This window comes from Somniosus microcephalus, chromosome 6 (assembly GCF_052327205.1).
Source record: "Somniosus microcephalus isolate GS21.2 chromosome 6, FLI_Smic_1.0, whole genome shotgun sequence".
NCBI classification, from domain to species: Eukaryota; Metazoa; Chordata; class Chondrichthyes; order Squaliformes; family Somniosidae; genus Somniosus; species Somniosus microcephalus.
The window spans coordinates 103,093,171-103,237,349 of NC_140992.1; positions in this window are offsets into that span (position 1 = coordinate 103,093,171).

Consider the following 144,179-nt stretch of genomic DNA (forward strand, 5'->3'; position numbering starts at 1 on the left):
CCACACCTGTATATAGCACTGAGTAGTAATCTGTACACCTATTGTACCGTTCTCCTGCAGTCTGTGTCTTATTATACACGGACACAACATTGGCGACAAGGCAAGTTCGAACCTACCTGCAACTCTGCATCACCTCCCGGGGATTCGTTCCTGGAGATCAGTGGATTGGAGGTCAAGGCCAGAGACTCGGGCGTTGACCACGGGCAACCGCCCAGTCATCCAGCAGAGACTCGAGAATTGCGGGGGAGGCTGTCGAGAGCCAGGCTTGGCTTTCCAGTCGAGGTGGTCCAGCGAAACGGGCTGGCAACAGGTAGTGCGCAGACCCTTCCCGGACAGCGGCGGGCTAGAGCCCGACCGAGCGGCACAGCAAAGGGCCGAGCAGCGTCGACGGGGGAGAGAGAGAGAGGGCAGAGCGCACAGGGCGCAGCCGGTGTTCAGGGGCCGAGCAGCGTCGAAGAGAGGGAGAGAGAGACGTACAGAAACCCGCGAGGCGCCGCCATTGCCACGAGGACCGCCGAGAGCGGCATTGGCAGCAGCGCAGGAGAAGCACGTGAAACCTACAGGGCGCCACCATTGCCACGAGAACCGCCGGGAGCGGCGTTGGCAGCAGCGGGGGAGGAAGGAAAGCGCGGGATTTGCCATTTTAAGCCATTGGGAGACGCCATTTTAAACCACACCCAAAATGCCGAAGAGTGGCAGTATCACCGCATTTGCCAATGAAGTCGAAGATTGGACTACATATGTCGAACGAATAGAGGTGTACTGCAAGGCAAATGAGGTGTCAGATGACAAGAAAGCGTCGGTATTGTTAAATTTAATGGGTGCAAAGACGTACGGTTTATTACAAAATCTAGTAACCCCAACGATGCCAATGGAAAAGAGTTTTGAAGACATAGTAACGATACTAGAGGAACATTTAAACCCCACACCGCTGCTGATAGCAGAAAGATTCAAGTTTCGCAAACGGATCCAGCATAAGGATGAAAGCAATGCTGATTATTTAACAGAACTGCGCAAACTATCGAAACACTGCCAGTTTGGAGCGGGACTGGCAGATACCTTAAGGGACAAGTTTGTGTGTGGGCTTCAAAGTGAAGGAAACCAGAAACGGCTTTTATCTGAAAAGGACCTTACGCTGGAAAAGGCTTTCAGCATTGCGGTATCATATGAAGCAGCAGCAGGGGGCGCTGCAGAGATACAACAGAGACCGCAAGAATATGGCACAAACAAAATGTCATATGGAACAGAGAAGTGCTATCGCTGCAGCAGAACAACACACGACCAGAATGATTGCTGGTTCAAAGACAAAGTGTGCAGACAGTGTGGAAAAGTAGGACACATAGCACGAGTCTGCAGGTCGGAAAAGAAAACCAGCAATAAGAAACCTACCAAAGGAAAGTACAAGAAGGTACATAAGATGACGGAGAATAGTTCAGATGAACAAAAGAGTGATAACGACTCCAAAAGCAGGGAACTGAGTTGTCTGAAACTACATAATGTGATCACAACGGAGGATCACTGAACCATTTGGGTCACTCTCAAGATAGCAGGAGTCCAGGTAAAGATGGAATTGGACACAGGATCAGCCCTAACAGTCATAAACCGACAGGACTATGAGCGGCTATTCTCACACATACCCTTGAGAGACACAAAAATTAGTTTGAAGACGTACACGGGGCAAAAAGTCTAGCCCAAAGGAAAAATAAGGGTGACCGTTATATATAACGGTAAGGAAACACCAAAACTAGACCTGTATGTATTGCAAGATGCAGGACCACCATTACTGGGACGTGAATGGATCCGGAAAATACAACTGGATTGGCATTCCATACAGGCACTGACTGTGGCTGACAAAAAGGATGACGACGTCACACCTGGGCGACTGTCAGAGATCCTAACTGACGCGAAAGAAGTGTGCCAGCAAGGACTTGGAACACTAAAAGGCATGACAGCGATGATTAAAATTGAAGAAAATGCAAGCCCCAAATTTTTTAAGGCCAGACCGGTACCTTATGCGATCCGTCCAGCCGTCGAAGCAGAGCTGGAGAGTCTGGAACGTTCAGGTGTACTGTCCAAGATAGACTGGAGCGAGTGGGCTACAGCCATCATCCCTGTGATGAAAAAGTCGTTGAGCAGCACGCCTGTGGAACCAAGGAAGGTTCGCATCTGTGGGGACTTTAAGGTAACAGTGAACCCAGTCCTTCACACCGTACAATATCCACTTCCGCGGATTCAAGATATTTTCGCCTCGCTATCTGGAGGGAAATGCTTCACTAAGATTGATCTGGCCCAGGCGTATCTGCAAATGGAGGTAGAAGAAGCATCAAAAAATACTTCACAATCAACACCCATAAAGGTCTCTACCAATACAACCGGCTGGTATTCGGGGTAGCATCAGCCCCGGCTATTTGGCGGAGGGCAATGGAACAAGTCCTGCAAGGGATCCCAGGGACCCAGTGTTATTTGGACGACATCCTGGTCACGGGCGAAAATGACAGTGATCACCTTGCCAAACTGGAGCAGGTGCTCACTAGATTGCAGGAATATGGGCTCCGAGCTAACCGCCACAAATGCGAGTTTTTTAGAACACAGATCTCGTATTGTGGCCACGTTATCGATAAAGAGGGGTTACATAAGTCCCCAGAGAAGATTGAGGCAGTAGTCAAGGCTCCAGCGCCGGAAAATGTGTCACAACTGAGGTCGTTCCTCAGGCTGGTAAACTACTACCATAAGTTCTTGCCAAATTTGTCGACAATACTACACCCACTGAACACTCTACTGCAAACTGGGGTGCCATCGAAGTGGAGTGACGAATGTAGACGAGCTTTCCAGAAGAGCAAAACACTAATCACATCGAAAGGGGTATTGGCCCATTACAACCCAGCATTACCAATTCGGTTGGCATGTGTTGCGTCACCCTACGGCATTGGAGCGGTGCTGTCGCACAAATTCTCGGATGGCTCAGAGAGGCCAATAGCCTTTGCATCACGATCACTAACCTCAGCCGAGCGTAACTATGCCCAGATTGACAGGGAGGCCCTCAGCCTAGTGTGGGGAGTGAAAAAGTTCAATCACTATCTGCACGGGCAGAAATTCACCTTGCTGACTGATCACCAGCCTCTTGTCTCCATTTTTAATCCGAAGAAGGGCGTTCCGGTGATGACTGCGCAACGACTACAAAGATGGTCACTTTTTCTAGGGGCGCACCACTATGAGATTGAATATAAGGGCACGAAACAGCATGGAAATGCTGATGGGCTATCACGCCTGCCACTGCCTACTGTGGAGGAAGCACCAGCAGTGGATCCTGTCAAAATATTCCATTCGACTATAGTTGAATACCTACCGGTAACTAATGCTTGTATCGAAAAGCAAACCCGAAATGACCCGACACTGTCTCGGGTATATGATTTGACAGTGAAGGGATGGCCAGCACATGGCGACTCACTGTTGCCAGCATTCTCGACAAGGAGAGAACAGCTGTCAGTGTGCCAGGGGACCTTGATGTGTGGATCCCGAGTGGTAATTCCACCCAAGTTAAGGGATAGAGTGCTCAATGAGCTTCATGAGGGTCATCTGGGAGGGGTAAAAATGAAAAGCCTAGCCAGGGCTTATGCGTGGTGGCTGGGAATCGATAAACAAATCGAGGACCTGACCAAGAGCTGCTCAGGATGCCAGAAAGTCCAAAATGCACCAGCACAGGCCCCTCTACACCCATGGGAGTGGCCCTCATCTCCATGGCAACGGGTGCATTTTGATTTTGCTGGTCCATTCATGGATTCAATGTTTTTAATAGCCGTGGATGTGCACTTGAAATGGCCTGAGGTCATCAAAATGTCCTCCACCACCACGGAGAAAACTATTGCAGTCCTACGGACCATTTTTGCCAGGAATGGCTTGCCAGAACAGATTTGCTCCGACAACGGACCACAGTTTGTGTCCGAAGAGTTCCGGAGGTTCTTGAAAAAGAATGGGGTAAGGCATTACACATCTGCCCCACATCATCCAGCCACAAATGGATTGGCTGAGAGGTTCGTACAAACCTTTAAGAAGGCAATAAAGGCTATGTACAATGACAACATTCCGCTGCAGCACAAGGTGGACAATTTCCTGTTCGCCTACCGGAATGCGACACATGCAGTCACCAACCAGGCCCCAGCCATGATGTTCTTTAACCGAAGGTTAAGATCTCGCCTGGATTTGCTCAGACCAAACGTACGAAGAGATGTTGAGAGTAAGCAATTCCAGCACATCCATGAGAAGCCAACAAGGAGCTTCAATGTAGGGCAACCAGTCTTGGCCCGCAACTACTGAAGAGAAAAATGGCAGCCAGGAACGATATGCACATGGCAGGGCCCACTAATGTACACAGTGGACGTTGGGGAGAGTATCGTGAGACGCCATGCTGACCAGATCCTAGAGTCACAGGAACAAGTCAACCCCATGCCTCGCCCATACGTACCTGGTGAGGAACCCGACGTACAGGTCGCATCTACCCCAGAAACAGTAGCATCGGAAGCTGATGAACCAACCGACGACAGGGGGCCAGAATCGCCTCAGCACCAAGAACAAGACACTCGGGAAAAGCGCTATCCAGAAAGGATCAGGAAGCCTCCCCAAAGACTGAATATATAAATAGACTATTTTCAGCTAATGTTGCATGTTAAAAGTGTTAATTGTAATTAGTTTGATATTTAATTGTTAAATGAGTGTTATGGTACTGTTAATCTAAAAGGGGAGGAATTGTAATGTATATACCTTTAAGGGGGGGACTATGTTTTACAGCTCATGTATACTGCAGTACCGGCAGTGACCACACCTGTATATAGCACTGAGTAGTAATCTGTACAGATCAGTTCCAATGTGAGCCACATTGAGTAAACACCTGTTGTACCGTTCTCCTGCAGTCTGTGTCTTATTATACACGGACACAACAGGTTTGTGCGAACGTTTCCACAGATTGTTAAAGGCATCGCTGAGGGCCAGCCTCCAAGGCGCCGGATGGGTGGATCAGCTTCCGTGGGTCATGTTGGGTCTCCGCACGGCACCCAAAGAGGACCTGCAATCATCCGCCGCGGAGCTCGTGTACGGCCAGCCACTCTGCGTACCGGGAGATTTCCTGCCGCTTCCAACTGAGCCGTGGTCCGCAGCCGACCAACTCAGCAGCCACCGGGAAACAGCCAGGGCTTTTGCCCCTGCCCCAACTTCGCATCACGGCTTTCCATCTTCACACGTACCAGCGGAGCTAAAGAATGCTGAATTTGTATTCATTCATCATGATGCCCATAGGGATCCGCTCAAGGCCCCTTACACGGGCCCTTTTCGCGTACTGGAGACAGGTGACAAGAGTTTCTCTGTAGAGATCGGTGGTAAACCCTACCACATATCCATTGACCATCTCAAACCAGCACACCTGGACATCGACCGGCCAGTAGAAACCGCACAGCCACCACGACGCGGTCGACCTCCCACTGCATCCACGCCAGACCGAAGGCTTCCATCCGCCAGCCCGCCCGCTGTTCAACAACGTCCACTCCAAGAATACAGGAGTCGCTCCGACAGGCTTGTCAGACCTCCTAGTCGATTGACTTTTACTGTTAAAGACAATTCTGGGGGGGCGCATGTGGCGGAGCCACCAGGCGGACTCTGATCTAATGTACATAATTATCTTTAACAAATTATTAGCTACAGAATGAATCTGTATCTTTGTTCATATCATTGCATGTACATAGCGCGGTCCCTTTAAGAATGAGACCAAACGCGATGACGTCATCACATTGCTCACGTGATCCTCCAGCGGCAGGAAAATGTGATGATGTCATGACGTCAGGCTGGGGAGCCGCCCTAGCAGTCCTCGTGGAGCCAGCAAAGAGTACAGACCTGTAATGTAGTTCTCCTGTGTTTTCGTTTTAAACTCTGTTTATTAGTATTAAACATCGTTTGTTTGATAGACTGACTCGACCTCAGTCCTTTAGTTGGGAATCTAGCCATTCCTACACTGTCACTGTTTACCAAGTGATCTGCTAATACATCTTTTATAATGGACTCTAGCATTTTCCCCGCTACTGATGTCAGGCTTACTGGTCTGTAATTCCCTGTTTTCCCTCTACCACCTTTTTTGAATAGTGGGGTAACATTAGCTACCCTCCAATCCATGGGTACTGTTTCAGATTCCATCGAATGTTGGAAGATGATCAGCAATGCATCTACTATTTCTAGGGCCACTTCCTTAAGTACCCTAGGATGTAGATTATCAGGCCCTGGGGATTTATCGGCCTTCAATCCCATCAATTTCCCTAACACCATTTCCCTACAAATACTGATTTTATTCAGTTCCTCCCTTTCATCAGACCCTATGTTCCCCGACATTTCTGGGAGGTTATTTGTGTCCTCCTTTGTGAAGACAGAACCAAAATATGAAATTAATTGGTCAGACATTTCTTTGTTCCCCATTATAAATTCCCCTGATTCTGACTGCAAGGGACCTACGCTTAACTTTACCAATCTTTTTCTCTTCACATACCTGACTACAAGGCGTCTCCCGATGTTCAACGTTCCCTGGTGTTCAATGTCCCCCGGTGTTCAACGTCTCCCGGTGTTCAACGTTCCCCGGTGTTCAATGTCCCCCGGTGTTCAATGTCCCCCGGTGTTCAACGTTCCCCGGTGTCCAACGTCCCCCGGTGTTCAACGTCCCCCGGTGTTCAACATCCCCCGGTGTTCAACGTCCCCCGGTGTTCAACGTCCCCCGGTGTTCAACGTCCCCTGGTGTTCAACGTCCCCCGGTGTTCAACGTCCCCCGGTGTTCAACGTTCCCCGGTGTCCAACATTACCCGGTGTTCAACGTCCCCCTGTGTTCAGCATCTCCCGGTGTTCAACGTCCCCCGGTGTTCAACGTCCCCCGGTGTTCAACGTCCCCCGGTGTTCAACGTCCCCCGGTGTTCAACGTCCCCTGGTGTTCAACGTCCCCCGGTGTTCAACGTCCCCCGGTGTTCAACGTCTCCCGGTGTTAAACGTTCCCCGGTGTCCAACATTACCCGGTGTTCAACGTCCCCCTGTGTTCAGCATCTCCCCGTGTTCAACGTTCCCCGGTGTTCAATGTCCCCCAGTGTTCAATGTCCCCCGGTGCCCAACCTTCCCGGTGTTCAACGTCCCCTGGTGTTCAATTGTAAGATTCGCAAAATTTCTGCATTTCCCCGGAGGCTGTTATTAATAAACAGGGCCCTGCGTGGACATTTTAAATAAAAAAGGATACCCAAGATGGCGTCCGTGCCCTGTGGCAGAAAGCCTATGGGATTTTAAAATGGATTCTGCAACGCAGACAGCTTGGAAGAAATCAAAACCAAAGCTGCAGGTTTTCTGTGAAGAGAAACTTTGTATTTTGGAACCAGACAGGACTCTGAATTATGCATTAGACCGAATTGGAGACAAAATCTAAATTCAGTTTAGGCCTATAGTTAAGGCCATCAAACAGTCTACATATATTGTTGGAAACAGATTAACACAGCCATCGAGGCTGGACAAGCCCATCAAGGAACTTTCAGGACAATACAAGTCAATTATCGGGCCGGTAGATGTGATTACCGGCCATCTAAAACCAGTTAGTATGAATTGCTACCATTATTTTAAACTAGCCCGCCAAAATTAAAACAAAGAACTAACCTGATTTGGCACGCAGATAAGGGTTTTCGACGAAGGTATAATTGAAGGCCCCGGGTAGCATTGAGTAGGTTCGTGAGTTGGTGTTCAAGATCATCAGGTGCGTTCGTTGGTTGGTGTGCTGGTGCTGCTCCTCGGCCACTCGCACTCATGGCTGCCGCTCTTTCCCCGTCCCGCGCTTACTCCCGGGCCTTTGCCCGTGCCGTTTTCCCACTCCATCTGGAATCACCCCGGCACCGGGTCGGGCGGGCACGGATAATTCAGGCCAGGCGAGGCGGGACGCGACGAGGGGAGGAGGGAAGACCACCGGAGGGAAGGCCGGCTAAAGAAGACCAACTGAGGAGACGAACTGAGGGGAGGCTTGGAATCATCGGGCCTCGGCCGACCTTCGAATATCTGCACACCAACTCAAACTGGCGGCTGTCGACGAAGAATCATCCCTGCAAGGTAAAGTACCCAAACAGAGACTTTAACTTTGGGGTACGCGAACCTGGACAACGCCCTTGCAGCACCCGAAAACCACGTGATGACGGCAGGCTCCAGAGAGCACCAAGAGCGAACCCCAAACCCAACCGCTGTTTTGAGTCTAACAAACCCTTTTGATTGGTGAGCATGAAGTTCTGACCCCTCATAGCTTAACCTAGTTAGGTATAGGGGGTGGGATAAGGATAAGGGGATTGTTAAGATAGTTGTTTTCCCTCGATGTGCTGTGTGTTCCCTATTCCCTATATAAGTATAAGTATTATTATGGTTCTCTTGTAATTCAATGCCCTCCGGTGTTCAACTTCCCCTGGTGTTCAACATCCCCCGGTGTTCAATATCCCCCGGTGTTCAACGTTCCCCGGTGTTCAACGTTCCCCGGTGTCCAACGTCCCCCGGTGTCCAACGTCCCCCGGTGTCCAATGTCCCCCGGTGTCCAACGTTCCCCGGTGTCCAACGTCCCCCGGTGTCCAACGCCCCCCGGGGTTCACCGTCCCCCGGTGTCCAACGTTCCCCGGTGTCCAACGTTCCCCGGTGTCCAACGTCCCCCGGTGTCCAACGTCCCCCGGTGTCCAACGTTCCCCGGTGTTCAATGTCCCCGGTGTTCAATGTCCCCGGTGTTCAACGTTCCCCGGTGTTCAATGTCCCCTGGTGTTCAACATCCCCCGGTGTTCAACGTCCCCCGGTGTCCAATGTTCCCCAGTGTTCAATGTCCCCCAGTGTTCAATGTCCCCCGGTGTTCAATGTCCCCCAGTGTTCAATGCCCCCGGTGTTCAATGTCCCCCCGGTGTTCAACGTCCCCCGGTGTCCAACGTCCCCCGGTGTCCAACGTCCCCCGGGGTTCAACGTCCCCCGGTGTCCAACGTTCCCCGGTGTTCAATGTCCCCGGTGTTCAATGTCCCCGGTGATCAACGTTCCCCGGTGTTCAATGTCCCCTGGTGTTCAACATCCCCCGGTGTTCAACGTCCCCCGGTGTCCAATGTTCCCCAGTGTTCAATGTCCCCCGGTGTTCAATGTCCCCCAGTGTTCAATGTCTCCCGGTGTTCAACGTCCCCCGGTGTTCAATGTCCCCCGGTGTTCAATGTCCCCCGGTGTTCAATGTCCCCCCAGTGTTCAACGTCCCCCGGTGTTCAACGTCCCCCGGTGTTCAATATCCCCGGTGTTCAACGTCCCCCAGTGTTCAACGTCCCCCGGTGTTCAACGTCTCCTGGTGTTCAACGTCCCCTGGTGTTCAATGTCCCCCGGTGTTCAACATCCCCCGGTGGTCAACATCCCCCGGTGTTCAACATCCCCCGGTGTTCAACGTTCCCCGGTGTTCAATGTCCCCGGTGTTCAACACCCCCCGGTGTTCAACATTCCCCGGTGTTCAATGTCACCCAGTGTTCAACGTTCCCCGGTGTTCAACATCCCCCGGTGTTCAACGTCCCCTGGTGTTCAACGTCCCCCGGTGTCCAACATCCCCCGGTATTCAATGTCTGTAGTGTATGTAACCGTTCCACCTTTAAGAGAACTATTTTAGGTGTTGCACTACTTTATCTTGGCTGCTGTATACTGTAATACCGGTGGTGACCACACCGGTATATAAGTGCTGTGTAATGAGTTATTGGGCAGATCCGCCCTGACCTTCGAATAGTAAAGTCCTGTTAAAGTTTACTCTTGTGGTCTGTGTAGTCATTCGCTATATAACACACAGACTTTACAGTGGCGACGAGTTCGATCTTACCCTGCGGCAGCGATACATCCGAAGCAGTTAACGGGCGTCGAGAAGAGGCATCCGCCCTCGTCATTCTGCTGAGAGAAGACTCGAGTCTGCAGAGCAAGGAAGAAGGAAGAATTCTGACACGAAGCCTTCCATCAGCAACAGGCAGTGATCGTCCCTTCTATCACGGTGGTGAGTGAGCCGATCAGCCACGAGAAGCAAGTCGGCCACGTTGACTGTGAGTAGGGGAGAAAATAATAAAAAAAACGGAGGATATAAGGGCGGAGAACTCGACCACGACCGGGGAAAGGAGCCGGACAGAAGTCGGGGCCAGAGGCGCTGAGACTGGGGCAGCGTAGGGCACGGCAGCCGCGGTGCAGGCAAACGCAGCCGGGGTGAGAGACCGGGCTACAAGCGGGAACGCAGCCGGTGTGAGAGACTGGGCACAAGCGGGCTGGGAGACGCAACAGCGTCGAGAGACAGCTCGACCGCGACAGGGGAAAAAGGCCGGGCACCTACCGAGGCCGCGAGGCACTGCGACCGGGATCGTAAGGCGCGGGAGGTAATAATAAAAAAAAAACCCGCGGAGAACTCAGCCGCAGCCGGGGGAGGAAAGGACCGGACTGCGAGAAGGGCTGGGAGGCACGATTGAAAACCGCTGAGGGAGAGACAGAGCCCGAGCGAGCGGGTGAGACAGAGCCCGAGAGAGCGAGCGAGACCGTGCGAGCGAGGGGGACCGAGCGAGCGAGGGAGAACGGGACCGAGCGAGATTCCGCCCAGCGGCTTACAGCAGCTTTCCGTAAAGGACCAAGAGCTGGAACTGTCCGCCGTCAACTGGTTGTCCCCAGCGCCCGGTTGCCCCTGTCGAGAAAGGGAACAAGGAACGCAATCAGCTGTTCTCGCGCTTTCAGAATAAACTGAAACCGGCGCGCAGGCTGCGAACCCCGAAAGCCAGCGGTCGTCGCCCGAGGGCAAAGCTTTACCCCTCCCGCCAGAGGAAGAAACGCGGGAAGCCGCCATTTAGGCGGGGAAGAAGGTAAGCGCGAGAAACCGCCATTTTTGGAAAAAAAAAGTTAAAGAAAAATTTCGTTGTTGTTTCTCAGAAAGATTGTGAAGATGCCTAAGCGTGGTAACATCAACGATTTCGATTCCGATGTGGAAGATTGGGCCACGTATGTAGAACGCATCGAGATATATTGTAAGGCCAATAAAATAGCAAATGATGATAAAGCTCTAACCTTACTAAACTCAATGGGTGTGAAGACATACGGGCTATTGAAGCATCTTCTATCACCAGCTAAACCGGCGGATCAGACTTTCGCTAATATTGTTGCTGTCCTGAAGGATCATTTGAACCCCGCACCGCTGATGTTAGCGGAACGATTCAAATTTTATGCGAGAACGCAACTGAAAGAGGAAAGCAACGCGGAGTACTTGGTTGAACTGCGTAGACTAGCGAAATACTGTCAGTTTGGGGAAAATCTGACAGAGGCATTGAGAGACAAGTTCGTGTGTGGGTTGTCGAAGGAAGGAACACAAAAGCGACTGCTCGTAGAGAACGCTCTTACACTTGATAAGGCTGTCCTTATTGCAGCATCGCACGAAGCCGCAGCGAGAGGCACTGCGGAAATGCAGCTGAAGGCAGCGGTACTCAGCGTGGATCAAATGACTTCGGGTACAACGAAATGTTATCGTTGTGGGAAGACAACACACGACCAGAACCAATGCTGGTTTAAAAACCAGGAAGGTAGAAAATGTGGCAAGCTTGGTCACATAGCTAAAGTATGCCAGTCAGGAAAGAAGACCAGCAACAAAAAAAAGTCACCGCAGGAAAAGTGCAGCAAGGTACACAAGGTGGCTGAGAAGAGTTCGGATGAACAGAATTTGGATTCAGACTCCAACAGCCAGGAACTGGGTAGTCTGAGAATTTACAATGTGAGTAAGGAAGCTGACCTACAAACTATCTGGGTCACGCTCAAAATAGCCGGAGTCCAAGTGAAAATGGAATTGGACACAGGATCAGCCCTAACAGTCATAAACCGAAGGGACTACAAGCGGCTATTCTCACATATTCCCTTGAGAGATACCAAGATTGTATTGCAGACATACACGTGGCGAAGAGTATACCCCATCGGAAAGATAAAAGTCAAGGTGAGACACAAGGGCAAAGAACACCAAGGAATGGACTTATATGTACTACCTGAGGGAGGTCCACCACTTCTGGGACGGGAGTGGATCAGGAAAATAAATATGGACTGGCACTTCCTAAAAGCCATAAAGAGTGAGAACTCGGTGAAGACAATCAGCTCAGACTCTGGAACTGATGATGGTAAGACCAGCCCATGTGCAAAAGACAAGTCTAAAATGGACTTGCAGACTAATGTTGGAAAAACGAAGGAGTGCATAAATGCTTATGCTTCAGAGGAGAACAAAGTTTCAGAACAGAATTCCACTGAACAACAACAACATAGTTTGACAGAGAATTCTGAGTCTGTCCAGTCTACAGACATGCACATTTCTGAGGAACACCGGGCTCGAACTCAACTCCATTTCAAACTACAACAGCAATTAGAACAAATGATCCGCCGTCTTGAGCAAGAGATGAATGCAATGAAAAAGTTCTTTGACACAGAGTGGGAGAATCTGGAAAGACAACAGAAGCAGCTGATGGAGAAAATGGAGCAGGAGCACACAAACCGTCTGCGCGAGGAGGCCAAATGAATCAAAGCTGATTCGGTTTCTGAAGGTGCGTGCTCTAATCTGGTGGAGCAAGATGTTCAGCAACTGAAGGCGCTTGTTAGCAGGTTACAGGCAGAAAAGGCTGATTTGGTTGCCATGAATTCCGAGCTCCTACTGAAGTTGGGTGCAGCATCACCGGACGATTCATTTGTTGAAATTCGAATGGTGGAGGCTGCGGATGATGGCGAATTAAAAGCAGCAAAGGAGCCCCAGTGCAAGGTTACAAACAGCCCTGCAGCTTATACGTCAAAAACACATGACGATGGTACTGGGAAACGTCTGATGTCAGAAGAGTTAACGGTCAGCCAACTCCTTCATATGCTGAGGGACAAGACTCTGAAATGGGAAAAACTTGAACACGAGCTTCAATCTTCAAAGGAAAGAGGTTCGGAGCTCTCAAAAGTTATTGAAATAGCTGAGGTTGCAACACAGACTGAGAAGATTGCAGCAGAGCAGCCCTTGGATGCCAAAAGTACGCTGACTCACATCAATGTAGAACAACAGAATGCTGAAACAGCTGCTCCAGTAGAGGGATTGAATAGTACGATCAATCAATCTCCGAATGAAGTTGAAGTATTGAAATCACGAATGAGGTCATTAGTAAAAGACTTGCAGGAAGCCCAGAAAAAGCTGGATGAAGCTGAACACATGAAGAAGTCTCTTCAGGAGAGATGTCTGGATTTGGAACAAAAGCTGGCTAACGTCCAGCTGGGCATGGAGGAAATAGAAGACCCTCTCGCTGGCCTAGCTCAGGACGACACCAATTATTACCATGACCTGTTGGACGACACCGAATATAACGATGACCTGTTCTGCCCAGCTTGTGGGGAAATCTTCCAAAGTGCAAAAACCATGAAGAATCACGAAAAGTCTAAGAAACACCGGGAGATGGTGGCGCTACTACGGCAACAGGAGGAAGAGGAGGAGGAACTGTGCATGCGGCTGGCAGTGGAGCCCAGAGAGTCTCCAAGAAGCAGGAAAGGAAAAGACGAAGCAGAAGAAGATGACCCATCTGAACCATTATCACTTCTACCAGGTCACGCACGTGGTCCCTCCGAACTGAGTCAAATCAGTTTGGAAGTAGAAAAACTTCCCAAGGTACTCAAGCTTTTAGAAGTCAGCAATGCTGGTTCAGAAGTTACGAAAGTTCAAGCTGTTAAGTCCAGGGAAGGACTATTGGATGAGTCACCCCAGCAACGTGAACCGACTACACCACCGGGAACTGCTACACCACCGAGGCGTTGTCCGGACCGAGTCAGGAAGAGCAGGAGGCGCGTCCGCAGAGACTGAATCTGTGAACTGTTTTCCGCAGAGACTACATCTGTGAACTGTTTCCCGCAGAGACTACATCTGTGAACTGTTTTTACATGAAGTTGGATATATGTTATGATGTTATGTTTAATGGGGAATAGGTATATTGTAAGCTAAAAAGGGAGGATTGTAGTGTATGTAACCGTTCCACCTTTAAGAGAACTATTTTAGGTGTTGCACTACTTTATCTTGGCTGCTGTATACTGTAATATCGGTGGTGACCACACCGGTATATAAGTGCTGTGTAATGAGTTATTGGGCAGATCCGCCCTGACCTTCGAATAGTAAAGTCCTGTTAAAGTTTACTCTTGTGGTCTGTGTAGTCATTCGCTATATAACACACAGACTTTACAATGTCCCCTGGTGTTCAACGTTCCCCAGTGTTCAACGTTCCCTGGTGTCCAATGTCCCTTGGTGTTCAACGTTCTGCGGTGTTCAACGTCCCCCGGTGTTCAATGTCCCCCAGTGTTCAATGTCCCCCGGTGTTCAACGTCTCTCAGTGTTCAATGTCTCCCGGTGTTCAACGTCCCCCGGTGTTCAACATCCCCCGGTGTTCAATGTCCCCCGGTGTTCAATGTCCCCCGGTGTTCAACGTCCCCGGTGTTCAACATCCCCCGGTGTTCAACATCCCCCGGTGTTTAACGTCCCCCGGTGTTCAACGTCCCCGGTGTTCACTGTCCCCCAGAGTTCAACGTCCCCCAGTGTTCAATGTGCCCCGGTGTTCAACGTCCCCCGGTGTTCAACGTCCCCTGGTGTTCAATGTCCCCCGGTGTTCAATGTGCCCCGGTGTTCAACGTCTCCCGGTGTTCAACGTCCCCCGGTGTCCAATGTCCCTTGGTGTTCAACGTTCCGCGGTGTTCAACGTCCCCCGGTGTTCAATGTCCCCCGGTGTTCAACGTCCCCCGGTGTTCAACGTCTCCCGGTGTTCAACGTCCCCCGGTGTTCAATGTCCCCCGGTGTTCAACGTTCCGCGGTGTTCAACGTCCCCCGGTGTTCAATGTCCCCCGGTGTTCAACGTCCCCCGGTGTTCAACGTCTCCCGGTGTTCAACGTCCCCCGGTGTTCAATGTCCCCCGGTGTTCAACGTTCCGCGGTGTTCAACGTCCCCCGGTGTTCAACGTCCCCCGGTGTTCAATGTCCCCCGGTGTTCAACGTCCCCCGGTGTTCAACGTCCCCCGGTGTTCAACGTCTCCCGGTGTTCAACGTCCCCCGGTGTTCAATGTCCCCCGGTGTTCAACGTTCCGCGGTGTTCAACGTCCCCCGGTGTTCAACGTCCCCCAGTGTTCAATGTCCCCCGGTGTTCAACGTCTCTCGGTGTTCAATGTCTCCCGGTGTTCAACGTCCCCCGGTGTTCAACGTCCCCCGGTGTTCAATGTCCCCCGGTGTTCAATGTCCCCCGGTGTTCAACGTCCCCGGTGTTCAACATCCCCCGGTGTTCAACATCCCCCGGTGTTCAATGTCCCCCGGTGTTCAACATCCCCCGGTGTTCAACGTCCCCGGTGTTCAACGTCCCCCGGTGTTCAACGTCCCCCGGTGTTCAACATCCCCCGGTGTTCAACATCCCCCGGTGTTCAATGTCCCCCGGTGTTCAACATCCCCCGGTGTTCAACGTCCCCGGTGTTCAACGTCCCCCGGTGTTCAACGTCCCCCGGTGTTCACTGTCCCCCAGAGTTCAACGTCCCCGGTGTTCAACGTCCCCCAGTGTTCAACATCCCCCGGTGTTCACTGTCCCCCAGAGTTCAACGTCCCCCGGTGTTCAATGTCCCCCGGTGTTCAACATTCCCCGGTGTTCAACATCCCCCGGTGTTCACCATCCTTGCTGGTCAACTTCCCCAGTGTTCTGTCTCCTAGCGCAATAGCTCAGAAAAAAGCAATTGTGAAGACGTTATGAAGGAAATATTTCAAAAGGGTAGACATGTGCTCGAATTGCTCCATCAGTAAAGGGACAGATGATACTCCCGCAGAGACCACTGATGGTTCGAATGGCTCATTTACGCACGACAAAAATGCCAAAAAATAAGGTGTTACACAACCCATTAAGCAGAGTACTGAGACATGGAAGAAGCCCTGCAGCGAACAATGGATGCTAAAGAGCCAAATACAGATTTATTGTCGGTAATGGCTAATAGTAGTTGCAGACTGTGCAAATCCCAAGTTTCCTTCCCCCTGACGATGGACTGGAAAAGAAAACCAATTTTTCAGCAGCTGTCCTGACAGAATTTGACTGACACTTCGCAAGCTTGCTGAACAAGTAAAATTAGACTGGAGTCAAAAGCAAGTGTAGTCTTCAGTTCAAACAGGGTTAGAGAGCGAGGGATATTTTGACTAGGACACGTAGATGAAATTCAGTTGTCATTTTATTCTATCCTCATTTTTCATTAATAATTAACATCATATTATTATATGTAGTTACATAGCAAAACTTACAACAACTTAAGCAGCAGATACGTAGGGCTGGCTTTTCTGTCCGGAGATGGGTTGGCATTGGGTTGGCTGTCTGGCGGGTTCCGGACCCGCTGCCAGTTGGATCCGCAATAAGATAACGATTTTCAGTAGATTGGGCTTATTAAACCCACTGTGCACGCTACCCGGCCCAATCAGTGGATGCGTGTCTGCAGCTCGCCTTCGATGACATCTTTGGAGCAGTTGTATTTAAGGGGGGTCATGTACCCTTTGACTTTCATTTACATTTTGATGCTCCTGAGTGCTGCTGTTTTCCGAGATGACTGCTCCTAGAACAAAGGCTGCTCCCTGCTTTGATGGTGACTCCCTCCATGTTTGTCTGGAGGGAGTAAGAGGACACAAGGAGGTACTATTCCCTTCTGATGGAAGGAGGAAGCCTCCTCAGGACATCAAGGCAGCCTGGCTGCAAATTACTGAGGAGGTGAGTGTGAAGTCAATCTGTACACGTACCTGGGTCCAGTGTAGGGAGAGGTTCAATGATCTCCTGCGTTCAGCAAAAGTGAGTATAACAGTACACTTACCTTCATTCTGCTGTGCCTGTCTTCACATCCCCATCACACTGCATTGCCAGCCCTGCTCCTGCACATCCTAACTCACCCCAACATCCCTTGCACCGTCACCCATCCCTCTCTCCCTATGTACAGAATCACATCCCCATCTTTCTATGCACCACTCACACTCACTCTCAATGTTATGCTATACAGCAACTAACAACTCACAAGGAGGGAAATTGGTATTGGCACCTCACTCCTTCATATTCTCCCTCTAAACATCTATCCTATCCATTCATTACACTTATTCCAGCACTCTCACTAAGACTGCACTTCTGTCCCTCATTGCAGGAAAAGAGATCCCACAATAAGAGGGAGAGGGTGAGAACAGGAGGAGGGCCACCATCCGTGACGCAGCTCACCCACGCTGAGGAATCAGCTCTGGACATTGTTGGAGGTGCTGAGGAGCTTGAAGTGGGGGGATGGAGAGATGGGCTCAGCCGAACAACCTGGTGACAGAAATATTTTCCAAACATCTGATTTGGCATTCAGGAGTGACTGATATGGGATCTGATGTTCCTACAGATTGAGTGCTAATGACTTGCACAAGGAAATGTGTTTGCAACCTACATATCACATGTCTAAATCGTGTCTTTACTGTCCCACAGGACCATCAAGAGCCCCCCTCCCTACTGTCCAGGAGCAAGAGCAGGAGAACTCCACAGAGGAACCTCCAGACTCTGAGGGAGCAGTATCAGCAGAAATGAGCGCACCCTGCACCAGCGCAGAGACGCACACCTCGGTGGGTCCAACGCGAGATAGAATAGTGTTGACACATGGTGTCTCACAACTTAAAAGCGAGCAAGAGCAGATGGTGGAGACAGGGACAGCAGTGGAGAGTCCTTGTCGGAGGGCGCTGGATGCTTCTAGTTTTGCTCAGCTGCATGTAGACGCTGAGCCTCAGGGGCCATCCAGAAAGAGAGCGGTGCTGGAGCTTCAGGAACAAATGCATGAGGCTCTGACTGGGTTAGCAACCATGGTAACTGCGAGTGTGCAGAGAATGGAGGAGTCCATCTCAAATATGACCAGTTCCATGGTGCAGGCTCTGGCAAATGTAGGTCCCGCCATGGAAAGGATGGCAACCTCCATAGAGGACATAAATCGCCAGACACAGGAGAACATGGTAACACTTCTAAATAGATGGGCATCTATCGAGGAGAGAAACCAGAAGTTCATAGACGTCCTTGTTATGAGCACTGTCAGCACAGACACGGGTCCTCATGGCCCCACTGATGTGCAGCAAGGTGCTCTCCAGCCACTTGCTGGCAGAGAAGTGCGGGTGGCCCATGAGAGGGACGGTGGTGGAAGGGGAAATGGAAGTGGGGGCTCCTCTCCAAGCGCTCACACTGCCATCCCATTGCCAAGCCCTTGGTCAGAGCCCTAGATGCTGCCCCCAACAGGAAGATGACTTTCAGGATGGAAAGACTAAGTGGGCCAGGGGTTCCCACACGCAGGAAGATCAGACTTTGACAGGGCCTTCACAGGCTCCATGACCTAGAGGATGGCCGCCAAAGGCATCTAAGCAGGTGCAGCAGGGAAGTGAGCAGGCTGTCTCTGCATCTGCTGAAGTCACAGGGGAAACACCATGAAGAAGCACGCATAAGAGAAAGCTAACACACAAATAGTCACAAGAGTAGTCACTTGAATGCTTTCATAAAAAGCAGTGTAACATTTGTGTTCTTTTATTTTATTGTATTAAAGTGATGTCATGTGAATGTTTCAAAGCCTTGCCCTATGTGTGCTCACAAGTGGAGGTGGCACAGTGAGGGGTGAGGTCAGCTTTCATCTGAAGCAATGGTGGTGAAAGGGCTAGGAATGCACAGTTCATTGGAGAGATGCTCTATGTGGGGTCATGCGAACCCTCACCTGCATGTGGCAGCCATATGTATGTGATGCCTAAAGTTAGTTGAATCTGGCATGGATTAGGCCATCCCTCACCTGACGGGCAGCAATGTGCTCGCGTGCTGGTCGCACGTTGGTCGCACTGGGTCAGTCACCTCCTCCAGGTGTTCCTCATCTGCAACCTCATTTGGCTCTTCCTCCTCCTCCTCCTCTGAAGAGGCTGCGCGCTCTGCAACGTGTTCCTCAGGCAGCACTAATTCCTGGTGCAGTGCGATGTTGCGCAGAGCACAGCAGATGACGATGATTCTGGAGACCCTGGTTGGTGTGTACTGTAGGGCTCCACCAGATTTATCCAGGCATCTGAAACACATTTTGAGCAACCCTATTGTCTGTTCAATGACACTTCTGGTGGAAATGGGGCTCTGATTGTAGTGCTCCTCAGACTCGTTTGATAGCCTCCTCATCGGCGTCATTAGCCTCGTCTTCAGGGGATAGACTTTGGGCTTGATTTTGCCATTGGTGCGGGCTGGGGGCGTGTCAGCCGCTTTTCGTGTTAGCCACCAGACTCCAATTTGATGTGGGAAAAATATGTGATTTTCCCCTAATTGGCCAATTGATTTCCAGCGTGTGGGAACCCCTGGCCCACTTAGTCTTTCCATCCTGAAAGTTATCTCCGATGACATCATCAATGCTGTTGGATTTAAGGCCTGCAAGCAGCCTTGATTCTTCTGGAGACTGCAAAGGCTCTGCAATTTATATGAAGGAGTTGAATTGTGGAAAATGTTAACGATTAAGCAAAAGTATGCTCCTCGGTTTGATGAGCCCTCCCTCCAAGCTCTGGTGCACGGAGCCAGCTGTAATAAGGAGGTGCTGTTCCCTTCCTCAGGGAGAAAAAAGCCACGCCAGCAGACAAAAGCTGTGTGGATACAAGTGGCCCAGGTTGTCAACACCATTTCAATGAGCCGCAGAACCTGGCTGCAATGCAGGAAGAGGTTTCATGGCCTTCTCCGCACCGGAAAAGTGACTATGACTTTCCCATCACCCTCAATCTGATCCCCATCGCCTCTCCTCACCAGCACTCTGCTTTGCCAACCTCTTCCTCCACATCCCACTTGACACTTATATCCCTGCACCCTTACCCATTCCCTCTCTCTCTATGGTCACATTCACTTAACTATTCGACCATGCAGCCCTCACATTTCCTATCACTGTAATGCCATGACAACAACCACTTACAACATACAGGGACGGTCCTTTGTATCCTAAGCATCTATGCTATGCATTCACTACACTCACTCCTTCCATAGTCCATGGAGGAGCTTAGTCGCAAGGGTATTGAAAACATGGTCATTGTTCAGAATAGAACGGCATCTCTTGAGGAGCGATGATCAGCTATTGGGCAAACAAAGCACACCTTCATGCAAGTCCTCTGGAGTAGGACTTCCAGTGCAGAAATGGGTCCTCATGGCCCCCCTGCAGTGCAGCAAGTTGCTGTCAAGCCACTTGCTACCTCTGAAGTGGGGCTGACCCATGAGAGGGATGTTGGTGGCAGACAACAAGGAAGTGGGGGCTCCTCTCCAAGCGCTCACACGACCATGCCACAGCAAAGCCCTCGGTCAGAGCCCCACCAAAGTCCTCACCCAAATGAGATGGGCGTCTCAGCCCCTGCACAACCGTAGGAGCAGCAGACTGTTGGCGAGCCCACACAGGTTCGCCACCCCAGAGGATGCTCGCCAAAAGCATCGAGACAGGAGCAGCAAGAGAGCGAGCAAGGGGCCTCCACATCTGCTGAAGCCACAGGGGAAGCACCACATAGGAGCATGCATAAAAGGAAGATAAAGCACAAGTAGTCACAAGGGTAGTCACTTGGGGCTGTGTTGTTTTGTTTTTGGACCAGCCATCATTGTGATTGTATCATAAAGTGTTTTGATGGCAACTGTTGAAGTTGTGGCCTGTGTCATTTCGCAAAGGGGACTTTCACATTGAGGGCTTAGGGCGCCTTGCGATTATCAGAATGGTGGTCAGAGTGACAGGATTCCGTAGGTTCTTCTCCATTGTCGATGATCTGGTAAGAAGGAGGGAGACTAAAGTGTTTGATTGTCAGGCCAGGGTGAGTGCGTCCTTTGCATCCCGGGCAGCAATATGGTGGTGCTCTGGCGCCTTCTGGCCTGTGCATCTTCAGGTGGGTGACTAGCAGCTTGGCACTCCTGTTGATGTTCCTGCTGTTGGTGCTGCTGTTGCTCATGGTTCTGCTGCTGCCGCGGCTGGTCTTCATCCGAATCTGATGTCCAGGAGGAAAGGAATTAAATGGTCGCCATGCTTCTGGTATATGCCTCAGTTGAGGAAGCGCTTAGTCAAGGTGGGGAGAGGGGTTTCCAAGGAGGTCACACTGGAGATGGGTGTCAGGCTCCAAACTTCCACAACACTGAGTATGCCTGCTAAAAGTTCCCCAGACCTGAAACAACAAAGTTCTGCCACCTGCAAATGATCATCGGTGAAAACTCCTTTATAATGGTGGAGCTGCAGCTGTTCGTAAGCAATCCACTAGTGAGGCTGCCAGGATTACCTGGTGTGTTCCAGAGGAGGCGGGATGGAAAGCGGGTTAAAAAACACGCACTTGGAAAAATTGCTCGGAGGCGGAATGGAGGCAGGAACGGGCCCACCCACCAGTTTTGGCGATTTTAACAACTCGCACACCTCCAAACCCACCTCCTCGGGGCTGGGAAAATCGAGCCCTTTGTCTCCAAGGAGCCATCTGGAAAGGTTGCTTGGAGGAGCGAAGAGCTGAGGCACAGTGGGCTGGTGCAGGATGTAGGAGGCATGGCAGCTGGCAGGGTACTTTGCTCACACATGCATGATGCTCTTCCTGTAGTTACACACCTTCTTCTCTTCTTAGGCAGTCCCTCGGAACCGAGGATGACTTGCTTCCACACTAAAAATAAGTTCTCAGGTGGCTGATGAGTCCAATGCGGGACCTACAGTCTCTGTCACAGGTGGGGCAGACGGTGGGTGGGGTGCTTGGGTTGACGTGCGCTCCTTCCGCTGTTTGCGCTTGGCTTCCACTTGCTCCCGTCGAAGAGACTCGAGGTGTTCGGCGCCTTCCCGGATGCTTCTCCTCCACTTTGTGCGGTCTTGGGCCAGGGATTCCCAGGTGTTGGTGGGGATGTTGCACTTTTTCAAGGAGGCTTTGAAGGTGTCCTTGAAGCGTTTCTTCTGTTCACCTGGGGCTTTCTTGCCGTGTCGGAGCTCCGAGTAGAGCGCTTGTTTAGGGAGTCTCGTATGCAGATGATGTGGCCCATCCACCAGAGCTGGTCGAGCGTGGTCAAAGCTTCGATGCTGGGGATGTTGACCTGAGCGAGAACACTGACATTGGTGTGCCTATCCTGCCAATAGATTTGCAGGATCTTGCAGAGGCAGCATTGGTGGTACCCCTCCAGTGCTTTGAGGTGCCTGCTGTACATGGTCCATGTCTCTGAAGCATACAGGAGGGCGGGTATCACTACTGCTCTGTAGACCATGAGCTTGGTGCTGGATTTGAGGTCCTGGTCTTCAAACACTCTCTTCCTCAGGCAACCGAAGGCTGCACTGGCACACTGAAGGCAGTGTTGGACTTTGTCATCGACATCTGCCCTTGTTGATAGTAGGCTCCCGAGGTATGGAAAGTGGTCCACGTTGTCCAAGGCCTCATCATGGATTTTGATAATCGGGGAGCAGCACTGTGTGGTGGGGGCAGGTTGGTAGAGGACCTTTGTCTTATGGATGTTTAGTGTAAGGCCCATGCTCTCATACGCTTCGGTGAAGGTGTTGACGATGGTTTGGAGTTCGACCTCCGAGTGTGCACAGATGCAAGCGTCATCTGCGTACTGTAATTCGATGACAGAGGATGGGATGACCTTGGATCTGGACTGGAGGCGACAGAGGTTGAACAGTTTCCCGTTACACACTAGCTGCATGTTAAGGGAGTGGAAGCACTTGCGGTTCACAAATACTGCTGGCTTGTAATGGGGTACCTTGATGGCCACATCGGTGCAGTCGGTGTCACCCTGCACCCATGTGGGTTTAAGGTTACCCCATTACCCCATTTTTTTTGAGTAGCGCCGACCTGTATGGCTGCTGTTTTACGAGCTCCTCCCCAACTGGTATTTTAATGTTGTATTTAATGTATTTAATGTTGTATTTAATATATCGTACTGTTAGTTTTTAGTATTCTACTGTTTAGTATTTAGCATTCTAGTTTTAGTATTCGTAGTTTAGTTGTTTTTTTTAAAATATACTACTGTTTAACTGCTCCCGGGCCCCAGCCTCGCCGCTCCCCCCACCCCCGCTGGTCAGGACCCGCTCCCGGGCCCCAGCCTAGCCGCTCCCCGCCCCCGCTGGTCAGGACCCGCTCCCGGGCCCCAGCCTCGCCGCTCCCCCCACCCCCGCTGGTCAGGACCCGCTCCTGGGCCCCAGCCTAGTCGCTTCCCGCCCCCGCTGGTCAGGACCTGCTCCCGGGCCCCAGCCTCGCCGCTCTCCGCCCGCACCCCCCACTGGTCAAGTCCCGCTCCCGGGCCCCAGCCTAGCCGCTCCCCACCCCCGCTGGTCAGGTCCCGCTCCCGGGCCCCAGCCTAGCCACTCTTCGCCCCCGCTGGTCAGGTCCCGCTCCTGGGCCTCAGCCTCGCCGCTCCCCCCGCCCCCGCTGGTCAGGACCCGCTCCCGGGCCCCAGCCTAGCCACTCCCTGCCCCCGCTGGTCAGGTACCTCTCCCGGGTCCCAGCCTAGCTACTCCCCACCCTTGCTGGTCAGGTAGCGCTCCAGGGCCCCAGCCTAGCCGCTCCCCCCGCCCCCGCTGGTCAGGTCCCACTCCCGGGCCCCAGCCTAGCCGCTCCCCCCGCCGGTCAGGTCCCGCTCCCGGGCCCCAGCCTCACCACTCTCCGCCCGCTCCCCCCACCGGCCAGAACCCAGGCCCCAGGCCTCGCCCCTCCCCCTGCCCCCCCCCCCCCATTGGCCAGGACCTGCTCCCGGGCCCCAGCCTTGCCGTACCCCCGCGCCACCCCCAAATAGCCAGTACGCGCTCCCGGGCTCCTTCCTCGCCCTCTCACTCATCGCTGCTCCTCTTCTAGATCCCGCAGCAAGGTGTCTCTCCTCCCGTCATCAAACCGAGTATGGCATCGACGCGCATAGCCGCTGTTTTATGAGCTCGTCCCCAACTTTCCACTTTATTTATTATTTTATTGTTATTATTAAACACTTTTGTACATAATGTTTCCTCGCTTATCCGCTACGACCATCAATCACTTCTGGACATAAGATCGTCCGGGGATATAGGACCTACCCCTGATTTTTTGAACTGGGATTCTGCTGCTACTACCATCTACCCTCCCACCAGCTTACCTGACTTCATTCCTGTGATCAGGAAGCGAAGACGGCACAAGCGGAGCAGACGAGCAGGTGCATTAGTGAAGCTGAGGCGATGTGAACACCGCCCCCCCCTTCCGAGTATTCTCCTGGCGAATGTGCAGTCACTGAACAATAAGCTGGACGAACTCAGGGGGAGGCTCACCTTCCAGTGAGACATTAAGAACTGCAACGTCTTGATTTTCACTGAGACTTGGCTTGATTCATCGATACCGGCTTCGGCCATTCAACCAGAGGGATTCAACATTCACCGGCTAGACCGAACAAAGGACTCGGGGAAGAATAGAAGGGGTGGAGTATGCTTCATGATCAACAATTCTTGGTGTTCCGATGTGGAACTACTTACATCTTCTTGTCCACCTGACCTCGAACACCTGATGATCAAATGCCGACCCTTCCATCTCCCGAGAGTGTTCTCATCCGTGATCATTACAGCGGTGTATATTCCACCACAGGCCGACGCAAATAGGGCACTAAACGAGCTGTATGGGACCATTAGCAGGCTTGAAACTTCCCATCCAGAGGCTGCATTCATCGTGGCTGGCGATTTCAACAAAGCCAATCTGAAGAAAGCACTGCCTAAGTACCATCAGCATATCACCTGCCCAACGCGAGCCAAGAACACACTAGATCACGTTTACACTCCATTCCGGGATGGATACAAGGCCCTCCCCCGCCCTCCCTTCGGCAAATCAGATCACGACTCCATCCTGCTGCTACCCACCTATAGGCAGAAACTGAAACAGGAAAAGCCTGTGATGAGATCTCTACAACGCTGGTCGGATCAATCAGACGCTATGTTACAAGACTGCTTTGATTCCACTGACTGGGATATGTTCCGGAATGCCTCGGACAATGACATCAACACATATACAGATTCAGTCATTAGTTTCATAAACACGTGCATAGACGACGTTGTTCCGAGGATTGTTGTATGATCATTTCCCAACCAGAAACCATGGGTTAATGGCGATATCCGTGCTATGCTAAAAGCACGGTCCATTGCATTCAACTCTGGGGACATGGATGAGTACAAGAAATCAAGGTACGACCTCAGAAAAACCATCAAAAATGCAAAAAGACAATACACGGACAAAGTGGAGTCACACTCTCATAGATCAGATTCGCGAAGGATGTGGAGTGGACTACAATCTATTACAGACTACAAAGGGAAACCCAGCTGTGTCATGCCCAGCAATGCCTCTCTCCCGGACGAGCTTAACACTTTTTACGCCCGGTTTGAGGCCAACAACAACTGGCCTGTTACAAGGGCGCCCACGGCGCAGGACGACCGGGTCTTCTCAATCTCCATGGCTGACGTGAGCAAGACTTTTAAGAGAGTGAACACCTACAAAGCACCCGGTCCAGATGGAATCCCTGGGCGTGTCCTTAGAGCATGCGCTGACCAGCTGGCAGCCGTGTTTACGGATATATTCAACCGTTCACTGTACCAGTCTGTAGTCCCCACCCGCTTCAAGATGACATCGGTTATTCCAGTCCCCAAAAAAACAAAAGTAACCTGTTTAAACGACTACCACCCCATAGCACTCACTTCTGTCATCATGAAGTGCTTTGAGAGGCTGATCAAAACCCACATCAACTCGTTACTACCTGACACACTGGACCCACTCCAATTTGCCTACCGCCCAAACAGATCTAGGGATGATGCCATTGCCACTGTACTGCACACTGCCTTATCACACCTGGATAAGAGGAACACCTATGTGAGAATGTTGTTCATTGATTATAGTTCAGCATTCAATACCATTATCCCCTCCAGGCTTGTCAACAAGCTCAGTGAGCTAGGACTAAACACCTCCCTATGCAACTGGATCCTGGACTTCCTGTCGGGCAGACCCCAGGTGGCGAAAATAGGCAGTAACACCTCCTCCACACTGATCCTGAACACGGGAGCTCCCCAGGGTTGTGTGCTCAGCCCCCTTCTGTACTCCCTGTTTACTCACGATTGCGTGGCCACGCACAACTCCAACTCCATCATCAAGTTTGCTGATGACACTACCATTGTAGGCCTGATCACAGATGGCAACGAGACAGGCTACAGGGAGGAGGTAAGAGCCCTAGGAGAATGGTGCAAGTACAACAACCTCTCCCTCAACATCAGCAAAACAAAGGAGATGATCGTGGACTACAGGAAGTGGCAGGGGGAGGGACACACCCCAATCTACATCGAAGGGGCTGAGGTGGAGAGGGTCAGCAGCTTCAAATTCCTGGGTGTATTCATTACGGAGGACTTAACGTGGTCCCATCACATCGACGTCGTAACCAAGAAGGCATGCCAATGCCTGTTCTTCCTCAGGAGACTGAAGAAATTTGGAATGGCCCCCCAGATTCTCACCAACTTCTACCGGTGCACCATCGAGAGTATCCTGTCTGGCTGCATCACTACCTGGTATGGCAACTGCACCGCCACAGACTGCAAGGCTCTACAGATGGTGGTGAAAGCTGCACAACATACTATAGGAATTAAACTACCTGCTGTGCAGGATATCTACCCCGAGAGGTGCCGGAGGAAGGCCCTGAGAATCATTAAAGACGCGAGCCACCCCAGCCACAACCTCTTCGCCCTGCTCCCGTCCGGTAAGAGATACCGAAGCATACGGTCTCGTACCAGCAGGTTTTGAAACAGCTTCTGCCCCCAGGCCATAAGACTCATGAATGAATAATTTATTATTATTTATTACTGTTGTTTTATTTATTATTACTGTATTTCTATTAGTATTTTTATAATTGTTATGCCATATTTATTCCAATGTTGGGAGGACTCGTAAAAATCAACATTTCATTGTGCAGTACACACGTCTGCTGCATATATGACAAATAAAATTGAATTGAATTGAATTGCACCCATGGAAAGCCAGTTAGATTGACAAAGCCTAGCGCCTGCATGGTAATACTTGCTTCATCAGTTGAAAAGTGGATGTAATTGGCAGACTTTGCAAAGAGGGCATCGGTGACCTGCGTGATGCATCCGTGGGCGGCCGACTGGGAGATGCCACTAATATCTGCTGCTGATCCCTGGAAGGAGCCTGACATTAAGAAGTGGAGGGCGGTGGTGACTTTGACAGCCACTGGTAAGATGTATCTACCCGCTCCTCTGGGCTGCAAGTCTTGGTCCAGCATTGTGCAGATGTCTGCGACTACCTCTCGCTAAAGTCTCAGCCTCCTTTGGCAGTGCTGCTCACTCGTGTTGAGGAAGCTCATCCTCTGCCTGTAAACCCTGTTTTGGTGGTATCTCCTGTGGCGTGGGCCAGCCCAGTGCTGATGACCTCTGCCCTGTGCAGCATCAGGTGGTTGAGGAGAAGGTTGGCGCTCCTGTTCTTGGTGCTGCTGCTGTGCCTGGTTCTGCTGCTGCTGCGGATGATCCTCTTCTGAATCTGAGGACCAGGATGAGAGAGTATAAATGGTTCCCATTCTGCTGTTATATCTGGCAATTTAGGATGAGATGTTATCAGGAGTAAGTCAATGGGGAGAGACCTTATTCCGAGGAGGTGACAGTACATATAGAGTTCACAGCACACACTCACAACCTCAATACAGCTCAAAAGTCTCCTCAAAATCATGAATTCAGCCACTTCAGCCATTTGAAGTTGAACTGAAGTGATAGGTAAGTTTATATGCAGCAATTGCAGCTGCGAACTACTCAGCTCATTGGAAAACCCGACACACTCGGCTGGCGTGGTTGCTGAACAGTGTGAAACATGTTGAAAATGTGTGAAAGTGGAATTACCCTGGAAAATAGCATTTAACAAGGAGTTGACAAGCTGTTAACAACCTTAAATATCTCTCCCGCCACTTGGTGTTGGGTCGGCTGAGAAGGCGCTGACCCGACAGTTTGGAAAGTGGTGTGGAGGCGGGTTAGTGGCGGGTTCTGAACCCACCGTCAATCATTTTGGATTTAACACCTAACCTGCCTCCGAATCCACCCTCTGAGCGTCAGAAAATTTGCGGCCGCAGAGTTGGTTGGAACACAGGAGTTTCTCTGCAGTATAGACTGAGGAGCTGGGAGAGGCAAAACTGAGGTACTACAGCTCTATAACTGGCAGGAGGATGTAATTACAGTGTGACGAGTTTACATAGGCTGTTTCCATTATAAATGTTGGGCATAGAAATTTATAATGGGAAAATCAACAGGAACTGCACGCAGAGCGAAATTGTTTAATATATTACTAGTCAATCCCCAATGGGATTGCACACGGAGAGTCAAGACCAAGTACAGTCTTTAGATAAAGTGAGATTAAGGTGTAGGGTTGATTGTATCAGGGTTGAGGGAGCACTACATTGCTGGAAGCCAAAGAGGGAAAGTAGAGCTGAGCTGGAGTGAGGGGGCAGGTAGGGTAGGGTAGGGTAGGAGGCTAGGAAACAAGGCAGAAGAGGGTTAAAAGTTGGGAAAGCAAGGGAGAAGGGTGAGCACAGAGGTTGGGGCAAGGGGAAAGGTAAAGTATAGCTAGAGACTGGAGGAGAAAGGGGGGGGAGGATGATGGAGGGGGAAAAGGGGATGTGGAGGAATGGGATGAGAAGAGGGGAGGAACAATGGAAAATGGAGGAGGGGAAGAAGGAGACTCAGGGGGAGTGGAGGTTAATGGAGAATGGGGAAAGGTGGAGAAGGGGAGCGGTGGAGAAGGGGAGAGAGAAGGAGACAGGGAGAGAAAGAGAGACAGAGGAAGGGAGAGGAAAACAGGGGAGAGGGTAGGAGGAGAAAGGGAGAGTGGGACATGCAGGAGGAGAGGGTAGAATTGAATGTCTAACACTATTAAAATTTGACAACTCTCAGTACTTCACCATTCAATAAGTTGATTAAAAAAATCACAGCACTTCAGAATTGAGTAAGTTAAAAAATGATTAAATACATGTTTTACCATGTGGTAAGCAGGAGCCACAGCAATCACTCCAGCCAGGCAAGAATCAACCAATTGGTAGGGCAGCGAGCAGAGGCGACCCAGAACAGGCCAGCCACAAGATGGGAGCAACCAGTTTAAAGAGCATGCCGGTGGTTACAGGCACACTGGGGATGCTGCAAACACCTACAGTCAGGTTTAACGAGAGTCAGAAACATAGTGGACCCCCCTGAGCCAGGCTGGGAAAGAGTCAATCCTAGAAAAAAGGTTTAATTGTACTTCCGAAATTAATTAAATTAATTTTAAAAAAAATAAACATTTTAAATTAGGTCAAAACTCACTGGCCCAAGGAAATAATTTACTGGAGGGTAACAACACGATGGCGATGGAGCTCACAGGGAAAGTTAAGAAATGTGCTCCATACACAACCCAGTCGGGACTTTGTGTAATTACATTGTGACTAGAGTACATGGGTAAAAGCCATTAGAAATATGGACATAGAAATTGATCAATGGGGAAAATTTGACACAGAAAGTGTGAAAAGAACATTAACATGACGTCAAGTTTTGTAGCCAGGATGTATGTGCAGGCTAAGTTTTGTTTTCAATATGATATAGGATAGAGAGTTTTGTTCAGATGTGTGAAGAATAGAGCTGAGATAGCTTTAGCAAAAAGATCAACATGGCTATAAAATGGATTTCCTGTTTTACACTTACGTCAACTTTTGGGGTAAAATAGAGGACAGGAGGATTTTCACCTCCTCGTCTTGTGCGCTGTTCAGTCCGGCATGTGACTCGGCTGCACTGATTGGCAACTTGCTTTTCAGGCCGTCAAAAAAAACTGCTGTTAAATGTGCTCATTATTCTTGGTGACAAAAAAGATTAGGACCTGCCCTGAGGAGGTTGTCCGGGAGACCTTCCAAAGCTCCCCTCAATCATCCTCAGTCAGCAAAGTGGTGACTCTGAATCTGACCGACATGCTTATTTAGCAATAAATATGCATTCATCATCGTTGGTGGCAGGCAACCAAACTGTAATGGGGTCTGAATTTTAGAAATGGGAAAGCCAGAATTACTCACCCCAAATAGAAGTAACTGGACATGAAAGTATGGTAGCTTTAAATGTCCATTAGGATTAGAATGGTTCTGTCAACAAATCATGACAAAATGCCCAGCTTAATTTCCAGCACTGATTTTAAGGTAATTTTTGAATTGCGTCATATCAGCACACATATGTGTTAAAGCAAGAATTCAGCTTTAAATTTCTAGGGTATTGGGGCAGTAATTCCTCCCCAAACGCGTGAGTACGGAAGGGGTACTCACGCGTCCGCTGAAAACCGGCATTTCCTCTCCTCTAACCCAAGAGGTGAAGAGGCTAGCGCGTGCGCTGTAGGGGGCAGCGCGTGCGTCTTGGATTTCCTCTGTTTTGGGGGATTTGCGCAAGTGTAAAGGCCTCCGGTCTTTACGATTGTAAAAAGCACACATAAGTATTTATTTTTACAGGTAAGTGGTGTTTTAGTGCAATTTAGAAAAAAAATTTCCACAGGTTTATTATTTTGAATCTACAATAAGGTAAGTTTAGTTTTAGACCCTTTTTATTAAAAATTTATTTTTTTCAAAAAAAAAAATTGTTTAAATTATTTTTTTAAACTTATTTATACTTAATTTAATGATTGGGATGTTTTTAAAAATTTCATTTAAAGTTTAAGTAGTGTTTTGGGGTGCAGTACTTTTCATGAGTTTGACAGTTCTTACTCTCAAACTTATGAATGAAGTTTCCCCTCCCCTGATTGGCTGAACAATGCTCACCTGATCCCAGCCGGCACATCGCACTAACTACGCCGCTGGATCAGGTTAGCATAGCGCGCCGACATCAGAACCGGGCCACTGACAGGAAATCCACTGCAGGCCAGGTTTCAGATGTCGGCGCGCCGGGTAAGTGCACATCGGGGGCTTGCACGCGCGGCAAGCCCCCGACACCAAGTTCTGGGCCATTTTGTTTTTATTTCTTTGACTCGCAATGGTAACATTCAATGGGTAGAAGACTCAGATTTAAAACAGGAAGGTACCTGATGATAATCAATTAGTTCACAAATAGTTATCGGTCTTTCAGCTCAACCAGTATTTTAGCCATGAAATCATCTCCCTTTGAACAACTTTAAAAAAATGAGAGGTAGGTATTAGCCAGAAACTTGAGTACAAAATCTAGGCTGACACTCAGTGCAGCACTTAGGGGGTGCTGCACTATCAGAGCTGCCATCTTTCAGAGGAGATGTCTGCCCTCTCAGTTGTATGTAAACGATCCCACGGCACTATTTGAAGAAGAGCAGAGAAGATGTCCTGGTCAATATTTATCCCTCAAACATCAAAACTAAAACAGATTATCATTTATTTCACTGTGTTTGTGGGAGCATACTGTTTGCCAATTGGCTGTCATGTTTCCCTACCTTACAACAGTACACTTCAAAAATACTTAATTGGTTTTAAAACATTTTGGGACGTCTTGAGGTTGTGAAAGGCATGATTATAAATGCAAGCTCTTTCCTTCTTGGTGAATAAAATCATCATTAGATAAAAGTAGATGGTTTATTTTTCGTAGCTTCTGTCCAAAATTAGTGAAATTAAACCAACTGCAGGCTTCAACTTGCAAGCAGTTGTTTCAGGGTAGAGGGAATGTTGTTGACCAAAAAATAACAGAATTTTTGAACATTTAGAAAATATGATGCAGCACAGTATTAAGACAAGGCAAATGGCTTTCCTAATCAAGGTAATGATCTCTTTCAATATATCCATTATCTAGGGTAATTAATTGCTCAGACACATTTATTTCTACAGCCTAAAATGAAAGCAGATTAATATTCATCCAGAAAATCTATCAGAGCAAATGAATGAGATCAAATGGCATTTAATAAAAGAGAGGTGTAAGGGTGCTATTTAAAATAGCTAATGAAGAACGTTAGTTATTGAAAGGCAGATGAGACTAGTGAAGCGCATCGGAGCACAATGGTATTAGGAACCAGATCTCACCAGGGAATGAACTCATTATCTGTGGAATAAGATGATGTAATGTTATTGTCTTTTAATATTTTTGTAATTATTCCTATTATTTCCACAGCTATTTAACCACACAAATGGTAATGATAAAGGTAAATTTAAAGTAGATGCAAAACATTTGCTGTAACAAAGCAGGGTTATTTTTCAGCATGGGGGAATCTTTGGCAAAAGCCTCCTTGATTTGTCTACTTCATTTTCTTCAGTTTCTACAAGCTTGGCTTGCTTCTCGTCGAACATCCTCCAGAATTGATATCTAAGTATACACAACACAATCGCATCCAGATGACACTGAAAGCAGTCCAGAAAATGAAGTTGCAAGATGCAGAATGAAGTCACCTCACAGGATCAAAATTTATTGGCCCAGAAATTCGGGTCGGAGGCTTCCCGCGGGTGCAAGCCTCCGACCTGCACTTACCTAACGCACTGGCCATTGAGCTGTGGGCCCGGGTGGGATTCCGATCCTGGGCCTCCTCCAACTGCCGGCGCGCAGTGCTTGCGTATCCCAGGGGCGCAGTTAGTTCAATGCGTCCCATAGGATCACGTGGGCATGGAGAGCCAATAGTAACAGGGAATGCTTCATTCATAAGTTTGACAGGAAGAGCTGTGAAACCTATAAATACTATAATCCCCAAAACATCACTAAAACTTCAAATAATTTTTTTTTTTAATCACGAAACCGGCAGTTTCGTTGGGCCTATGCGTGAGTACCCCATGCGTACTCACGCGTTGAGACCCGAATTTCTGAGGGTAAACCCGAGGCACTGGGGTAATTTTGGCAGAGGATCGGTGGTATCCCTGGAGAAATTCTACCGTTTATGCGAAATCAACCAATGTGGGGGACAGTAGAAGGGGTTTTAATCTGCATTGAACTATACAATGTCTAACCGGGAGATCTCACAGCTAACACTGGATGGCTGAGATGTGAATGATAACATCCCGCACTATGAACACAAAAAAATATAAAATTCTCAAAGATCCAATTTAAATTCCATTCCTAAACACACTTGGAAACTCCCCATACTGTTTAAAACAATAAATCAAATTGATAATAATTGTTGGACAGTATCTTATTTAGCAGCAGCCTGGATCATTATGTATGATAATATCTGTGGTGTATGTAACATGTTCCACCTTAAGAGAACTTAAGCCTGTTCCACCTTAAGAGATGTACTACTTTCTCTGGCTGCTGTATACGTAATACCGGTGGTGACCACACCGGTATATAAGCACTGTGTAGTAATATTGTATTCAGTATAGTCCCTACCTCCAACCAGTAAAGACCTGTTGAATTTACTCTCTTAGTCTGTGTAGTAATTATCACTATAACACACAGACTTAACAGTGGCGACGAGTCCGATTCTTACCCTGCGGCAGTTATTTCCACGGCATTTCGTCCACAGACAGGACGTCGAAGAGAGGTTTCCACCCTCATCACCCTACTGGAAGACACGTCGAGCGGTAGGCATCGAGAAACCGGAGTGCAGAAGACATCCTGACCTTCGAAGCCTCCATCAGCAACTGTCAGCTTTCTTCTTCTACCTCGGTGGTGGGTAAGCCGGGCAGCGACGCGACAGAAAGTCAACTGCGTTGGCTGTACAGACGGGGCTGGGAAGACGGAGGAATAAGGGCGGTGAGATCGATTGCGACCGGAGATAAGGGCCGGGCCGCTTTCGAGCGAGAGGCGCAGCACGGGGACATCGATCGCGACCGGAGATAAGGGCCGCATTCGGGCTAAAAGGCGCAGCGTCTGGGGAAACTGAAGGCGCGAGAGCCGCGGTAAAGCGGAGACAGCGTCGGGGGACGGTTGAAGACCGCCAAGCGTGGGAAAACTGCCATTTTGTGGGCGGAGGACGACGACAAAGAGCGGGAAGCCGCCATCTTGGATAACATAAAAATACAATAAATTGCAACGATGCCTAAACATGGGAACATTAATACCTTTGATAGTGACATCGAAGATTGGGCCATGGATGTAGAACGCATACAAAATTATTGTAAGGCAAATAAAATTCCTGAGGCAGATAAAGCACTAACATTATTAAACTTAATGGGTGCGAAGACATACGGGCAATTGAAACACCTGTTATCACCAGATGAACCGGCGGATAAGACGTTCGATGAGATTGTTACTGTCCTGAAAAATCATCTAAACCCCACGCCGCTGATGCTAGCAGAACGATTTAAATTTTATGACAGAAGGCAGCTGCAGAATGAAAGCAATGCTGAATATTTGATGGAATTACGTAAGCTAGCAAAATATTGTCAGTTTGGAACGGGACTGACAGAGGCACTACGAGATAAATTTGTGTGTGGTTTATTTAAACAGGATACACAAAAGCGACTGCTCGAGGAGAATGAGCTGACACTTGAGAAGGCGGTCACTATGGCAGCAGCACACGAAGCCGCAGCGAGAGGCACGGCAGTAATGCAGCTACGGTCACCGGAACTCGGTACAAACAAATTGGGTTTGAGTCCTGTCAATTGTTATCATTGTGGAAAGACAATGCACGATCAGAACCAGTGTTGGTTTAAAAACCAAGAATGCAGAACGTGTGGCAGGCTTGGCCACATAGCTAAAGAATGCCGGTCAGGAAAGAAGACCAGCAACAAAAAGTCACCGCAAGGAAAATACGCAAAAGTACACAAGGTGACAAAGAACAGTTTGACCGAACAGAAGTCAGATTCAGACGCTAGCAGTAATGAACTGGATAGCTTAAGAGGACACAACGTTGGTAAGGATGTAGATCTCCAGACAATTTGGGTCACTCTTCAGATAGCAGGAGTCCAAGTAAAAATGGAATTGGACACTGGATCGGCATTGACGGCCATGAATAAGAAAGATTACAGAAGGTTATTCCAACATATTCCCCTACAGGATACGGAGATTATATTGAAAACATACACGGGGCAAAGAGTGTACCCCATCGGAAAAATAGAGGTAGAAGTGGTCCACAAGGGCGAAGAAAGCCAAGTAATGGACTTATATGTGCTACCTGAAGGAGGTCCACCACTACTAGGACGGGAGTGGATTAGGAAAATGAATATGGACTGGCACTCCTTGAAGGCACTAACGGTAGATTCCGGGGAAACAGATGTCAAACCTAAACGATTGTCCAGAATATTGGATGATGCTAAAGAGGTGTTCCAGCAGGGACTGGGAACACAGAGGAATTATGGCAAACATCAAGATTGATGAACATGCACAACCAAAATTTTTTAAAGCCAGACCGGTACCCTATGCAATACGACCTACTGTTGAAGCGGAACTGGAAGCACTAGAACGTTCAGGTGTACTGTCTAAGGTAGGTTGGAGTGAGTGGGCTATGCCCATTGTTCCCGTTATGAAACGTCCTGCGAGCAACAAGCCAGGAGATCCAGGGAAGGTTCGCATCTGTGGAGATTTCAAAATCACCGTTAATCCGGTGCTTCACACGGTGCAGTATCCGCTTCCACGGATTGAGGATATTTTCGCTTCATTGTCTGGCGGGAAACACTTCACCAAGATAGACCTGGCGCAAGCATACTTGCAGATGGAGGTTGAGGAAGAGTCACGCCAATACCTCACGATCAACATGCATCGAGGGTTGTACCAGTACAATAGGCTGGTTTTTGGAGTGGCATCGGCTCCAGCAATTTGGCAGAGGGCCATGGAACAGGTATTACAGGGAATTCCAGGCACACAATGTTACCTGGACGATATTCTGATCACAGGTGATGGTGATGAACAACATCTCGCAAACTTGGAACTGGTGCTCAACAGACTGAAAGAGTATGGACTCAGAGTAAATCGGCAGAAATGTGAGCTCTTCCAGAAGCGGATCTCGTACTGTGGCCATGTCATTGACCGGGAGGGGCTTCATAAGTCTCCTGACAAGATTGAGGCAGTTATGAAGGCTCCCGCTCCGGAGAATGTCTCTCAGTTGAGGTCGTTTCTAGGATTAATTAACTATTACCATAAATTTCTGCCAAATCTATCCACAGTACTGCACCCGTTAAACACTCTTTTACAGAAAGGGGTATCATGGGAATGGGGCGAAAACTGTAAGAAGGCATTTCGCAAAAGCAAAGAATTGATCACCTCAGAGGAAGTGTTGGCTCACTTCAACCCGACACTGCCTATTCGGTTGGCTTGTGATGCTTCCCCATATGGTATTGGGGCAGTACTCTCACACAAGTTGCCAAATGGCATGGAAAGGCCAGTCGCGTTTGCATCCAGATCATTGACCTCCGCTGAGCGCAACTATGCGCAGATCGATAGGGAGGCTCTTAGCCTTGTATGGGGAGTGAAGAAGTTTAATCATTACCTGCAGGGCCAAAAATTCACACTTCTGACAGGCCATCAACCATTGGTATCCATTTTTAACCCTAAGAAGGGTGTTTCGGTGATGACAGCGCAGCGTCTCCAGAGATGGTCTCTTTTCCTAGGGGCACATCAATATCAAATAGAATTCAAAGGTACGAAACAGCATGGCAATGCTGATGGGCTGTCGCGCCTGCCACTACCTGAAGAAGAAGACACGACGAAAGTTGACCCTGTTGAGTTATTTCATTCGACCATCATCGAGTGTTTACCAGTCACCAATGCAAGCATTGAAAGAGAAACCAGGAACGACCCGACACTGTCCAGAGTCTACGAGGTGACAGTGAAAGGATGGCCAACACGGGGTGATCCTCTGTTACCGGCATTTTCGGCAATGCGAGACCAGCTGTCCGTCTGCCATGGTACCTTGATGTACGGGACAAGAGTGATTATTCCTCCCAAGTTAAGGGAAAGAGTTTTAAACGAACTGCATGAAGGTCATCTGGGGGGAGTTAAAATGAAAAGTCTTGCTAGGGCTTATGTATGGTGGCCAGGTATTGACCAACAGATTGAGGAGTTAACGAAAAGCTGTGCTGGGTGCCAAAAAGTGCAAAATGCACCTCCGATAGCACCACTACACCCATGGGAATGGCCTTCAGCCCCATGGCAACGCGTACACATTGACTTTGCTGGTCCATTCATGGACTCCATGTTCCTAATCGCGGTGGACGCACATTCCAAATGGCCAGAAGTCATCAAGATGAATACCACTACTTCAGAAAAGACAATTGCAGTGTTAAGAACAATATTCGCAAGGAACGGATTGCCAGAACAGATCTGTTCGGACAACGGACCACAGTTTGTATTGGAAGAATTCCGACAATTCTTAAAGAAGAATGGAGTAAAACATTATACCTCTGCCCCACATCATCCGGCGACAAACGGGTTGGCTGAAAGATTTGTCCAGACATTCAAAAAGGCAATTAAGGCCATGAACGATGATCAGATTCCGCTGCAACACAAGGTCGACAAGTTCCTGATGTCGTATCGAAACGCCGATCATGCAGTGACTAACCAAAGTCCTGCCATGATGTTTTATAACAGGGGGTTGTGGTCCAAGTTGGACTTGTTAAAACCAAATGTGCGGAGGGAAGTGGAAAACAAACAGTTTCGGCATATTAACAACAAGACCACTCGAACTTTCGACGTAGGACAACCAGTGTTGGCAAGGGGCTATGGAAACGAAAAATGGCAGTCCGGAACAATTCGGGCCAGACAAGGACCTCTGATGTACACAGTAGATATTGGTCATAATGTGATAAGGCGTCATGCGGATCAACTGGTAGAGTCGAGAGCAAGGGTCGAACCCATGGTTGTGACAGAGACAACTGTGGAAGACGTTAATGAACCTGAAGCATCTACCTCGGCAGGGAATGTACTTGATGATGATGACACCCAATACATTGGAAACCAAATAGAGGAGGCACCTCAACAACAAGAATCAGAGACTACTGAGAGGCGTTATCCAAGCCGCATCAGAAAGCCTCCTGAGAGACTGAACCTTTGAACTGTTATACCTGAAGTTATATATGTATATATGTTATGATGTTATGTTAAATGGGGATATGACTGTTAAGCTAAAAAGGGAGGATTGTGGTGTATGTAACCTGTTCCACCTTAAGAGAACTTAAGCCTGTTCCACCTTAAGAGATGTACTACTTTCTCTGGCTGCTGTATATGTAATACCGGTGGTGACCACACCAGTATATAAGCACTGTGTAGTAATATTGTATTCAGTATAGTCCCTACCTCCAACCAGTAAGGACCTGTTGAATTTACTCTCTTAGTCTGTGTAGTAATTATTACTATAACACACAGACTTAACAATATCCAGGTAATATTAAGCCGAAGATGCGCACAAGGCAATGGGAGAGTCAGCACTGAATAAGCTATTTGTTCCAGCTCATACCTCTTGAACCTGACAGATTTTTCCTTTAGTAATGGGTTGAGTGTTAAATATTTTATTTAGTACAATGCATCTGGTGCTTGAAAAGGTTCATTGGTTAAACCCATTTGTGTGCTTTTTAAAAGAAGAAATACATGTTTTGTTTAAAGCTTTCCTAAAATCAATTTCCATCTGTTCCCTCTTCCTCTTTGTAAGCAAGGTTATACTCAGTGACTGGCATGACTGACAGCCTGTCAGATCTTGCCAATGAACCATCACATTCATGTCATGGTTTTGTTTGGGCGGGATTTTCGATGCTGGTTTGAGCAAGTTCTTTCAGCCAATGAACTCAAAGCGGACAGTGGGGGAGGGGAGTACTTACAGTCAATCGGTTTAAAAAATTGTAAAATAAAATTCTTGAACCATAAATGATATTGCAAACGTAATACTTGTAAGTAGAGCAGATTTATTCTGTCAAAAGAATCGAGTCACCTATACAAACCCTTTAGACTGAGTTCACCAGATGCTGTTCAACAGGGAGACCAATTGAGTGTGCAATAATTATTCAAGCCCCATATTTAATAAAGTGCTGAACTTTCATAAATTATTATAATTAAATGCAGAATCCCGCAAGACTGTGCAGCACTGTAACCTCTGTTGGAAAGAATATAACAACTAAAACTGGTGGAAAAATGGACTAAAATGCCTGGAAATATTATTTGAAAATTCTTTTGTTCAGTTTATTTAGACTTTGAAGAAATAATCAATGCAAACCTTTGAAGACTGAATCACAAAAAGAAATATTTGTTTTAACTGTCGACTGAACTGCTCTCTGGTGGCTGCCATGACCATCTGGTGATCATTAATATTAACCATTTCAACAGTTAGGGAATTTCTACATAGTTGGGGGAGGCGCAATAATGAGTCTCTCTCCACCAGTGCAAAAGATTCCCAGATAAACATCTATACGTTGCACAAAAGCACTTAATTAGTTGGTAGCATTCCACACCCATATCTCAATAGAAAAGGAATAAATAAGCAATTACAAAGTGTTGGGAGAAATCGGACTTTCTGGAATCTCTGCAGTCAAAGGCCACATTCAGAACCCACATTCTTGAATCTCTTAAATTAAAGTTCCAATCAGGATATTTTCAACATACTTTTTTTTGTTTCTTAAAATCTGCAACAAGCATATCAAATGTGAAATCAACCAATGGGGGGATTTTTTTGGGGGGTCAGCAAACGCGTTTGGTGGCGGGTCGGGTGGGAAATTTTTCTACTGACAGCGGGTAGGGAACCTGCTGTCAACCCGCCTCCACATGAGTCTCCCAGGTGTCGGGTCTGTCATCGCTGAACAGACCCAACACCAAGCCGTGGGGGAGGCACTTTGGATCATTAAGAGATTGTGAAGAGGCACTTAAATAGTATTTTAAGCTCACCTTTAGATTTTAAGAGTTCTCCAACGGCTTCCCCGTTGCTCAGGGATCACGTCAGGTAAGGAGGTCAGGTGTTGTGTCAGCATGGGATGATTTCTTAACTTGACAGCTGCAAATGGTCTATAAAAGCTCCCATTTCATAGGTCTTCACTTTCCAAGGTTAGAAGCTGTTGCTTACTGCATTTAGAAGACAGATTGAGATTTATGCAGCTTGCAAGTGTTTGGAGCAAACTCTGTATCCAGTGTCAAATCATTTGAACAAGCTCTCTCACCATTGACAGATTGCTTCTGTCATCTCAACCTCACCTGCCATCTATTCCATCAGCATTAGCGCCCTTGAAAAAATCTCATCTTGGTCCTTAGAATCCCAACACGATGAGCCCCAACACCAGCATCACCAGGCACATCAGCAGCACCAACAACAACACCAACCTTCTCCACAATCAGCTGGTGCTGCACAGGACACAGGGCATCAGCACCCAGCTGCATTGCTGCCCGGGGATGCCAGGGCTGGCCTCACCATGGACAGATTTACTTCACTTGATGCTGTACACCCTGGATGCCACATGATGCACCAGGTTGGCACCACCCCACGCCAACACCATAAAACATCCCTACCAATCCCTAGCCATTCATTTCACACTCATCACCATTATTGGGGGTACTGTTATGTCTCACCATTCACTGCAACTCACTAAGCCACTTTCAAAGATGCACACAAATCTGTCCAAGATGGCAAAGTGGTGAAAATAAAGATTTCAATGTTTGACAGCACATTAACAGAAATTTCACATGAACATTGGCTAAAACACCCACGTGCCTACCCTTGTGTATTGTTACTTGGTATGATTGGACAAGGATGAGGGTGAGTATGAGGGGTGGCTAGTGAGATGGGGATGTGATAATATAGATAGAGAGGGATGTGTGGAGGTGCAAGGTAAGTTGGTGTGAGTAAGGATGTGCAGGAGTAGGGTAGGGAAGGCAGAGTGATGGGGATGTGATGAGTGGCATAGCAGGATGAGGTTGAGTGTGGCTTTGCAGTAACCTTTCGTGATCTACTGAGATCATTGAAAGGTTTGCGGCACTGTAGCCTGGTCCTCCTAATGACATCCCTGCTTGTGCCCTCCTGTGCAATGTGCAACCAGGCTGCGTTCATCTCCTGGGAAGGTGTCTTCCGCCCATGGAAGGGAAGAGGACCTCCCTGCATGCTGTGACTCCCTCCATAAGCATATGTAGGGAGCCATGGGAGAACCTGGGTGCAGCCGTGCACCTCTGTGCAGTGCTTGTCAGTGTTTGCAGCACCTCAATGCTGTAGAACACTGACAGCACAACTGTCAAAATCAATTTGCGCATGGTCCCTTTAAGGAAACCAGCTGATGACGCATCATCAAGTGACGTCATCAGACCTGTTTCCTTCAGTTGGCCTGCAAATGCACTAGGCAGGCTTAACAAGCCCAATCAACATAAAGTTCATTTCACAGAGCGGGCTGAAGCCAGCAACGGGGTCGAACCGCGCCACCGACTCCAGCCACACCGGACCCGCCTCGGTTGGCGAAATGCGGTCAATGTCTCTACCAAATCCAAAACATAATGAGCTGAGAAAACTTACACAAATCTAAATAGATTTCAATTTGTCCGATTAGGCTTTTGGAATGACTGAGCTTATTCCTGAACACAGTTGAGCAATGGGAAATCAAGTAGGTCATTTTCGGGTCCAACCACTCAAAAGATGTTTGATCTGAATCCCAAGTCTATGGAAAAGAGGCTCAAAGGGTTGTATGAAGCTACCTCCTGGTCATTCTTTTCATCCTATTCTGCCAGTCACTTGCAACAAAGCTTATACTGAACCAGTACCATGTCACTCCTTCTACTGAAAGATATATCTGTAAGCTGCTCATAAAGACACCATTGTGACCTCTGTTCTTCTCTTTCTCTAGGTGTGCCAGAGGAAGATAAGCCAGTCCATCTGGGAACTTCACAGCATGCACTATCACTCACTATCCCTCTCAAGCACTAGCCCAGGTGCACGCACCCTGAATAACATGGAGAGAGAGCTGGAGGGACAGGTACTGGCTGAGACACAGAGTGTGAGTGAAAGGGAGCAGACGGTAGTGGCAGAGGCATGAGCGCTTGCTATTCAGCTCATGTGCTGCCTTGACTGATACAGAAGTGTGCAGTCTCAGCATCGAGCATTGATGAAGTAATTGGCAACCCTGCCAAACAACAAGGAATCCACTGAGCATGTGTGCAGCCTTGCACGATGGGATTGCAACATGAGTCCACCATGGAGTCTGTGGCAGCTCCAGGGACAAATGAAGTGGAGCCTGTCAGGTAAAGCCCGCAAGGCCTATCAACACTTCTCACACAGCTCAGACTGCTGCAATAGAGGCCTGCGGATCTGCGATGGAATAGGTTATCTCTCCCAGATTCGATCGACCTGGAGATCAGTTAGTGAGAACTAGAGCCATTAGCTCTGTTGTCATCAGGCACCAAGATGAAGCAGTACCCAGCACAAGCGGCCATGCCTGGAGTGGGCATAGGTGGTTGTGCTGTCTTTCAGAACAGCTTCATCTGCCAGCTCCCTCCAATGGCTGTGCATGTGCCAGAAAATGCTCAGGGCCAGACCTCGCCTGAAGTTGCAGCAGTGATTGTTAAATCTCAAGAGTTTATTAACCTTGATTGTATAACAATTAAAAGAGTACGCAGGAAACAGAGTTCAGTTAACAGCCATTACTTCCAGAAGAATCTCTTGCACTTAATGCACTCTATTTCCCATAGTGCATTGCACAACACAACTACGGTAAGCTATGTGGAACAATTCAAATACAACGTTCAAAATACACATCTCCTCCCCTCTTATATTAGATGTCCCAATAGAACCACAAAATTTTAAAAAACAATAACCTGTTATACCCATGGGGATTATCCTGCCCCAGGTAAAGGGTAAGTCTCTGAACTATAAGTTTAAACGTATAGGGGCCCGCCGCTCTCTGGTAGGATACCGGCGACCAAACTGGCTCTCCAGTTCATTGTCTCTCACAGGTGACGTCAACACAGGTGTAGGCGGCTGAGGTGCCTGCATACAGGTCTCCCTTGCTGATGAGATAGGGGCTGAAGTGGCTGCTTCCTCAGAAGGTGAGCCTCTCGGTGTAGAAGGCGGATGACCCACAGCGTCACCCAATGGCAGATAAACTGCTGTTGGTGGTTCAGTGGGTGTTGCTGCACTTCGTAGAAGCTGATCGGTGTGTCTCTTCCAGACAATGTCCTCGGGTGTCTGTACAGTGTAGGATACTGGACCAGTCTGTGCAATGACAGTAGCAAGAACCCACTTAGGTCCACCACTGTAGTTCCGTGCCAACACATGTTCACCTGGTCTGAAGACTCTGTCTTTGGAGCGTTGTTCACGTCACTTGATCTGCTTGTCCTGCTGATACTGTACCACGTCTTTCACCTTTGGTGGTTTCAGCAGGTCGAAGTTGGTTCGTAGCTCTCTTTTGAGCAGTAGAGTGGCAGGTGATGCTTTTGTGGTCGCATGTGGTGTGTTCCTGTAACTCAACAGGAAACTATTCAGGCGCTGATGAAGCGTTCCCTGGCCTTGCGATGCCTTTAGAGAGTGTTTCATGGTCTGAACAAACCTCTCAGCTAGACCATTGGTCGCAGGGTGGTATGGTGCAGCCCTGATATGTTGTAGGCCATTCACCTGCAGGAATGTAGCCATTTCTTGTGACACCCACTGTGGACCGTTGTCTGAGACAAGTTGCAGCGGAGATCCAAATCGGCTGAACACCTCACCTAACTTCTCGATGGTCTTCTCAGCGGTGGTGGATCTCATTATAACAACCTCTGGCCACTTACTGTGCACGTCAACAGCCACCAGGAACATTCTCTTCTCGAATGGACCTGCAAAGTCTACATGAATGCGGTGCCATGCTTCCTCCGGAAAGTCCCAGGGGTGAAGAGGTGCAAGCTGTGGCACATTATGAACTCTCTGACATGAGGAACAGGTTTTAGCTTTGTCCTCAATCTGTCCATCCATACCCAGCCACCAGAAGTAGCTCCTCGCTATTTCTTTCATACGAACCATTCCGCAGTGTCTGGAGTGTAGTTGCTGTAACACTGGTTTCCATAGCGATGGTGGAATAACCACTCTCCTTTCCCACAGCAAACATCCAGACTGCACCGACAGTTTGTTTCTCCTCAAAAGATATGGTTTCAAGTTTGGGACATCGCTGTCAAGCTTGCCCCTGACAATAATGTCCAGCACTGCAGACAACACTGGGTCGTTTCTGGTGTTTCGTTGGAGCTGTGTCGAAGTAACAGGTGCGTTCTCCACCTGCCTAAAATAGCAGATGTCCCTGCTACTCGTCATTGGCTTGGTGACAGGCAGCGGCAAACTGGAAAGACCGTCGGCGTTGCCGTGCAGGTCAGACTTGCGATATCTAATGTCAAATGTGTGTGCAGACAATAGCAGCGCCCACCTTTGCATTCTACTCACAGCAAGTGATGGAATCCCTGTATGTGGCCCGAAGATGGTCGTGAGAGGGCGGTGATCTGTTAGTAGGGTGAACTGTCTCCCGTACAAATATTGGTGAAACTTGCGAACGCCAAAAACGATGCTCAGTGCTTCTCATTCTATTTGGGCTTAGTTAGTTTCAGCTCTGTTCAAATCTACGAACTGTAGGTGCAGTCTGGATGTTTGCTTCCTTCCTTCCGTCTTTGACGTTTTCTCTGTGTCCTGTTTATTTCTGCATGCGCGCTGAATTTGTCCTTTCTACCACAGCTGTGGCAATCCATGTCCACACACCAGCATGCAGACGCAATATGCCCCGTTTTGCCACAACGGAAACATGGCCCTTGACTCTCTGTTCTTATTTTGTGCACTTTTTCTGTTGCACCCAACTGTTGAGCTTCCTTAGCTGCTAATTCCATGGAAATACTGGTTTCAAAGGCCTTTTGTAGAGTCAGATTACTCTCTGTTAATAGTCTCTTCTGTATGGCTTCAGTTCTCATACCACACACTAGCCTGTCTCTTATAGTATCATTTAGCACGTCATTAAACTCACAGTGCCCTGATAGTCTTTTTAGTGCAGCTACAAACATGGTCACTGTTTCTCCTTCCTGGTTACGCCTGTGGAACCTAAACCTCTCACCTATGACTAGGGGTTTGGGTGAAAAATGCCCTTTTAGTATCTCCACAATTTCGCTATATTGTTTAGTCCCTGGTTTATCTGGATGCACTAAAGTACGCAAAAGATTGAAAGTCTTTGATCCCATCACACGTAACGGTGTAGGTACTACTTTGTTCCCTCCAATGTCATTTGCTTGTGTGAAGTATTCAAATCGTTCTGTGTATGAGCTCCATTGTTCGACATTCTCATCAAACGGGCCAATGTTACCGATAATTCCAGCCATTTTCCTTCTCTCAGGCTCCGAATTATCATTCACTAAGGATCCTTCCAATATTGAACTCAACTAATATCACTATCAGTTATTTAGTGCTTCAGTTCACAGATCGTTTCACAGTTGACTAAATGTCCTTCCCGATTTACTCACTGTTTTTCCTCCCCTTCCCCAAGTTGTTAGTACCTTATACACCGTCTCATCTTCCCGCCATTGCAAGCTCCTTTATCCTCGAGCCAGCCTCACTTTAACTAACTGTCCATGGCAAAATAAACAGTTTTAAACACGTAAAACCCAACTATCTTCCGCACAGCAGAGCCACGTAAGTTCAGACGTCCTCGTCGCCACTTTTGTTAAATCTCAAGAGTTTATTAACCTTGCTTGTATAACAATTAAAAGAGTACGCAGGAAACACAGTTCATTTTAACAGCCATTACTTCCAGAAGATTCTCTTCCACTTAATGCACTCTATTTCCCATAGTGCATTGCACAACACAACTACGGTAAGCTATGTGGAACAATTCAAATACAACATTCAAAATATACAACAGTGATGGAGCTTACAGTGCCTCAGCTGCCAGGGGTCAAAGGCCATCTCAATCACACAACAACCAGCCACTTCATGTATTGCTGCCCTTGAGGTAACAACTGAATGAAGCATAAGAATAGGTTTAAGTAAGTATACTTCCCGCACAGTCACAGCAAGGAGCAGCACAGCACCAAAGAAGCAAACAGTGGGCAATCACACACATCACCTGTAGGAGTATTAACAAGTCGTTTGCACGTGAGTTGGATTGTGCAGAGAATATTCTTCCTAATGTTTTGTATCATGTTTGAGCAGCTTCCATGAATGGCAGTTCAGGCAGGGTTAGGGCACCGTAGTGAGAAGTTACATTAGTGAAGGGCAGGAGGAAGACAAAAAATGCTGGAAATACGGAGGCAGCATCTGTGGAGAGAGAAACAGAGTTAGAACGAAAGGTCACCGACCTGAAATGTTAGCTCTGTTGCTTTCTCCAGAAAAGTGCGAAGTGATACATTTTGCAGGAAGAACAAGGAGAGGCAATATAAACTAAAGGGTACAATCCTAAAGTGGGTGAACAGAGAGACCTAGGGGTATATGTGCATAAATCGTTGAAGGTGGCAGGGCAGGTTGAGAACATAAGAACATAAGAACTAGGAGCAGGAGTAGGCCATTCGGCCCATCGAGCCTGCTCCGCCATTCAATGAGATCATAGCTGATCTTCTGCCTCAACTCCATTCACCGGCCCTATCGCCTTGATGCCCTTACTAGTCAGAACTCTATCGACTTCTGTTTTGAATATAGCCAATGACTGAGCCTCCACAGCCCTCTGGGGTAGAGAATTCCAAAGACTCACCACCCTGTGTGTGAAGAAATTTCTTCTCATCTCAGTCCTGAATGGCCTACCCTTTATCCTGAGGCTGTGGCCCCTGGTTCTAGACTCCCCAGCCAAGGGAAACATTCTCCCAGCATCCACCCCATCAAGCCCTGTAATAATTTTGTATGCTTCAATGAGACCCCCTCTCATTCTTCTGAATTCAAGAGAATACAGGCCTAGTTTACTCAATCTCTTCTCATACGACAGTCCAGCCATCCCAGGAATCAATCGCGTGAACCTTCGTTGCACTCCCCTATGGCAAGTATATCCTTCCTTAGGTAAGGAGACCAAAATTGTACACAGTACTCCAGGTGTGGTCTCACCAAGGCCCTATATAATTGGAGTAAGACTTCTTTACTCCTGTACTCAAATCATCTTGTAATGAAGACCAGCATACCATTTGCCTTCCTAATGGCTTGCTGCACCTACACATTCACTTTCAGTGACTCATGTACAAGGACACCTAGGTCCCTTTGAGCATCTGCATTCCCCAATCTTTTACCATTTAGGAAATACTCTGCCTTTCTGTTTTTTCTACCAAAGTGAGACAGCGGTTAAAAAAGCATATGGGATCCTGAGTTTCATAAATAGAGACATTCGGTAGCGCCCAGTTTTGGGGCGGTAACACTGGTGAGGCGGGACATCTTGCGCCCAGCGAGGAAATCCCGCCCCAGCCAGGAAATTTGCCTTACCGCCCCACTCAGGAAGTGGAGCGAAATATCAGGCGCTCCACTTCCTGGTGGGGCGGTAACCGAGGCGATGTCAGGGCGCGAACGGCAGCACTCGGCGGAGGCTCCGCAGAGCGTTGCTGTGTTTCAACGCCCCTCCCCTTCAATTAAAGGGGAGGGCTGCTGCACACTCTGCAAGGTCTCTGATGGCCCCAACTAGGCCACCAGGGCGGCATGGTCCCATGGCAGCAGCCCAGCACTGAGATGCTGCGCGATGGTGGCTAGGACCACTCCACGGCACATCACAGAGGGCCGACCTAGAGGTCGGTCAAAAAATAAAAATGACGCGCGGGTCGCGGCCGCACCTCCCCTTTAGCTACCGCCCCGCGAGCGGAGTTCGGCCTGGCTCGTGACCCGCAGCGGGGTGCTAAAGGTTTGCCGCGCACAGTGATGTCGTCCTCGCCGGAGGTGCGGCAGCCTGGGGCATGGCGCTATCAGGTAACACCTCAGCCACGCCCCGCCGAATTTCACGGGAGGCGCTTTTTCACCTCCCTTTTTGCCCCATTAGCACCCCCCCCCCCCGAGGCGCAAACAGCAGGTGCAAAGGAGCCGAATTTCACCCCCTTAGATTACAATAGCAAGGAAGTTATGATGAACCTTTATAAAACACTGGTTCAGCCCCAACTGGAGTATTGTTCTGGGCACCGCACTTTAGGAAGGATGTGAAGGTCTTCACGTGGGTGCAGAAAAGATTTACGAGAATGGTTCCAGGGATGAGGAACTTCAGTTACGAGGGTAGAATAGAGAAGCTGGGGTTGTTCTCCTTAGAGCAGAGAAGGAGAAGGTTGAGAGGAGATTTGATAGAGGTATTCAAAATCATGAGTGATCTGGACAGAGTAGATAGAGAAAAACTGTTCCCATTGGCAGAAGGGTCGAGAACCAAAGGACGCAGATTTAAGATAATTGGTAGAAGAACCAAAGGCGACATCAGGAAAAGCTTTTTTATGCAGCGAGTGGTTAGGATCTAGAATGCACTGCCTGAAAGGGTCGTGGAGGCAGATTCAATTGTGGCTTTCAAAAGGGAATTGGATAAGTACCTGAAGGAAAAGTATTTGCAGGGCTAGGGGAGTGGGACTAGCTGAAGTGCTCTTGCAGAGAGCCGGCACAGACTCGACAGGCCGTATGGCCTCCTCCTGTGCTGTAACCATTCTATGATTCTACAGATGCAGCCTGACCTGCTGAGTATTTCCAGCATTTTCTGTTTTTATTTCAGATTTCCAGCATCCGCAGTATTTTGCTTTAGTATTGGCATGAGAAAGATGTCGATAGGACTGTTAATGCAGTGGCCAGATCTTTACATCAGCTGATGGTCTCCTCTATGAGAACTTGTCGAATAACCCATGCAGCTGGCAACCAATCTCATCATCAGCCTCTTTGTGCTTTCCTGCTGGTCCCCTTGATGCAGCTAAGTGTCTTTCTCCTTCAGGTCGTTCATGATGATGCTTCTTTGTAGGGCAAAGTTTTGTAGCATGCAACACAATCCCTAACACCTTAGCCAGGTGGCATTGCAGAATGACTACAGTCTTAGAATCCTAGAAATTTACAGCACAGAAGGAGGCAATTTGGCCCATCTTGTCCATGCCGGCCGACAAAGAGCTATCCACTCTAATCCCACTTTCCAGCTCTTGGTCCGTAGCCCTGTAGGTTATAGCACTTCAAGTGCATATCCAAGTACTTTTTAAATGTGATGAGGGTCTCTGCCTCTACCAACCTTTCAGGCAGTGAGTTCCAGACCCCCACCACCCCGTGGGTGAAAAAAATTCTCCTCAAATCCCCTCTAAGCTTCTGACCAATTACTTCAAATCTATGCCGCTTGGTTATTGACCCTTCTGCTAAGGGGAACAGTTCCTTCCTATCTACTCTATCTAGGCCCCTCATAATTTTATACACCTCAATTAGGTGTTCCCTTAGCCTCCTCTGTTCCAAAGAAAACAACACCAACCTATCCAATCTTTCCTGATAGCTAAAATTTCACTGGCAACACCCTCGTCAATCTCCTCTGTACCCTCTCTAGCGCAATCACATCTTTCCTGTAATGTGGTGACCAGAACTGCATGCAATATTGTAGCTGAGGCCTAACTAGCATTTTATACAGTTCAAGCATAACCTCCTTGCTCTTGTATTCTATGCCTCGGCTAATAAAGACAAGTATCCCGTATGCCTTCTTAACCACCTTATCTACTTGTCCTGCTACCTTCAGGGATCTGTGGACATGTCCAAACACCTGAAGCCTTGTGTCAACAAACCAATGGTGTGCGCGCTGATGACTAACGTGGAAACATGTACGTCATTATACCTGTTTTCAGCAGAGGTTTCTTGGTTGCTGCATATGGTAGCATAAGGGATTGCCTTAAAATTAAATCATTGTGATAGTTGCCTGAAAAGTGAGGATTGCCTTGCATAATGTGGTCATGTTGGCCATATATGAACTGCACATGGAATCCTTTCTGATTCACATAAGTAATGGCATTGGGTGAGGGAGCATGTCAGGCCACATAAGTGCAATCTATAGCTCCAGGACCATGGGAATCCTACCACTTTGCAAAAACACAATGGGCTGGATTTTCATTGAGGAGTCAGGTAGGAGGTGGGACTACAACTTTCGGGGTTGTAGTCCCGCCTCCATCGTGTTCTAGCCAACCCACGCAATTTTGACTTGATTGACCTTGTTGAGCCTGCCCAGCGGGCTCAGCAGGCCAATTAAGGGCCATCCGGCAACAGGTGACGTCACAGATTGATATTTCATCTGTCAAGACCTTTTGACAGATGAAATATCAATGTTTCACAGCTGTTTGAAGCTGTCAAACACTGACAATCTGTACTCTAAGTTAATTCTTTCCTATCAGGATGATTTAGAGATCTCCCCGGAACAGAAAGCTGAATGCTGCAATTTTTGACAGCTCACAGCCATTCTGCTTTCTGTGCCGGTGAGATGAGGGACTCCCAAGACCTGAAGGAAGGAAGGCTGTAAAGGTAGTAAAGGTAAGTAAAACTTCTTTAAACACTTTACACACACCAAATACACTTACCTCTTCACTCATGCACCCATCACTCACCTGAACACTGGACGTCTCGAAATGGCAGTGCCTCAACAATTGTCTCAAAGGTTACTGACTATCTAAAGGGCAACAACAGAAAAACAAAAAAACCTGCAGAGGTATCCTCTAAATGCTTGTTTTAATCCTTTCATAGAGGACTCTTTAAATCTAATTCCATAAACAGTATAGCCCTTTGTAACCTGGGATATCCATTTTATATGGGTGGGTAAATGGATCAGTGCTGTGCCAGCGTGTACGCTGGGAAAGCACAATGATGTCATTTAGGTCGCACTGGCATGGATTCAACTTGTAAATGCCAATGCCAGTTAAAAACAAACAATTTTTAAAGGTTCACTCTCGGGATATGGGCATCGATGGCAAGACCAGCATTTATTGCCCATCCCTATTGATACAACTTAGTGGCTTGCTAGGCCACTTCAGAGCATAGTTAAGAGTCAACCATGTTGGTGAGAGACTGGAATCACATATAGACTCCAAATGGATGTATATAGAGCCTATAGGGACTGCAGTCACATGGGGATGCAGTGCAGATTTACCAGATTGATATCGGGGCTAAAAGGGTTAAATTATGAGGACAGGTTGCATTGACTAGACTTGTATTCCCTTGAGTATAGAAGATTAAGTGGCGATCTAATTAAGATGTTTAAGATGATTAAAGGATTTGATAGAGTGGATAGAGAGAAACTGTTTTCTCTGGTGGGGGTTCCAGAGCAAGGGGGCATAACCAATTTGTCAACCAAACGTTGACTCTATTTCTCTCTCCACAGATGTTGCCTGGCCTGCTGAGTTTTTCCAGCATTTTCTGTTGTTATTTCGGATTTCCAGCATCCGCAGTATTTTGCTATCGGGCATAACCAATGTTCCCTTTCATTTTTTGGAGGGGTGCACAGTCACTTAGGGCTGGGTGGCCAATTCAAAATACCATGCATGCGCGTTTTTTCCCATTTAAAAGCTGGTGAGCCGGCTGCACAGGATCTCCAGAGCGTTGGGTGGCCACATGGCCGTGCAGCTTAAAGGGAACATTGCAGCCATGATCTAATTGAATGGTGGAACAGGCTTGAGGGGTTTAATGGCCTACTCCTGTTCCCACGTTCCTCTGTAGACCAGTCCAGACCAGATAAGGATGGCAGGTTTCCTTCCCTATAGGACATTAGTGAACAAGTTGAGTTTTTATGACAATTTGACACTATTACTGATACCATTTTTTTATTTGTTTAAACTGAATTGAAATTCTCAAACTGCCATGGTGGGATTTTAACTCACATTCACTGATTAAGCCAGGCCTCTGGATGGCTAGTCCAGTAACACAACCACGACACAACTATACCCCAATAATCATGGAATGTTGACTATTTTCACAAGTGAGTGAATGTACAATGACTGAACATCTCATCGAATTCCATTTGTATATTTTGCCACACTAATTACAAGAGGTTCCATCTGTAGTGTATGTACCCATCTACCCTTAAGGAAATTATTGTATGTAACCGTTCACCTTTAAGGGAACTACTTTAAGTGTGGCACTACTTGTTTGGCTTCTGTATACTGTAATACTGACAGTGACCACACCAGTATATAAGTGTTGTGACAGGATAACTGGGGCAGATTCGCCCTGACCTCTGAATAGTAAAGACCTGTTTGTTTGTACTTCAAAAGTCTGTGTATTTATTTACTGCACAACCCACAGACTTTACAGTGGCGACGAGTCCGATCGTACCCTGCGGCAAGAATAGCAAAGTAACAAAGAGCGTCGAAGAGAGGCAACCGCCCTCGTCGTGCTACCAAAAGAAAACACGAGGCTACAACAACAGAAAGTGTGGTACTTTACAGAAGCTGGAAGACTAGCAACAAAAGCTTCATCAGCAACAGGCACTGATTACCCTGCTACCACGGTGTGGAGTGAGCCGACCAGCAAGAAACAAGGCGGCCGAAGAGACTAAAGGAAGATGCCTAAGCGTGGGGACAGCAACGATTTTAACTCCGAAATAGAAGACTGGCCCACGTACGTGGAACGTATTGAGATACATTCTAAACCGGCGGATCAGACTTTCGAGGATAAAATAGCGGTGCTGAAGGATCACTTGAACCCCACACCGTTGAAGCTGGCTGAACGATTCAGATTCTATGCGAGAACGCAGAAGAAAGACGAAAGCAACGCGGAATACTTGGTCGAACTGCGGAGGCTAGCGAAGCACTGCCAGTTCGGAGGGAATCTGACAGAGGCACTGCGAGACAAGTTCGTATGTGGATTGTCCAAAGAAGGGATGCAAAAGCGACTACTGGAAGAGAACAACCTCACACTTGATAGGGCTGTCCTTATAGCCGCATCATACGAAGCCGCAGCAAAAGGAACGGCGGTAATGCAGCGGAAGGCGGTGGCACTAGGGGTGGACCACATCACCTCGAGGACTACGAAATGCTATCGTTGTGGGAAGACAACACACGACCAGAAGCGTTGCTGGGGTAAAAACCAAGAATGCCGGAAATGTGGCACGATCGGGCACATAGCTAAAGTGTGCCGGTCAGGAACGACGTACAACAATAACGAGTCCTCACAAAAATGGTACAGAAAGGTACAAGAGGCGACTAGGAAGAGTCTGAAGGAACAGAAGTCGGACTCACACTCCAAATGCAAAGGACTGGACAGTCTGAGAATCCACAACATGAGCAATGAAGCTGACCGACAAACTATCTGGATAACGCTACAGATTGCAAAGGTCCAAGTAAAAATGGAAGTGGACACCGGATCGGCATTGACGGTCATGAATAAGCATGACTATAAGAAATTTTTCAAGCATATTCCACTACGGGATACGGAACTAGTACTACAGACATACACGGGGCACAAAGTATTCCCCATCGGAATGATAGAAGTCAAGGTGAGATACAAGGATAAAGATCATCACCGGTTGGACCTGTATGTATTGCCTGAGGGAGGACCACCACTCCTGGGACGGGAGTGGATCCGAAAAATAAAATTGGACTGGCAGTCCCTAAACACCATGACGGTGGATTCCGAAAAAGAGGATGTCAAACCTGAACGGTTGTCCAGAATATTGGACGAAGCTAAGGAGGTATTCCAGCAAGGACTGGGAACGCTGCGAGGTATTAAAGCAAAGGTTAAGATTGCAGAAAATGCAAGCCCAAAGTTTTTTAAGGCCAGATCAGTTCCTTACGCAATACGACCAGCGGTGGAGGCAGAACTGGAAGAACTTGAACGATCAGGGGTTCTGTCAAAAGTGGACTGGAGTGAGTGGGCCACGCCCATTGTTCCCGTCATGAAGTCCTCACCGAGTAATAAGCCTGGGGGACCGGGGAAGGTCCGTATCTGCGGAGATTTCAAGATTACTGTGAATCCGGTGCTTCACACGGTACAATACCCGCTTCCGCGGATTGAAGATATCTTTGCTTCGTTGGCTGGAGGGAAACATTTCACGAAAATAGATCTGGCTCAAGCATATCTACAGATGGAGGTCGAGGAAGAGTCACGCCAGTACCTCACCATCAACACTCACAGAGGCTTGTATCGCTACAATAGACTGGTCTTTGGGGTAGCTTCGGCGCCAGCAATTTGGCAGAGGGCCATGGAACAGGTGTTACAAGGAATTCCAAGCACGCAGTGCTACTTAGATGACATTTTAATCACGGGAAAAGATGAGGAAGAACACCTCACGAATTTGAAACTGGTACTCACCAGGTTGAAGGAGTATGGCCTTCGGGTTAATCGCAAGAAGTGTGAGTTCTTCCAAAAACGGATCTCATACTGCGGTCATGTCATTGACCGAGAGGGACTACATAAGTCACCCGAAAAGATAGAAGTGGTTGTGAAGGCCCCCGCCCCAGGAAACGTATCACAGTTAAGATCATTCTTGGGGTTGATTAATTACTATCACAAGTTTCTGCCAAATTTATCCACGGTACTGCATCCGCTGAATGACCTGTTGCGGAAAGAAACACCATGGAAGTGGAGTGAGGAATGCAAAAAGGCTTTTCGCAGAAGCAAGGAGTTGATTACCTCTGAAGAAGTGTTGGCTCATTTCAACCCAGCATTACCCCTTCGTCTAGCTTGCGATGCTTCCCCGTACGGAATTGGGGCAGTACTCTCGCATAGGCTACCAAATGGCTCGGAAAGGCCAGTGGCTTTCGCGTCCCGATCATTGACACCCGCGGAGCGAAATTACGCACAAATAGATAGGGAGGCCCTCAGTCTTGTGTGGGGCGTGAAGAAATTCAACCATTACCTACAATGTAAAAAGTTCACATTGCTGACAGACCACCAGCCGTTGGTGTCCATATTCAACCCAAATAAGGCCGTTTCCACCATGACGGCACAAAGGTTACAAAGGTGGTCCGTGTTACTTGGGGCACACCAATACGAAATTGAGTACAAAAGGTCTAAACAGCATGGGAATGCTGATGGGTTGTCACGCTTGCCATTGCCGATGGTGGAAGAAGCGAGTATAGTGGACCCAGTAGAGTTGTTCCACTCATCCATAGTGGAGTGTCTACCGATAACAAACTCAACGATTGAGAATGAGACAAGGAATGACCCGACTCTTTCACGAGTCTATGATGTAACGGTGGAGGGATGGCCAGCACAGAGCGAACCAACACTGCAAGCATTTGCACAGAGGAAAGAACAACTGTCAGTGTGTCGAGGGACCCTGATGTGTGGATCTAGAGTGGTGATTCCACCCAAACTCCAAAAGAAGGTGCTAAAGGAGCTGCACGAAGGACATCTGGGGGGAGTAAAGATGAAAAATCTAGCAAGAGCGTTTGTGTGGTGGCCAGGCATTGATAGAGACATAGAGGAGATCACGAAGAACTGCCTAGGATGTCAGAGGGTTCAGAATGCGCCACCACAGGCTCCTCTGCACCCATGGGAGTGGCCCTCATCTCCCTGGCAAAGAGTACACATCGACTTTGCTGGTCCATTTATGGACTCGATGTTCCTAATAGTGGTAGATGCCCACTCCAAGTGGCCAGAAGTAATTAAGATGACCACCACCACGACGGAAAAAACCATCACGGTGTTAAGGACTATGTTTGCTCGGAATGGCCTGCCAGAACAGATCTGTTCTGACAATGGACCGCAATTTGTATCTGAGGAATTTAAGAAATTCTTAAAGAGCAATGGGGTTAAACATTACACGTCAGCCCCATACCATCCCGCCTCCAATGGATTGGCTGAAAGGTTTGTCCAGACCTTCAAGAAGGCCGTAAAAGCCATGAGTAATGAAGACATAAGTTTACAGCATAAGGTGGATAGTTTTTTGTTGGCATACCGAAATGCAACCCATGCGGTCACGAATCAAACTCCCGCGATGATGTTTTGTAATAGACGCCTACGATGTCGGCTGGATTTACTCAAACCAAACGTCAGAAGGGACGTAGAGAACCGGCAATTCCAGGGCATGAACGAAAGGGCCACTAGATCCTTCCAGACCGGTCGAGTTTTGGCCCGGGACTATCTTACTGAGAAATGGCAGCCTGGAACGATTGGAAAAAGGCTAGGCCCGTTGATGTACACTGTGGACATTGGAGACAATATAATAAGGTGCCATGTTGACCAGATCATAGGGTCCGCCACAAATGGGCCCCTGACTTCACCACCTTACCCGGATAAGGTTGAGACTGAGTTACCCAGAACACCTACGTCCGATCTGGTAGTTCTGGAGTCAGAGGAACCTGACACTGTGCTTCGAGCTGATTCAACTTTACCAGAAACACCTACTAGCCCGCTTGGAATGACGACACCACTGCGGCGTTACCCGGACAGAATCCGGAAACCTCCCGAAAGACTGAATCTATGAACTGTCTTAAATAAATCTGTATATATATATGTGATAATGTATGTCCACTATGGACTCAGTATGTTGAAAGCTAAAAAGGGAGGATTGTAGTGTATGTACCCGTCTACCCTTAAGGAAATTATTGTATGTAACCGTTCACCTTTAAGGGAACTACTTTAAGTGTGGCACTACTTGTTTGGCTTCTGTATACTGTAATACCGACAGTGACCACACCAGTATATAAGTGTTGTGACAGGATAACTGGGGCAGATTCGCCCTGACCTCTGAATAGTAAAGACCTGTTTGTTTGTACTTCAAAAGTCTGTGTATTTATTTACTGCACAACCCACAGACTTTACACCATCTTCCATGTTATGGACACAATCAAAACTTTCCACCCATAAAGCCCAACAAATGCAATTAATCATTATTGGGAAATTCCCGATGAGAGGCATCTGAAAGTTCCTGCTACTGTAGTCAGAATCTCAGGCCTCGATATTAACACCCACACGATGGGCGGGGGTTTAAAAGTGAAATATGCGCAACACGACCCCAAACCACCGCGCCTGCCACCTTTTTTACAGTGGTGGATATCGGGGCATCTGAGAGTCCTGCTGTGCTGCTGTGTGGGTTTCCCAGCGGTCGGTATACTCGGCAGTGAAAGGGGGGTGGGAGCCGCTGGCTCCACAAGGTAAGTGCCTCTTCCAGCACTGCTTGTGGGCCCCGAGGACCCTCAAGGAAGCATTTGGTCTCCCCCAGCCCCAATTGCCGACCTCCCTCCGCCCCAATTGCCGACCTCCCTCCACCCAAAGCCCAGATTGTCGACCTCCCACTAGCCCTCCCAATCGCAGGCCTCTCTCCTTCCCAATCGCAGGCCTCGCCGCCCCCCCCCCGATCCCCGGGGACCATCTCCATCGGTCCCCAGCTGTGCCCTCCAGCCGCTGGTATTCCCTCCCGCCCGTCGGCCAGGCTGTCCATTTGGCCGGCTGCCGTGCGGGAGACGGATCTACAAAATGTTAATGAGGTCCCGCTGTTAAGGTTGGTGAAACCTTCGTGTCCTTCGGCCATTTTTGACCTCACCTGCACCGCGTATATATCAGAGCCATAGACTCAAGAAAAGGAATCAGAATAGTCCTATTCTGTCACAAAGCACAGCAAAAAACTGTTACAAATGGATAATCTCATTATATTTTCTTGCAGTACTGCTCACTGCATCCCAAAGCAACAGCCATTGTTGTGTGGTGAAAGTATCTGTCATGTCGATGATAGCACTAATGGCACAAATTGTATTTGTTACATTTTAAAACCATATCCATTTTACAGTTGCAATATCAAGGTTATTGTGTTAAAGTAATATAACCACATCACAATTTTACACAGGAAATTTGTTGCTGGAGGCAGATGAGACCAAGACAAAGAGTGTAACCATGACTAAGCATCAGGATGGTACATCCATATAAACATGGAACAAAAGGTGGAACATAAAGTTACCATTCATGGCAACTGTCCATCATTAATACAATAGCAAAATACTGTGGATGCTGGAAATCTGAAATAACAAAAGAATATGCTGGAAACACTCAGCAGGCCAGGCAGCATCCATGGAGAGAGAAACAGAGTTTACGTTTCAGGTCTGTGACCCTTCGTTAGAACTGGAAAAAATTAGGGATGTACAGGTTTTAAGCAGGTGCAGAGGCAGGGAAAGCAGGGGGGTGGGGGGGAGGAAGGTCTGTGCTAGAATGGAAGGCAGTAGAAATTAAATGCTGCAAATGGAGATGGCAGAATCATCAGCAGCTGCCGCCTGAAAAAATGGGGGCAGGGGTTATAGTCTGAAATTGTTGAACTCTCTGTTGAGTCCAGAAGGCTGTAAAGTGCCTAATCAAAAGATGAGGTGCTGTTCCTCGAGCTTACGTTGAGCTTCATTGGAACAGTGTAAGAGGCCGAGGACAGAGAGGTTAGAGTGGGAGTGGAGCAGAGAATTAAAGTGACAAGTGACTGAAAGCTCAGGGTCACCCTTACGGACTGAAAGGAGGTGTTCTGCAAAGCAGTCACCCATCATTAATGCTCTTTAAGATGACTTTATTGAACCAATTATTTATACTCCACCCCCCGCACCCACAATTTTCTCCTGTCCTCTCATGCTAGGGTATTGTATCATGGGTGGGAGCAGTTCTGCAGTAGCTCACCCTAGAGGTTGTTCTTCATTTGTGAAGCTAACCAGTGCGAATCAGCAGACTATTACACACAAGCCATCGTGCTAAATGGGATAGATTCAGAGCAGATCTAGCAGCTCAAAACTGGCCATCCATGAGGCGCTGTGGGCCATCATCAGCAGCAGAATTGTATTCCACCACAATCTGTAACCTCATGGCCCGGCATATCCCTCACTCTACCATTACCATCAAACCAAGGGACCAACCCTGGTTCATTGCGGAGTGTAACCGAGTTGAAAACGAGGTGCCAACCTGGTGAAGCTACAACACAGGACTGCATGCCTGCTAAACAGCATGTTATAGACATAACAGTGATCCCAGAATCAACGGATCAGGTCAAAGCCCTGCAATCCTGCAGCACAAGTGATATTAATACTGTGAAACTCAATTTAGAAACTTCAACTCAAATGGAAAAAAAAAATTACAATTGAGAAATTTTCATTAAATATGATTCCTACACAAAAGTAAACAGATTGCAAATAGTTCACTGGACCATTTGACAATACAATCAGAAACTCCCCCAAAAAGTGACATTTGAATCTTAAATTATTAGAAAGCATTTAGTCACAGTACGGTTCCCAAGATGTGCAATTAGTCACTGTCAGGTTCGTATTTTCAGTACTTTGAAAGAGACCGAATTACAGCTATTTTAACAAGTAGGGACAAAATCATTTAAAATAAATGCAGCAAACAGGCAAACCTGTGAGAATGTTCATGTGTACTACACATAACTTCCTGTGCATTGCCTACTGGTCCTTGAGAAACACATTGGCATATGTGTAAACTGTTAATTCCTTTGTGTGGGAAGATGAATTAGTTGGGACAGTGCAATCTATTGCCACCAATTTTGAGGGAATGGGCAAGATTGTTTTTTTGCTAGTGTACAGATCTATTTAAAGCTCATCATTCTCAGAGGGAAATGATAATATGGGCAACCAGCCCCTTCCATACTCCTATAGGTCCAAGCCTCTGCAGAACCTACAAAGCAGAGCTTCCTGTTTCCTTGTCAGGGGAAAGCCTTCTTTGATAAGATATTTGTGTTAAATCTCAAGAGTTTAATAACCTTGCTTGTACAACTGTACTGGTCTCGCTAGACGTGCTCCTATCTAGTTATCCAGCCAGCTAAACACTCATTCAAATAATTCCTCGAGAAGCGGGTGTGCTGTTTTGAAGCTTTACTTGAACAAATTTGTGAAACTGTAAACAAAGACAAAGTATGTTTAGTGCATAGAACTGGGTACTATACATTAGATGTTACATAAGATATAAACATACTTATGACAATAGAATAGACTAATTGTATGACTAACTAGCACTGAAACTAAACACCGGTAACTAACAACTAATAACTTCTTATAGACAAAGTATTGTCAAACTACTACACTGACAAGGTTGTTTTCATGTTATTAAACAAAGATACTCACAGACATTGCATCTTGCCTAGCGTATGAGAAGAGATGGAAACGGATTGACAATCCCTCATGTAGCTTTCTTCATAACTTTGCCAGGTTCTTCCTGGAATACTACTTCCAGGTCAAACAGGAACAAGGTCAAATGACCTAATGTTATACACTAACACTGCTATACACTAACTACCACTAGAGGGTGCTATCTGCATGTAATAAGTCCAGAACAATAACAGTGAGGCGAGGAGGAGCCCGGTATAAAAACCGGCGCGAGCACCGAGGCCCGACCAGTTCCAGGGAGCAGTGAGGCGAGGAGGAGCCCGGTATAAAAACCGGCGCGAGCACCGAGGCCTGCAGAGAGCAGCGAGGAGGAGGCCGGCTTAAAAACCGGCGGCAGTTGCGAGGCCCGACCACTCGGAGCAGCAGAGAGCAGCGAGGAGGAGGCCGGCTTAAAAACCGGTGGCAGTTGCGAGGCGTACCAAATCAACAGCAGAGGAGAGGGGTAAATAGCAATCAGTGTGTGACGTCACCAGGGAGCAGCTGGTGCAGTCGGGAGAGCAGGAGGCCAGTAACTCTTATATAGGTGGAGCTGTTGCTAAACCCGAAAAACTACAGTGTAGTGTCTCCCACCCTTCCACCTCCTCTAACCTTTTAGGGGTTAGGGGAAGTTGAAAAGGTAGGTTCAATTTATTTTATTTCAGGAGCCTAACCTAGGTGGAAAAGGTTCCAGGACAGGAGGCGGCAGTGAAAATACAACACCAGAAAACAGGTAGGTGACTGGTTGGTGAGTACTTTCACAAACTTATTCTAAGTAGAATTCAATAATTAAGCTAAATCGTAGTAAATAAAAGGGTCTTGTAAGGGTTAAGTCATGGAAGGGCAGCTCAGACCCGTGTCATGCCCCTCCTGTGCCATGTGGGAAATCAGGGACACTGTCCCTGACAACTATGTGTGCAGGAAGTGTGTCCAGCTGCAGCTCCTAGCAGACCGCATGGCGGCGCTGGAGCTGCGAATGGACTCACTCTGGAGCATACGCAATGCTGAGGATCTTGTGGATAGCACATTCAGTGAGTTGGTCACACCGCAGGTAAAGGCTAGCTCAGACAGTAAATGGGTGACCAAAAGGCAGGGTAAAGGCAGGAAGGTAGTGCAGGAGTCACCTGCGGTCATCTCCCTCCAAAACAGGTTTACCGTTTTGGGTACTGTTGGGGGAGATGACTTATCAGGGGAAGGCACCAGCAGCCAGATTCAGGGCACCATGACTGGCTCTGCTGCACAGAAGGGCGGGAAAAAGAGGGATAGGGCTATAGTGATAGGGGATTCAATTGTAAGGGGATAGACAGGAGTTTCTGTGGCCGAGACCGAGACTCCAAGATGGTATGTTGCCTCCCTGGTGCAAGGGTCAAGGATGTCTCGGAGCGGGTGCAGAGCATTCTGAAGGGGGAGGGGGATCAGCCAGTTGTCGTGGTACATGTAGGTACCAACGATGTAGGTAAAAAGAGGGAGGAGGTCCTACAAGCTGAATTTAGGGAGTTAGGAGCTAAATTGAAAAGTAGGACCTCAAAGGTAGTAATCTCTGGATTGCTACCAGTGCCACGAGCTAATAAGTTTAGAGAGAGTAAGATAGATAAGCTAAATACGTGGCTTGAGCAGTGGTGCAAGGGAGAGGGATTTAAATTCTTGAGGCATTGGAACCAGTTCTTGGGGAGGAGTGACCTGTACCAAGGGGACGGTCTACACCTGAACTGTGAGGGAGCCGATGTCCTCGGGGTAATATTTTCTAGGGCGGTTCGGGAGGATTTAAACTAATTTGGCAGGGGGATGGGAACCTAGGTAGTGGAAAAGAGGGAAGTCATATGAAGTCAGAAATAGATGGTAGAAAGGTGAGAAGCAATAAGCAAAGGAGAGAAACACAAAGGGCCAAACTAATTCATAATGAGAGTGTGAAAAAAGCAAGCCTGAAGGCTTTGTATCTTAATGCTAGAAGCATTAGGAACAAGGTGGATGAATTAGTTGTGGAAATAGAGGTAAACGAGTATGATTTGATTGGGATTACAGAAACGTGGCTGCAGGGTGGGCAAGGCTGGGAACTTAACATCCAGGGATATACAATATTTAGGAAGGATCGGCAAAAAGGTAGGGGAGGTGGGGTAGCATTGCTGGTAAAGGAGGGGATTAATGCAATGGAAAGGAAGGATATTAACTCGGATGAAACGGAATCTGTATGGGTAGAAATGAGAAATAGCAAGGGGAGGAAAACGTTAGTGGGTGTGATATATAGGCCTCCAAATAGTAATATGGAGGTGAGGGAAGGCATAAAAAGGGAAATTAGAGAAGCGTGCGATAAGAGCACAGCTGTCATCATGGGTGACTTTAATTTACATATTGATTGGACTACCCAAATTAGTAAAAATTCTGAGGAGGAGGAATTCCTGGAATGTTTTCGGGACGGTTATCTGGACCAATATGTCGAGGAGCCGACTCGAGATCAGGCCATTTTAGACTGGGTATTGTGCAATGAGAAGGGACTTATCAGCAATCTTCTTGTACGAGGCCCCTTGGGTCAGAGCGATCATAATATGATCGAGCTCTCAGTCGAGATGGAGAGTGAGGAAATTGAATCAGAGACTAAGGTCCAGAACTTAAATAAAGGGAATTACGAGGGTATGAGACGGAAATTGGGTAAGATTGATTGGGTGGTGTTTCTGGGGGGATTGACAGTGGAGAGACAATGGCAAGCATTCAAAGATAGAATGGAAGAATTCCAGAACATGTTTATACCGGTTTGGCATAAAAATAAACCTAAAAAGGTGACTCAACCGTGGATAACGAGGGAAATTAGGGACAGCATAAAATCAAAAAAAAGGGCATATCAACTGGCAAAAAAAAGCACCAGACCGGAAGATTGGGGGCAGTACAGGATACAGCAAAAGAGGACAAAGGGATTAATCAGGAAGGGGAAAATAGAATACGAAAGTAAACTTGCAGCAAACATAAAGACAGACTGCAAAAGCTTTTATCGGTATATCAGGAGGAAAAGACTGGTAAAATCCCAAGTCGGTCCCTTGCAGTCCGATTCGGGAGAATATATAATGGAGAATAAGGAAATGGCAGACCAATTAAACTCATACTTTGGTTCTGTATTCACAAAGGAGGACACAAATAACCTCCCAGGAATATCGGCAAACATAGGGACTAATGAGAGGGAGGAGCTGACAGAAATTAGTATCTCTAGGGATATGGTGTTGGGTAAGTTGAGGGGACTGAAGGCCGACAAATCCCCGGGGCCTGATAAACTACATCCTAGGGTACTTAAGGAGGTGGCCCTGGAGATAGCAGATGCTCTAAGGATCATCTTCCGGAACTCCATTGACTCGGGAACAGTACCCGTGGATTGGAGGGTAGCTAATGTTACCCCAATATTTAAAAAGGGGGGTAGAGAGAAAGCAGGGAATTATAGACCAGTAAGCCTTACATCGGTTGTGGGCAAAATGCTAGAGTCCATTATTAAGGATAAAATAGCGGAGCACTTGACAAATGGGGAAAGGATCGGACAGAGTCAACATGGATTTACAAAGGGTAAATCGTGTTTGACTAATCTGCTGGAATTTTTTGAGGAAGTAACTGGTAAAATAGATGGGGGAGAGCCAGTGGATGTGGTGTACCTTGACTTCCAGAAAGCCTTCGATAAGGTTCCACACAAAAGATTATCATGCAAAATTAAGGCTCATGGGATTGGGGGCAAAGTATTAACGTGGATAGAGAACTGGCTGGCGGATAGAAAACAGAGAGTTGGAATAAACGGCTCGTTTTCGGAGTGGCAGGCAGTGACCAGCGGGGTGCCGCAGGGATCTGTCCTGGGACCCCAGCTGTTCACAATATATATAAATGATCTGGATCAGGGAATTGGATGCAATATTTCCAAATTCGCTGACGACACTAAACTAGGAGGAGGGGTGGGCTCTGATGAGGATGTCAGGAGGCTACAGTGCGATTTGGACAGGTTGGGGGAATGGGCAGATACGTGGCAGATGCACTATAATGTGGATAAATGCGAGGTTATCCACTTTGGGGGTAAAAACAGGAGGGTAGATTATTATCTAAATGGCAATAGATTGGGAGATGGGGAAGTGCAGAGGGACCTGGGTGTTCTTGTGCACCAGTCACTGAAGGAGAGCATGCAGGTGCAACAGGCGATCAAGAAGGCAAATGGTATGTTGGCCTTCATATCAAGGGGGTTCGAGTATAGGAATAGGGATACCTTACTACAGCTGTACAAGGTGCTGGTGAGACCGCATCTGGAGTATTGTGTACAGTTTTGGTCGCCCCATCTGCGGAAGGATGTTCTTGCCATGGAAAGAGTGCAACGGCGATTCACCAGGCTGATACCTGGAATGGCGGGAATGACCTACGAAGAGAGGTTAAATAGTTTGGGCTTGTACTCACTGGAGTTTAGAAGATTGAGAGGGGATCTCATCGAAACATATAAAATTATGGCAGGCCTGGACAGGCTGAATTCAGAGAGAATGTTTCCAATGGCCGGGGAGCACAGAACCAGGGGCCACAGTCTAAAAATAGCGGGCAAATCATTTAAAACAGAGATGAGGAAGAATTTCTTCACTCAAAGAGTGGTGAGCCTGTGGAATTCCCTGCCACAGAGGGCTGTGAAGGCTAATTCAATAAATATTTTCAAGAGAGAATTGGATATATTTCTGAAGGCTAAGGGGATTAAGGGTTACGGAGAAAAGGCGGGGACGGGGTACTGAACTGGTAAGATCAGCTATGATCTCAGACGAAGATCAGCCATGATCTCATTGAATGGCGGAGCAGGCTCGAAGGGCCGAATGGCCTACTCCTGTTCCTATCTCTATGTTTCTATGTTACGCAGGAGACAGAGTTCAGTTAACAGCCATCTTTCAGAGAATCTTCTCCACGTCATGCACTCTATTTCCCATAGTGCATTGCACATCACAACTACAGTAAGCTATGTGGGACAATTCAAATACAACATTCAAAATACACAACATCTCCTCCCCTCTTACATTAGATGTCCCAATAGAACCACAAAATTTAAAACAATAATAATTCAAAAGTTTTAAAACACAATAATAACACAATAAAACACAGATAAAGGATAAGCCTCTGAACTATAAGTTCAAACGTATAGGGGGCTGCCGCTCTCTGGTAGGATACCGGCGGTCAAACTGGCTCTCCAGTTCATTGTCTCTCACAGGTGATGTCAACACAGGTGTAGGCGGCTGAGGTGCCTGTATACAGCTCTCCCTTGCTGATGAGATAGGGGCTGAAGTGGCTGCTTCCTCAGAAGGTGAGCCTCTCGCTGTAGAAGGCGGATGACCCACAGCGTCACCCAATGGCAGATAAACTGCTGTTGGTGGTTCAGTGGATGTTGCTGCATTTCGTAGAAGCTGATCGGTGTGTCTCTTCCAGACAATGTCCTCGGGTGTCTGTACAGTGTAGGATACTGGACCAGTCTGTGCAATGACAGTAGCAGGAACCCACTTAGGTCCACCACTGTAGTTCCGTGCCAACACTTGTTCACCTGGACTGAAGACTCTGTCTTTGGAGCGTTGTTCACGTCACTTGTCCTGCTGATACTGTACCACGTCTTTCACCTTTGGTGGTTTCAGCAGGTCAAAGTTGGTTCATAGCTCTCTTTTGAGCAGTAGAGTGGCAGGTGATGCTTTTGTGGTCGCATGTGGTGTGTTCCTGTAACTCAACAGGAAACTATTCAGGCGCTGATGAAGCGTTCCCTGGCCTTGCGATGCCTTTAGAGAGTGTTTCATGGTCTGAACAAACCTCTCAGCTAGACCATTGGTCGCAGGGTGGTATGGTGCAGCCCTGATATGTTGTACGCCATTCACCTGCAGGAATGTAGCCATTTCTTGTGACACCCACTGTGGACCGTTGTCTGAGACAAGTTGCATCGGAGATCCAAATCAGCTGAACACCTCACCTAACTTCTCAATGGTCTTCTCAGCGGTGGTGGACCTCATTATAACAACCTCTGGCCACTTACTGTGCACGTCAACAGCCACCAGGAACATTCCTCGAATGGACCTACAAAGTCTACATGAATGCGGTGCCATGCTTCCTCCGGAAAGTCCCAGGGGTGAAGAGGTGCAAGCTGTGGCACATTACGAACTCTCTGACATGAGGAACAGGTTTTAGCTTTGTCCTCAATCTGTCCATCCATACCCGGCCACCAGAAGTAGCTCCTCGCTATTTCTTTCATACGAACCATTCCGCAGTGTCCGGAGTGTAGTTGCTGTAACACCGGTTTCCGTAATGATGGTGGAATAACCACTCTCCTCCCCCACAGCAAACATCCAGACTGCACCGACAGTTCGTTTCTCCTTAAGAGATATGGTTTGAGGTTTGGGTCATCGCTGTCAAGCTTGCCCCTGACGATAATGTCCAGCACTGCAGACAACACTGGGTCGGTTCTGGTGTTTCCTCGGACCTGTGTCGAAGTAACAGGCGCATTCTCCACCTGCCTAAAATAGCAGATATCCATGCTACGCGTCATAGGCTTGGTGACAGGCAGCGGCAACCTGGAAAGACTGTCGGCGTTGCCGTGCAGGTCAGACTTACGATATCTAATGTCAAATGTGTGTGCAGACAACAGCAGTGCCCACCTTTGCATTCTACTCACAGCAAGTGACGGAATCCCTGTATGTGGCCCGAAGATGGTCGTGAGAGGGCGGTGATCTGTTAGTAGGGTGAACTGTCTCCCGTACAAATATTGGTGAAACTTGCGAATGCCAAAAACGATGCTCAGTGCTTCTCGTTCTATTTGGGCATAGTTAGTTTCAGCTCTGTTCAAAGTCCTAGATGTGAATGCTATCGGCTTCTCTTATCCGTTTGGCATGATATGAGAAACGACCGCTCCCACACCATATGACGATGCATCGCAAGCTAACTGTATTGGTGATGAAGGATTAAAATGCATCAAATCTCTGACTTCAGGAGCGTGTCCTTTGCTGTCATGAATGCCTCCTGGCACTTGTTAGTCCATTCCCACTTCTTGTCTTTACATAGCAACCAATGCAGCAGCCTCAGCATCGAGGATAGGTTCAGTATGAACCGTCCATAGTAGTTCAGTAACCCTAAAAAAGAACGCAGCTGGCTGATATTTTCAGGTGCTGGGGCATCCACGATTGCCTTGGTCTTGGATGGTGCCTTGTGAAGGCCTTTGGCATCGATCACATGACCGAGGTACTCAACGGATGCCTGAAAAAAATTGCATTTATCCCTGTGAGCTCTGAGTCCATAATCCCTCAGTCTCTGTAGCGTTGCATCCAAGTTACGCAGATGGTCTTGGTCATCACACCCAGTAACTAAGATATCATCTAAGTAGCACTGGACTCCAGGCAATCCACTAAGGATCTGGTCCATAGCACATTGGAAAAGCGCTGGAGCTGATGTAATTCCGAAAGGAAGTCGACGATACCTAAATAGGCCCTTGTGCGTCACAATAGTCAGCATTTCTCGTGACTGTTCATCCACATGCATTTGCAGGTAGGCTTGACAGAGGTCGATTGTGCTAAACTTCTGGCCCCCAGCAAGTCCCGCAAACAAATCATCAATATGGGAAAGCGGATATTGCTCCATTGACAATACAGGGTTAACAGTTACTTTAAAATCTCCACATATCCTAACTCCACCCCCTTTGTTGAGCACTGGTACGATGGGCATTGCCCATTCACTCACGCTGACTGGTTCTATTACTCCGCTTTCAACTAGGGCTTCTAAGTCAGCCTCGACTTTTGGTCTGATGGCATAAGGTACGGGTCGTGCCTTCATGAACTTGGGTTTGCTATCCTGCTTAATACGAAGCTTCACAGTAATATCTTTCATGCTACCCAGTTCTCCATTAAAGACTTCTGCATGTTTCTTTAAGATGGCGGGTAAGCCTGGATCATTGTGTGACATCATGTAGACTGATAACCAGTCTAATTTTATTCTCTCCATCCACGAATGTCCCAGCAGGGAGGGGTAGTCTCCTTTAACTACGTAGAGTGGTAACTTCCTAGTTTGCCCATTCAACTGAACTGTGACCTCAGTGATACCTCTCACGGTTACTCTTTCACCAGTATATGTCTTCAACGCTATGTTAGCTGGCTGAAGTGGAAGGTGCTTTAATGTATTTTTGTAGACTGTCTCTGATATAAGAGATACTGCTGCCCCGGTATCAATCTGCATTCGTACAGGCTGCCCCTCTAGCAAGGGTGAGACCCAGTAGCCATGCGAATCCCCAGCTACAGTCAGCACGTTCAGTAATAGTTCTGTTGAGTCTGTGTGTCCCAGTTATGTTTAGGATCAATCACTGGACACAGACAACAAGAATAACTTTTAACAGGTCTTTACTATTCGGAGGTCAGGGCTGAACTGCCCAGCAAATCCTTACACAACACTTATATACCGGTGTGGTCACCACCGGTATTACAGTATACAGCAGCCAAGAGAAAGTAGTACATCTCTTAAAGTAGTTCTCTTAAGGTGGAACAGGTTACATACACCACAATCCTCCCTTTTTAGCTTGACAGTTATATCCCCATTTAACATAACATAATAACATATATACAACTTCATGCAAAACAGTTCAAAGATTCAGTCTCTGAGGAGGCGTCCTGATTCGAGTTGGATAACGCCTTTCAGGGGTCTCTGATTCTCGTTGTTGGGGTGACTCATCTAGTTGGTCTCTTATGGATTGGACATCATCATCAGGTACATTCACTTCTGAGGTAGATGCTTCAGGTTCACTAACTTCTTCCACGGTTGTCTCTGCCGTAACCATGGGTTCGACCCTTGTTCTCGATTCTACCAGTTGGTCAGCATGACGCCGTATTACATTTTCACCAACATCTACCGTGTACATCAGGGGTCCTTGTCTGGCCCGAATTGTTCCAGATTGCCATTTCTCGTTTTTATAATCCCGGGCTAACACTGGTTGTCCTATTTTGAAACTCCGAGTGGTCTTGTTATTTATATGCTGGAACTGTTTGTTTTCAACTTCCCTCCGCACATTTGGTTTTAACAAGTCCAACCTGGACCGCAACCTCCTGTTATAGAACATCATGGCAGGACTTTGGTTTGTCACTGCATGGGTGGCGTTTCGATATGCCAGTAGGAATTTGTACACCTTGTGTTGTAGTGGAATCTGATCTTCGCTCATGGCCTTTATCGCTTTTTTGAACGTTTGTACAAATCTCTCGGCCAACCCGTTTGTAGCCGGATGATATGGGGCAGAGGTATAATGTTTCACCCCATTCTTCTTCATGAATCTCTGGAATTCTTCTGACACGAACTGCGGTCCATTGTCTGAAAATATTTGTTCTGGCAATCCATTTCTTGCAAATATCGTTCTTAACACCGCGATCGTCTTTTCCGAGGTAGTGGTAGTCATCTTAATCACTTCTGGCCATTTAGAATGTGCGTCCACCGCAATTAAAAACATGGAGTCCATGAAAGGACCAGCAAAGTCAATATGTACACGTTGCCATGGGGTTGAAGGCCATTCCCATGGATGCAGCGGTGCAATCGGAGGTGCATTTTGTACTTTTTGGCACCCTGAGCAGCTTTTCGTCAGCTCCTCTATCTGTTGGTCGATACCCGGCCCCCACACATAAGCCCTAGCAAGGCTTTTCATCTTGACTCCCCCCAGATGACCTTCATGCAGTTCCTTTAGAACTCTCTCTCTTAACTTAGGAGGAATAATCACCCTTGTTCCATACATCAATGTTCCTTGACAGACGGACAGCTGTTCTCGTCTTGCTGAGAATGCCGGTAACAGTGGATCACCATGTGCTGGCCATCCCTTCACTGTCACTTCGTAGACCCTGGACAGTGTCAGGTCGTTCCTGGTTTCTCTTTCAATACTTGCATTGGTGACTGGTAAACATTTGATGATGGTCGAGTGAAATAACTCAACAGGGTCAACCGTCGGTGCCTCCTCCTCTGTAGGTAGTGGCAGGCGCGACAGCCCATCAGCATTACCATGCTGCTTTGTACCTTTGAATTCTATCTGATATTGATGTGCCCCTAGGAAAAGGGACCATCTCTGGAGTCTCTGTGCTGTCATCACCGAAACACCCTTCTTAGGGTTAAAAATGGATACCAACGGCTGGTGGTCTGTCAGAAGCATAAACTTTTGGCCCTGCAGGTAATGATTAAACTTCTTTACTCCCCACACAAGGCTGAGAGCTTCCCTATCTATCTGAGCATAGTTGCGTTCAGCGGAGGTCAATGATCTGGATGCAAACGCAACTGGCCTCTCCTGGCCATTTGGCAACTTGTGTGAGAGTACTGCCCCAATACCATATGGAGAAGCATCACAAGCCAAATGAATAGGAAGCGTTGGGTTGAAGTGAGCCAACACTTCCTCTGAGGTGATCAATGCCTTGCTTTCGCGAAAGGCCCTCTTACAGTCCTTGCTCCACTTCCATGGTACTCCCTTCTGCAAAAGAGCATTCAGCGGGTGCAGCACCGTGGATAAATTTGGCAGAAACTTATGGTAATAGTTAATCAACCCTAGAAACGACCTCAATTGGGATACATTATCCGGAGCGGGAGCCTTCACAACAGCTTCGATCTTGTCAGGAGACTTATGAAGCCCCTCTCGGTCAATGACATGACCACAGTACGAGATCCGCTTCTGAAAGAATTCACATTTCTGGCGATTAACTCGAAGACCATATTCTTTCAATCTGGTGAGCACCAGTTCCAAGTTTGCAAGGTGTTCCTCGTCATCATCTCCTGTAATCAGAATATCATCCAGGTAACATTGTGTACCTGGAATTCCCTGTAATACCTGCTCCATGGCCCTCTGCCAAATTGCCGGAGCCGATGCCACTCCAAAAACCAGTCTATTATACCGGTACAAGCCTCTATGCGTGTTGATCGTGAGATACTGGCGCGACTCTTCCTCAACTTCCATCTGTAAGTACGCCTGCGCCAGGTCTATCTTGGTGAAGTGTTTCCCGCCAGACAACGAAGCGAAGATATCCTCAATCCGCGGAAGCGGATACTGCACCGTGTGAAGCACCGGATTAACAGTGATCTTGAAATCTCCACAGATGCGAACCTTCCCCGGTTCCCCCGGCTTGTTGCTCGATGAATGCTTCATGACGGGGACAATGGGCGTGGCCCACTCACTCCAGTCTACCTTAGACAGTACTCCTGAACGTTCTAGCCCTTCCAGCTCAGCTTCCACAGCAGGTCGTATTGCATGGCTTTGAAAAATTTCGGGTTTGCATGTTCTTCAACCTTGATGTTTGCCGTAATTCCTCTCAGTGTTCCCAGTCCCTGTTGGAACACCTCTTTAGCATCGTCCAATATTCTGGACAATCGTTTAGGTTTGACATCTTTTGTACCGGAATCTACCGTTAGTGCTTTTAAGGAATGCCAGTCCATATTCATTTTCCTAATCCACTCCCGTCCCAGTAGTGGTGGACCTCCCTCAGGTAGCACATATAAGTCCATTCCTCGGCTTTCTTTGCCCTTGTGGACCACCTTTACCTCTATCTTCCCGATGGGGTATACTCTTTGCCCCGTGTATGTTTTCAATACAATCTCCGTATCCCGTAGGGGAATATGTGGGAATAACCTTTTGTAATCTTTCTTATTCATGACCGTCAATGCCGATCCAGTGTCCAATTCCATCTTCACTTGGACTCCTGCTATCTGAAGTGTTGCCCAAAATGTTTGGAGGTCTGCTTCCTTACCAACATTGTGTACTCTTAGACTACCCAGTTCATTACTGCTGGAGTCTGAATCTGACTTCTGTTCGTTCGAACTGTTCTCTGTCACCTTGTGTACCTTTCTGTACTTTTCCTGCGGTGACTTTTTGTTGCTGGTCTTCTTTCCTGACCATCATACTTTAGCTATGTGACCAAGCCTGCCACATTTTCTGCATTCCTGATTTTTGAACCAGCACTGGTTCTGATCGTGCATTGTCTTTCCACAACGATAACATTTTACTGTACTCAAGACCATTTGATTGGTGCTGGGTTCCGGTGACCGTAACTGCATTTCCGCAGTGCCTCTCGCTGCGGCTTCGTGCGATGCTGCAATAGTGACAGCTTTATCAAGCGTAAGCTCATTCTCCTCAAGCAGTCGCTTTTGTGTTCCTTCTTTTAACAATCCACACACAAATTTATCTTCAGCGCATCTGCTAGTCCTGTTCCAAACTGACAGTACTTTGCTAGCTTACGCAGTTCAATTAAAAATTCAGCGTTGCTTTCGTCTTTCAGCTGCGTTCTTCTGTAAAATTTAAATCGTTCCGCTATCATCAGCGGCGTGGGGTTTAAATGATCTTTCAGGACAGTAACAATATTCGTGAAAGTCTGATCCGCCGGTTTATTTGGTGATAGAAGGTGCTTCAATAGCCCGTATGTTTTCGCACCCATTGAGCTTAATAAGGTTAGTGCTTTCTCATCATTTGGTACCTTATTTGCTTTACAATACACTTCCATGCGTTCTACATACATGGTCCAATCTTCAATATCGCTATCAAAGGTATTAATGCTCCCATGTTTAGGCATCCTTGCAATTTTTTTTTTTTTTTTTTAATTTTTCTTTTTCTCAAAATGGCGGCTTCCCGCGCTTGTCTTCTTCCCCCGCCTACTAAAATGGCGGCTTCCCGCACTTGCCTTCTTCCCCCGCTGGCTGCAATGGCGATTGCCTTGCTGCTGCCGTTCTCGCCTCCCCAGCGGTTCTCACTCCCCGACGCTGCTTTGCCTCGCAGCCCCACTTGCAGCCCGGTCCTTTACACCGGCTGCGTTTGAATTCTCCGCGGCTCTCGTGCCTTAAGCTTCTCAACTCCCCGACGCTGCTTTGCCTCGCAGCCCCGCTTGCAGCCCGGTCCTGTACACCGGCTGCGTTTGAGTTCTCCGCGGATCTCGAGCCTTAAGCTGCCCCCGTCGCTGCGCCTCTCGGCCTCGATTGCAGCCCGGCCCTTTCTACTGGCCGTGGTCGAGCTCTCCGCCCTTATTCCTCCGTTTTCCCTCCCCTGCTCCACAGCCAACGCGGCCGACTTTTTGCTCGTGTCGCTGATCGGCTTACCCACCACCGTGGTAGAAGGGATGATCACTGCCTGTCGCTGATGGAGGGCTTCGTGGTCAGAATTCCTTTTCTTTTTAACCCGGGTTCTCGATGCCTCCCGTGCGATGGTGCTCAGCAGGATGATGAGGGCGGATGCCTCTTCTCGACGCCCGTTCTGAGGACGAAGCTGCCTTGGATGTAAAACTGCCGCAGGGTAAGATTGGACTCGTCGCCACTGTTGAGTCTGTGTGTCCCAGTTATGTTTAGGATCAATCACTGGACACAGACAACAAGAATAACTTTTAACAGGTCGTTACTATTCAGAGGTCAGGGCTGAACTGCCCAGCAAATCGTTACACAACACTTATATACCGGTGTGGTCACCACCGGTATTACAGTATACAGCAGCCAAGAGAAAGTAGTACATCTCTTAAAGTAGTTCTCTTAAGGTGGAACAGGTTACATACACCACAAGTTCCTCCTCTGAAGTGTCACTTGCCTTTGTTTTGTCCTGTTCTACAGAGCGGACATGCTTCTTTGTCTTTTGTCTGAATGTTTTTTTTCTTCCGTCTTTGACATTTTCTCTATGTCCTGTTTATTTCTGCATGCGTGCTGAATATGTCCCTTTTTACCACAGCTGTGGCAATCCATGTCCACACACCAGCATGCAGACGCAAGATGCCCCGTTTTGCCACAACGGAAGCATGGCCCTTGGCTCTCTGTTCTTACTTTGTGCACTTTTTCTGTTGCACCCAGCTGTTGAGCTTCCTTATCTGCCAATTCCATGGAAATACTGATTTCAATGGCCTTTTGTAGAGTCAGATTACTCTCTGTTAATAGTCTCTTCTGTATGGCTTCAGTTCTCATACCACACACTAGCCTGTCTCTTATAGTATCATTTAGCGCGTCATTAAACTCACAGTGCTCTGATAGTCTTTTTAGTGCAGCTACAAACATGGTCACTGTTTCTCCTTCTTTCTGGTTACGCCTGTGGAACCTAAACCTCTCAGCTATTACTAGGGGTTTGGGTGAAAAATGCCCTTTTAGTAGCTCCACAATTTCGCTATATTGTTTAGTCCCTGGTTTATCCGGATGCACTAAAGTACGCAAAAGATTGAAAATCTTTGGTCCCATCACACTTAACAATGTAGGTACTACTTTGTTCCCTCCAATGTCATTTGCTTGTGTGAAGTATTCAAATTGTTCTGTGTATGAGCTCCATTGTTCGACATTCTCATCAAACGGTCCAATGTTACCGATAATTCCAGCCATTTCCCTTCTCTCAGGCTCCTAATTATCATTCACTAAGGATCCTTCCAATGTTGAACTCAACTAAAATCACTATCAGTTAAGCGCTTCAATTCACAGATCGTTTCACAGTTGAATAAATGTCCTTCCCGATTTACTCACTGTTTTTCCTCCCCTTCCTCAAGTCGTTAGTACCTTATACACCGTCTTGTCTTCCCGCCATTTCAAGCTCCTTTATCCTCGAGCCAGCCTCACTTTAATTAACTGTCCACGGCAAAAATAACAGTTTTAAACATATAAAACCCGACTATCTTCCGCACAGCAGAGCCACGTAAACTCAGACGTCCTCGTCGCCACTTTTGTTAAATCTCAAGAGTTTAATAACCTTGCTTGTATAACAATTAAAAGAGTACGCAGGAGACAGAGTTCAGTTAACAGCCATCTTTCCAGAGAATCTTCTCCACTTCATGCACTCTATTTCCCATAGTGCATTGCACATCACAACTACGGTAAGCTATGTTGGACAATTCAAATACAACATTCAAAATACACAACCGTTTGTACTAGTAAAACTTTGTTCATAAAAGATTTGGACATATCCTCATCGCAACCCTGTCTCCTCATCAACATAATCAAATCCCCGTTGTCACTGATTGTTCCTTTGTTCAACTGAACTGATCTAATCAAGGCTCTGTAATATGTTATAATACACAACAGCATTATCTTCCTTCCTCCACTTGCAAAAGACAAAGAGACTGGGATTTCGACTTATAATGAGCCTGGGCGGTCTATTTATTGGCACACTAAACAAAGGGAATCATTTCAAACTATATTAAAAACTGTAAATTTGCAACAGATGACAGCATTCTGACAGTTTGATATCACAATCTGTCACTTTTTATTTGATGCCCAGAACTATGCATATTTATGCATTATGCAGATTACAACTCATTCTTAATTTATTTTATTAAAATTCACTCAACTGTGAATTTTCTCTTTCAGATATAACCCTGCCTTAGAAATGGAGACAATTTTAAACCAAAATTAAACCTGTACAAAAGAAAAATAAAATAATTACTTAAACTGTATGCTTCATACCTGGGCATGCAAGGAGAAACCAGAGTATCACAAACTCACCCTGCTGGATTGTCTATACTCAAACTGCAGCAAAGCCACACAAGCACACCATTTCAACACACAAATTGTCCAGCATTGCCGTGTAGTGGAATCGCCATTATCTGTCCATTCATCACAATGGATAGAACTTCCATGCATCCTCCTGCGAGATAATGGAAAATGGTGGATAATTTCAGAGTCCCCAAATTTGGGTCTCACAAGTGTGGTACAACAAGACTCCTCAGCACAGGAATGAAGGCAAGTCCAATACAATAATGTAGACGGAATTTAATCTTTCCTGGGCCACGAAGTTGATTTTATATCAGACAGGAAGTTTAGAGTTGGTGGGCTGTGTAATGAAGTGACGTCTCATAAGTCTTTCTACTATGATAATATAGAAAGAAGAAAACATCCCAAAGCACTTCACAGCCAAGCAAGTACTTCTGCAGTGTAGTCACTGGTGTAATGTAGGAAAATGCAGTAGCTAATCTACGCACAGTAAGATCCCACAAACTGCAAAGACATAAATGACCAAATAATCTGTTTTAGTGGCATTGGTTGAGGGGAAAACGTTGGCCAAGTCACTGGGAGAATGGTCTTTTTTGAATTATGCCATTGGGTCTTTTAGATCCATCTGACGTCTTACCTGAAAGATGGCACCAACAGTGCAGCGCTCCCTCAGTAACTGCATTGAAGCCATTCTGCTTCCTGTGCCGGTTAGATGATGAACTCCCGAAACCGAGAGGAAGGAAGGCTAAAAAGGTAAGTACAGGTAATTTAAACTTCTTTACACACTTTAGACACACCAAACACACTTACATTTGCACTCATGCACCCATCACTCACCTGAACACTGACATCTCGACCCCTCCAAGTCCTTCAACCCGACGGCCCGACGACTCTAACTTGGCGTGGTTTGGAGCCGTCGGGAATCCCTCACTTCAAGCTTTAAAATAGGGATTAGGCTAAAAACTGCCTGTTAACTACCTGTTAACAGGCAGTTAATTAGCACTAATCCCTTCCCGCCTCGGGTAGGCGGGTCCCAGTGCGGGGCGGGTACCCGCCTCCTTTGAAACTTACATGGAGGTGGGTTGGGGGCGGGATGGTGTCGGGACCCCTGAATTCGGGACTTTAACCCCCCGCACGCCTCTAATCCTGACTCCACGGGTCAATGAATATCGACCCCTATGTGTTCAAGGCTTTGGGGTGAGGCTTGAACCCACATCCTTTTAACTCAGGTGAATAATAAAGATGGATAATTGGAGTATGGAGGTTCTCCTCATATAAAGCTAATACTTTCTTTCCAATAATTCCTTACCTCTCTCAGTTTCCTCTTTCTCTTATATGGGTTTTAAAACCCAAGCTTAGCAGAGCCTAATACTTGATTCATCTCATCCAACCAACCAAACTAGCTAATTTAATTTCCAATATTTATATTTAACCAAAATATTTTTTTTATTCTGAAAGGCTAGAATCTGTTTAGTTAAGATTCTGTACTATTAATACATACTGTACTGTTCAGGGCTGGCAGAAACTCTAGAATATTTTAATTTTTCCCAGCCTATTTCAATCCACCTCCTAACCTCGAGTAACTGTTCTATTCTAGTGCTGTTTCACCTACATTAAAGGAGTAATTTCCATTTGGATTTTCCTGTTGTGGAGAAGATACTGGACATTTTTTGTTATTTATTCATTCTTGGGATGTGGCATCGCTGGCAAGGCTGGCATTTATTGCCCATCCCTTGTTGCCCTTAAAGGAGCACCATCTCCATGAGAAAATACTCATGTAGTCTTTCTTCGGTTTGATCATAAATACACAATGCAATAACAATGATGTCAAAACACATTGGGCCAGAAATTCAGGTCCCCACGGGTGAGTACGCACTGGGTACTCACGCGTAGGCCCAACGAAAGTGCCGGTTTCGTACATGCACTGCACATGTGTGGGAAACCGGAACTTCCGTTCCCTTAAAGGAAGGGGTTCACAGGTCGAACGCGTGCACCGGAGAGGCAGCGTGTACGCCTGGAACTTTCATTTTTTTTGCAGGTTTCTCCGGGAGGGTAAGTCTCCAGGAGCTATGCTTTTAAGAAGCAGTCGCAAGGCCTGCTTTTAACAAGGTAAGTGGTGAATTAAGTAAAATTAAAACATTTTTTCCGCAGGTTTATTATTTTTAAATACTTTACAGAAAGGTAAGTTTATTTTTAGACCCATTAGAAACTGTAATTCATTTTTTCAAAAATTTAAATTATTGTTTAAAATAGTTATTTTATGTAATTTTTAGTTATTTTAAAATGTGATTTTTTTTCAAATTTATTTGAAGTTTTAGTTATATTTTGGGGCTGAATTGTATTCATAGATTTGACAGGTCTTCCTGTCAAATCTATGAATACAGATTCCCTGCTAAGATTGGCTTTCCATGGCCCACGTGATCCCAGGGGACGCTTCGAACTAACTGTGCCCCTGGGATACGCAAGCACTGCGCGCCGGCAGTTGAAGCAGGCCCAGGATCGGAATCCCACGCGGGCCCATAGCACAACGGCCGGCGCGCTAGGTAAGTGCAGGTCGGAGGCTTGCACCTGCGGGAAGCCTCCGACCCGAATATTGCTGTATCACTTGCACACGAAATGATTGCATTGGGAATTATGTACAAGCTATTCTGGCTCTTCTTCATCCTCAAAACAAAAGATAAAGATTTGCCAAGCCCTACATCATAAAAATGGTCACCCTTAAAATAGATGAGAGGAATACTTTTCAAGGGGAACTGGGGATGGTCAATAAATGCCGGCCTTAGCAGCAATGGCCATATCCCAAGAATGGATATAACACTAAAACATAAAGGAGCATGAGTAGCAAATGCCATTTTGCCCAAGTGCTCTTCAATACAGTCAGAAACTTTCAGCACAGTAAGGAATAGCACAGCAACATTTCAATTTACATAAGCTACACTGAGGTAATTTTTCAAGCTAATTCTTTACTCAGTCAGTTACTCAAAGCAACATATTCCAGACAGTCATATGCAAACAGATGAACAGGGGCAGTAGGAAGCAATAGCTTCAGGCCTCATTAGAAAGAATTGATATGTTAGTGAGAGAAGTTCCATGAAATAAAACAAAAGAATTTCTGATTGTCATTACTATTGTTCTAAACACAGCAAGGTAGCAAGTCTTCATGTGCCTTGGAGCACTGTATATAGTGCTTATGGTGCTTTCTCTCACTTGTATTACATGGCTAAGTGGAAACCTATGAAACATTTACATAATTATATCACTTCAATGCAAAGATTGCTGAAAGCCAAATCAGTTACGGGAATAAATGTTGACAAGTGCCCAATTTAAAATGTTAAGAGGACATAACATTTGGTTATGATGGGGAAATCAAACTCAATAAATATGTCAGAGGAAAAACAATGGAGGTGAAACAAAGGCAATAATAAATAAATCAAGATAATAATAATCTACTTTCAGCAATATATCAAACATTTGCACCTCTCACTACCATTATTCTTTCTTCCAATAAACAAAGGTGGATAACAGTATATTCATGAACAAGCATGCAAGTGTGGGCATCACAGACTGAAGGCAGGCAGGTAAACAAAGTCCAAGAATCATGGTGGAGCCTATCCATCTGGCTTCAGTTTTTCAGGAATCCACCAGCAGACAGTTAACCACTCAATCATACCTTTAGTACGCCCTTTGTAAAAATCGGTTAAGACTCGTAAAAGATTTGTGTCTGCAAGCATCTAGGAATGTATGATTGAATTTTCCATTTGATGAATCAGATCCCAGAACCAGCGACCAAACAGTCCCTATGGCCAATCTGATCCCAGCGTCATCTGTGTAAGCTCATTTGATTGGTTCAGTCACCAAGTGGCCAAACAGATTCTACCCAAGAAACAAAGATGTTCTCTGATGTACAATTTTCATGAAAGTTTCCTCCTGGACTAAATCAGTCCACTGCCCCAGTTCCCACTCCAAGCCCTGCTCCCACCATTCTTCATGGGTTTCAGGCCCACTTTTCACTGCTCCTCATACCTGAAGCCACTTCATACTGCCACTCCCTGGCTCCAGTTCCACTTCCCACCAGCTTCTGACACATACTTGGTCACAACCAAACCCAAACCCTTCTCCTCAATACTGCGTTCATTTCAAAAACTACAGCAGTAATACTTATTTTTAATAAAAATTGCTTCATCATAGAGGCGGCAACAAAACTACACAAATTATTGTTCTAATTTTTGCAATACTAGTATCAGAGCTTCTCTCTAACTTCCTATGGAGGGCAGAAGGCCCTGCTCATTTCAACCCTGATTCCTGGTCCCAGACAGGCCCCATTCTCCCCACTTGCTCCCTCTTGGGACTGAGCTCCCTGCTCTCACCCCATTGCCTCCCCTGTTCACTCCTCCTGGCCCTTTGATCACACCATCTCTGCCCTAGGCTCAGTAACACTCTTCTGGCACTTCTACTCATTCCCTCCTATCCCGAGTGACATAAGAAAACTACTAGGCACTTGGTCTAAGCGTTAAACAAAGCTTTAATCAACTGTTTTACAACATGGAGGCCTAGTTGTGTCCTTCACTAGTTCCTGTTAAGAATGTCCTGCACAAGCTGGGCCCATGCCTGAGTATTTATACACTCCCTGGACAGCACCACCCATAGGCTGCTCAGTATTATTTCATAAGTCTTTCTTTCATGAATGACTGATTCATGTCACCGAGCTTCCCTGTTCACTTGTTCCAAGACAGGCATTAGTTGTCTCTCCACAAGCTCCCTCCTATCTCTGCTGTCCTGCTTCTTCTGGCCCCGGTCTCCCTGCTCATTCTTTCTTGGGCTGGTAATGATGATAGGATAAGTCTGTGCTGGGATACAGTGAATGACTGGGACTGCAGAGCCATGTCCTGTGGGTGGGACATGGGCACACGTGCAACAAATGACAAGCCCACCATCCACAGCCCCAACCCAACTCTCAGAGTGAGACTAGTCGGGCTCTGGATCTCTATGAGAGGAGAAAGAGACAGTGAGAGTGAAAGAAAGAAAGAAAGAAAGAAAGAAAGAAAGAAAGAGCTAGCGAAAACAAAGTTTGTGGCAAACAGAAAGTGGAAGATGTGCAGAAAGAGACAGTCAACATATAGGAAGTATCTGAGATATAGAAAAGAGAAAGGCAACAGAGATGGAAAGGCACAGTTCAGGGAGAAAGAAATGTTTCTGTCCAGGAGAAAGAAAGCAGGAGGCTCACTCATAACTTTAATTAGCTTTTTTGAATTTTCTGGTAACTGATTAGCCAGCATGATTGAAAAGATCACAGAAAGCATCCTGAACAAATTATTTCTTTCAATCTATTGGATTCAAGAAATAACTTCTCCAAGCTGTTTACCCTTAGTCTTATCATCACTTGTTTTTTTTCACCTTTCCTAATGCCTCCTCTCCCCAAGACAGTCGCTTAAGGCAGTTGGTTGTGGTTCCAGAGGCCATATCATTCATGAGCTTGATCAGTAAATATTAACACCACCAGGGACTGTCACAACCAAGCTCAACCCTGCACTCACCCAATGTATACACTCAAAAATTTCAAAACAGGAGGTGTCACTGGACAGTAATCAGGGATGAAAACATTGACTGAATTTCCCCAGGGACAACGAAAGTGATTAGAGCACTGCTTGACTGCTGCCCTGGCTGAAATTGGATAGCTCAGCTCAGACCAAGGATCAAACCTGGGACTTGTCCTTTCTGTATTGCTCAGTACCACATCAGATGGTGCATTTACCAACAGGACTGTGATGAAATATTCCATTCATCACTGCCTGTGACTGTGGTTGGTTTCAGTTTCATTTCCCTTACCTCTGTTCCGTTTCCTCACCATTGTATTGTACTATGTGTAGGGCTCCGCCCATACCTGGCCCCTATGTAAGCTGGCCCAGCCTGCAGCACATCCAGTATGGCAGAGCTCTGGATGGAAGATACCTCTCTCCTGTGTGTTACCTTCTAAGTCAATAAAAGCCTTGTTTTGTTTCGCTAACATCGAGTCTCGGATTTATTGAGGCACATCAAGGACCATCAAAGCTGCTTGCACTCACTGTTGAAAACAACATGTGTGATCTAGAGGATTGGGCTGTGTCATGGGTTAGTTAGCACACTATCCTCTTACATTTAAGTCTGAACCAACCCAGTCTTATCAGATAAATGCCAATTACTCTCTAATGGCTGTAAGGGTCATACATCGAAACAATATGGGCAGGCTTGATCCACTGTTAAATGGATATGGGCCTTTAGCATAACATTTGCTATAATTCAGCACAAAGTGTAAATCTCAGATGTTAAAAGAATGGTGAGGAAACAGAAGAAAAATTACAAGGAGGTGCTGTTCTGAAGTTGAAGTGTGTTGTTGAAGCACAGTGGAAGTGGTTTTACTCTGGAAGTGTTTAACATTAACAGTGGGTACCAGAAGTGTTGCCGTTCCATTTCATGAGGTAGTCCTGCAAATCATATCAGTAACTGAAAAAAAGAAAAAACACAACTTAAGGCCAGTACTCACCTGAAGCTGCATTAAATATTCCCCATGGGCAATACAAAGCACATTTTTAAAGCTCGTCAGTATTACATAGAGCCTACAGCACAGAAACAGCCCATCTGACCTATGCCGGTGTTTATATTGCACATGGGACTCCTCCCACTCTAATTACCTCTTCTCACTTTGCCCCCATATACCTCTATTGCTTTAATCGCTGGTATGGACCAAGCCTCTCCTTAAATGAATCATATGTACTTCATGTGGCAGCCAGTTCCAGATTGCCACCACTCTGTGTAAAGAAATCCCACCTAAATTCTTTATTTGATCTGTCTGTGGATTATATCTATGCCTCCCCATTCTGGACTCACCCACAAGTGAAAAGAGTTTCTCCACATCCGCTCTAATGAATCCCTTCCTAATTTTAAAGACCTCTATCAGATCTTTGATTTGTCTTCTCTTTTCCACAGGAAAGAGCTCCTGCCTGTTCAATTTTTCCTGATAGTTGCATCCTCTCAATTCTGGTAATGAACTTGTAAACCTTTTCTACCCTTTCGCCGGTGTTTCTGTATCCTCCATAGTCCTGCACTGGAGATCACCCTTAACAACAGAGTGCTTCCATTCCCCGGCACTCAATGCAAAGATATCATCGACAATCAGAAACAAAACGGGATCACCTTCCATTAAATTTGTGAATCATTCCATGTGAATACATTACAGAGATTCTCGCTGGACAGACTTCGGTGAATGAATGCTGTTGATTCCAACAGCGAAATGCACAAACTCGGATAGTTTTGACAGGCAGTTTTCACGGGGCTTCAAACCACAAGGGGATGGGGAAGGCCTTACAACCTGTTGGCAACTGGTTCCTGTATTGATTTCTTTGTGGGTTCAATGACGAGACATTTATGAAAGAGAATGTCTTTTAATCTAAAGTCTGTTCAACTCTTTATATAGCTTTACAGGAGACACGATGCTAGTGATGCATCTAGAACAAAACTGAAACTAAACTAAACTGCCTTGCTTGTCTCGGTCACATGCCCTCTGCTGGTCAGGCACAAGCAATCAATACATACAAACATGCTGTTAAGGCATCATAATCGAACAGGCAAATACCATCTCTATTTGCTGATATCATTACATCTCCTTTTCTTAAAACAAAAGTATTTTACTTTTAACTAACAACATGTTTTCTTTGTATTAATCTGCATTTTAACTGTAACACTTAATGAACTTACATTATCATTATCATGATCAGGGTTTTTTAACCTTGCTTTGTGTGTTCACATGAAATATGTAAATACACTAGAACTTGAAGAAAGAATAAGATAACATTACTTCCTTCTATAACAATAGTCCTTAAATTTGCTCAATGAGTCTCTCAGGAGGCTTCACGTGTCTTGAGGATTTTCTGATTGATTGTCCTTGAATCTGAGTTGTTGCCTCAGATGATGCTTTCTCAGCTGTGTGATCAGGTTGTTCAACAGTATCAGTCTCTTGACCTGCTGTGGCTGGTCCCATGAGAAGATCTCGACGATTTCTTCTCAGAACAGCACCCTCATCTGTCTGAATGGTGTATGATCTTGGTTGAACTTCACTCAGGACAGTTCCCTTCTGAGTCCATGTGTTTGTTTTGTCTTTGAACCTTACTTGTCACCAGTGTGGAGTTCAGGTAGGTTTTGTGTTCCTCTGTCATAATAGTACTTTTGCTTTTCTTTCTGTTGTTCTTTGAACTTCCTCACTTTCTCCCCCTCTTTTGTTTTCAGGAGGTTCTCCGGGATGGGTAGGTTTGACCTTAGCATACGTCCCATAAGGAGTTGGGCTGGTGACTTACCACACTCGAGCGGCGTTGTGCGGTATACAAGCATGCTCTGGTAGAAGTCTGTTCCACTGCCTTTTGCCTTGTACATCAGTCTTTTCACTGTGTTTGCGGGCTCTCCTGGGTCAACAGCTCTGGACAACGTGTCTGCTGTATACATCAGCTTACCCGGTGTGTATGCAACATTCAGTTCATCATAGACTGTCTCTCCTTCGCTTTCCACAATGAGGACTCTCTTTACCAGGTTCAGTCTCTCACAGGCTTTTAAACCTAGTATGGCTTGCACATCCTTTGGCACCACGATTAATGCTAGTGTGTGCTCTCTGTCCTTGTGTGTTACTTTGACAATGCATCTTCCTTTCACTGGTATATCAGTACCTGAGTATTCTGTCACTTTCACTTTTATTCCATGTATCTTTGGTCTGGGTCTAATTTTCTTAAAATCAGTCTCTGATATCACATTAACTTGTGCTCCAGTATCCAATTTAAATGGAATATGTATGTCATTCACTTTTAGTGTCAACATCCAGTCTCTTTCTTCTTTTTTGTTTTCAGACACAACATCCACATTGAACTCCTCTATCTCGCTTTCATCCACTGCATGGACCTTGCTTTGTTGCGCTTGGTTCTTACAGCAACGGGCATAATGGTTGTTTTTGTTGCAACTATTGCATGTTTTACCATATGCTGGACACTTTCTTGGTGGATGCTGTGTACCACATCGACTACATGACTTTCGATTGTCCCTTTCATTTTTGTTCGCTGGTCACGCCTCTTTTTTCACATTGGCGCTCTTTTTGTTAAACGGTTTGTATCCGTTCTTTCTCACTGCATCCACGTTGCAGCTATTATCACTGAACAGCTCTTTTGCTTGCGACTTCACAGTCTCTGTAGCCCTACACAGTGCTATGGCTTTTCCCAGGTCTAGATCTTGCTCTCTTAGCAGTCTTTCCCTTAGACCATTATCCGGAATACCACACACCAGTCTGTCTTTTATCAGCGAGTCTGTCAGTCCCCCAAATTCACATGTTTTGCTTCGGTTTCTCAGTTCAGTCACATACTGATCAATAGTCTCACCCGTTTTCTGTACACATGTGAAAAATCTGTGCCTCTCAAACGTCACGTTACGTTTAGGTATGCAGTAGGCCTCAAACCGTTCCATTATTTTATCTAGTTTCATTTTGTCACCATCAACAGCGAATGTGAAGTTATTATACACCTCCAGTGCTTCATCACCCACGACATGTAAGAACAGTGACGACTTCATTTTATCACCTTTCTCGTCAGCTCCGATTGCTGATAAATACAACCCCAAACATTGTTTGAACCTCCTCCAATTTTCAGCCACATTACCTGTCAACTGAAGCGTCGCCGGTGGGTGTAAACCTTCCATTTTTTCACTTCGTTAGCTATTCTCTAATGGTAAGTAACGATGTTCTCTTTTGGCTTGCTAATATGTGGAGAGCTGATTTAACTTCAGATTTTTCCTCTTCATCTCTTTCAATCACTTCTGACACCATGTATTGATTTCTTTGTGGGTTCAATGACGAGACATTTATGAAAGAGAATGTCTTTTAATCTAAAGTCTGTTCAACTCTTTATATAGCTTTACAGGAGACACGATGCTAGTGATGCATCTAGAACAAAACTGAAACTAAACTAAACTGCCTTGCTTGTCTCGGTCACATGCCCTCTGCTGGTCAGGCACAAGCAATCAATACATACAAACATGCTGTTAAGGCATCATAATCGAACAGGCAAATACCATCTCTATTTGCTGATATCATTACATCTCCTTTTCTTAAAACAAAAGTATTTTACTTTTAACTAACAACATGTTTTCTTTGTATTAATCTGCATTTTAACTGTAACACTTAATGAACTTACATTATCATTATCATGATCAGGGTTTTTTAACCTTGCTTTGTGTGTTCACATGAAATATGTAAATACACTAGAACTTGAAGAAAGAATAAGATAACATTACTTCCTTCTATAACAATAGTCCTTAAATTTGCTCAATGAGTCTCTCAGGAGGCTTCACGTGTCTTGAGGATTTTCTGATTGATTGTCCTTGAATCTGAGTTGTTGCCTCAGATGATGCTTTCTCAGCTGTGTGATCAGGTTGTTCAACAGTATCAGTCTCTTGACCTGCTGTGGCTGGTCCCATGAGAAGATCTCGACGATTTCTTCTCAGAACAGCACCCTCATCTGTCTGAATGGTGTATGATCTTGGTTGAACTTCACTCAGGACAGTTCCCTTCTGAGTCCATGTGTTTGTTTTGTCTTTGAACCTTACTTGTCACCAGTGTGGAGTTCAGGTAGGTTTTGTGTTCCTCTGTCATAATAGTACTTTTGCTTTTCTTTCTGTTGTTCTTTGAACTTCCTCACTTTCTCCCCCTCTTTTGTTTTCAGGAGGTTCTCCGGGATGGGTAGGTTTGACCTTAGCATACGTCCCATAAGGAGTTGGGCTGGTGACTTACCACACTCGAGCGGCGTTGTGCGGTATACAAGCATGCTCTGGTAGAAGTCTGTTCCACTGCCTTTTGCCTTGTACATCAGTCTTTTCACTGTGTTTGCGGGCTCTCCTGGGTCAACAGCTCTGGACAACGTGTCTGCTGTATACATCAGCTTACCCGGTGTGTATGCAACATTCAGTTCATCATAGACTGTCTCTCCTTCGCTTTCCACAATGAGGACTCTCTTTACCAGGTTCAGTCTCTCACAGGCTTTTAAACCTAGTATGGCTTGCACATCCTTTGGCACCACGATTAATGCTAGTGTGTGCTCTCTGTCCTTGTGTGTTACTTTGACAATGCATCTTCCTTTCACTGGTATATCAGTACCTGAGTATTCTGTCACTTTCACTTTTATTCCATGTATCTTTGGTCTGGGTCTAATTTTCTTAAAATCAGTCTCTGATATCACATTAACTTGTGCTCCAGTATCCAATTTAAATGGAATATGTATGTCATTCACTTTTAGTGTCAACATCCAGTCTCTTTCTTCTTTTTTGTTTTCAGACACAACATCCACATTGAACTCCTCTATCTCGCTTTCATCCACTGCATGGACCTTGCTTTGTTGCGCTTGGTTCTTACAGCAACGGGCATAATGGTTGTTTTTGTTGCAACTATTGCATGTTTTACCATATGCTGGACACTTTCTTGGTGGATGCTGTGTACCACATCGACTACATGACTTTCGATTGTCCCTTTCATTTTTGTTCGCTGGTCACGCCTCTTTTTTCACATTGGCGCTCTTTTTGTTAAACGGTTTGTATCCGTTCTTTCTCACTGCATCCACGTTGCAGCTATTATCACTGAACAGCTCTTTTGCTTGCGACTTCACAGTCTCTGTAGCCCTACACAGTGCTATGGCTTTTCCCAGGTCTAGATCTTGCTCTCTTAGCAGTCTTTCCCTTAGACCATTATCCGGAATACCACACACCAGTCTGTCTTTTATCAGCGAGTCTGTCAGTCCCCCAAATTCACATGTTTTGCTTCGGTTTCTCAGTTCAGTCACATACTGATCAATAGTCTCACCCGTTTTCTGTACACATGTGAAAAATCTGTGCCTCTCAAACGTCACGTTACGTTTAGGTATGCAGTAGGCCTCAAACCGTTCCATTATTTTATCTAGTTTCATTTTGTCACCATCAACAGCGAATGTGAAGTTATTATACACCTCCAGTGCTTCATCACCCACGACATGTAAGAACAGTGACGACTTCATTTTATCACCTTTCTCGTCAGCTCCGATTGCTGATAAATACAACCCCAAACATTGTTTGAACCTCCTCCAATTTTCAGCCACATTACCTGTCAACTGAAGCGTCGCCGGTGGGTGTAAACCTTCCATTTTTTCACTTCGTTAGCTATTCTCTAATGGTAAGTAACGATGTTCTCTTTTGGCTTGCTAATATGTGGAGAGCTGATTTAACTTCAGATTTTTCCTCTTCATCTCTTTCAATCACTTCTGACACCATGTATTGATTTCTTTGTGGGTTCAATGACGAGACATTTATGAAAGAGAATGTCTTTTAATCTAAAGTCTGTTCAACTCTTTATACAGCTTTACAGGAGACACGATGCTAGTGATGCATCTAGAACAAAACTGAAACTAAACTAAACTGCCTTGCTTGTCTCGGTCACATGCCCTCTGCTGGTCAGGCACAAGCAATCAATACATACAAACATCCTGTTAAGGCATCATAATCGAACAGGCAAATACCATCTCTATTTGCTGATATCATTACAGTTCCAATTCCCATTTTTGCACTTTCAACAACAACTTGCATTTATATAGAACCTTTCACATATTAAATGTCCCAAGGTGCCTCACAGGAGCATAATCAGGCAAAACATTTGACACCGAGCCACATAAGGAGATATTAGGACAGGTGACCAAAAGCTTGGTCAAACAGCTAGGGTTTAAGGAACATCTTAAAGGAGGAGAGAGAGGTGGTGAGGTTCAGGGAGAGAATTCCAGAGCTTAAGGCCTAGACAGCTGAAGGCACGACTGCCAATGGTAGGGCGAAAGAAGTCATGGATGCACAAGAGGCCAGAATTGGAGGAACTCAGAGTTCTCAGAGGGGTTACAGAGATAGGGAGAGGTTCAGCCATGGAATAATTTGATCATGAGGGTGAGAATTTTTTTAATCGAGGCATTCGGGGACCGGGAACCAATGTAGGTCAGTGAGCACAGGGGTGATGAGTCAACAGGACTTGGTGCAAGTAAGGATATGGGCAACAGAGTTTTGGATGATCTCAGGTTTATGGAGGGTGGAAAATGGGAAGCCGGTCGAGAGAACGCTAGAATAAAATGAATGCTGAAGTCAATTACAGAGATCATTATAGAGATCAACAAAACTATGTTTAATTACTGCATTTAGTTCACTGCCAAATGTTTTTATTATTTTGTATGTTATATAATCAAAACATTTGGGTGGATGGGGGGGCAGGGGAGGAGAGGAGATGTTCTCCCTCATTACATAAGAACATAAGAAATAAAAGCAGGAGTAGGCCATACGGCCCCTCGAGCCTGCTCCGCCATTCAATAAGATCATGGCTGATCATCGACCTCAACTCCACTTTGCCGCCCGATCTCCATATCCCTTGATTCCCCTAGAGTCCAAAAATTTATCTATCTCAGCCTTGAATATACTCAAAGACTCAGCATTCACAGCCCCCTGGGGCAGAGAATTCCAAGGATTCACAACTCTCTGAGTGAAGAAATTCCTCCCCATCTCAGTCTTAAATGGCTGACCCCTTATCCTGAGACTATGCCCCCTAGTTCTAGATACTCCAGCCAGGGGAAACAACCTCTCAACATCTACCCTGTCAATCCCCTTCAGAATCTTGTATGTTTCAATGAGATCACCTCTCATTCTTCTAAACTCCAGAGAGTATAGGCCTATTCTACATAATCTCTCATCATAGAACAACCCTCTCATCCCAGGAATCAATCTAGTGAACCTTTGTTGCACCGCCTCTAAGGCAAGTATATCCTTCCTTAGATAAGGAGACCAAAACTGTACACAGTACTCCAGGTGTGGTCTCACCAAGGCCCTGTACAATTGTAGCAAGACTTCCTTACTCTTATACTCCAACCCCCTTGCAATAAAGGCCAGCATACCATTTGCCTTCCTTATTGATTGCTGTACCTGCATGCTAGCTTTCTGTGTTTCTTGCACGGGGACACCCAAATCTCTCTGAACACCAACATTTGAAATTTTCACACCATTTAAAAAATATTCTGTTTTTCTATTCTTCCTACCAAAGTGAATAACCTCACATTTCCCTACATTGTACTCCATCTGCCACCTTATTGCCCACTCACTTAGTCTATCTATATCCCTTTGCAGACTCTTTGGGGGGAATTTTGCCGGTGCTCAGGGGGCGGGTTTGGAGGCGGGACTGCTTGCAAAATTGCAAAGATTGACAGCGGGTCCCGAACCCGCTGTGAACCTGCCTCCATACAATCTTCCCAAGTGTCAGGTCTCCGATTTACGCAGGGACCCGACACCTAGCAGTGGGAAGAGGATTATAGGCACTTAACTGCCTGTTAACAGGTAGTTAACAGGCAGTTAAGAGGCTTTTTTCAATTTTGACAGGTTGACTGCGGGCTTCCCGACGTCCGGACAACACACCAGGTTAAGTGTGGCATGCTGTGGGTCTACTGTAATGTTTCTGCATTGAAGACAGCTGCAGAAGTGGTGTGAAGGATCCAATGGTACACTGATGAGTTTCAGAGGTAAGAAAATGTTGGGAAAATCATTGTTAATGTATTTAGACTTTTCTGTAGGTAACAAGGTTTGAAGTGTTTGAGTAGTCCCACCTCATTGGGAGAACCTCTCTCACCAGTGACAGATCGCTTCTGTAACCTCACCTGCAGCTGCCATCTGTTTTATCCTAAGGAGAGAGTCACTGGAGAGTCTGGGTGCAAGGGCTCACCTTTGTACAGTGATTGACAGTGTTTGCAGCACCTCAATGCTGTCAAATATTGAAAAATCATCTGTCAAAAAAAAAAATGCATATCCCCTTTAAGAAAACTGGCAGATGATGTGTCATCAACTGATGTCATCTGACACCGGCTTTCTCTTAATTGGTCAGCAAGCCCACAGGGCAGGCTTAACAAGGCCAATTGACATAAAATTACATCTGTGCGTCGGGCGTCTTTGGGGACAGGATCAGAACCCAGAAGGCAGCTGACTCACTCCCAACGCGCACCAAAAGGTAAGATCGCGCCCTTTGTTTTCTCCTCATAGCTTACTGTCCCACCTAGCTTCGTATCATCAGCAAACTTGGATACATTACACTCGGTCCCTTCATCTAGGTCATTAATATAGATTGTAAATAACTGAGGCCCCAACACTGATCCTTGCAGCACCCCACTAATTACAGCCTACCAACCTGAAAAAGATCAGTGTATCCCTACTCTCTGTTTTCTGTCCGGTAACCAATCCTCTATTCATGCTACTGTATTACCCCCAACCCCGTGAGCCCTATTGTGTAATAACCTTTTATGTGGCACCTTAGCGAATGCCTTTTGGAAATCCAAGTATACTACATCCACTGTTTCCCCTTTATCTGCCCTGCTGGTTACATCCTCAAAAAACTCTAATAAATTTGTCAAACACGATTTCCCTTTCATAAAACCACGTTGACTCTGCCTAATCATGTTATGATTTTCTAAGTGCCCTGATACCACTTCCTTAATAATGGATTCCAGCATTTTTCTGATGACTGATGTCAGGCTAACTGGCCTGTAGTTCCTTGTTTTTTCTCTCCCTCCTTTCTTGAATAGCGGTGTTACATTTGCAACCTTCCAAACCGCTGGGCCCATCCTAGAATCTAGGGAATTTTGGAAGATCAAAACCAATGCATCCACTATCTCTTCAGCCACCTCTTTTAGAACCCTAGGATGTAGACTGTCAGGTCCAGGGGATTTGTCGGATTTTAGTCCCATTAGTTTCTCTAGTACTTTTTCTCTACTTATATTAATTACGTTAAGTTCCTCACCCTCAGTAGACACTTGGTTCCCCACCATTTTTGGTATGCTTTTTGTGTCTTCTACTGTGAAGACAGATACATAAATATTTGTTTAAAGTTTCTGCCATTTCCTTATTCCCCATAATAATCTCTCCTGTCTCAGCTTCTAAACAACAACGTTTACTTTTGCTACTCTCTTCCTTTTTACATACTTGTAGAAGCTCTGACAATCTGCTTTTATATTTCTTGCTAGTTTTCTCTCATATTCTATTTTTACCCTTTTTATTAATTTTTTTGTCAACCTTTGCTAGTTTCTGAAACTCTCCCAATCCTCAAGCTTACTATTATTCTATGCAACATTACAAGTTTCTTCTTTCAATCTAATGTTATCCTTAACTTCTTTAGTTAGCCACGGTTGGATCACTTTTCCCATGGAGTTTTTGTTTCTCAATGGAATGTATTTTTGTTGAGAATTATGAAATATTTCTTTAAATGCTAGCCACTGCTTATCTACCGCCATACCTTTTAATCTATTTTCCAATCTACCTTAGCCAACTCGCCCCTCATACCTCTGTAATTGCCTTTATTTAAGTTTAAGACTCTAGTTTCGGACTTAGGCAAGTCACTCTCAAAATTAATGTGAAATTCCATCATATTATGATCACTCTGCTTCAGAGGATCCTTTAATATGAGATTGCTAATTAACCCTGTCGCATTACACAGTACAAGATCTAAAATAGCCTGTTTCCTGGTTGGTTCCATGATACCTGAACCTATTCAGCACAATAGAGATAACATCATGAACTTCTAGCTCCTACATCGCAGTGTAGCATGACCAAACTTATTCATAAAGAAATATGGTATGTTATGTAACCTATGGTGCAGAATATTTTGAAATACTAGGAAGTAATGTTCCAAACAAAGGTGTGTTTCACCACCCCTCGCCTACATTACAACAGTGACTACACTTCAAAAGTGCATCATTGGCTGTAAAGCACTTTGGGACATCCGGTGGTCATGAAAGGCGCTATATAAATGCAGGTCTTGCTTTTCTTTTTACACACACGTACACTCTGACTTGAGTATTTCAGTTTTGCAAAATAAACATGGAGTGTGTTTTAATAAATATTGGTATTGGATGGCCCTTTGCTGAGGGACTGAACATAATCACACCCATAAACTCAGTTAATACTAACTATTTGTGAGGTAAAGCAGCATTCTTAGACTAACGCAGATTGGGTGACCACTTTGCGGAACACCTCCGTTCAGTCCGTAAGGGTGACCCCGAGCTTCCGCTCACCTGTCATTTTAATTCACCGCCCCATTCCCACTCAGACCTCACCGTCCTCGGCCTCTTGCATTGTTCCACGGAAGCTCACCGTAAACTCGAGGAACAGCACCTCATCTTCCAATTAGGCACTTTACAGCCTTCCGGACTCAATGTCGAGTTGAACAATTCCAGATCATAACCTCGGCCCCTATTACATTTTTACTTATATTTTTTATCCACACCTTTGTTTTGGCCTTTCCTCCCCTTTCTTTTTTTTTGTTCTCTCTCCCACATGGCAGCTGTCTCCCATTCTGCCAGCGCATTTCACACCTAATCTAGAGCCGTCTTTTGCCTCCACTAGTCCTATCACCATCTCGTCTCGTTTTGAATACCTCTTAATGTCTCTTCTCTTTTGTTCTCTCCCAGCCTGGCCTCTTAATCTATTTCATTTCCTGTGCTTCTTTAGTCTTGACAAAGGGTTCACCTGAAACGTTGACTCTATTTTCTCTCCACGGATGTTGCCTGGCCTGCTGAGTTTTTCCAGCATTTTCTGTTGTTATTTCGGATTTCCAGCATCTGCAGTATTTTGCTATCGTACTAGAATTATTCATTTGATTGACAAGATTAATCATTTCCCCTGCTCAAACCACTTTAACTCCTCTACTGTGCCATTCAAAACCATTTATTTCTCTTCAGTCCCACTTACATTTTGCTTCAGCTGAAGGAGAAGTTGGCTGTAAGAATGACCACTCGCCGTGCAAAATAACTCGCCTACTTGCGTTTAAAGTAAACTGATGAGACAGGGCAGCAGTCTTCTTCTAAAAAAAAAATCAAGGCTTCAAGTTTGCCCATGGACACCATTAGTGGTGTGACAGCAGCTTTCCCACATGGTTCCTGACCATCATCATGGTGCCAGAATGGCAGTTACACAACAGGTCTTGGCTCAGAGCAATAGTGAGTTGGACCAAACCACTGCAGTGAAAGAGCTGCATTATAAGTAATGCAGTGTTAAGGCCTAGGTCTGAAACTCAGTCTAAACACAGTGGACTCCACCATTTCCAGCTATTTCCTTCAAGCACGGAGAAGCAACTGACCGTAACACATTGCCTGATGCATTATTTATGCATTTACCAGGCATTCTATGGCATTGTATCTATTTCATGAAGTCTCTTAATTTCACAAATGCCCATCAATGTCAATTTTCATTAGCAGTGTAAACGCTGACAGACATATAAACAAGGCTGCCATCCTGACTACAAACCTACCTCCCTTTCCTTTCTAAACCCCCAAGTGTCGGAGACTGATTTTGCTCCTCGACTACCTTTCATTTATAATTGCAGCAGCCAAATAGCAATCTTAAACCATGTGCTTATTTGGAGCTGTCAAAACTGAATAGATATGTTGATGAAACTCTCATATCTCTGCTGTAATGAAATGCTAAATTGTCTCTCTAGGAGAGGTCTGCACACATTGGACTCCTAACAACAACTGTCACCATCAACTTGCATTTATAAAACACCGTTAACATACAAACTGTCCCAAGGCATTGTGCAGAGTAATCGTAAGAGGAATGGAATGTCCAGTCAGGGCAAAGAGTTTAGGAGGGTGATTGGAGGCTTAGGTGAAAAAGGTGGGCTTTGTGACAGTTTTTTGAAGAAGGAGAAAGGCGAAGAGAAGTGCTGGGGTTTAGGAAGGGAGTTCCAGAGAGCAGGCCTCGGTAGCAGAAAGCTCTGCCACCAATTGCAGAGGGCGGGGGTGGGAGGAGGGGGTGGAGGGAGGAGGTGGAGGGAGGGGGAGGGAGCGGGTGGAGGGAGGGGTTGGGAGGGGGTGGAGGGAGGGGGAGGATTGGGTGGGAGGAGGGGGTGGGAGGAGGGGAGGGAGGGGGTGGGGGGAGGGGGACGGGAGGAAGGGGTGGGAGGAGGAGAGGGAGGGGGTGGAGGGAGGGAGGGGGTGGGAGGAGGGGGAGGAAGGGGTGGGAGGGGGTGGAGGGAGGGAGGGGTTGGAGAAATGGGGGAGGAGGGAGGTGGGGGTGGAGGAATGGGGGAGGAGGGAGGTGGGGTGGAGGAATGGGGGAGGAGGGAGGTGGGGTGGAGGAATGGGGGAGGAGGGAGGTGGGGTGGAGGAATGGGGGAGGAGGGAGGTGGGGGTGGAGGAATGGGGGAGGAGGGGGTGGAGGGAGGGGTGTTGCAGAGTCAGAAAACCAAAGGTTACAAGAAATAAAATAAGCCTGGAGGAAGTTGCAGTAGCAGTGTGGAGCAAGGCCATAGAGTGAAGACAAAAAAATAAAGAATTTTAAATTTAATATACTGGGGGACATGGAGCTGGTGTAGTTTGTGAGGACAGGGTCAGCTTAAGTCAACACAGACCAATAATTAATGCTGGGACCTTTGTTATCTATATGGACTAGAGATAAATATCTGGGCCTAGAAATTCAGTTGCGTTCGCCAGCCGTTAACTCCATAAGAGGGGTATATTTCCAGCGCTAGGCACTTAGCGCCCGGGCGCAGGCCGATCTGCGCCTACGCCCAAATTCAGTAGACATTTAGCGCCGGCGCAAAGTGTTTGCGCCCGCTCAGCTGCGCGCGCAGCTTATGACGTCATTTCGTCGTGCAACGCTGTTTGTGCGCCCCAAACCGGAAATTCAGTGGCGCCCGCCCAATGTGGGCGTGGCGCTGTTAAGAACTGTGAAGTGGAACGCAACAGAGGCCCTGTGGGCCTTGGGGAGCGCTAATTAAAGGGCACTTACACTGACCTATAAAGCCCAGCCATTTTGCTGCAATGACTTTACTGCTTTGGATTTCTGGACAGAGACCAAGGAACAGAGCTTACTGATTTGGGACAACATAGGAGAGGTATTTTTGGCTTCTGGCCAGAGCTTTGACATTTGAATCATTGTGATTTCACTGTTTGCAAGTTTATTATGGGGGCTGTATGGGGTTCCAACCCTCAGTTGCAGCATTATGTGCGAAGGGCTCGCAGACGCTGTGTGAGAGGGCCAGCCATGCCTAGACGCAGAGGGGCCATCAGGCGTCGGCAACGTAGGCCTTACCCACTCAGGCAATACCGGCAGCAGGTGTCCTATCTCACCATGACTGCGGCGCATTGTGTTAAGAGGCTGCGCTTCAGAAGGGAGGTGGTTGCAGAGATCTGCCAGCTGCTTCACAGAGATCTGTGTCCACAGCTGATGTGCAGGACGTCTCTCTCAGTGGAAGTGAAGGTCACGGTGGCTCTGAACTTTTATGCAAGCGGCTCCTTCCAAGCCGCTGCTGGGGACATAGCGAACATCTCCCAGTTCGCCGCGCATCGCTGCATCCGGCAGGTCACCGATGCACTTTTCGCGAGGAGACACCAATTCATCTCCTTCCCCATGACCCTAGAGAGGCAGGAGCAGCGTGCAGTCGGATTTGGCAGGATCGCGGACTTCCCCATGGTCCAGGGCGCCATTGACTGCACGCATGTGGCTATGCGGGCACCTATCGACAATGTCGAGGATTACCGCAACCGGAAGGGCTACCATTTCCTCAATATACAGCTGGTGTGTGACCACAGGCAGCGCATCCTAGCTGTCAATGCCCGCTTTCCAGGAAGCAGCCACGATGCATTTATCCTGCGCCAGACTACTGTGGCTGACATGTTCGAGGCACAGCCTCCACCAAGGGGATGGCTTATTGGGGACAAGGGCTACCCTTTGTGTACATGGCTCATGACCCCGCTCCGCGCGCCCAGGACCCCAGCGGAGGAGGCATACAACGAAAGCCATCAAGCCACAAGGAACATCATAGAGCAAACGATTGGCGTCCTCAAGCAACGGTTCCGCTGCCTGGATCGTTCCGGCGGATCTCTACAGTATTCGCCGGATAGAGTCTCCCAGTTCGTCGTCGTGTGCTGCATGCTGCACAACCTGGCTATCCGCAGGACTCAGGCACTGCCACCTGACGTTGCACCACCACCTCAGGAGGACGAGCAGGAGGACCATGAGGAGGAGGAGGAGGAGGAGGAGGAGTACCAGCCCAGGAGGGAGCCACAAGGTCCAAGGGCCGTCCGCCGGCGGCTTATTGAATGACACTTCTAGGCCCCCTGTCAGGGAATGGCCTGTGGCAATGAACGCACCTGAATGCAGCCGCTCCGCAAGCCCTCAGCCGGTTAACGCAACAACCACTTGAAACATGACACCTGGACATGCTGAATAAATAAAAAGCTTTATTTTACAAACTCAGGGCCCTTCCCACATGAAACAGAAAAACAGACGAGACCCCCAAAAAACAGTCAAAAACATCTGGCACTCCCACAACCTGGGGAGGAAGAACAAAACTTGCCCATCCAATTGGCCTTCATCATCGGCCTTACAAAAATAAGCCCCCCCCTCCACAACACAAACACCCCCATAAAAACAAAAAATGCCTTCATCTTCGGCCTTACCAAAATAAGCCCCCCCCAGAACACAAACACCCCCATATAAAACAAACCGCTATCACCACACTCTACTGGGTGTGCCGAGAGGGCGAGTCCTTATGCAGGCTTCTCCGGCCCCTGCCCGACCTGCTGCTCCGCCTCAACCTGGGCCCTGTGGGTGTGGCAAGGCTGGGGGAAGGCTCATGAGGGCCACAATGCGTGACGGCAGATGCCCTTGGGGGTCGGCCTAGACGAGGCCCGGCCCGGGAGGGGCCGGCTGCTGACTGCTGCAGCTGTGGCTGGCCACCATCAGCCTCAGCAGCAGCTCGTCGCACCTTGGCTGGGGGAGTGGCAGTGTCGGCTGCACCAATGGGGGCAAGCTGGCTGATGCCAGGCGCGCGCTGTTCGCCAGAGACACTGGCACTCGGCCGGGCTGGCAGTGCAGCAAGCGCAGCAATCTGGTGGAGGCCAGACCGCTGTGCTGCAGCAGGGCGGCGGGTGCCCTGGCGATGCCTCCGCGCCACAGCGAGTGTGGCAGAAGTGAGTGCCCGAACTGCCCTGGTATGTGCCCGCATCAGATCTGCCAGTGTCTGGACGACACCACTCATGGACTCGCGACTCGCGTCCTGCGCTGCCGCGAGTTGCTGGACACCCCTGTCCTGCGCTGCCGCGAGTTGCTGGACACCCCTGTCCTGCGCTGTCGTGAGTTGCTGGACACCCCTGTCGTGTGCTGCCGCGAGTTGCTCGACCCCCCTGGCCTGTGATTCCCTGAAAGCGACCACACTTTGAGCCAGGGACTCAATGGCCTGAGGCAACTGTCCCACAACCCCCATGAACTCCTTGTGGCGCCGCTCCGACGCCGCGGACATCTCATCAAGGAGGCGCACCTCCTGGGCGAGGACCGTCTCCGGACTGGAGGGTGGACTCTCCCTCTGGGGAGAAGGCCGCCGAGCTGCCTGACCCTTCCCGCATGCCTCGACCCCACTGGGCCCAGGAGCTACACCCCCCTGCAACACTTCCCCCTGCCTCTCCTCCAGGCCAGACGTCTCCCCTCCATTGCCATCCCCTGGCGCGGATGAGGGTTCCCCCGATGTGCCGCCTTCCTCCTGGTCCTCGTCGTCCTCCTCCTCCAAGGGCCTGGCACTCTGAGCTTCAGGGACCACCTCCTCCTCACCAGCTGAAAGCAGGAAGGCACAAGAGTAGCTTTAGAGTGAGGACAGGGCGTCAGCGAGGGAGGCATGAGTGGTGGCATTATGCGCATTGGTCGGACAGTGGGAAAGGATGTAGATCTGAAGCGCAAGGACAACGAGAGAGGTCCAACCGGTCATGTCCTTACCAGTGGGTCCCAGTACAGGGTCCGCATCTCCAATGGCAACAGGGCCAGTCACCCGGCCACGCATGAGTCGAGCCACGCTCTCCTCCAGCTCACTGAGCGCCTGGTACTGGGGACGGCCTCCCCCGGTGGCAGACTGGCTCCTCAAATTCCGCGCCAGATTGGCCTGCAAGAGAAAGGACAGCCTCTAAGTACAGTGTGGTGCCCTGTTGCTGTGTGCGCTGCCTCCCATGGTCGAATAGCTTGGCCAGTGTGGTGCCCTGTTGCTGTGTGCAGTGCCTCCCATGGTCGAATAGCTTGGCCAGTGTGGTGCCCTGTTGCTGTGTGCACTGCCTCCCATGGTCGAATAGCTTGGCCAGTGTGGTGCCCTGTTGCTGTGTACACTGCCTCCCATGGTCGAATAGCTTGGCCAGTGTGTTAAGTGCAGAAAGTGCTATTGATGATCATGCCAGTGCCATAGCTGCGGGAGGAGGGCTGGCCATTAGGCCTTTGAGGTCCCTTTGCCCATAATGTGAGGTGCACATGCAAGGATGAGGAGGACACTGGAAAGGGTACTCACCTTCACCATCCGAGTGAGGTCGTTGTACTTCTTGCGGCATTGGTCCGCACTCCTGGGGACATCGCTGGTGGATGACACCCTGTGGGCGATTTTCTTCCAGGCTCTCCTGTACTGCCTCCTGGGAGCCTTCTTGCCACTGTCCGGGCACAAGATCTCTCTTTTCTTTTCCACACCATTAACCAGCACCCTCAAAGCATGCTGGGAGGAGCGCTGCGCTCGTTCACGGGCCTTCTCCATGGCTTCAGGCGCTATTTGGGTCCACCAGCAGTGTTGAGGCCTAGCTGCAGGGCTCCACTATGCAGGGCGTGGCAGCAGTCAAAGTCGACCCTTCCCCCTTTAAGAGCTGGCCGGCGTCAGGGTGTCTGCTGTCAATCAAAACATGACCGCACCTGCGCTGCGCCCGGCCTCGGCGTTATCAGTCCGCATCGCCGGCTTAGCGCCTGAAGATAGCAGTGCAACGCCAGTTTCAGCGCTCGCCCAAACTCTTGGCCAAATCTACTGAATTTCGGCGAAGTGGCCTACACTTTCCGGCGGGCGCTAACTTTAGCGACCGCCCGACTTTACCGCCCCAAAAGTGGCCAGACTGAATTTCTAGGCCCTGGAATTTCCGTGGGGGGTTTTCCGATCTTTTGCCATAACTTCTTCGAAACCCTGGAGAATCAGCATAAATAGCCATTTCCGCTATTTTTCTGGGGTTTCTGCCTATCTTCCATTGACTCCATGGCTGAAGTTAGGAAAACCCCTGTGGAAATTCTGCCCCAGAGACTTCACCTTCCGGATCCAAGCAACAGCCTGCCAGTTCCCTCCTTGTGGCGGTAAGGAGGCTGATTTTATCCTTGTTGAGGTGCTAGCCCTACATTAGAAACATAGAAACAAAAGTAGGTCATTCAGCCCCTCGAGCCTGCTCCACCATTCAATTAGATCATGGCTGACCTGTAGTTCAACTCCATTTACCTGCTTTTGCTCCATATCCCTTGATACCCTTGTCTAACAAAAATCTATTGATCTCGGTTTTGAAAGTTTCAATTGATGCAACATCCACAGTCTTCTGGGGAAGAGAGTTTCAGATTTCATAGCTCTGCTCTGGTAAGTTCAATAAATTTAATGAACAGCAGAGAGAATGGAGCTGCAGCAGTCCCACATATTTGTTAACTTGTTTGCCTTTTATGAACAGTTACTCCATTCAAGGCTCAAAAAGTTGAGAGCAAAAACAAAATTGGCACAGATACCTTTTGCAACACAAACTTTTCAATACATTTTTCAGAAAACAGAACTTAATTTTAATAAATGACCAACAAACTCACAGAGACATTAGATGGCATTAGGCCTCCCACACAACACCAATTGTGTCATTGTTGCCTGTAATGAAATGTGGGAACTTGACTTGTGAGATGCATTGCCATGGAGACACTATCCCTTTAAGAAATGGATGTGAATGGAACATTAAGCAAATCTTACTAGCGCTGTATGTAAATTAAATTTTGCACCCTATTTTCTCCAGAGCCAGCCAATCAAAACTTTGGCTGATTCAGACAAACATGTAACATTACTGTTAATTTATATGCTACTTTATTTTTAAGGGCTCTGCTGTCACATGGAGGTCATGATTGATGCTGTATATTCCACGTCGTATATAAATGTGTTGTCAGCATTTGAAATTTATTTTGATTTTATTTGCCTTTACATCTGCTCCTAAGTGCTGAAGTACCATTTCCCATCATAATCAATACCTAAACTGGTTGGAATTTTCTCCCTTCTATTTTTCAAGGAATCCAATTAGCCTTTTGCAAGCCACAATCATACCGTAACCACACAACCTTTTTCCAGCACAGTGATCAACGAATTAGACTTAGTCAAGTTATTTTTAAAAAAGGGAGAGAATCATTCGAGGAATGTTGTATGTTTTATTCATGTGTGGACTTTTGGTTTCAAGGTGGGTGCTGGTTTTGACCAGCAATGATTTTTTACTAAATGGCTACTTAATTCGTGCTGACTGGACAGCATCGATATTGGCTTCCTGACATTTGCTGCTTAGTGTCTGTCTGGCTCAATCTTGCGAACGGGACATTCATAAGTGAAATGATCTCTCTGTTGGGTCCTCTGGGCTCCAAACATAAACACCGTGTGACCATCAATATGACCTGTCTTTACTTTTTGTTGTCTTGCCACCTGTTTCTGCTGATTCAAACTCATCCTGGCTGTGTTCATAATTGTTTTGTCCATTCTTAGAAAGACCAACTCTATGTTTTATTGACATTTGGAGATAAACTTATGTTTATGAATCTTGGACGGCAGGAAGTTGCTATTTTTCACCACAGTAATGCTCTGAACAGCATCCATGATCACTCCTTGTTTAATGAAAAATTAGAGAGAAAACATCTTTTAAGTGTAGGAAGTCTAGCACCAAAAAAACCCACTAAAAACAAAATGGTTTACATCGTCATCATTCATTTCTGGTTAGCAAATATTTCACTTATAAACATCACCAATTTAAAACGGTCATGTATTCAGCCATTGCACAAGATGTAAACTCAAGTTTCCTTTTAATTTTTGTGCTTGAGGTGAGGGATATTAATGCTGGGGAATAGCAGTCTTCCCACTTCAGGCACCCAGTGCCAATATCAAGTACCCCCCAGGCTAAGCATAGCACAGCCCATTGCATAGTAAGCCCCGACAATGTGTTTCATTCTCAGCGTCAGAAGAGCATCGCCTACTGCACCAGTGTGACAGTTCTTCCCCATTTCCCATACCAGCCATCTTGTAGCCTCTCCTATGTAAGACTGTGAATTAGTGGTAAATCAGCAGCAGTATTGTGATGTAGGCCTGTGCCCATTAGGAGCTGGGTTTGAGATTGCCCAAAGCCATTTCACAGAACCCTTATAGCCAACAGACAGAGAAAACATGCATCCTATAAATTTGAGCTATATTTAAGCCCATGTCTCAATGCTGAAAGGTTTGTATCTAACTCACTATGCCACCCATTTCTCAAGTTTGTATTTCTATTCAAAAACAATGGTGGATTCAACTTTTTTGATATCTCTCCCTTCCAACCCCATTTTTCTGCAGCAAACCAAATAGACCACACAGCAATAAACCTTTAAAATGACAAATCACAGAACCAAGAGTTGTTGTTCCTGGGGCATGGAACCTAATTCTTGTAGCTATCTAAAATGGATGATTCTAACCCAATGTTTGTCTCAGTTAGATGTTCAGCACTTTTTGTGTGTTGGATGTTTGTTATTTGCTTGTTTAATGGCAAACCAAATCTTGGAACTGGAGGAGGGGTCAGCAATGTTAATAGTTCAGACTTGGCCTTAGACCTAGAGAAGGTCTATTTTTTATCCCTATTGTAGAAGGCCTTGATTGATTTTGGTCACATCCCTAAAACAAAGATAACTCAGTGAAACCATTTCAGGAGGCCTGCGCTGCAACAGCCTTTTAGCATCACATTCAAGACAAGCACAAGATTTGAATTTGACATTCTCCTTAATTTATTAATAATGTCCCCACCACTTACATCATCCATGCTTGTCACGGGCAGCCGCCTATGTCGGGCAAATGTTGCTAGGAGTCAATTACAAAGGTGCCACTTATAACGTAATAAGCTCACTGACTACTTCAGGCAGTTCAATAGGTTCTTCATTAGTTTTGTACCTCGTTAATCCCCTTTATTTGTGAAATTGGCCCTTTGTTTGAATAATTGGATTCATGAAAGGCATCAATATACAGCCATGGAGAAAAGAAGACCGAAACACACAGTTGAAACTGGCCGTGAAGTCATAGGCTGCCGTTTAATCCTTAGCACCTGTATCTTGTTTGATTTCAGCCAGTTGAGAATATGTTAGCTACCTTCAGTCTGTTAGAGCAACGTTGTGAGGAGGCTTAACACCGAGATTGAAATGAGCAGACTTAACCTATTATGGTTTAACCGGACACTGCTTATAACGGGCAAATCACGTTAACACCAACACACTCGCCATAAATGGCGGGGACTGTCCATACATTTCTTATGTACTCTTACATTTACCATTAGACTTCATCGTCAAAATATATTTTTAAAATGACAACTTGAAAGCATTTGTTTTCTGCTACTTAGACAAGAGCGTCTACCTTGGAGAGGGAAATTCCACTTCCAAGAAGGACAAAGATCAATTGGTTTTGAATATACTGTCTCATGCTTGCTTCCTCACTCTCCTGGGAGTCAGGTAATGTGTGTTACACTGCAAGAGTGTCATTCTCTAAATTACTGAAAACAAAACAAGAACAAACAGCACCAAAAAATGTTCGGCAAACCTTGTTTGGGGAAGGGAGCAAAGTCGGTAGAACTGTGCATCATTTTCATTTCAAGGACATCCCATGTAAGTGATGGGTCTTAAACAGGAGCTTTGGCAGTGCTTGATGTTTTCAAACAAATGGAGAAAGGTTTGCTAGACAACTTGTGAAGATGTTGTCCCTTTACTTTGGACCAGCACTGCTTTAGGCATACATAGGTTTTATAGCCAGTATTGTTACCACCAGAACTTAGATTAATCCAAGTTCTAGCAGCTGAATTGAATTTGACTTTAACTTCAGCATGATACATGTCTCCATCCTCTAGCTCATCAAGTTGTTATACTTTCATTTGCTGCTTTTCAGAGCTACACGAGGTTTGACTGCTGGTTTGCCACAGTAGCTGTAGGCTCATTATATGCGTATCCAGGTCAAATAATCCATATTCTCTAACAGTTATCTACGCATTATGGGCCCAACCAGCCTTTAGGTTGTTGTTGTGCTCCATCTAATCACATACGATGCCGTCAAATCAAACCAAATCACTTCAACAAGATGCGGCCTTGATCAAGTTCACTCAACAAAATAACAACTTTTAATCTCAGGTGTTTCAAAACCCTCAAGTATGAGCAGTTTTCCAAACTATAAGGTAGCAATTAAGAATTTAAAAACAGGGGCAATAGTAGTGAGTCATATCACTTATTTACCATTGCAGTTTATTCGTGTCACATATGCGGCCCAGGATATGGCAATATTAGACTATTTCCATATTTGGAAAGGTCAGAATTGTTCAGCTATGGGAACTTTCCTTCTGTTTTGTCACGTCCTGCCAACTAAATAACAACAAAAACAACTTGTAATTATATAGCGTCTTTAACGTTCCAAGGCGCTTCACAGGAGTGTTATCAAACAAAATTTGACAGCGAGCCACATAAGGAGATATTAAGGCAGATGACAAAAAGCTTGACATAGAGGTAGGTTTTAAGGAGTATCTTAAAGTATGAAAGAGAGGTAGAGAGGCAGAGAGGTTTAGGGAGGGAATTCCAGAGCTTAGGGCCTCGTCCGCCAAAGGTGTAGCGATTAAAATTGGGGATGCGCAAGAGGCCAGAATTGGAGGAGCACAGAGATCTCAGTGGGTTATCGGGTGTTACCTAGATAGGAAGGGGCGAGGCCATGGTGGGATTTGAAAGCAAGGATGAGAATTTTAAATCAAGATGTTGTTTTACCAGCAGCCAATGTAGAAAACAGATGGAGTCATGATATATCGCAGAAGAACAGTCTCACACGCATACGCACACAAAAAATAATTACCTGTCAAAATTCCACTTTTGAGCACTGCACAGAAATAATATTCCTGCTTCAATTCCACATCACAGGTTACAACTGCAGTACTGCCACCAGAATCAGGCTGTGCTCTGTGTGTTGTGTAGCGGCACTGAGTATAAAGTGGAAGTGGAACAGTGGAACCTCCAGTAAGAGAAATCGTGGAGGGGACACTGCCCAGTAGGCAATTCAAATTGACAAGATATTGCAGATATGGAACAACAATACATTAAGAATGAGAATGACGAATAGTGCAGTACAAATAACAAAAGAAATATTAGACAGTTTTATTCACCAAAAATAGTGATGAATTACAAACAGCAGGCAACGTCCCATGCAAGGTTTTGTCCTGCGAAAATTCTAGCAGTTAACTGGGATGGCGGATTCTAGGAATACAGATAATAGTGGTTGAGTGCAACTTAGGGGTGGGTGTTGACGTAGCCAACAGACCATTTCAACAGAAGTTTAGCTGGTTTAACCAAATATGTTAGAACAAACATTTCAACAGATCTCAAATCAATGAGACAAACAAAACATGTAAAATCAATGCTCCTCAACTCTGGCTATCTCACTTGGCTTGTAAAGAAGATGTCCTTTTTCATAACATGCATAATAATCATCCTTATTAAGGCGTGTGTGGGGGAAAATTTTGGTTACTTACCTCCACTCGTTACCGGCAGATTCGTGAAAAAAATGGCAACCGCCTCACTTGCGCCTGCCTGTGGCACAGGACTCGGTGGCCACCATTTTGGTGAGGGCCGTAGCACTGTCATTAGCAATGCTAGCCCTAGACATGCAAATCTGGAGAGCATGATGTTAGTCTTCATGCAACGCTGACTTGATGCCACACTCTACGAACTTGGACCTTTGCGTTGAGTTTAGAGCTGGGCCCTAAGCTCGCTCTAAGAAGCGAGCATGCAGCAGATTGGCAGGGACGCTATCAGTGTTTCTTAAAGGGACACACACATCTTTCAGCTAAGTTTGCATTTAAGCTTTTTGCCTGGATTTTGTATATTTTATTGAAGTAGTGGCTTGGTGGAATAGATGTTAAAAGTTTTTAAAGTATGCAGGGAGTACAGGGAGCGCTGCTGGTTGCTTAAAAGGTCTCGGATGGTAAGGAAAGGCCCCTGAGAAGACAGAAAATGCTGGAAATACTCAACAGGTCAGGCAGCATCCGTGGAGAGAGAAACAGAGTTCACGTCTCGGGTTGAGAAGATGCCTACCTGCTGAGTATTTCCAGCATTTTCTGCTTTTATTTCAGATTTCCAGCATCCGCTCGCAGAGGAAAGAGGAAGATGCAGAAGAGGAAGAAGCAGAAGGGAAGGAAGCAGAAGGAAGGATGCAACCCAGACAGCCCCATTTTGGCTGGGATATCCGAGATGGAATCATCTGCCTGACCACAACCCAAATTCCTCTTTCAGCATTTGTCCTACACTTTATCTTCCCTCTATTATTGACCATCACAGTGTTCTCTTGGCCACAATGCTGAAATAAAAGCCACCACAAAACAAACTTTCTAATCCAACTTTATACATCTATCCATCCAATATGACATCAAGAAATCAACTCATCACCCTTATGCATTCCCTTAGTGACTGCCTTGTCTGTGCCTTTGAATATCCTACTGATGTCACGCTAGTGGCTGCAGCATGGCTGGTGGAAGGCTGCTAACTTTCAGTGGGGGACACTGCAGATGACCTTGCAGGACTACCTCGAGAAGCTGGTGGCTGGAAGCATGAAATCGAATGATGGTACTTCTTCTTCTTCACTTTCCTCTCCCTTTTCTTGGTCACCCATTTGCTAGACAGGCTGCATTTCTTGGGTGTCTGAAATGAGCAATGCACAAGGGTGGAGTTGTGGTGAGGGGAGAGCAGGAAAGCAAGAGGTGCATGCTGTAAAGTCCACGCCTCAATAATACACGGACTTCGGGAGAACAGTTTAACAGGTACTTTACTGAAAAAGAGGCAGCTTGAAACTGAAACTACAGAAGCCTGCTAGGGCCTTTTATACAGGGGTGGTCACTGCCGGTACTGCAGTCTAAGACCAGTTATTCCCTTAAAGGGACATACACAACAATTCCTCCCCTTTCAGATAAACAGTACATAACATTCATTTAACAATTAAATAATAACTAATTACAATTACAATTTTCTCAGTAATATATACATCAACTGGAATAGTCATTTATAAGTTCAGTCTTTGAGGAGGCTTCCTGATCTGGACTGGATAGCGCCTTTCTCGAGTATCCTGTTCTGGCGGCAGAGTCAATTCTGGCTCATTGTCATTGGTTGGTTCGTCAGCTTCCAATACCCCTGCTTCTGAGGTAGACGCAATCTGTACTTCGGGCTCATTACCAGGTGCACATGCTTGTGGTACAGGTTTGGCTTGTTCCTGTGACTCTAGAATCTGGTCAGCATGGCGTCTCACGATGCTCTCTCCAACGTCCACTGTGTACATTAGTGGTCCCTGCTGTGTGCATATCGTGCCTGGCTGCCATTTTTCTGTTCGGTAGTCACGGGCCAAGACTGGTTGCCCTATCTTGAAGCTCCTGGTTGGCTTCTCATTTATGTGCTGGAACTGCTTATCCTCAACATCTCGTCTTATGTTTGGTTTGAGCAGATCCAAGCGACACCTTAGTCTCCAGTTGAAAAACAGTACGACTGGAGTTTGGTTGGTTACTGCATGTGTCGCATTCCGGTAAGCAAACAGGAAGTTATCCACCTTGTGTTGCAGTGGTATGTCATCATTATACATTGCCTTTATGGCCTTTTTAAAGGTCTGAACAAACCTCTCAGCCAATCCATTTGTGGCTGGATGATATGGGGCAGATGTGTAATGTTTCACCCCTTTATTCTTCAGGAACCTCCGGAAATCCTCAGACACAAACTGTGGGCCATTGTCAGAACAGATCTGTTCTGGCAACCCATTCCTGGCGAAGATGGTCCTTAGGACTGCAATAGTTTTCTCCGTGGTGGTGGAGGACATTTTAATGACCTCTGGCCATTTCGAATGGGCGTCCACAGCGATTAGAAACATTGGCCTAGAAATTGGGTTGGTAGCGCCGGCGCTGAGCGCCTAAAGAGACCTAGAATTGGGGCGATGCCCTATGTTGGGGCGGACGCTATGAAGATAGCGACAACTCAGATATTGACTATACATTTAGCGCCTGCGCTAAGTGTTTGCGCACGCCCGCGAGCGCAAGCAGTTCATGACGTCATTTCAGTGTGCAACGCCTTCTAGGAGCGCCTGAGCGCATATTGGGTGGCGCCCGGAGCCTTAGCGCCCAGCGCTATTAGTGACAGTTCGAAGGAGGGCTAACAGGCCCTTCTCGGAGTAGGGGGGCGCTATTTAAAGGGGACAGCTTTAGTGCAGAATCTTCTGCCACTTGGCCTGCTCATTGCGATCGTTGCTAGAGAGAGTTGGCGAGCTAATGTGGAGCGGAGTTCTGGGAATTTAGCTTTACAGTACTTGGGACCTTCAAACCTGTCCGAAGCACTTGCAGCACTACACCTAAAAGCCTTTTGACCAACTGGCATCGGAATGAGAGCTTGTTTGGAGGGTGATGGCCTCATCGCCCAACACTGTGAAGGGGCAGAGAGACGGCGGGAGAGAGGGCCGGGATAGGCCAGAAGGAGGAGGGGCAATGGAGGTCGGCCAATCCAATGGGAAGCTGCGAGGGTCTTTAGGCAGCAGGTGACAAGCCTTGACATGTCGGAGGAGCAGTGTTTGGGAAGGCTCCGATTCTGGAGGGACATTGTTACTGATCTGTGCCACCTGTTTGGTCATGATCTGCAGCCGCGTGAACGCTGCAGAACCTCTCTGTCCGTGATGGCTAAACTGACTGATGGCCTCCATTTTTATGCCAACGGATCCTTTCAGTCAGCCATTGGGGACATTGCGACTGTCGCTCAGGTTGCAGTCCACTGTTGCATCCGGCAAGTTACAGAAGCCCTTTATAGGCGAAAGCGTCAATTCATTACCTTCCCTTGGACCCTGCACAAGCAGGCGGAGGGCGCGCAGGGTGTCGCTTCTATTGCAGACTCCCCCATGGTGCAGGGGGCGAGTGACAGCACACACGTGGCTTTGAGGGCGCCATGCCATCATCCTTAGGACTTCCGCAACCGCAAGGTGTTGCACTCCCTCAACATGCAGCTGGTCTGTGACCACCGCCAAATCATCATGGCAGTCACCGCGCATTTCCCAGGGTGCAGCCACGATGCCTTTATCCTGCGGTTGACCTCAGTTTGTAACCTTTTTGAGGGGCTGGCTCGAACACGAGGCTGGCTTACTGGGGACAAGGGCTATCCTCTCTCGCCATGGCTGATGACAACACTCCGTGTGGCCGACACCCCAGCAGAAGAGCTGATCAGCAGCGGCCATCAGGTGACCAGGCACAGTAAACAGCACACTATTGGTGTTGTCAAAAAGCGTTTCCAATGTCTGGAAGATTCGGGGGGATCCCTGCAGTACTCGCCGCAGCAAGTGGGACACATCATTGTCGTCTGCTGCATGCTCCACAACTTGGCGAATCGACGCACACAGCCAATTCCAGCTGTCCCTCAACGACCAGCAGAGCAGGCGGAGGAGGAGGAGGAGGAGGAGGAGGAGGAGGAAGAGCAGGCGGAGGAGGAGGAGGAGGAGGATGAGGAGGAGGAGGAAGATGGAAGGGCTGCTGAAAGTGGAAGGGCCATACGTCAGAGGCTCATCTGGACTCGTGTCGAGACCCCTGTGGCGGAATGATGAGAGTCTTAACTCATGCGCACTTTGGATGTTTGAGGGCCTCTGAATGCCAGCATCACTGAAACTAGTCACATGCACCATGCCACATTGAAACTTCTGTTTATTGGCACAAAAGTCTTTCATTACAGCTAAACAACGTAATGTCAACAGAAACCATAACTTTCAAAATAACTGTGAACTGTTCGGCAAAGCCGCAAAACTCAACAAACCTTCTGCAAATATAACAACAGGTGGGGGTATCCTTGCATTTGGACAAACAAACGTCTCAGCACCTCCCTCTACAACTGGCCCCTTGAGGGAGAACGACTTCTCTTTCGAGCCCGGCCCCTTCCCTCCCTGCTGCTCCTACGTAATTGGACCCCAGTGGCGGCCTCAAGGCTGGGGTACGCCTGCTGACTGTCTGGAAGCGCAGAAGCCCCTGAGGGACGGCCTGGCTGACCTCTGGGCTTGGAGGGTGTGGACGCAGGATGCTTGATGTGACCATGGCTGGAAGCAGTGTGGCCTGCAGGTGGTGGCAGCTACAATGCAGGCGTCCCAGGGCTGGCATGTGCAATGGTCTCCTGCCGAGAGAGGACACCTGCACCATGGTCGGACGACACACTGGCTATCTGAGGGGAGCGGGTCAGCTCATCCGCCACAATCGCATGCTCCACTGATTGCTGGCCTTGTATGGGACTGGAAGGGCCCGGGGTGATCCTAACTGATGCAGAGAGGGTGGCTACAGTGAGAGATCGCGTTGCGTCAATCTGGCTGTGGAGGAGCCCACCAAGTGACTGCGTGGCAACAGTGAGGACCTGTGTGCCAGGTGCCAGTGCTTCGGAGAAGGCCTGGACAGTTCTTCCCATTGCTTCGGACAAGCCAGGTGCCGACCGCTCCACTGCCTCGGACAAGCCCTGCACAGACCTTTCCAGGGATTGTCCGAAGCCCTGAACAGTCCTTTCCATAGCCGACTCAAAGCCGTGGACAGTCCTCTCCATTGTTGGGCCGAAGCCCTGGATAGTCCTGTCCATTGTTGCCCCGAAGCCCTGGATAGACCTGTCCATTGTTGCCCCGAACACCTGCAGAGTCCTGTCCATTGTTGCCCCAAAGCCCTGGAGAGTCCTCTCCATTGTTGCCCCGAAGTCCAACATACTCTTAGCCAATGAATCTATTGACTCAGGCACCTTCTCGACTGCAGCCATCAGCTCCGTGTGTCTGACCCGGGCCTGTTTGCTCATCTCAGCCAGGCGACGCACCTCATCTGCACTCTGTGCAGCAGTCATGACGACCTGCCTTGCCCTCCGGGGAGACGGTGGCCGAACTTGCCTATCCCCCGTGCGTTGCTGCATGCCGCTTGGTCCGGCAACTGGTTCATCCTCAGAGCCCCACCCCCTCCCCTCCAGGGGACTACTATCCCCAGTCTGTAGATGTGTCAGCTCCCCGGATTCTGCAACGGCTGGTCCGGATTCCTCCTGGTCCTCGCCTCTGGTGGCACTTGCACTGGCAGCTTCAGCGCGTTGAGCCCGAGTTGGTGCTGCTTCATCTGAAAGTGGGAGGTGGAAGAGTGGCTTTAGCAAAAGGACAGCTTTGCTGAAAGGCATGCCAGATTGCGGCAAGGCTCTGACATGGCTGCACACTGAGGATGCATGCTGGCGGGGGGACCAAGTGGAAGGCAACAGGTGAAAAAGGTGAGAGTCTTACCCTCGCTGTCGGTAATGGGGTCGGCAGATGCAGTGGTCACAGGACCAGACAGACGTCCTCCAAGTATCTGGTGCACTCTCTCCTCCAGATCCGTCAGAGTGACCACTTGTGGAGGTCCGCCACCGGTTCGACGCTGCTCCTTTCGGATCATCGCCAGCTTGGACTGCAGGGGAAAGAAGGGGAAGTTCTGTAACATGATGCCTTGAGAGATCATCGCATGCCCCCCATGGTGCAAGAGCCCTTACATGAGGCCTTGAGACATCTGTCCATGTGTGTGCCCAGAAAGGGCCATGGGTGCATGCTGACAGATGGCCATTGGGGCATCATTGCAGCAGGGTGCCCGAAGTCAGCTGCAGATGGAGGGAATCAGAAGATTGCTAAACCATCACTCACCCTAACGATCCGTGTGAGGTCATTGAATTTCTTCCTGCACTGAACAGGGGTCCTGGTCGCCATGCTGCTGGAGTTGACCCTCACAGCAACCTCCCTCCAAGGTCGTCGGTAAGCCTTCTGATTCAGCCTCTTGCCATTACCCGGATACAGGACCTCTCGACAGCGTTCAACTGCAGCCACCAAGTGGTCCAGAGCCTCAGTGCTGAAGCGCTCTGCTCTCTGTCTAACCTTCTCCATGCTGAACAAGTTTGCACCGCCAGACAAGGGCGAGCACCGAATCTGAGGCCTACAGGGCGTTGGGTGTTGAAGCTCAGGCTGACTGACCCACCCCTTTAAGAGCTGGCCGGCGCCTGGAGGTCTCGTGGTTTCCCGTAATTGAGATCACCTGCGCTGCGCCCGTCCGCGTCGATATTGAGTAGCGCCTGAACTTTTGCGCCTTAAGAGCACCGTGCAACGGCTGAATTAGCGCCTCAATCCCCTTTGGGGGCGATGCAACCCAATATCTCGCCAGGCAGCGATAACTTTCGTCTGGCTATAAACTTAGCGCTTCGTCAGTTCTAACGCCTCAAGCGAGGCTATACCCAATTTCTAGACCATTGAGTCCATAAATGGACCAGCGAAATCAATGTGTACCCGTTGCCATGGAGATGAGGGCCACTCCCATGGATGTAGCGGGGCCTGTGGTGGAGCATTTTGGACCTTCTGGCATCCTGTGCATCTCTTGGTCATATCCTCGATTTCTTTATCGATTCCCAGCCACCACACAAACGCCCTGGCTAGGCTCTTCATTTTTACCCCTCCCAGATGACCCTCGTGAAGTTCATTGAGTACTCTATCTCTCAACTTGGGTGGAATTACCACTCGGGATCCACACATCAAGGTTCCCCGGCACACTGACAGCTGTTCCCTCCTTGGCGAGAATGCTGGCAACAGTGAGTCGCCATATGCTGGCCATCCCTTCACCATCAAATCATAGACCCAAGAGAGTGTTGGGTCATTTCGGGTTTCCTTCTCAATACTTGCGTTTGTAACAGGCAAACATTCGACTATGGTCGCATGGAATATCTCCACCGGGTCCACTGCAGGTGCTTCTTCCGCCGTAGGCAACGGTAGGCGTGACTGCCCATCAGCATTTCCATGTTGTTTCGTACCTTTGTACTCTATGTCATACTGATGAGCTCCTAGAAAAAGTGACCATTTTTGCAGCCGTTGCGCCGTCATCACCGGAACGCCCTTCTTTGGGTTAAAAATGGAGACCAGGGGTTGATGATCAGTCAGTCGGGTGAATTTCTGCCTGTGCAGATAGTGATTGAACTTCTTCACCCCCCACACCAGGCTGAGGGCCTCCCTGTCAATCTGAGTGTAGTTACGCTCGGCTGAGGTTAATGAGCGCGATGCAAAGGCTATTGGCCTCTCTGAACCGTCACGGAATTTGTGTGACAGCACCGCTCCAATGCCGTAAGGTGACGCATCACATGCCAACCGAATCGGTAGTGTTGGGTTGTAGTGGGCCAATACTTCTTTTGAAGTGATTTGGCATTTACATTCCTGAAAGGCACGCTTACACTCATCACTCCATTTCCATGTTACACCAGTTTGAAGGAGGGCGTTCAGTGGGTGCAGAATTGTAGATAAATTCGGCAAGAACTTATGGTAGTAGTTCACCAACCAGAGGAACGACCTCAGTTGCGACACATTTTCTGGTGCTGGAGCCTTGACTACAGCCTCAATCTTGTCTGGCGACTTATGCTACCCTTCCTCATCAATCATGTGGCCACAATACGAGATTTGTCTCCTGAAGAACTCGTATTTGGGACGGTTGGCTCGTAATCCATATTCCTGAAATCTCGTGAGCACCTGCTCCAGGTTGGCAAGGTGTTCATTGTCATTTTCGCCCGTAACCAGGATGTCATCCAAATAACACTCGGTCCCCGGGATCCCTTGCAGGACTTGTTCCATTGCCCTCTGCCACATAGCCGGGGCCGATGCTACCCCAAATACCAGTCGATTGTACTGGTAAAGGCCTTTGTGAGTGTTTATCGTGAGGTATTTCCTAGATGCTTCTTCCACCTCCATTTGTAGATACGCTTGAGCCAGGTCAATCTTTGTAAAACATTTCCCTCCAGATAGTGAGGCGAAAATATCTTCTATCCGCAGAAGCGGATACTGTACTGTGTGCAGGACTGGGTTCACAGTCACCTTGAAGTCCCCACAGATGCAAACCTTCGTTGGCTCCCCAGGCATGCTGCTCAATGCTTTCTTCATTGCAGGAACGATGGGTGTGGCCCACTCGCTCCAGTCCACCTTAGACAGCATCCCCGAACGCTCCAGACTCTCCAGTTCAGCTTCCACAGCTGGGCGTATCGCGTATGGCAGCGGTCTGGCCTTGAAACATTTTGGGGTTGCGTTATCCTCAATCTTTATGGTTGCCTTTACTCCTTTTAGAGTCCCAAGTCCTTGTTGGAACAGCTCTTCCGCGTCAGATAGAATTTGTGCCAGACGTCCAGGTGCGACGTCATCATCTTTTTTATCAGTCACAGTTAGTGCCAGAATGGAATGCCAATCCAATTGTAGTCTTCGGATCCATTCACGTCCCAATAATGGTGGTCCTCCATCTCGTAGTATATACATGTATAGTTTCTGTGTTTCCTTTCCGTTACATTCAACTGGCACCCTTATTTTTCCTCTGAGGTAGAACTTTTGCCCCGTGTATGTCTTCAATACAATGGACATGTCCTTTAAGGGTATGTGTGAGAATAGCCGCTCATAGTCTCGTCGATTCATGACAGTTAGGGCTGATCCTGTGTCCAATTCCATCTTCACTGGCGACCCTGCTATCATGAGGGTGACCCAAATGGTTCGGTGATCTTCTTTTGCGATCACGTTGTGTAACTTTAAACAACTTAGTCGCCTGCTCCCGGAGTCCTTATCACTCTCCTGATCTTCTGAACTACTATCTCTCTGTTTCTTTACCTTCCTGTACTGTTCCTTAGTAGTTCTTGCCGTGTTTGTCTTCTTTCCCGACCTGCAGACTCTTGCTATATGTACCATTTTCCCGCATTGCCTGCATATTTTGTCTTTAAACCAGCAGTCCTTCTGCTCATGGGTTGTTCTGCCGCAGCGATAGCACTTTTTGGCTCCATACGCCATTTCGTTAGCGCTGTATTCTTGTGGTTTCTGTTGTATTTCCGCAGCTCCCCGTGCTGCTGCTTCGTAGGATACTGCCACGCTGAAAGCCTGTTCTAGCATCAGGTCCTTTTTTGAAAGTAGTAGTTTCTGGGTTCCTTCACTCTGGAGCCCGCAGACAAACTTATCCCGTAAGGTATCTGCCAGTCCTGCTCCGAACTGGCAGTGCTTCGATAACTTGCGTAGTTCCGTAAGATAGTTAGCATTGCTCTCATCTTTGTGTTGCTTTCTTTTATGGAACTTGAATCTTTCTGCTATCAGCAGTGTTGTAGGACTTAGATGTTCCTGTAAGATATGAACAATCTCCTCAAAACTTTTCTCCATTGGTTTAGCTGGGGTAATTAAATTCCGCAATAGGCCGTACGTACTCGCACCCATCAGATTTAATAATACCGACGCCCTTTTTCCATCAGCCACCTCATTTGCCTTGCAGTACACTTCAATTCTTTCCACATACGTGGTCCAGTCTTCTACCTCGTTGTCGAAAGCAGTGATACTGCCACTTTTTGGCATCTTGGGCGATTTAAAATGGCGCCTCCCGCGCTTTTGCTTCTTCTCCAATGGAATAAAATGGCGCCTCCCGCGCTTTTGCTTCTTCCCCTTACTGCCTAGCGTTCTACGGGGTAATGGCGGCGACCCGCAGCTTCGGCGCGTCTCGCTTTCCTTCCCCCCCCGTTTAGTTTCTCTCCGCTGTCCTGTTCTCGAGCACCGACCGTGCCCTGTGCGCTCCACCCTCTCTCTCTTGTTTTCTTTTCCCGGTGACGCTGCGCGGCCCGATTTGTAGAGCCGTTCGATCGAGCTTGAGCCCGCCGCAGTCCGGAAGGGTCAGCGCGCTACCTGCTACCAGCACGATTCGCTGGAACCACAGTCTCTCCCGCAATTCTCCAAACACCGATGGATTCTTTGGGCGGTTGCCCTCGGTCAACGCCCGTTGCTCAGACTACGACCTTCCAGGACCTTCCTTTCAGGCGAGATCCCCGTGAGATGATGCCACACTGCAGGTGAGTTCGAACTTACTCGTCGCCACTGTAAAGTCCGCGCCTCAATAATACACGGACTTTGGGAGAACAGTTTAACAGGTACTTTACTGAACAAGAGGCAGCTTGAAACTGAAACTACAGAAGCCTGCTAGGGCCTTTTATACAGGGGTGGTCACTGCCGGTACTGCAGTCTAAGACCAGTTATTCCCTTAAAGGGACATACACAACACATGCCAGAAGGAGGATAATGTATGAGCATACCAGCATCTTGTATCCTTTCAGCCCCGCTGCTGGCCAAGGGCTCAGCCATGCCCCGCCAAGAATGGCCAGCACCATCTCCTCCAAGGGGATGAGGTAAATCTAGGAATGGAAGGTGTGCCTCGTGTTTGGTGCAGATTGTTGGTAGGTGAGTGAATGGGGATGGAGGAGTTGTGCATTGAGCAGTGTGTGAGGCTGGTGTTGCAGCTGGTAGGAGATAGCTTTTGAAAATGCATTCACTGATCTTGACCACTGGTCTGAGGTTATGAAGCTTCTTTGCGCACTGGAACCAGATCGTGGGGGAGGCACTACTAGCAGTGACGGCCTCGGAGATCTGGTTCCACATCCTTCTTTCTGGAGGACCTCCTGGCTCCTGTGGGCAGAAGACCTCTCTTGCAGTGTTGACCCCCTGCACAAAGCTGGTGTGCTGCATGTGAGATCCTGGGTTCCCCATCCCTGGCTTGTTGAACATTTGTGTTAGTGTTGAACCACTTTTCCCATTTTTTTTAGGAGCGAAAGGCAATTCAGCTTTAAGAGCTGTAGACTGCCATTTGGGAATTTATTTTTCAATGTTTATTTTTCTTTTCAGAAGGCAGTTGACTTGTAAGGGCTAAAACTGCCTATTTTTAAATGATTTTTATTTTTTTCATTTTAGAAGGCAGTTCCCCTTTAAAAGACCGACACTGCCTTCTAAACTGACAGCCTGCGGCAACAATACTTCCGAAGCAGTTAACGAGCGTCGAGAAGAGGCAACCGCCCTCGTCATTCTGCTGGGAGAAAACTCGAGTCTGCAGAGCTGGAAAGGAGGAAGAATTCAGAGACAAAGACTTCCATCAGCAACAGGCACTGACTGTCCCTTCTGCCATGGTGAGGAGTGAGCCGATCAGCACGAGAAGCAAGGCGGCCACGGTGACTGTGAGTAAGGGAAAAGTAAAAAGAATAACCGGAGGATAAGGGCGGTGCACTCGACCACGGTCGAGGGGGAAAGGAGCCGGACAGAAGTCGGGCCCAGAGGCGCTGAGACTGGGGCAGCGTGGAGCAAGGAAGCCGCGGTACAGACAGGCTGGGGACGCAACGGCGTCGTGAGACAGCTAGACCGCGACTGGCGAAAAAGGCCGGGCAGTGACCGAAGCCACGAAGCGCTGCGACCGGGAGCGTAGGCGCGGGAAGATATAAAAACTCAGCCGCAGCCGGGGAGGGAAGCATCGGACTGCGAGACGGCTGGGAGAGGCGTTTGGGAGCCGAGCGAGCGGGAGAGGCAGAGCCGACCAAGGGAGACTGCGCGAGAGCCAGTCCAGCGGCTGAAACTGTTCTCCGTCAACGGGGTGTACCCAGCGCCGGTAGAGCCGAACGAGCGGGAGAGGCAGAGCCGACCAAGGGAGACTGCGCGAGAGCCAGTCCAGCGGCTGAAACTGTTCTCCGTCAACGGGGTGTACCCAGCGCCGGTAGAGCCGAGAGAGCGGGAGAGAGACCGAGCCCGAGCAAGGGGAACTGAGCGAGAGCCAGCCCAGCGGCTGAACCTGTTTGCCGTCAACGGGGTGTACCCAGCGCCGGTTGCCTTGCCGAAAAAAGGGAAAGCACTGAAGCCGACGCGCAGGCTGTGAATCTGAAAGCCAGCGGCCGTCGCCTGTGGGGGAAAGTGTACCCCTCCCGCTAGGGAAGAAACGCGGGAAGCTGCCATTAGGCGGGGAAGAAGACAGAAGCGGGAAACCGCCATTGAAGTGGGCGGGGAGTGAAGATAAGCGCGGGAAACCGCCATTTTCGCGGGAAAACCGCCATCTTAGAAAAAAAAAGTAAGTTAAAGAAATAATTCGGGTTGTTATCAGAAAGAGAGGAAGATGCCTAAGCGTGGTAACATCAACGATTTTAATGCCGAGGTAGAAGACTGGGCCACGTATGTGGAACGCATCGAGATCTATTGTGAGGCCAATAAAATAGAAGAAGATGACAAAGCTATAACCTTGCTAAACTCGATGGGCGCGAAGACATACGGGCTCTTGAAGCATCTACTATCACCAGCTAAACTGGCGGATCGGACTTTCGATGATATTGTGGCTGTTCTGAAGGATCACTTGAACCCCACACCGTTGATGTTGGCGGAACGATTCAAATTCTATGCGAGAACACAACGGAAAGACGAAAGCAACGCAGAATACTTGGTCGAACTGCGTAGACTAGCGAAATACTGCCAGTTTGGAGGGAATCTGACAGAGGCATTGCGAGACAAGTTCGTGTGCGGGTTGGCAAAGGAAGGAACGCAAAAGCGACTACTCGAAGAGAACGACCTTACACTTGACAGGGCTGTCCTTATTGCAGCATCGCACGAAGCCGCAGCGAAGGGAACTGCGGAAATGCAGCTAAAGACAGCAGCACTAAGTGTGGATCAAATTACCTCGACAACAACAAAATGCTATCGTTGTGGGAAGACAACACACGACCAGAACCAATGCTGGTTTAAGAACCAGGAATGTAGGAAATGTGGCAAACTGGGTCACATAGCTAAGGTATGCCAGTCAGGGAAGAAGACCAACAACCAAAGGACCAACAACCAAAGGAAGCCATCACAGGAAAAGTACAACAAGGTACACAAGGTGGCTGAGAAGAGTTCAGACGAACAGAATTCAGACTCAGACCCAAACGGCCAGGAGCTGGGTAGTCTGAGAATTCACAATGTGAGTAAGGAAGCTGACCTACAAACTATCTGGGTCATGGTAAAAATAGCTGGAATCCAAGTGAAAATGGAGTTGGACACTGGATCAGCTCTATCAGTCATAAATCGAAGGGATTACCACCAGCTATTCTCACATATACCCTTAAGAGATACCAAGTTCGTATTGCAGACATACACGGGGCATAAAGTATACCCCATGGGAAAGATAAGAGTCAAAGTGAGAGATAGGGGTAAAGAACACCCAAGAATGAACTTATATGTACTACATGAGGGAGGACCACCACTTCTAGGACGGGAGTGGATCAAGAAAATAGACATGGAATGGCACTATCTAAAAGCCATAACGAGTGAGGACTCGGTGCAGACAATCAGCTCAGATTCTGAAACGGATGACGATAAGTCCAACCCAAATATGAAAGACAAGGCTGAAATGGACTTGCCGATGAAGGTTGGAAAAACGAAGGCATGCATAAAGGCTTATGCTCCAGAGAAGAACAAAGTTTCGGAACAGAACTCCACCGAACAACGACAACCTAGTTTGACAGAAAATTCTGAGCCTGTTCAAGTTACGGACATATCCATGACGGAAGAATACCGAGCTCGGACTCAAACTTATATCAAATTACGACAACAATTAGAACAATTGAGTTACCGTCTCGTACAAGAGATGAAAACAATGAAAAAGTTCTATGACACCGAATGGGAGAATCTGGAAAGACAACAGAAGCAGCTAGCTCAAGCAGAGAGCGACCATAGAGCCATCGTGACCAATTACCGATCACATCTCCCTTATGCTGTTCAGGAGTTAGAATATTTGCAGGAAGAAGCAAATGAAGAGGAATCTTCAGGAAGCCAGGATTTTATTCCAGTTCTTCTCTACGACTCCTTACAAGCAGAGTGTGAGAAGTTGAAAGAACAGTATGAACAGGCCCAGGCTACAATTCTGGAAGGGGTTAACTCGGCAACCTCCGAAAAGCTAGTTTCAGTGGAAGCATATGAGCAACTGAAGGTTGAACATGAGCAAGAAGTCCAAAGGCTGCAGGAAATTCTTGATGAGCTCAAGGCCAAGACAGACTCATCGGTAGAAGTTCCATCCATAGATGAGAAATTAGAGGTGAAAGACATGGCAGAACATGAAAGACAAGATGTACAAGAACTCATAAAAATATTGAAGGAAACCCAAGACAAATATGGGGCGGCAATGACCGAGATTCAACAACTTGAAGAACAGATTCAATTGGGAATCCGTTCAGTGGAAGAAAAGGGAACTGTAAGAAACACAGAGACTGTAAGAATGGCCTCTGAACATGAGCTAGAGAGCATCAAGGCGCAACTTCTCCGAGCGCTGGAAGCCAAAGTACAAGAGGAAAAGAAGGTGAAAGCATTGGAGGAAAAGGTGGATGAAATGGAGAAGACTCTGACCCACAGTATTCCCGTGGAAGAGTTAACGGTCAGCCAACTCCTTCATATGCTGAAGGACAAGACTCTACAATGGGAACAATCTGAGCACGAGCTTCAATCTTCAAAGGGAAGGAGTTCGGAGCTCTCAAAAGTTATGGAAATAGCTGAGGTTGCAACACAGATTTTACGGGGCTGCCGAAAGTACACTGAATCATGTCAATGTGAACTACAGAATGTTGAAACAGCTGCTCCAGTAGAAGGATTGAATAGCCCGATCAATCAATCCCCGATGGAAGGGGAAGTATTGGAATCACAAATGAGGTCATTAGTGAAGGATTGGCAGGAAACCCAGGAAGAGCGGGATGAATATGAACGCATGAAGAAGTCTCTTCAGGAAAGATGTCTAGGGAGGGAACAACAGTCGGCTAACGTCCAGTTGGGTAAGGAAGAAGTAGCAGGCCCTCTCGCTAGACTAGCTCAGGACGACACCGAATATTACCGTGACCTGTTGAGTGACACGGAATATTACGATGACTTGGTCTGCCCAGCTTGTGATGAAAACTCCCAAAGTGCAGAAATCAGGATGAAACACTTAAAGTCTAAGGAACATAGGGAGATGGTGGCGCTACAGCTGGCAGCGGATAAGGGAGCCCCGAGAGTCTCCAAGAAGCAGAAAAGAAAAAGACGAAGCAGAAGACGATAACCATCTAAATCATTATCACTTCTATCAGATCATGCACGTGGGCCCTACGAAGGGGGCCAAATCAGTTGGAAAGTAGGAAAAATTACCAAGGCCGTCCAGCTGTTTGTAAAAGTCAGCACTGCTGGTTCAGCAGGACGGAAGTCAAGCTGTTAAGCCAAGGGAAAGACTATTGGATGAGTCACGCTAGAAATGTGAACCGGCTACACCACAGAGATGCTGTTCGGACCGAGTCAAGACCAGAGACTGAATCTGTGAACTGTTCCCGCAGAGACTGAATCTGTGAAATGTTTCCCGCAGAGACTATATCTGTGAATTGTTTTACATGAAGTTGATTATATGTTATGTTTAATGGGGAATAAGTATGTTGTAAGCTAAAAAGGGAGGATTGTAGTGTATGTACCCGTCTACCTTTAAGAGAACTATTGTATGTAACCGTTCACCTTTAAGAGGACTATTTTAGGTGTGGCACTACTTTGTTTGGCTTCTGTATACTGTAATACCGACGGTGACCACACCAGTATATAAGTGTTGTGTCAGGATTTATTGGGCAGATTCGCCCTGACCTTCGAATAGTAAAGTCCTGTTTTAAGTTACTCTGGTAGTCTGTGTATTAATTAACTAAACAACCCACAGACTTTACATTAACAAGTATCAAGTACCTGTTAACAGCCAGGTAAGTGGCTATAATCCTCTTTCCGCCGCTAGGTGTCGGGTCCATGCGCAAATCGGCGACCCGACACTTGGGAAGATTGATTGGAGGCAGGTTGACAGTGGGTTTCCGACCCGGTCAATCTTTGCGATTTTGACAGCGGTCCCGCCTCCAATCCTGCTCTCTGAGGTCCGGCAAAATTCCGGCCTTAAGTCTTTCTTTCTTTCTTGCTCTAGAGACACTATGGCCACACTACAATGGGCCTCCTGCTGAGACTACCACCCAAAAACTGACCTTGCACAGTAAGTTTAGCGCTGCGCTAATGTTAATTAGCAAGGAACGCCAATATACCAATGCTGCCAGAGCTATTAATTTCAACAGCTGTTAACTGTGGCCCACAGTGGCACCGGCATGTTTTCAGCACTCTGGAATTTTTAGCCCTGTGTTTTCTAATCATTCAAGATCTACTTTTAAACAGAGTTCCAATTGTCTAGAGTGTCACTCAGCAGAATGGGAGCACAGGTTGCTAATTAAAAATATTAAGATGCCGAGACATATGGACTATTGCAAAACAGAAGACTGTTGTACAGATAGCAACAGCCTCTTTACCACCATGGCCAATACATCATTCATGTAAAGGGCCAGACAGTATTCACAGGCAATTGGATCGAGTGGGCCATCATAGCCAAGCATAGTCGTTTTAATGCCCGCATATATGCGTTTTTCAACAAGGATTAATGGTTAACAATCAGGCACTATTGTTTTTGCCCCCATCTTCTCTAGCTGTGGACTTTTACGCCAATTTTCGTATCAACTGCCACAGTAGCTGAAATTTTGGGCTCCACTGATGTTTAAGGATTGGATCTGGGACATGTAGTGTATTTACCCATTGAGCCACTGGGGTGTTCTCATGTGTTTATCTTGAAATTCACAGTAAAAGAATTCCATCTGGGGCTTAGGCACCCATGAATTAATGCTTAAAATCCATTTTGAAGACTTTCGATATGGCAGCCGGTCATCTCCAGAGTAAGTTGAAGCATATCTCTCAGAATATCATGAAACATACCAAAACACCAGCTTACCCCACGGGTCCCATTAAAATTAAATTTACAAATAAATGCCTGTGTAAATTTTTAAATATTTGATAAATGTATTGTGGCACAGCCAGTCATGAAGTATGATTTGTGTTTCCACTCTAGAGAGTCATCATGACTCATTGGCGACTGGGTTAGTGAGGTCAGCCTCATGTATGGAAACACAAAATAATATTCCATGTCTAGCCACGATAGCACTGACCCAGTAAATAGTTAGAAAGGTGCATGGAACACTCCTTTTATGTCTGACGTGGAAATGCACACCATAGATAGAGAAAACCTATTAATATGAACTGTTAAATATTTGTGGCATAGTTAGTAGGAAACACCAGAACCAACTTTTGTTTAATATAGAACACTGCGCTACACAAAAGAAAAAACTGAAAGATTTTCGATGATAATGTCACACAGGTTACTAAAATATAAAAAGAGGCTATAATCATCAGAAAAGGAAGGTTTTTTCTCATATTAGGAGGCCTTGGTTAAAGACAGGGGGGGTGGCTAAATTGGGTAGTGCCCGAAAGCGGGCGTGGGGATCGCGATACACGATTAACCCCCGCCCGTTGTTTGAAATGCAGGCAACACGCCACCTTTGTGCTGCCTGCTCATTAGCATGATTTCTACGTGCAGCCAGCCTTGAAGTCAGCAAAAAGTCCTTCAGCACCTGCCACACCACTCCCTGTAGACTTTTGCAACTTGAAACAACTAATGGAAAGCACCAAACACTTGTACAATTGTACCAACAGCCAAAAGAAATCAACCAGCAACTAACCTGTAAGTAGGTGATGATCCCTTTAAATAGCGCAGGTGGGGGGGTCCTTTGTGCTGCTTAACGCATGTTCAGCTGTGCAAGGTTAAGAGAGGGCGTCGGCTGGATGGTTGCGCTCCAACATGGCAGCACTGGCATCAAATCAGTGTTGTACGCTGATTGACATCATGATCTGCCTGTTCTGCATACTTCCGGTGGATGTTAGCTGCATGCCGGCTAACGCCATCACCAATATGGCATCCAATGCGATACACGGCAGAAGTATGTGCGCATGCAGTGGACACCACATTGGTGCCTGAATGGCACCCATAGCGCCCAAACAACGGGTGCTATCTAGCTGATTTCTGCACCCTTGGTTACTTGATTAAAATAGAAAGGAAGATTCTGTATAATCCACCTTAGGATCAAACTCCAGACCCGAAACTTTAACTCCGAACATGACTTGGAAGAAACTGAATTACACTCTAGGTATAAATAAGGTCACAAAATTGTGACAAGGGAAAATAGGCTTGACATACATACATATAATATTACAGACAAGAGATTGCTAGATATATATAAATTAATGAGGCACCCTGTTTGTCAAGACTATTTCCCCTTGTTACAATTTAATAATGCTTTTGTGTATGTCTATAAATATATATAAATATAAATAATAATTTCTAACAACGGGAAATAGGCTTGACAAACAATATATTTATATATTGATATATATATCAGGCTGTTTCTAAAAAGCAGTTTCAAAGCAAGAAAAAGGAGCTTGATAAACACGGAATAAACAAGTATTTCACCTTTCTTAAATTTTGGATTATGTGACCTTTAATGGCTATTATACACAGTATCAAAAAGAAAGGAAAATTAATCTAAAATATATAGACTGCCCCCTCCAGCTCCCCTGATTTCCATGTCATTGCAGCCAGCCACAAGCACCATGACATCTGGTGACAAAGGGGTGCTAATGATCTCACCACGGCAACCAATGACAACTCTCGCCAAGCCCATACCATCCATTTTACAACACATTTTCACTGTGGAGGTAAAATGAGAAAAATTAATGAGGACTGCCGACCAGACGTGAAAGGAATGCATCTTTTGTCTCATGGAGCATGGAAACAGATGTCTGATTCGTCAGATGAATCTGTCAGCTGCTTATTTGCTCCTTTGTGAAACCATCTCAATCAGAGGTGGCTTCATGAGCTGGCAGATAGGAGGGGAAAAAAATTGACACTACTCCCCTGACCACTTCTACCCTTCTACGCAGCAGTTTCCCCTCTAACTAGCAACAGATTTTCTTTTGCTGGTTCCATGCATAGCAACCAACGTAAGGCGATAACCCACTCAGAAGTTGGGCAGACTACATTCTGCAGAATGGTATGAGTTTGCCGCCTCCTGCACCCATGTGGGCATCGAAAACAAACACTGCTTCTGCAGGGGCAAAACGGGCACAAGCCTGACTATTGTGTGTCTTTTTGGACACGAAGGGAATCAAGGGATATGGGGATAGGGTGGAGTGGACGTAGAAGATCAGCCATGATATTATTGAATGGTGGAGCAGGCACGAGGGGCTGTATGGCCTACTCCTGCTCCTATTTATTACGTTCTTTCAATGATCACAATTACTAGGCATCTCCCCTCCCCCACACCCCACAATTAAACTGAATTGTCCAGCTTCAAAACTGAATAGCTGACCGCTCAGTCATAAGCAGTAGTTATTTTTATTATTTGGGTAGGGTCCAGGTGGCAAGCTTATAACCTCCTTCATCCTCACGCCACCACCCCACCCCCCCCCCCCCCTCAAAGTGGGCCTAGCCCCTGAGCTCAGTCTCAGGTGGGTCTAAAACCAGTTTGGATATGTAGAGTTAGCACATTTTCCTTTGCGAAATGGTTGCTGAATTTGTTTGAATTCATATACAAATGCGTCATTGTTTTTATAAACTGAACTATAGAGGTAGAGTTTCTGCTTTGGCCGCAATCAGTGATCCGGGCACAAATTTTGCTCGTTTTGAGATGTGCTTTTTTTTCTCTTGCGTTATCGCTCAAGTTAATTTGCATATCACCAAACGCAAACTCTGCCATGAAGCAGCACGATTGGGCAGCGTTGTAAAGCATAATGTGTTCCACAAAAATTTGCTTTAAAACATAATCCTTGATATATTTAAGAGTGGTATCGTTTGATTAATACAGCTGAAAATGCATTTATCACGGACTCTCCCTTTTGAGGAATTCTGTAGTCCCATTGGCTTTTATAGTATCTGGGAGCCGGGTGAAAAAAAATTCTTCCAGCCCTAGCAATTCACAATTGGGCACTAAAGGACTCATCTTTGGCAGATCACCATTATAATGTTGGCTTATGCAGGGAGCTCTTTGGTAACATTTCTCTCACCCTCAAATCGAAATTGGATTTTTCTAAAACCATGTACAGTTCTGATTTTAATAAAATGTCATTTTGGACTTGAACGCAACTGGAGACTAAGAAATAATTAACTTTAGGATCTGTATTCAAACATCTGCACTGCATTTGAATCCAAATGTGCTCCCCCCTGACCTGCTCTAGCCTGATCTTAATGATTTTATCAATTTGCAGCCTCCGACTTTGGACGAGTGCCCTGTGCCTGCACGCAGATACACACACCAGTCATTACCACCCTGGAATTAACTTAATTAGCATCATTCACAGGGCCCTCAATTCCAATCGGCTGTTAAGTCTGGACCAAGTCCAAGCTTACAGTCATTGAAGTGAACAGGACTAAAGAACCATTGCCAGCAAAAACACTGCTGCTGTCATCCCTTCTCCAGCCTGGGTGACACCACTTCTGCATGGGTCACATTTCCAGTCGTCTGTAGCACTGTGCCCGATTGTTCGTTCAGAACTCAGTGAGTGAGGTGGGGGCCTCCTGCATTGATGCACACTTTCCCACCATCCACAAATGGCATCGGACAAAGCACTATGTAAATCAGCAAGAGGGAAAGAATTCCAAATGGAGATAATTGCACAGGCAGAATAGCTTACAGCCAGGATTTGTGTTCCCCACTAGATCGCCAATAACAAACACAAATAATGGCAAAATTGAAGCTTTTAAAAGGAGCTGTCAGATGCTCAAAGGGGAGGCAACTACTAATTTAAGGCCATTGAGTAAAGTTCAATACTGTAGGCAGTTAGCAAGGCGAGCTGCAATTTACTGCCGTTAATAAACATAAATAAAGCTGATTGTTCCTGGCACAGTGAACTTGCTTTGCTGCACACTGGAGGCTTTGGGCTCACAGATCAGCTAGTGAGCCGACACCAGTTCACAGAGAAACGCTGTGTTCAAACCTTGCCGTGCGTAAAGATTCATGCACAGTTGGTACTGCGGGATGAGCTGTGCTACAGGGCTGGTGGAATTAGCTAATCCATCCGTCATTCTGTTGACTTGTCAGACAGCAGTATACCTCCCTGGGGGGGGCGGAAACTGGTCTTGTGAAAGGAGCCGCAAAAGACTCCCCGTGTTCCACAAGATTCAGCTGACGACATAGCTGCATTCTTACATTGAGAAGTGCTGCTCATGGAGCAGGCAGGCTCACAGTAACAGTACAAGAAAGAATCACATCCACAGGTCAGCCCAAAGATTGCTACAACCAATCAGCTACTTTTGTAAGATAGTTGCTACGTAGGCAGCCAATTTGCACAGAGTAAGTTCCTACATACAGGAGCTGAATGAATGACCAGTAAATCTGCTCTCTTTTTATGGTGTTGGGCACAAGGAACATAGGAACAGGCGGAGGCCATTCAGCCCCTCAAGCCTGTTCTGCAATTCAGTTAGATCATGGCTGATCTGTATCTTAACTCCATCTACCTGCCTTGGTTCCATAACCCTTAGTACCCTTGCCTAACAAAAATCTATCAATCACAGTTTTGACACTTTCAATTGACCCCCAGCCTCAACTGCTTTTTGGGAGAGAGAGGTCCAGATTTCCACTACCCTTTGTGTGAAGAAGTGCTTTCTGACATCACCCCTGAACGGCCCAGCTCTAATTTTAAGGTTATGCCCTCTTGTCCTGGACTCCCCCACCAGAGGAAATAGTTTCTTTCTATCTACCCTATAGAATCTTTTAATTATCTTAAACATCTCAATTAGATCACCCCTTAACTTTCTATATTCAATGGAATATGGGCCTAGTCTATGCAATCTGTCCTCATAATTAAGCGCTTCTAGGCCCGGTATCATTCTGGTGAATCTGCACTGCACCCCCTCCAAGGCCATTATTTCCTTCCTGAGGTGTGGTGCCCAGAACTGAACTGTACTCCCGATGGGGTCTAACCAGAGCTCTGTACAGCTGTAACATAGCTTCCAGCTGAGATAACAGCCACCATTCCATTAGCCTTTTTAATTATTCTTTATACCTGTCCACTAGCAGTGTCAGCTGTGGCTCAGTGGGTAGCACCCTCACCTCTGAGTTATTGAAGGTTGTGAGTTCACGTCCCACTCGAGGGACTTGAGCACATATAGCAAGGCTGACACTCCAGTGGCGTGCTGCACTGTCGGAGGTGCCGTCTTTCGAATGAGATGTTAAACTGAGGCCCCGTCAGCTCTGTCAGGTAGATGTAAATGATCCCATGGCACTATTTCGAAGAAGAGTAGGGGAGTTCTCCCTGGTGTCCTGGCCAATATTTCTCCCTCAGGCAACATAACAAAAACAGATTATCTGGTCATTATCACATTGCTGTTTGTGGGACCATGCTGTGTGCAAATTGGCTGCTGCGTTTCCCACATTACAACAGCGACTCCATTTCAAAAGTACTTCATTGACTGTAAAGCACTTTGAGATGTCCAGTGGTTGTGAAAGGCGCTACACAAATGCAAGTCGTTTAGTGATTTCTGTACTTGGACCCCTAAACCTCTCTGCTCATCTGCAAGTCTTAACTTCTTACCACCAGGAGCCCCTGCTCTTTGAATAATACCATGAGGATATTTTATGACCACCTGAGAGGGTAGGCATGCCTTTGGTTTATTATCTCAGCCAAAAGATGGCACCTCCAACAGTGTTGCACTTCTTCAGGACTGCACTGCAATGTGATTTTAGATGATGCGCTCAGTAGGAGGGCTTGAACTCATGTCCTTCTGACTCAGATACAAGAGTGCTGCCAACTGAGCTAAATTAACACCTGCATTGTATAAAGGCATCACACAGTGTGATAAACAGTGTTAATACCTTTGTCAAAGTAGTGGACAGAGGAATTTCATATCGACATGTTGAAGACATGGAGGCAATTTCAACCCCACAGATCTTGTCAGACCAGTGTCAAAAGTTGCTTCTTTTCTCTGTACAAGTACTTTGATGCAAAGAACTTTATGGGGGAAAAATTCAGTTGGTTAGCGCCTCCCGTTAGTGCCTCCGGGGGGTGCTAATGGACACTAGGAACTTAGCACCCGAGCGCGGCGATTTTAGCGCCGCTCGTGAAATTGACCAGTCATTTTGTGGCGGCGCTAAATACTACCGCCATGATCTCCTGCGCCCGCAGATCGTGACGTTAGTCGAACGTGCAATGCCCCGGTAGCGCCCCGGACCAGATATTGAGTCATGCCTTCTGCCTTACTGCCTGCCGCTAGGAATGACAGGAAGAGGGGAAAGTTTTCAAGTCCTGCCTTTTCTTATCGGCGAAATTTTTGTAACATGCAGGTTGAGAGGGAGAGAGACGTCTGGAGAGATTTAACGCTGTCCTCAGGAGTTTTGGCTCTCAGCACCACTTTGGAGGTTCCTAAACGTCGAGCTCGTTCCCTGGACCTATCCATTAGTGCTTCCAACAGACCGAGATTCAAGGCTGCAATGAGCAGGGTGTGGCTGGCCAGCAAGATGGCCCCTCCCCTTTAAGAACTGGGTGGCGCCAGTCATCGCCTGAGCTTCGGTAGTGTTCTGAGGTAGCGCCTCGCTCCCTGACTTAAGAGAGGTGTGTAGCGCCTGATTTAACGCTCAAATCACCTCCAGGGGCGATAGAGGCAAATTTTGCTGTCGGAGGCGATAATTAGCGCCGGGCGCTAAACTTTGCACCGGGATGATTTTAGCACCCCAAAATGGGAGATACACAATTTTTCCCCCATAAACTCTAACTTATACAATCTGCAGGCGTCACGGTATAGCCCTGTTCACGCTCTGCTGCTCAGAGAGCTGATTTTTTGGTATAATCAGAGCAGGCAATAAAAAAAATGCAAAACAGTTGTCATTTGAATGAGTGATCAGACAAAAGCCTCGGTATGGAACAAAAACAAGGTCAAACCAGTCACAAAGGCACCTCGGCGATTGTCTCACATTAGACTGTAAAATCACCAATTACACACTCTGAGCAGAGAGTATTCAAAGAGAATGTGGGTAAGGTCGCAATATTATGGCACTGATTCCCTCACCCACACTCCGCAGAGGGCAGCTCCCAGCTGAGAACATGGGATTGATCAATGTACCCTAAGGTGCATGTTTACTACCCAGATCTGTGATACCATTGAGTGGTCAGAGTTTAGCACTTCAATGACAGGGCTTGTAATATATTGACAATAGTTCAGTCATCTATACACAGCCACCAATACAGTGTCCCACCCATCCTCAGTCTGTAGAGGATACAGTATCAGGAAGATGGGAAAACAGACTCTAGCTTTGTCAGGGCCTTCAGGCAATATCATAAATCAAAGTTAATCATGGATCAAATCAAGCAGTTCACTAAACATTGTACAATGATGCAAAAAGACACATGACCTCACAAAACACAAGCTGGCGGAAGGAAACCTCAGAACGCAGCAGGCTGGTTGTGCAAAACGATACAGGGATCATATGGAGCGCTCCAATATCTGATTCAAAATGGTGGCAAGTTCTAAAAGAAGCCCTCCAAATCCAGGTAAAGCTGCTCTATGCTATGCTTTCAATTCCCATTAATATCAGCTGCAAAAAAAATTGATTGCTTTCGACATATTTGAACACCAAGTGCTGATGACAGCGAGTGAATTCAATTAGAGGAGGCACAATATCTAAGAGGGCGAAGGAGCTGATTATTAGCAGTTAGTACTCAACCATGGGAATTTCAGCGAGTATGTCATTTCAACTTGAGTGTTGTTCATTTAGATCCTTCGCTCAATCAGGTTCAGAAAGGCTCCTCAGTCAGTTCCTCTCACAACACAAAAAATAATACCCTGTAGGAATAGATGTATCCCCAACCAAATCACTGAGGTCGACTCAGGAGAAACAATCCAGAACTTTAATGTTGAATTAGATGAAATACAACAAACAATGTAGAACGATGCAGGAGAGTTGTGGAACAGGTCTTTCCCCAGTGGGGACGCCACGAGGACTGACTAGACAGTCCGGAGGTTTGTGCGATGACATCATCACGTTTGCGTCGTGACGTCATCGCGTTGCTTGCGTTTCCCACGCTTGGGGCGTCACGTGACTTGCGTCGTGACGTTATCGTGTTTGTCCGCGCTTAGGGCGGTCACGTGATGTGCGTGATGATGTCAGCACGTTTACCCGGCACCCGGCACTGCAGCTGGCCATTGCGGCCAAAGTCGGGAGCGGGAGGCCGAACCAGGCTGGCGGCCGTCGTGGGAGCGAGAGGCCGAAACAGGCCGGCGGCCGTCGCGGGAACGGGAGGCCAAACCGGGCCGCCGTTGCGGGAGCGGGAGGCCGAACCGGGCCGGCGGCTGTCGCGGAAGCGGAAGGCCGAGCTGGGCCGGCTCGCATCCTTAAAGGGGCAACACCCCGTACAGGTAAACTGTATGTACAAACATAGTTAAAGGGAATTATGTATCATAAGTAAGGGACACCCGGTTGTACCGCTACATGCGCCCCCCCAGAATTCGCTTTAATGAACGACAAAAGATGAGGTAGTCTGACGAGCCTGCCTGAACGACTCCTGCAGTCTCGAGACGGAGACTGCTGGGTGGCTGGCGGTCTGGTGGGCGATTGTGCTTGGCCTGCCATAACGACGATGGATGTCCGAAGGTCCCGGCGGCCGTGCTGTCCGGACTTGGCGGGCGAGGTCGAAAGGTGCTGGTCGTGAGTAGATCCTGTGTGTGTCGTGGTGGATAAAACGTATCCAGCCATGCGAAGGATCGTGGTGTCATGGCGAACAAAACGCATTCAGCCATGCGAAAGACCGTGGCGACGTGTGACCTCTGCAGCCCGTGGTTCGAAGCGGGCGCCGGGGCAAAACAGCTGACTGGCAGGTTGGGCATACGTGGACCATGGCTCTGTTGCTGTTGGAAAAAGTCCCCAGTCTGACGAAATCTGTAGGAACGCCGAACGGGCGATCCAGGAGGACTTGGCGGGCGAGTTCCGTGAACTCGCCGACAGGTGAGCGAACTCTTCGGCAGCCTGGAATGCACGGAACGGTGCGTGCCGTAGTGCTAAAACGGTAACACAAAAAAGAGTGAACCATTGCTGCGTTGATCAGTGATCGGTGAAGACAGCAACTTTCGCGTAGCCGATCGCAGCCGCGGAATGCCCGTTGGACCCGTCGTCGATGGTCGCAGCGTCAGTAGATGGTTGCTTTTGTCGAGGGGAAAACTGTAGCGAGGGCGGTAACGCTTCGAGTTGTTGTTGATTTAAGTAGAAAACTGCCGGGAGGGCGGCAATGCTTCACTTTCGCGCCGAAAAGAGTGGTAGAAAACACCACCAGCAGGCTGACAGGCTGGTGTGTCGTCGGCGGGGAATGAGTCTTCATGTTTCACGAGGGATGGGTCCTCGTGATTTGTGAGGGATGGGTCCTCGTGGGTCGCGAGGAGTACGTCCTCGTGGTTCGTGAGGTGCGAGTCCTCATGGCATCTCCGCGGGGGCGCGCTCCGATCTTGTGGGCCCGAAAACCTGCGGAACCCGCGCTTGGAGGGATGTATACTTGCTGTTGCGTTGGGAGATGTCGTGAAGGCAGACGATCCATAAGGCGGTAGAGCTGACGAATATGGAGACCTCGTTGGTCTGCACTGCATCGATGTTCTTGGCGAACGGAGCTTCTACCTGAAGAAAGCACGAGGGCGGTTGCTGCTCCCTGAGTTGCGGTAGCGACAGCGAAACTGCTGATGATTCCATGGTGTGCTTTTGTGAAAATCGTTCACAAAAATTGGGGTCCGGCTGCGTTTCGTCCGTGAAAAATGGGATCACCTCCAGGCTGCGCTTCCTTTGCGAATACGTTCGCAAAGACGGGGTCGCCAATGTAGGAATTGGTGTTCGTCGGTTGTTGTTCGTCGGCTGTTGTCCGTCAGTTGTTGTTCGCCGTGCTCTTCTTCTGCGAAAGCGTTCACAGAGACAGGGTTCAGGCTATGCGCTGCTTCCGTGAAAAATGTTCACAGAGACAGGGTCACCAATGTAAGTGTTGGACGAATTCGGCTGTGCACGTCGGTCGTCTTCTGTGAAGACGAGGTTCAGGCTGTGCGTTTCTTTCGCGATAAACGTTCACGGATATGGGGTCACCAATGTAGGTTTTGATGAATTCCTGTCCTCACGTCGTTGGGTCACCAATGTAGGTTTTGATGAATTCCTGTCCTCACGTCGTTGGGTCACCAATGTAGGAATAGGTGTATTCCTAACCAAATCACTGAGGTCGACTCAGGAGAAACAATCCAATAGAACTTTAATGTTGGATTAGATGAAATACAACAAACAATGCAGGAGAGTCGTGAAACAGGTCTTTCCCCAGTGGGGACGCCACGAAGACTGACTAGGCAGTCCGGAGGTTTGTGCGATGACATCATCGCGTTTGCGTCGTGACGTCATCGCGTTGCTCGCGTTTCCCGTGCTTGGGGCGTCACGTGACTTGTGTTGCGACGTCATCGCGTTTGCCCGTGCTTAGGGCAGTCACGTGATGTGTGTGATAATGGCAACGCATTTACCCAGCACCCGGCACTGCAGCTGGCCGCTGCGGCCGAAGTCGGGAGCGGGAGGCCGAACCGGGCTGGTGGCCGTCGCGGGAGCGGGAGGCCAAACCGGGCCGGCGGCCATCGCGGGAGCGGGAGGCCAAACCGGACCTGCGGCCGTTGCGGGAGCGGGAGGCCAAGCCGGGCCAGCGGCCGTCGCGGGAGCAGGAGGCCAAACCGGGCCGGCGGCCGTTGCGGGAGTGGGAGGCCAAACCGGGCCGGCGGCCGTTGCGGGAGCGGGAGGCCAAACCGGGCCAGCGGCCGTCGCGGGAGCGGGAGGCCAAACCGGGCCGGCGGCCGTTGCGGGAGCGGGAGGCCAAACCGGGCCAGCGGCCGTCGCGGAAGCGGAAGGCCGAGCTGGGCCGGCTCGCGTCCTTAAAGGGGCAACGCCCCGTACAGGTAAACTGTATGTACAAACATAGTTAAAGGGAATTATGTATCATAAGTAAGGGACACCCGGTGGTACCGCTACAACCCATCCTTAAAAAAAGAGAATTTGACAAGAAAACAAAAAGAGAAGGGTGTTAATCGTGATTGTTCTCAAGCGTTCAATCATTAGAGGAATTCTGAGAAACAAAGTTAGAGGACTTTGTTTCCATGCAGTGATTTAGTATCTTCTCTCTCTCCTTCTCCAAGATGCTGATGGCCTGAGTAACTGGATGGACAAGAGCCATTTGTGGGAGAAGGAAAGGATGTTTCTCTTAACGGACTCTTCGTGAATTGCAGATGCTTTCCAAGTAGGACTGCTGCACAGAACTAAGCATAAACTTTACCTCAAGTGCAGCGAAGAATACAAGCTTAGAAACTGCTGTTGGTGTAAATCTTTACTCCAGTGGCAAATGAGCGATTGGGGTCAGCAATGTCGGAGGTGCAGCACAGAAGTCACATCCCACCTGGTATGAAATTGCTGTGGTGGCACTGAGCATGTTGAGTGCTCCTGCACTTAAGCCATGCATCGTGCTAATTGCCAACACTCTCAGCAAGAAGCTACTGTTCTGAATTCTTCATACAATGCGCGACCAATGCACTCCTTTTTGCAGGTGAAATGGTTATTGCAGCTGAGCCAGGTTCTCACGCAAAAAGTTGAGATTGCTTTCGCCGCGCATCCGATGAGGGAGCGTCCATTAAAATCTGGATGGTGTGGATCTGCACTTGGCATAGTGGAGGAGGATCAGCAGGAGCAGATAAGGCCAGTTATAGAATGTTGGGTGGCACCAAAGATATAGGATTAGAAGATGGATTGTGCCTGAATAGGGGCACAATCCTGGTGCCCATGCCTATTGAGGCCAGTGGCTTGACCATGGCAAATTATTCTGCCTGCCCCATTAGGATTGTGCTGGCGAGTTGCGGGCACCGTATGTGGCTCCAGAGGAAGTTCAACGGCCGCAGGGGTGCAGCAAGACCAGCCGGTGCAGATGCCGGCTGACGGTCTGAGGGGAGTCCGGGAGAGGCAATCGGGGAGGGGGGCGGTAGGGGAAGGCGAGCTGTGGCTGGCAATGGCCTTAATGTAGAGCCAGGAGGAGCACTTGCCTTTCGGGCGGCAGTCTCCGGTGGCCCCTTTAAGGACCATTGGTTTGGCTGATGAGCATCTCAAGAAACAATATTTGTGTCTTTTGCGAACTACACTCCCGTTGAACAAGGCTGTATGCTGGCTGACTGAATTTACTCTGTATTGCATGGCGATTGCAAATAAAATCTGTATACATCACTTAGCAAAATGGGAAGACTCTGAAGATCTGCATGTAGCAGCAGTAAGTTTAAGTCCTCAAAAAAAATCCCATTATGTATTGGCATATGTTGAGACCTTAGTGGATCAGAATATGCAGCACTAATGGTTTAGCGGTAAACATATGCTCTTACATAGAAACGTAGAAACATAGAAGATAGGAGCAGGAGTAGGCCATTCGGCCCCTCGAGCCTGCTCCGCCATTCAATGAGATCATGGCTGATCATTCAAATTCAGTACCCTGGCCCTGCCTTCTCTCCATATCCCTTGATCCCTTTAGCCTTAAGAAATATATCTAACTCCTTCTTGAATATATTTAATGAATTGGCGTCTACTGCCTTCTGTGGTAGAGAATGTGGTGTATGTGCCTTTAAGAGCAATTGTGGTGTATGTGCCTTTAAGAGCCCCAGGTAATTGCCACTTGGGCTATATAAGCCTGTGTATTGTGTATATCCTTTAGAACCCCCCCCAGACTTGCTTAGTAAATACCTATGAACCAACTCCTGTCTTCAGTGTCTTTATCTACACACGGACACTACAGTGGCGACGAAGTGGAAACGGACTTACCTGCAATTCGGCAGCACCTCAAGGACATCGATTCCTCCAGCGTCCAGAAGACTCAAGGAAGTAATAGAAACTGTGGTTTCACCAGCTGGCCAAGCTGGTGGCAGGTACTGCGCTAATCCTTCCTGGGCGTCAGGCTGGGGCTCCAGCAGCGGGCTCTACAGCTGAGACAGGCAGTGAAATCGGAGGCAAGCAATAACGAACTGGGAGGGTGCACTCGGGAGACGGCCGGCGCAGCAAGCAGGTCAGCATTTAGATCTCCGTCGGGAACGAGTCTCCAACAGTGAATAAACGGAAACCACAGTAAAACAGCATTGTTATCGGTAGCAGTGGCGGGAAAGCACAGGAAGCGCCATATCGTTGCTACAGACAGAAGAAAAAAAAAGCGCGGGAAGCGCCATATCTTTTTTGAAATGCCTAAGTCTGGCAATATTGATGCTTTTGATAACGAAACAGAGCCTAACTTTGGCAATATTGATGTTTTTGATAACAAGATAGAGGATTGGACCACATATGTAGAAAGAGTGGAGGTGTTTTGCACCGCAAATGGAATAGAAGATGAAAAAAAAGCTTCAGTGCTTCTGGATCTAATGGGCGCAGAAACATACAAGCTGTTACGCAACTTAATCACTCCAGCCGAACCGATGGACAAGAATTTTGAGGAGATTGTTGATACTCTACACTGCCAATTCGAGGCAGGACTGGCAGATTCTCTGCAAGACAAATTCATCTGCGATCCCCTAAGTGTAGAAACACAAAAAAAGGTATCTTCTGGAAAAGATTTAACACTGGACAAGGCTTTCAGTGCAATAGGAGCGGCAAAGATACAGCAAAGGCCACAGGACTTCGGCACCCATGAAATGACACGGGGTTTCAAGAGATGTTATCGCTGCGGCAGATCCAACCATGACCAGAGGGATTGCTGGTTCAAAGAAAAAGCATGCAGGCGATGCAGAAAGATGGGACACATTCCACGTGTATGCCAATCTGAAAATAAAAAATCCACTAACGGGAACAGAATCAATAAGGAAAAGCACAGAAAGGTACAAATGATGACGGACAGTAGCTCCAAAGACCAGAAGAGCGATAGCGACTCCGGGAACAAGAGACTAAGCTCTCTCAAATTACATAATGTAATTGCCAATGAAGATTACCAGACCATTTGGGTTACCCTCATAATAGCAGGGTCCCCAGTTAAAATGGAGCTAGATACAGGATCAGCTCTAACCGTAATAAATCGACGAGATTACGAGAGGCTATTTTCGCATATACCTCTAAAAGACACATCCATTATCTTAAAAACATATACGGGGCAGAAAGTATACCCCAAAGGAAAAATAAAGGTGCCTGTGGTATACAACGGCAAAGAAATACAAAAGTTGTATTTATACATTCTACAAGATGGTGGTCCACCGTTGTTGGGACGTGAATGGATAAGGAAGATACGTTTAGACTGGCACTCCATTCAGGCACTGACGGTGACCAGTAAGGAAAAAAACAATGATGACATCATACCTGAACGATTAAAAGACATCTTGGCCAACGCCAAAGAAGTGTTTCAAGAGAAACTAGGAACCTTGAAAGGCATCACCGCCTCAATAAAAGTGGAAGATGCAGCAATTCCAAAAATTTTTAAGGCAAGACTGGTGCCATACGCAATACGTCCGGCAGTCGAGGCAGAGCTGGAGAATTTGGAAAAGGCAGGCATATTATCCAAAATAGATTGGAGCGAATGGGCAACACCCATCATTCCAGTCATGAAAAAAGCATTGAAAAATAACTCTGAGGAACAGAGAAAAATTCGCATCTGTGGGGACTTTAAGGTGACGGTAAACCCGGTCCTTCACACGGTACAGTATCCTCTTCCGAGGATAGAAGATATTTTCGCCTCACTATCCGGAGGAAAACGTTTCACAAAAATTGACTTGGCACAGGCATATCTACAGATGGAGGTTGAGGAGACCTCTAAAAAGTATCTCACAATAAACACACACAAAGGCCTGTACCAGTACAATCGACTGGTTTTTGGAGTAGCATCAGCTCCAGCTATCTGGCAAAGAGCTATGGAGCAAGTCCTGCAAGGGATTCCGGGGACTCAGTGTTACCTAGACGACATCCTAATAACAGGAGAAAACGACAACGAGCACCTTGCCAATTTGGAGCAGGTGCTCACTAGGCTGAAAGAACGGGGCCTACGAGCAAATCGCCCCAAGTGCGAATTTTTCCAAAATCAGATATCATATTGTGGCCACATAATTAATAAGGAAGGGTTGCATAAGTCACCTGAAAAAATTGAAGCAGTTATAAAAGCCCCAGCACCTGAAAATGTTTCACAATTGAGGTCATTCCTGGGATTAATAAATTACTATCATAAATTTTTACCGAACTTATCAACTATTCTACACCCTCTTAATGATCTTCTACACACAGGAGTGATTTGGAAATGGAACGAAGACTGTAAACGTGCCTTCCATAAATGTAAAGACTTAATCACATCCGAGAAAGTGTTGGCTCATTACAACCCATCACTACCAATCAGACTGGCGTGCGATGCATCCCCTTACGGCATAGGAGCGGTATTGTCCCATAGATTCCCTGATGGCTCGGAACGGCCGATAGCTTTTGCGTCACGCTCATTGAACTCAGCTGAGCATAACTATTCCCAGATAGACAGGGAAGCACTCAGCCTGGTATGGGGAGTGAAGAAATTCAACCATTACCTACACGGACAAAAATTTACCTTGCTGACTGACCATCAACCCCTCATCTCCATATTCAACCCTAAGAAAGGTGTCCCCATTGTTGTGTATGTAACCTGTTCCACCTTAAGAGAGCTTAAGCCTGTTCCACCTTAAGAGATGTACTACTTTCTCAGGCTGCTGTAGACGTAATACCGGGGGTGAACACACCGGTATATAAGCACTGTGCAGTAATCTTGTATTCAGTATAGTCCCTACCTCCAACCAGTAAAGACCTGTTTTTATTGTTACTCATTAGTCTGTTTTAATTAACTAAATAATTCACAGACTTAACACTGGCGACGAGTCAGGTTCTTACCCTGCGGCAGTTATTCCACGGCGGTTGAAGAGAGGTTTCAAACCTCACCACTCACCACCCCACTGGAAGTGACAGGCATTAGGACCCTGAAGCCTCCATCAGCTTGTGAACCGGAGTAGAAGACAGGACTGGGGAAGAGAGAGGTATAGGGCGATAGCGATCGGCAGATAAGGGCCGGGCCGCTTTCAAGTGCGAGGCGCAGCCGGGCCATCGATCGCATCCGCTGATAAGGGCCGCACTCGGGGGCTGAAGGGAGACGGCGTCGGGGGACGGGTGAAGACCGCCAAGCGCGGGAAAACCGCCATTTTGTGGGCGGAGGACGACGGCAAGAGCGGGAAGCCGCCATCTTTGATAACAAGTAAAGAAAATAAAATCTGAGAAATTGCAAATCTACAATGCCTAAACACGGGAATATTAGCACCTTTGATAGTGACCTCGAAGATTGGGCCGTATATGTTGAAAGAGTAAAAAATTATTGTAAGGCCAATAAAATTCGTGACCAAGATAAAGCTCTAACATTATTAAATTTAATGGGTGCGAAGACATACGGGCAATTGAAACACCTGTTATCACCAGATGAACCGGCGGATAAGACGTTCGATGAGATTGTTACTGTCCTGAAAGATCATCTAAACCCCACGCCGCTGATGCTAGCGGAACGATTTAAATTTTACGACAGAAGGCAGCTACAGCATGAAAGCAATGCTGAATATTTGCTGGAATTGCGTAAATTAGCGAAATATTGCCAGTTTGGAACGGGACTGACAGAGGCACTTCGAGACAAATTTGTGTGTGGTTTATTTAAACAGGATACACAAAAGCGACTGCTCGAGGAGAATGAGCTGATGTTTGAGAAGGCGGTCACTATGGCAGCAGCACACGAAGCCGCAGCGAGAGGCACGGCAGTAATGCAGCTACGGTCACCGGAGCTCAGTGCACACAAATTGGGTGTGAGTTCTGGCAAATGTTATCGTTGTGGAAAGACAACGCATGATCAGAACCAGTGTTGGTTTAAAAACCAAGAATGTAGAACTTTTGGTAGGCTTGGACATATAGCTAGAGTATGCAGGTCAGCGAAGAAGACCAGCAACAAGAAGTCACCGCAAGGAAAATACGCAAAGGTACACAAGGTGACCGAACAGGAGTCCGATTCAGACGCTAGCAGTAATGAACTGGCTAGCTTAAGAGTACTCAACGCTGGTAAGGGTGCAGACCTCCAGACAATTTGGGTCACTCTTCAGATAGAAGGAGTCCAAGTAAAACTGGAATTGGACACTGGATCGGCATTGACGGTCATAAATAAGAAAGATTACGGAAAGTTATTCCAACATATTCCCCTACAGGATACGGGGATTATATTGGAAACATACACGGGGCAAAGAGTGTACCCCATCGGGAAAATAGAGGTTGCAGTGGTCCACAAGGGCGAAGACAGTCAAATAATGGACTTATATGTGATATCTGAAGGAGGTCCTCCACTACTAGGACGGGAGTGGATTAGGAAAATGAATATGGACTGGCATTTCCTACAAACAATAACGAGTGAGAACTCGGTGAAGATAGTCGGCCCAGACTCTGGAACGGATGATGGTAAGCCCAACTCAGGTGCAAAAGACAAAGTTTCAGCACAGAATTCCACTGAGCAACAACAACATAGTTTAACTGTGGATTCTGAGTCTGGCAAGTCCCCATTTCTGAGGGACACCGGGCTCGAACTCAACTCCATTTCAAACTACAACAGCAATTAGAACAAATGCTTCGCCGTTTTGAGCAAGAGTTGAATGCAACGAAAGAGTTCTTTGATATAGAGTTGGAGAATCTGGAAAGACAACAGAAGCAGCTGATGGAGAAAATGGAGCAGGAGCACACAAAACGTCTGATGTCAGAGGAGTTAACGGTCAGCCAACTCCTGCATATGCTGAAGGACAGGACTCTGAAATGGGAAAAACTTGAACATGAACTTCAATATTCAAACAAAAGGGGTTCGGAGCTCTCAAAGGTTATTGGAAGAGCTGAGGTGGCAACACAGACTGAGATGACTGCAACAGAGCAGCCCTTGGATGCCAAAAGTACGCTGACTCACGTCAACGTAGAACAACAGACCGCTGAAACAGCTGCTCCGGTAGAGGGATTGCATAGTCCGATCAATCAATCTCCAAAGGAAGTTGAAGTATTAAAATCACAAATGAGGTCACTAGTAAACGACTTGCTGAAAGCCCAGAAAAAGCTGGATGCAGAGGTACACATGAAGAAGTCTCTTCAGGAAAGATGTCTGGATTTGGAACAACAGCTGGCTAACGTCCAGCTGGGTATGGAGGAAATAGACGACCCTCTCACTGGTCTAGCTCAGGACGACACCGAATATTACTATGACCTGGTGGACGACACCGAATATTACGATGTCCTGTCCTGCCCAGCTTGTAACTTCAACTCCCAAAGTGCAGAAATCATGGAGGAGCACCAAAAGTCTACGGAACATCGGGAGAAGCTGGCTCTACGACGGAAACAGGAGGAAGAGAAGGAGGAACTGCGCATGCAGCTGGCAGCTGTGGCAGCTGACAATGGAGCCCAGAGAGTCTCCAAGAAGCAGAAAAGGAAAAGTAAAAACAGAAGATGACCCATCTGAACCATTATCACCTCTACCAGATCACACACGTGGTCCCTCCGAACGGAGCCAAATCAGTTCGGAAGTTCAAGCTGTTAAATCCATGAAAGGACTATTGAATGAGTAACGTGAACCGACTACACCACAGAGATTGAATCTGTGAACTGTTTTCCGCAGAGACTGAATCTGTGATATGTTACGTTAAACATGAAGTTATATATGTATATATGTTATTACGTTATGTTAAATGGGGGGATGACTATAAAGCTAAGAAGGGAGGAGTGTTGTGTATGTAACCTGTTCCACCTTAAGAGAGCTTAAGCCTGTTCCACCTTAAGAGATGTACTACTTTCTCAGGCTGCTGTAGACGTAATACCGGGGGTGAACACACCGGTATATAAGCACTGTGCAGTAATCTTGTATTCAGTATAGTCCCTACCTCCAACCAGTAAAGACCTGTTTTTATTGTTACTCATTAGTCTGTTTTAATTAACTAAATAATTCACAGACTTAACACCCATTATGACGGCACAAAGACTACAGAGGTGGTCCCTTTTTCTAGGGGCACACCAATACAACATTGAATACAAAGGGTCAAAACAGCATGGGAATGCTGACGGTTTATCGTGCCTACCGTTGCCAACGATAGAAGAGGCACCTACAGTAGACCCAGTAGAGATATTCCACTCTACCATAGTAGAATGTCTACCGGTGACAAATTCTGCCATTGAAAGGGAAACCAGAAATGACCCTACTCTCTCACGGGTCTACGATTTAACAATGAAGGGATGGCCAGCACATGGCGAACCACTGTTGCCAGCATTCTCGCAAAGAAGAGAACAGCTGTCAGTGTGCCGAGGAACCTTGATGTGTGGATCCAGAGTGGTGATTCCACCCAAACTCCAGGATAAAGTGCTAAAGGAGCTTCACGAGGGGCATCTGGGTGGAGTGAAAATGAAGAACCTAGCTAGGGCGTTTGTATGGTGGCCAGGTATCGATGGAGACATCGAAGACATGACCAAGAGCTGCCTAGGATGCCAGAAGGTCCAAAATGCTCCGCCACAGGCCCCTCTACATCCATGGGAGTGGCCCTCATCTCCCTGGCAAAGGGTGCACATCGACTTTGCTGGTCCATTTATGGACTCAATGTTCTTAATCGCAGTTGATGCACACTCCAAGTGGCCGGAGGTAATAAAGATGTCCTCCACCACCACGGAAAAAACCATCACAGTATTAAGGACCATATTTGCCAGGAATGGGCTGCCGGAACAGATATGTTCTGATAATGGACCGCAATTTGTGTCCGAAGAATTCAGAAAGTTCTTAAAGAACAATGGGGTAAAGCACTACACGTCCGCCCCATACCATCCCGCCACCAATGGATTGGCTGAAAGGTTTGTCCAGACCTTTAAGAAGCCCATAAAGGCCATGGGTAATGAAGACATAAAACTTCAGCACAAGGTGGATAACTTCTTATTTGCATATAGGAATGCTACACATATGGTTACAAACCAAACTCCCGCCATGATGTTCTACAATAGAAACCTAAGATGCCGGCTGGATTTGGTCAAGCCCAACATCCGAAGGGACGTGGAGAACCGGCAGTTTCAGGGCATGAATGAAAGGCCAACTAGGGCCTTCCAGATAGGCCAACCAGTTTTGGCCCGGGACTACCGTACCGAGAAATGGCAGCCTGGAACTATCTGCACACGACTAGGACCACTGATGTATACCGTGGACATCGGAGAAAGCATAATAAGGCGTCATGCTGACCAAATCATCAAGTCATCTGAAAAGGGACAACCTACACCACCACGCTATACATCTAACGATGAAGTAGAGATACCCATATCTACCTCCGATCCGGTGATACTGGAACCCGATGAACCTGACACTGGCCTTCAAGCCGAATCAGCCTTGCCAGAAGAACCTACTACACCACCAGAAACTACTACACCCCCGAGGCGTTATCCGGACCGAGTCAGGAAGCCTCCTGAGAGACTAACTTATAATTAATTAATACAGCAATGTATATTATTTTGCATATAACATGTAATTAATGATTACTTAAAATATGATGTACTAGTTAGCTAGAAGGGGAGGAATTGTGGTGTATGTGCTTTTAAGAGCCCCAGGTGTGCGTAATGCCGGTAATTGCCACTTGGGCTATATAAGCCTGTGTATTGTGTATATCCTTTAGAACCCCCCCCCAGACTTGCTTAGTAAATACCTATGAACCAACTCCTGTCTTCAGTGTCTTTATCTACACACGGACACTACAGAGAATTCCACAGGTTCACCACTCTCTGGGTGAAGAAATTCCTCCTCATCTCTGTCCTAAATGGCTTACCCCTTATCCTTAGACTGTGACCCCTGGTTCTGGACTCCCCGGCCATCGGGAACATCCTTCCTGCAACTAGTCTGTCTAGTCCTGTTAGAATTTTATAAGTTTCAATGAGATCCCCTCTCATTCTTCTAAACTCCAGCGAGTATGAGCCCAATCGACCCAATCTCTCCTCATACGTCATTCATGCCATCCCAGGTATCAGCCTGGTAAATCTTCGCTGCACTCCCTCCATGGCAAGAGCATCCTTCCTCAGATAAGGCGACCAAAACTGCACACAATACTCAAGATGTGGTCTCACCAAGGCCCTATACAACTGCAGCAAGACATCCTTGTTCCTGTACTCGAACCCTCTCGCTACGAAGGCCAACATACCATTTGCCTTCTTAACCACCTGCTGCACCTGCATGCTTACCTTCAGCGACTGGTGCACAAGGACACCCAGGTCTCATTGCTCTTCCCCGTCTCCCAATCTATTGCCATTCAGATAATAATCTGCCTTCCTGTTTTTGACACTAAAGTGGATAACCTCGCATTAATCCACATTATATTGCATCTGCCATGCTTCTGCCCAATCACCCAACCTGTCCAAAGCATACTGGAGTTTCTCGACACCCTCCTCACAGCACACACGCCCACCCAGCTTTGTGTCGTCTGCAAACTTGGAGATATTACATCTATTTCCCTCATCTGGATCATTAATATTTTTGTGAATAGCTGGGGTCCTAGGACCGATCCCTGCGGTACCCCACTAGTCACTGCCTGCCACTCGGAAAAAGACCCGTTTATTCTAACTCTTTGCTTTCTGTCTGCCAACCCGTTCTCTATCCAAGCCAATACCTTGTCCCCAATCCCATGTGCCTTAACTTTACACGCTAATCTCTTATGCAGGACCTTATCGAAAGCCTTCTGAAAGTCCAAATACACCACATCCACTGGTTCTCCCTTATCTATTATACCAGTTACATCCTCAAAAAATTCCAGTAGATTAGTCAAGCACGATTTACCTTTTGTAAATCCATGTTGACTTTGTCCGATCCTGTCACTGTTTTCCAAGTGCTCTGCTATTACATCTTTTATAATGGACTAGCATTTTCCTCACTACTGATGTCAAGCTTACCGGTCTATAATTCCCCATTTTTCTCTACCACCTTTTTTGAATAGTGGGGTAACATTAGCTACCCTCCAATCCATGGGTACTGTTCCAGAGTCAATCGAATTTTGGAAGATGACCAGCAATGCATCTACTATTTCTTAAAACGGTCTGCAATGCCTTTGAACCCAACATCCTGAACATAAGGCCCATGGCTTTATTTTAAGTGTAGTTTCAAATACAAATAATTAAAAAAGAAAATTTAAACAGATGTTAAAAAATACAACACGC